This window comes from Pagrus pagrus, assembly GCF_965226575.1.
Source record: "Pagrus pagrus genome assembly, chromosome: 10".
Classification (NCBI taxonomy): Eukaryota; Metazoa; Chordata; class Actinopteri; order Spariformes; family Sparidae; genus Pagrus; species Pagrus pagrus.
In genome coordinates this window covers 17,209,199-17,351,013 of record NC_140194.1, presented here as the reverse complement: position 1 = coordinate 17,351,013, position 141,815 = coordinate 17,209,199, and the positions used below count along the sequence as shown (strand labels likewise).

General features: G+C 40.1%; 10 protein-coding genes across 22 annotated transcripts; 3 read left to right on the top strand and 7 right to left on the bottom strand.

Annotated features, from left to right (window-relative positions):
• Nucleotides 1-11,805: 11,805 nt before the first annotated feature.
• cdkn1cb (cyclin dependent kinase inhibitor 1Cb) lies at nucleotides 11,806-13,998 on the bottom strand. Its single transcript, XM_084363826.1, has 3 exons — nucleotides 13,301-13,998; nucleotides 13,034-13,151; nucleotides 11,806-12,567 (listed from the first exon to the last, which is right to left on the bottom strand). The coding sequence occupies exons 1-2, from the start codon at nucleotides 13,830-13,832 to the stop codon at nucleotides 13,036-13,038; spliced, it is 648 nt and encodes a 215-aa protein (XP_084219952.1). The 5' UTR covers nucleotides 13,833-13,998; the 3' UTR covers nucleotides 11,806-12,567; nucleotides 13,034-13,035.
• Nucleotides 13,999-21,195: 7,197 nt separating this feature from the next.
• ptdss2 (phosphatidylserine synthase 2) lies at nucleotides 21,196-46,569 on the top strand. The gene is made up of 13 exons (XM_084363447.1): nucleotides 21,196-21,434; nucleotides 21,985-22,343; nucleotides 27,457-27,558; nucleotides 32,166-32,248; nucleotides 35,307-35,374; nucleotides 36,193-36,327; nucleotides 37,718-37,768; nucleotides 38,137-38,250; nucleotides 39,688-39,806; nucleotides 40,049-40,163; nucleotides 40,526-40,671; nucleotides 41,517-41,702; nucleotides 43,477-46,569. Exons 2-13 carry the CDS (start codon nucleotides 22,111-22,113, stop codon nucleotides 43,625-43,627), a joined length of 1,503 nt encoding a protein of 500 aa, XP_084219573.1. The 5' UTR covers nucleotides 21,196-21,434; nucleotides 21,985-22,110; the 3' UTR covers nucleotides 43,628-46,569.
• Nucleotides 46,570-47,755: 1,186 nt separating this feature from the next.
• tmem168b (transmembrane protein 168b) lies at nucleotides 47,756-52,603 on the bottom strand. 2 transcript variants are annotated; one of them, XM_084365009.1, is made up of 5 exons: nucleotides 51,079-52,603; nucleotides 50,459-50,497; nucleotides 50,238-50,380; nucleotides 49,673-49,947; nucleotides 47,756-49,211 (listed from the first exon to the last, which is right to left on the bottom strand). In XM_084365009.1, the coding sequence occupies exons 1-5, from the start codon at nucleotides 52,207-52,209 to the stop codon at nucleotides 48,664-48,666; spliced, it is 2,136 nt and encodes a 711-aa protein (XP_084221135.1). In that variant the 5' UTR covers nucleotides 52,210-52,603; the 3' UTR covers nucleotides 47,756-48,663. The 2 variants fall into 2 exon arrangements, with proteins under 2 accessions (XP_084221135.1, XP_084221136.1); XM_084365010.1 differs by lacking the exon at nucleotides 50,459-50,497.
• A 698-nt stretch (nucleotides 52,604-53,301) lies between these two features.
• Nucleotides 53,302-61,342, bottom strand: samtor (S-adenosylmethionine sensor upstream of mTORC1). The gene is made up of 5 exons (XM_084364476.1): nucleotides 61,081-61,342; nucleotides 57,669-57,810; nucleotides 57,396-57,518; nucleotides 56,249-56,363; nucleotides 53,302-55,919 (listed from the first exon to the last, which is right to left on the bottom strand). Exons 1-5 carry the CDS (start codon nucleotides 61,238-61,240, stop codon nucleotides 55,287-55,289), a joined length of 1,173 nt encoding a protein of 390 aa, XP_084220602.1. The 5' UTR covers nucleotides 61,241-61,342; the 3' UTR covers nucleotides 53,302-55,286.
• Nucleotides 61,343-64,938: 3,596 nt separating this feature from the next.
• On the bottom strand, nucleotides 64,939-71,628 carry ppp1r3ab (protein phosphatase 1, regulatory subunit 3Ab). The gene is made up of 4 exons (XM_084365141.1): nucleotides 70,801-71,628; nucleotides 69,652-69,719; nucleotides 69,444-69,538; nucleotides 64,939-68,480 (listed from the first exon to the last, which is right to left on the bottom strand). Exons 1-4 carry the CDS (start codon nucleotides 71,589-71,591, stop codon nucleotides 65,433-65,435), a joined length of 4,002 nt encoding a protein of 1,333 aa, XP_084221267.1. The 5' UTR covers nucleotides 71,592-71,628; the 3' UTR covers nucleotides 64,939-65,432.
• A 4,366-nt stretch (nucleotides 71,629-75,994) lies between these two features.
• Nucleotides 75,995-89,132, top strand: LOC311263445 (forkhead box protein P2-like). 3 transcript variants are annotated; one of them, XM_084363516.1, is made up of 16 exons: nucleotides 75,995-76,099; nucleotides 77,053-77,221; nucleotides 79,746-79,850; nucleotides 80,677-80,763; nucleotides 81,282-81,384; nucleotides 81,938-82,115; nucleotides 82,572-82,676; nucleotides 84,120-84,207; nucleotides 84,618-84,755; nucleotides 85,475-85,664; nucleotides 85,766-85,836; nucleotides 86,379-86,480; nucleotides 86,589-86,710; nucleotides 87,329-87,395; nucleotides 87,482-87,612; nucleotides 88,001-89,132. In XM_084363516.1, exons 2-16 carry the CDS (start codon nucleotides 77,066-77,068, stop codon nucleotides 88,128-88,130), a joined length of 1,773 nt encoding a protein of 590 aa, XP_084219642.1. In that variant the 5' UTR covers nucleotides 75,995-76,099; nucleotides 77,053-77,065; the 3' UTR covers nucleotides 88,131-89,132. The 3 variants fall into 3 exon arrangements, with proteins under 3 accessions (XP_084219642.1, XP_084219640.1, XP_084219641.1); XM_084363514.1 differs by having other exon boundaries at nucleotides 87,326-87,395; XM_084363515.1 differs by lacking the exon at nucleotides 75,995-76,099 and having other exon boundaries at nucleotides 77,040-77,221; nucleotides 87,326-87,395.
• Nucleotides 89,133-92,566: 3,434 nt separating this feature from the next.
• LOC311263985 (uncharacterized protein) lies at nucleotides 92,567-103,050 on the top strand. Its single transcript, XM_084364460.1, has 4 exons — nucleotides 92,567-92,772; nucleotides 93,168-93,257; nucleotides 98,557-98,802; nucleotides 102,014-103,050. Exons 1-4 carry the CDS (start codon nucleotides 92,712-92,714, stop codon nucleotides 102,283-102,285), a joined length of 669 nt encoding a protein of 222 aa, XP_084220586.1. The 5' UTR covers nucleotides 92,567-92,711; the 3' UTR covers nucleotides 102,286-103,050.
• On the bottom strand, nucleotides 93,768-97,008 carry LOC311263984 (E3 ubiquitin-protein ligase TRIM39-like). The gene has a single exon (XM_084364459.1). It carries the CDS (start codon nucleotides 96,997-96,999, stop codon nucleotides 95,680-95,682), a length of 1,320 nt encoding a protein of 439 aa, XP_084220585.1. The 5' UTR covers nucleotides 97,000-97,008; the 3' UTR covers nucleotides 93,768-95,679.
• Nucleotides 98,996-100,937, bottom strand: LOC311263983 (nuclear factor 7, brain-like). Its single transcript, XM_084364458.1, has one exon. The coding sequence runs from the start codon at nucleotides 100,874-100,876 to the stop codon at nucleotides 99,497-99,499; it is 1,380 nt and encodes a 459-aa protein (XP_084220584.1). The 5' UTR covers nucleotides 100,877-100,937; the 3' UTR covers nucleotides 98,996-99,496.
• Nucleotides 103,051-106,421: 3,371 nt separating the features above from the next.
• On the bottom strand, nucleotides 106,422-133,566 carry ankrd26 (ankyrin repeat domain containing 26). Of its 10 annotated transcripts, none has more exons than XM_084364516.1 (44): nucleotides 132,718-133,372; nucleotides 132,115-132,403; nucleotides 131,037-131,151; nucleotides 130,718-130,891; nucleotides 130,185-130,291; nucleotides 129,940-130,077; nucleotides 129,477-129,637; nucleotides 129,321-129,347; nucleotides 128,429-128,465; nucleotides 128,276-128,345; nucleotides 128,143-128,194; nucleotides 127,854-128,050; nucleotides 124,916-125,084; nucleotides 124,556-124,617; nucleotides 124,371-124,470; nucleotides 123,997-124,101; nucleotides 123,439-123,506; nucleotides 123,287-123,356; nucleotides 123,144-123,188; nucleotides 122,345-122,602; nucleotides 122,141-122,242; nucleotides 121,982-122,052; nucleotides 120,662-121,543; nucleotides 119,213-119,388; nucleotides 118,607-118,822; nucleotides 117,949-117,979; nucleotides 117,710-117,851; nucleotides 117,328-117,541; nucleotides 117,008-117,191; nucleotides 116,528-116,674; nucleotides 115,756-116,218; nucleotides 114,858-115,363; nucleotides 114,561-114,713; nucleotides 114,172-114,347; nucleotides 113,444-113,537; nucleotides 112,759-112,836; nucleotides 111,997-112,131; nucleotides 111,760-111,872; nucleotides 111,028-111,175; nucleotides 110,571-110,861; nucleotides 110,025-110,260; nucleotides 109,634-109,877; nucleotides 107,655-107,700; nucleotides 106,422-107,525 (listed from the first exon to the last, which is right to left on the bottom strand). In XM_084364516.1, the coding sequence occupies exons 2-44, from the start codon at nucleotides 132,312-132,314 to the stop codon at nucleotides 107,395-107,397; spliced, it is 7,134 nt and encodes a 2,377-aa protein (XP_084220642.1). In that variant the 5' UTR covers nucleotides 132,315-132,403; nucleotides 132,718-133,372; the 3' UTR covers nucleotides 106,422-107,394. The 10 variants fall into 10 exon arrangements, 9 of the variants coding, with proteins under 9 accessions (XP_084220642.1, XP_084220640.1, XP_084220638.1 ...); XR_014623427.1 differs by lacking the exon at nucleotides 129,321-129,347 and adding an exon at nucleotides 109,140-109,197 and having other exon boundaries at nucleotides 107,469-107,525; nucleotides 129,435-129,637; nucleotides 132,718-133,376; XM_084364514.1 differs by lacking the exons at nucleotides 129,321-129,347; nucleotides 132,718-133,372 and adding an exon at nucleotides 133,484-133,566 and having other exon boundaries at nucleotides 129,435-129,637.
• Nucleotides 133,567-141,815: the final 8,249 nt, after the last annotated feature.

Sequence of the window (141,815 nt, the reverse complement as noted above, 5' to 3'; positions counted from 1 at the left end):
GGTGCCTATCCAGTGGCAGAGAGGGGGACAGATCCAGAAATAATTTTTCTCAATTTCATTAACATTGCTTTTTTTTTTTACATTTTCGATCATTTCTCAGGAAGTAATGCATGGATCTTGATGAAAAAAATCTGGGGTATTTTGATAACTGTTATCTCAAAAGAGGACTGTTGGGCCTTGGTGGAAGTATGTTTTAATTAAAATAAGTGACTAACTATACAACATTTTGTTTCATTCATTTTTGCATGATTTTAATCAGTGAAAGAGACAAATAATTGGTTGACAGGATGCAAAACTCCTCTTCATTTTAACCAATGGTGCACTTAACAAATCTCACACACTGACATGGTGCACTTAACAAATCAAATGATGGTGCTTCTTCCTTGTGACCCCTCTCCATCACCAGTGACTCTGTAGTAATGGCTCAGGGATCACATGGAGGGGTTTTGGGGGGTCGAAGGTAAAAAAAAGGGGGATGAATTTAGGGGACGGACAGGAATGGGGGGTGCCTACGGTGTCTGGGAGCAGATGGCGTGCCTCTCCCTCTCTCTCTTTTTTGGTGACGTCCACTGGGAATTGGAGAGGCCTTTAAGCATTCCTTTAGAGGCCAGAGACAGATAAGTGAGTTATGCAGTTCACCACCATCTGGGCTCAGACAGCGCCTGGCCTGCAGCTGACAAGTGTGTGCGTGTATGTGTATACTATAGTAATAGTAGCGGGGAGGGGTCAGGGTGTGTTTCCATAGCGATAGGTCCTATTCCTGGAGAGAGGTCTGTGCATACACTCGCGCGCCGACCTCCTCCCCGGTGCTGTGTCGTCATTGTAAACTCAGACGCTGACTTTGACAACGTTTTTTTTTTTTGTTTCTCTCTTCTTTTTTGTCCTTTTTCCTCCTGCCCTCCAGTCCCCACCGTCATTGTCAACAAATTTCAGCCCATTCTTGTGCAGCTGACAGTGTCTTCATGGAACATAGCATCTGTTGTGAAACAGAGGGAGGGAGCGAGGGATGATGGCAGGGGACCATGTTAGGTTTGCCAATTTCCCTATTCCCATCGTTCAGGGCTTTGTGTGCATTGTAAGATCCCTCGCTGCGCTGCCAATTCTGATCTGCGCTTGACCTGCTGCATATCGGCCTGTTATCTGTGTTTAGGTCTTTTGTTTCACTCAGGGGTTAACATTGTGCAAATGCATCTGTGTGTGCAGCTCTGGGGATTTTTTTTTCCCTTTAAATCTGCGTTTTTATTTTGTACCTGCCTCATTACTTAAAACCTTTTATTAGTAAATCTTCTTGTTGCAGTTCCAGCGAAATAACAACACAGCTGCAGTCCCTCCTGCTCCTGGCTACCACTACAACGTCCACTGTAGTTGGGCCTAATTGGATATTTAACAACCTGCCATGATCGTAACATCTTCAACATGAAAAACTGCAAGGCTACAAAGCAAAACTTTATATATGGAAAATTAAAGTGTTCAGTTATAAACACTAATGTAATATAATGAATGTTTTGGGACTGAGTGCTCTGCAGCCCCCTTACAGATAATAAAGGCAGCAAACCAGTCCAGAGAGCTGGACAAACCAAACACTAACCAAAGGAGTCCTTTACTTACCTCTCAGCCTGAACTGTCAAAAGTTATTTTCATATTCAATTTTCAAAAGTTAGTCCAGCAATTTGTACTGATGGATTAATGTTGCAAGAACAGTGTTGGAAAGTAACTAAGTACAATCACTCAAGTGCTGTTCAACTGTGTGTTTCCTTTTAATCCTACTTTAAATCTACTACATTTCAGAGGCAAATATTGTACTTTTTCGTAGTAGTTAATCAGAAGATATAGTTCAATAATACAAAAATATATTCAACAAACACATTATGAGTAAAAGTAAAGATATTTAGTTAAAATATTACCTTGGTAAAAGTGAAAGACACCACCCATACACAAGAAAAGTCTTAAGTATTAGTTTTAATAGTTTTAAAGTATGAATTTTCATATCAAATGTACTTAAGTATCAAAAGTAATTTTCTTTCTTTTTTAAATTTAATAATGCAGTAACAAACAAGGTGTTGCCACTCCAGGAGAAAGACGGTGTATACAGAAAACAAAATATACTAAACAAACAAACAAACAAACAAAAGATCAAAATCATAAACAGAACAGAAAACAAACAAAGATCAGAAACTAAAACATCAGAAAGGTGAGTTCAAATAAACAATTATGTAAATTATGCATAATTAACATGTATGTATACTGTACATTATTGGTCAACAGATTATCAGTCTGGCTGATTATCACATCCAAAATCCTTCATTTTTCTGATGATCAGAACCAGTGTTTTTTTTAATCTGATTGCTGATAAAATAAATGTAATTAAAGGTGAGCTACTTAAGGCTCTGATAGCACACGTTATCTAATAAGTAAAGTTAGAATATGAATGTAGCACAGTGCTAAAATGGCTTGAACTCCAAATAAGTTGCATTCTACACTTTCTACCATGCAACTCATTAGCCCAGCAGAAATTGCCCAATTTATTTACGAATCATTTCTAAAACAATCTGCACAAAAGTGTTTGCAGATGATCAGTAATACTCAAAAGACATTAAATGTTTACTTTCATTGCATGACCACATTATCAGTCACTTGCCAACACTGCTGAAGGAGTATCTTTACTAAAATCCAGGACAATACAGGACAATTTCACGGTCACACCTTCTGAATAACACCCTGTGATGCATTCGGGTTGGAAAAATTTGGCCGTTTTCATCTTTGGCAGGCATCTGTTGGCACTGCGATGCTCTGATGATGTACAGTGCCATCTCTGTGAAGATAAGCTGCTGCTGAGCCCCTCGATACATTGATTTCCATGTACACAATGTAGGCTGAATACCCACTGTGTAAGTACAAAACCCCAAAACACACACTGAGACAGTTTCCCTTTTCCCTTCAGCCTCCCTCTCTCTTTCTTAAGTCTTCTTCAAAGCTGCCTGCCGCCACATCACCTGCTTCTCTATTCATCTTTCCATCTATCCATCCATAAACATTTAAGTAAGCTTGTGTGTTTGTGTGTGTGTGTGTGTGTGTGTGTGTGTGTGTGTGTGTGTGTGTGTGCACGCAGGCATGCATGTGTGTGTGTGTGTCTAAGCAGGCCTTTCCTGCTGTGTAATTGCAGGCTGCGTATCAGCCCATTGGTGTTGCCCTGTGTGGAGACTAAAAGATGTTGCTAATCCGCCAACAGAATACAGCAGGTCAAGCAGCCAGCAGCGGCTGAATTCAACCCCAGGACCACAGCCACAAATTAGGACAGGCTGACAAGGCCCCGCGGCATTCTGGGTATTGTTATGAGCTGCCAACGGGCCTCTAAAGCTTCTGGCCCTATGTGAAGAGACAGCCAAGTAAAGGTGAAGATTAATAGTGGCTTGGTGACCCGGGAGCAGGGCTGTATATCTATATCGCCACCAGACGCTCATCTATAGTGCATGTCCGTCAAGCACACACATACACAAACACACACACACACACACACAAACACACGCACACAAGCACACACCATTAATTTAAAATCCAGGACTGATCAAACAAAACCTGTGGAAGATTTTCTGACAAGTTTCTCCGTGCCAACTCTTCTCAACTTGCATGTAGCTGTGTTTTCCAAAATGAGGCAACCGTGCCCGAACGTGATGCAAGCAGCTGACAGCTAGCAGGACGAACCCAAATTCTGCCACTCCTCGCTGCTCTGCTGCCTGATGAATGATGGTCCTTTGTTGTGTTTCCCATAAAGGCTGCCGTGGCCATCCCTTTTCATAGGACCTGGCGAGCAAATGTGAGACGTGAATAGCATTAGTCCGAGTCAGTGCACCCATAGCGGTGTAGCCAGCCCTGAAAACACAGCCTGCTAGCCCTCCTCCCCAAGTTTTATGAGCCAAGATGATTGAAGGAGAAGAAAACTGTTCTGCCAATGGGAAAGGACAGGGAGGAGAGGAGCAAGGAGAAGAGGCGTCAGAGATGGATGGATGGACAGATAAAACAGAGACAGCAGCCGCTCGACAGAGGACTCACATCCCATGCAAGGAGGGACGTGAAGGGGAACAGGTTTGGTTCAGAGGGACTGAAAGGCATCCAGACAAAGGGAGAGAGGAGAAGAATGGAGGTGGAGGACTCTGGCTGTCAGGACTGGCGCTGGGATGGAGTTAGATCTCATTTCTCAAGTGTCATCGCACTATCTGTGTCTCCTCCTCTCTCCTCTCTGTCCAATTACTGCCACAATGAAGCAGGCCCCCTTCCTGCAGAGCTGCATATGGCTCTCCGGTTGTAAAGCCATCACTCCAGAGTGAAGCTATGCAGTTTTGAGAGGTACAGTATGTGTGAAACTCAAAGGGCCACAGTAGGTTGTTGTTCGACCGACCGTGAGCTGCTGCTCGGACAGCTTGTCTCGACATGATTTCCTTTGAATGCCGACATGCCACCAGCCTATCACGGACTATAAGCAGCTGTGTGGGATTAAATCATCTACTGTCAGCTTCAATATCAAGCTCAGAAATTATTATTCGGTTTCCTGCTGCGCCAACAGGCTCAATTTCCAACCTAATCGGCAGAATAAATGTCAGCTGAGTACATTTCTACAAAACCACAGCTGTATGTTTCTTTATGTTGCCACTTTTCTTTATTTTAGGCTCAATTTTCTATTTCTCTTTCTTCACTACTCTGTGCTCATGGTCTGCCTAGGGTTTAGGCACAGACACAACTTGATTAGGGTTCGGAAACATACCCAGTTTTGCAACCACAGAAAGGCTGGAGATAGTCAGCCTTCCCATGCGAACTGCTGTCACCCGGTTGGAAGGAAACTAACTTGTAGCCGTAAATTAAAGATCTGCTTAATTGTCCCGGTCTTTTAAGCACATTTCCTCAATCTATAGTTCTAATTTCTCAATGAAAACAGTTCACCATTTTGTCAAAACTCCGCAGATCTCTTGTAAAATGAGACACTGCACTTAAAACCATGCTCTCGTGTCAAAACTGACTCTTTCCAACCAACAATGACACACAGCTATCATATAGATGTCTCTGGCAAAGCATCATTTAAACACTGGTGTCATACGTTTAAAACATTTTCAAATGTATAAAAATGTGGAGAAATTGTTTCTATAACATTTTGTTTGTTTTGCAAAATATCTTGCAATTTTGTGGTACATGCAGTTTAAAGACTGTGGCCATCTTCTGCAGTTCTGTGAATATCTCGTATAAATGAATTGAATTTGTCTATCCAATGAGCTCCTTTAGATTTCGACGAAACTCACAAGCTACCTCCCCTGATTCATGAAGTAAACTTATAGTTGATGCTGCAGCATCATCAAGTCGAGTTCAAACCAAAGTTGCACAGATTTCTCTTCCTCTGCGTTATCGTCGTCGTCTTCTTCCTGCTTATACTTGCTCTCACTCTTCCTTTTCCTCCATTTTTCTCCCCAACAGTAGACGTCACCTAAGGCCTCTTTTGTGCTCTGACAGGTGATTAAAGTATTTTACCAACTGAATTTGAGGGAAGTAAGTGAAAATGTTTTCAGGTGCACCTGAAGTGAAAACAGTGGAATTGTACTTTGAGATTGGCAGTCTGAAGAGTTTTTATATATATATATATATATATATATATGTATATATATATATATGAGCTTCAAGTTTGCAGAATTGCTTGCACAGTTCCAGTTTTTGGAGAAAAACTATAATATTAAAACTAAAAACAAGTTTAAGTACCTTTACATGTCAGTTAGTTTGAAATTCCCCTGATATCTGTGTCATGAAGGCACTCAATAATCACATAGCATCAGTGGCTGCTCGCATCTGTTGTCTGTGTAGAAATGCAACGCACACACACACACACACACACACTCACCATATGTTGATGGTGATCTGTTGATGGTGCAGCTCAGGATCAATCACACAGGAATCTCTCTCAAGGACTCTCTGGCAGCTTTGAGTCCAGCTGACATGAATGAGCAGGTTGTTTGTTTAGTGTTGAGTTTGGTGAAAAAAAAAGGCTCCTTGACAAATTGACCTGTCACCACTACTTGAATAGTTTAATTAATTAGAAGCTATTAGCTATACTCTCTCAAGTCCATGGATATTTTGTAGCACAACATAAGCACAGTGGCTCTGAAAGTTCAGACAGACCAATAGTTCACAAAACAAAACAGCATTCAATCTTTGTTATTGTGTTTCTTGTAATGTCATTGTGTTTTCTGAAATGTCATCATGTTTCCTGTAATGGTGTGTGTTTCCTGAAATGTTTTGTTGTGAAATTTCATTGTGTTTTCTGTAATGTTGTGTTTTGACCTTCAGGGCCACAGTACAAAAGGTTATAAACTACTTATTAAGATAGCTTATAGGGTTTGAATGTATTGCTGTTTTAAATGATAGACTGGAGGGGACCAGCTGCTGTCATAGAGTACAATAATACCAACCTGATCCTGTAGACTTTTTCACAGCTGACATTTTGACTTGTCCTGAAAAGCACAGATGTGACAAATAACATTAACACAAGGATCCATCCTCTCCAAAGCAAACTGAACAAGACTTTTGCTTTTTCCCAAACTTTAGGCCACGTTTTTGTCGCATAAATTCCCGATCGAGAATCTTTTAACATGTGAAAACATTTTGATGCTCTTGTGGTGGAATGACAATGATGGAATTTAGAGCTGAATGGTGTCAAATCAATAGCATGACCTTTCACCTTTCAAGGCGGGAAAACTGACCGACCCTATAGAGGATCGACAGCCTGTAATCGATGTTCTTTACGCTGGAAAAAAATGTCCAACCCCGAGTCAATTAGTCGAGTTTTTGTCTTGAACGTCTTTTCGTTTTTCTTAACGTGAGCAAATCTGAGGCCAGAGCAGGAGAGAGGGGGATGCAGCCATTCTTTCCCACATCAATTAGCCCACATGTGTGTTCAGCATTAATTCAGCCAAAATATAAGGTGTAATTCAGGTTAAATTTGAGTTGTAATTTCTGTTTTTATCAACAATTCTCAAAAACTCAATGATCAAACAGTCAGTAAACATTTTAAAGAAAATATCTTTTGTCAATTTTGGAGCAAATGTCTTAAATTTGATGTTTTTTGCAGCGTGCATGCATCGATTCTTGCAAATTCTTGCAAAGCTACAGATCACTAATGAATCCTCTCAAATGCAAAAAGGCCTGAAAGCTACAAAAATCAAAAAACTCATTTTATGAAGCTCACAATATGATAAAATCTCTTTCTAATGAAGCATCATATACAGTAAATGACTGTTTATTTAATATGTACTGTCCTGCATTTATAATAATAGAAAAAGACAACAAATGGTAAAAAAGGATAGTTTTAGGCCACTTTCTCAATGTTCCAAACAAAAGTGTAAACCCCTGCGCCTCCGCCAGCTCTCCTCCACAGTAAGGGCTGTATGTTTGCAGCCCAGACGAGACATTAAGCCGCTCGCTCCATCACGTTGTGAAACATTGTAAAGGATCTGCTTTTTTCTTCTGGCCAGCGTTAAATCCGATCCCCTTGATGCGTGGGGAGAGCAAAGTGAATTAGAGATTGAGGTGGGAGGCTGATTAACCCCCTTCCCTCCTCCCCCCAACCTCCCTCCTCCTCCTCCTCCTCCTCCTCCTCTCTCCCCTTCTTCTCCAACCGCGACCAAAGTCGAGATGCAAAGAAAAGGAGGAGACAGAAAAGAAGATATTTGAAAAGCTGCCACGAGTTCCCTGTCACACCGCCTCCTGCGTGGATTGAGCCGTGCTCTTTGTTATCCACAGGCATGAATACTGAGTGGATGTAAAGAGAAAAAGAGCCATGAGAGGAGGAGGAAAAAAAGAAAGAAAAAAGAGAAACACACGGGCACGTCTGCATCGAGGAACCAAAAATAACTTGACCTACAAATGTTCGATAATGTGGCCACAGGGCCTGTTAGTTAGTTTTGTAATGCTCCTGTTGTGCTTCATGGTATTTACTGTCCCAGATGTCACAATGGGAATCTAAATATTTGCCAGTTTTATGAGTTTATCACACAAACAAGTCAGCTTAATTTACATTATAAGCCTGTAAGAAAACTTCTACTTCAAATCATTTCACTTCTGGTGCCTAATTTAATTATTTTATGACTAAATAAAAGAAATTCGCTCATTATGAACTTATAAGATGCTTTATTTCTACTTTAGGCCGTTTATTTCCTTGTTCGGCGACTTTAAACTCCTTTTTTGTTTTCGTTTTTTTGCACAAGGCTTTCACTGTCTCCGACAGTGCAACACGCCCAAACAACAGATCCTTCCTCCGGATACAATCACCTTTATGCAAACACGTGGGTCTCTGTCTGCCCACTTCAGCCGTGGAGTGTGAGGGTGGGGGTTGGGGGTGGGGTGGTTTGGGAGTAGCACAGGTGTCCAACAATCCGACAAACACCCTTTCAACCCCACCCACAAAACACCCTCTGCCTGTACGCACAGACACACACACACACACACACACACATGCTATTATGTCATTGACCTCGCTGAAAACAGAAGATCCCAGGGCGCAAGAAAAGACAGAAACAAACAGGACTCATTTAAGAAGTCTTAAATTGCGCACGAATCGAAATGTTTCATTATTAATTGTGGAATAAATGCCAGAAAGGCGTCCGAAGAGAGATGAAAGAGGCATTTTGGTGCGTAAAGCAGCTCAGCAGGCCCGTGCGTAATGAGGTTAATACACCCACGTTAACATCATTTAGTTTGTGTTTGATATTCTGTTTCTTCACATCATTACAAGGCGGAATAATTTGCTTCATCGCGTCTCGATTCACGTTTTTAACTCACCGTCATTTGAGAAATTGCGTGAGATGGCTCGCGGGAATCTGATTTCCTCATCTGATTGGAATAAAATCAAATGTTAAGACTATTAATGAGACAAACACAGCTGCAGGATTCTATCATGCGCGCTGTTTAATTAACAATTTCTAGATTGTTTTGGTCCGCACCTCCTAAACCCACTCAGACCTGAATTCAGGCCTCCATTTGTCACACTATAGGTTAAAAAAAAAGAAGTCTTTTTGGGGGGAGGGGGGTAAAGGGGGTCAGGGAGCTTTAACTCGGTGACAAAGCCTCATTTGCAGGTCAATGCGATGGCACACTCGCCTCTCCTCTCCATCCAGCTCGCCTTTGTTCCCTGTCGCCTGCGCCGGTGCCAGATGGTCATGGAAAATGCTAATTCCCCTTGGCTGATTTTCCTCCTTTCTATATTTAATTGCAGTCTTTGCAGACTGTCCCGTTAATTGTGTGTTCTGAGAGGAAAATGTGATTTACGGGTTGTTGTATTTTTTTCTTTCTGTCTGAAATTATATTTTTTAGTTGATACATTTGCGCGGAGCCTCAGAGCCACCGTACGCGCCAGAGGGCTGCTGCTAAATCATTTGCCACTTCAGACCCATAAAGGAGCGATATTTCGGAGGAGCTGGTGACGCATTTCGCTGAGGACTGACGAGATTTTATTAGCAGTCGATGTGATTAATTACGAAGGAGAGATTTAACTCACACAGAGGACGCATTGTGTCCGGACGCGCTCTTTTTAAGATTAATTTTAAAGATCCATCGCGTTAATTTCACTTTAACCATCTCTTCTTTTCATTACGCCGAACAGCTCCTTCAGATCATCATTTATTCGTTCATTTGTGTCGATCCAAACACAAACAAACCAAAAACAGTTTGCGTCTTTGTTTCAGTTTGTGCACACATTTTTTGATAATGGAATAAATGCGGGTTACAATTTGCAAAATTGATTTAAACGTTATCTAATTCAAAGGACTGAAGGCCTGTTCATAATGCCCCGAGGGCATATTTATAACCAAATTGATGTTTTCCATGTTGATCTCAGACTTAAAGGTCAAATCCATTTTTATTCTCACGGAATATAACAGAGCGCAGCAGGCTCGTGATAGATATATGCTACAGTACATCACACTGGATGTGATTAAAGCAAATAACATTTGGTTTTGATGATGACCGAGACAAATATAACCCCAGGATGTGGGAGACTGAATGCGGCTGATTCTCTCCATCAGCAGCTGGTTGTTTAATCATATTCTATTGTAGCGGGCTTGTTAATGAGGTCTGTATGTTAGCTGTCATCTCTTTCCTATATCCATCATGCATGCACACAACAGGGCTGGATTGAGTTATAATTGTCATACAGCATATTCTACAGTATGGAGCCTGATTTAACTGGAAAAACACATCCGGTCACGACATGTTAAGGCCTTACATCGTCTCATTATCTGTGAGAATTAATATACATTGATGATTCACTGTTTAAGCTCTGACTAGATGTTTCTGTTTAATTAAAAGAGGCGCTCGCTGAGTTGAATTTCAGGCCTTAACCTTTGACCTTTCCCGCAGTGGCTCAACTCCAACACCCTTTAGAGAAAACGAATGTGATTTTAAGTTCTATTTATGTGGACAAATGTTATATAGTTGCACAGCTGTAGAGACAAATAAAGGAAGATGACCCCTTTAACTCTGAGGGGGGACCTGAGCCCTTGAATGTGTCCAGTCTCCAACATAGAGGGGACTTCATTAAAGTAACACATGAACAGCTGTTGTCTTTAACATGTAAACTATTGAGATTTTAAAACTACACTGAATGGCCCCGCAGCTCCCCGTGGGCATATGGGCGTTAATTAGCTGGATATAGCCATAGATTAATTATAATATTTTTTTCGCCCATCCGTATCAATAGAGCAGCCAGACAAAGTGTCTTTTGTTCTCTGATGCAGGACATTCTGTGGCTGACTGAATGGGTCTTGGCTATGTCTACATGGATTTGCCATATGGCAACAAAAAGGAAAGAATGGAGCCGGAGAGCGCTTTGTGTTGGAAATCAGAACAAGCCCGTCAGAGCTTATGGCTGCACGGAGCTGACAAAGTCACTCTGGCCATCAAAAGTCTCCATTTTCATCAAAACATTTCATGTCAAGGCAGTCGAGGCAGCTCGAGCAAACGGGGAAACCTACGGAGGAATTATGAAATGCGCCTTTGTTTTTTCTGCGCTTGTGCGTCTGAGGGCGCAGCGCACGCAGGGCCCGGCGCGCACTGCTGCGTTTGGCTTCTTTCAATTAAGGGTAAACTTGCAAGTATGACCTGCTGAATGGTTTGTTTCAATAGACGAGGACAATTACAAAGACTAGTAGTTTTCTTTTTCCAGCTCTGGCAGGTGGCCTCCACGCCCGGTGTATCCACGGCGGGGTAAACAGTGTGTGTGAGTGGGTCTTTAGAGGGCTTGTTGAGTGCGGGTGGATGTGGGGGTGTCTTCGTGGCGGACAAAGCGGAGATCCAAAGGCAGCTGCTGCTTCTTTAGAGGGGCGAAAGGGCCTTTAAATCCCAGCCTATATCCCGCAGCTGCCATGCTGCCCAAGGCTGCACGTCTGAATGCGTTTTTCCCCCCGCAAGGTATATGAGCCCACAGATACAGGCGGAGCTCAGAGAGGAGTAATGTACCTGCGTCCCAGGGGGAGAGTCATAAATGTCTGATAACGCTGCGTGGACTCTCTCTGGAGTTTTATTGTGCTTTCTTGTGCGAAGCAGAATAAATCATCTCTTAAAATTAGACCTGATGTGGTCAGCTTTCATTAGAGGCACAATCAGGCGTTTGTTCCTTCTCTGTTTCTAAATAAAAACACGATGACAGAAACCAGAGAACACGAAGACGTCAAAGCCTTCTTGTCTCAGTTTCAGAACTAATTTAACCGGCAGCTAGTTTCAAAACACCCTGAGCCAAACGAGCAAACCGGACAGAAACACACCGACAGAGCTGCGTAAAGTTGAGGTGAAAAATATTTTTTATTCTCATCTTTTGCAAGACATAATTAGGGCACTTGTATGAAAACACAAAAAAATACGGCTCAGAAACACAAAGAAACCTATTTTTTTTTCCAAGTGTGCACTACTGTGGGGAAGCTACATGATTGCAAAACATCACAATAACAAAAGGGAAATAATAAAATAAAATAAAATAAAATAGAAATAAAATAAAAATATGCCCTTTGGCTAAATCAACAAGGCATTTAACAAATATAAAGAAACATAAATAAATTATAAGTTAGAATAGTCTTAAAAATATACATTTACAGAAAAAACTGAACAGAAATAAACATTTATAAGCTACTGTCTCTATAAAGCTGTACACTTTTGGCCAGTGTAGACAATTCTTTTAAAGTAATTTAGGATTGCACAGATGTTAAAACATTTAACACTGTCGAGTGGCTGTATGCAAAAGCAACAATGAATGCTACATTTGTACTGGATAGAAGTCATTCGGCGACATTTCCTCTCTTTCCGCTTCCCTTCCCCCCCAAACCGTTTCAGTCCTGAGAGTCTGGTCCGGAGTTCAGGCCGCGCTCCGCCGAGGCGCACCGAGCCGAAGCGGCCGGCCGGTCGGGCTCCTCTCTCCCACACCGTCCCTTGTTTTGTCTTCTCCGGCGTTGAAGTCGAAGGGGTGGGGAGAAACATCCTCCTCCCCTTGTTCCTCCAAAAAATTGCGCAGGCAAATAGTGCAAAAAAAAAAAAAAACAAGAACACCTGAGGAAGAGAAATAAAACACGATCAGTTTCACGATCGGTGCGGTCATTCCGGAGAAAGACGCGAGTCTGCTTTCCGAGGAGATGTAACCTCGGCAGCAGGCGTCACCCTTTACCCATGCCTTTTCCCGCCACATCGTGACGCACATTCCCCTCCCCCAACCAGCAGTGTTACTACAGCGACTACTATCACTACTACTGCGATTTCACCACCACCACCACCAACAACAACTCTCCCCACCCCCCTCCCAGATAAGACTGCCTGCGCTCTTTTGGCTCACGTAACCTTTAATAAATAAGGCAGGAAAAACAGAGCAGAAATAACACATTGTGACGCGGCCACGAAGCTAAAAACAACTAATGATAATTAACGGGCTGACTAAAACGGAGTATAACGAAACAAAACAGTCATTTTAAAGATTTTTAAACAATTTCAGGGGTTAAGAAAATACGAGAAATCTTCATACCTTCAACGGATCCTCTTTCGTGGAGTAAGCTCCACTGTGATTGGAGACTTCGATTGATGGCAAGGGCTCACATCGAGAGATTTTCTATCAGCAGCCCTCTTTCGTTTCACGAAGAAGTCTGAGGGAAAGGAAAGAGAGAAAAAAAAATACAGTTAGGACACATCGATCCGCTTGAGCTGAAATTACGCACAGGAAAGACGGGAGTGAAGTCGGATGCAGTGCGCAGCCACACGAGCACACCGCGTGATTTAAGGTGTTTTTATTTACCTGTGATGTGTGTGTTGTTGTCAGTGGTGGCCGCCCTCCTGCGTTTAACACACGGGACCTGTCTGTGACTCTGCTTCCCTGAGTTGAGCTTGTCTGTGCGGTTCTCCTGGTTGACCTCCACCGGAGAGGGAGTGCTGCTGCTCTCGGGCAGGGCCAAGCGCTCCTGTACATCCATGAGAGGGGTCTCCGGGAGGGCAGAGGCCGGGGAGGGCGTCTGCTTGACGGGCGTCGCAGGCGCACTGGTCCTGTCGTTCTGTACAGAGTCCTGATACAACACCGGGGTCTTGTCCACGGGGACCTCCTCCCATTCGTAATCCCCATCCAGCGGGGTGTTGGCCTCGAAATTAAAGTTCCATCTCTGCTGGTCCCGCTCGGAAATCTCCCGCAGCTTGGCTTTCATCTCCCGGCTCAGCTCTTCGTGATCCACCGGTCCAAAGAGGTTGCGGCAGACGCTGGTGCGCCTGTGGAGAGGGAAGGTCCTCCTGGCCACCAGCCTCTCCAGCGCGCTGCACGATAACTGGACGTTGGACATCTCCAAAATCTCTCAGCCAAAGCTCCAAAATTTGGCTAAATAAATCCCTGATAAGCGCGTATCAGTTGGTGTTGTTGTTGTTGTGCGTAAAGTGAGCGTGTGTGTTTCTTCCTCCTCTCTCGTCCGTCTCTCGTCTCCACACGGTTCTGTTTAAATGTACCTTCGTAGTGAGACGTGCCGTATATAACCTCCCAACAACTCGTCGGTCACCGCAGCCACCTCGAGCGCTTTTCTCATTGGTTGCTTTAAGTCCGACCCTCTGCAAAAAAAAAAAAAAAACACGCACAACCCCCTTCCTGATTTCCCATCGGCCCCCGGTGCCCATTTGGCTGTGCAACGAGCAAAGCGCAGCGTTTTGATTTCCAGCGTCAGAACCCTGTGACAACAGTGAGCGGACTTTCCCGATGTCAGACTGTCGAAGCTGCACATTTAAGTCGTCTTTTGGTTTTTAGACGAGCCGTTGATGGCTGTGTGTCTATTATCGGACACCTCTTTTATTTCCCTTCTTTCTCCGTTGCTGTTCTGTGCGTCCGATAATGGGCTAAACGGATCGATCGTTTCATATTACATGGAAACACTCGATTTTACAATCATATTTATCCGTTTGTTCGTTTAATGTGATGATAGAGAGGACGCGCAATCTCGCTGGTTAAATTCTCTGTCCGATGTTTGACCCCCCCCTTCCACACAATACGTGCGCCCTCCTGCCCCCAACACACACTCCCTTCTTTCCTCCCTCACCACAACAACACCACGTACGAGCTCCTCAGGTCACAGCGTATCTTCATCTGCGCTCAGAGAGCCGCTTTGGTTTTACGCACATGAACAAAGTAAAGAGCAGGAGGCTGGAGGAAGGCACGGTCAGAGATATGAATTGTTTTGCGCACAGCTGAGCAGTTTTCACCTCCATAAAGACACTTTTCTCAACTTTTTTCCCCCTGTCTGATTGCACCTCTTTCATGCTGTTAAGAGATTACCGTAATCCAGCTAAGCAGTGAATTACAACCTTTACTTTTCAACGCTGGCAAACAAACAAAACCACCGCACAAAGGGTCAAAAACTATCAGCAAGTATCAGTTTCAGATTCGATTAAGGAAGGTGTCCAGTTTCAGTACGGAGGAGTAATAAATCACTGCAGCCGCGACACAAACAGGCTGTCACCGCTGCTGTGTGTGCGTGTGGTGGCTTGGAGGATAATTATTGGTTGGAATAAGCAGCATTGGCTATTCATTACTGGACAGTAGATACCATTATTTAGCAAATCTGAAATCTAGATGTACATTCACTTTTGTGGGTAATACTTTAACTATCCTTAATATCAGAACAATACCATTACTGACTCTGAGTGTTTAAGTGCCTGCGGAGTCTCCAGTCTGCGGTCCTCCCATCCAGTCAGGAGGGGCAGCCAACGCCTTTCTGCTGGATAATAGGTGCACAGCGACCCCTAGTGGCTTTAAACTGGTACTGCAGCACAAAAGTGTTAAAGGTGTTGGGAAATGCAGCAAAAGTACAGTTCTGTACTTACTCTACATTTATTTGTTAACTTTAGTTACTAGTTACTTTGCAGATTTCATGCAGAGATCAAACTAGTGAATTTTTAAATTATTTTTTTGTGGCATCCAAATGTATCTTTTTTGTCATAATGGGATTATATATATATTTAATTGTAATTTCTTTTCCTGGCAGAAATTGGCTTCCATACATGTGAGCGTGATGTAGCTTATGTAGTATTTGACACGTGAGAGTTGCTTGACGGGAATGAACATGAGTCAGGCTGTCAGGATGCCTTCATGAGTCACCTGTCCCACCAAAGGTCAGGTGATGTCCCTTGAGACCTGGTGATGTTCTACCACTGGGGTAGGACATGTGATTCAGCTGCAGTGTTGCTACAAACAAATCTACACAATCCTATCATCATTATTTGGTGGTGAGCAGCACCTGATCACACCATGAAATTACTTATGTCTGATCATCTTTAACCTGATCAATAATGGATTATCTGATGTGATTTTTTAAAACATTTTCCAGATAAATTTAAAGCTTGTTTGTTGCTGTTCATTTAATGATAAAAATGAAAGGATCACACTGTCGTTTGTTAAGTTGTGTGATAATACCCACTAATGAAATGTTACTCTGTAGGCCTATATTTACTCAAGTACTCTGCCTAAATACAATTTTGAGCTACTTTGGTATTTCCATTTTCCATTTTAAATTTCCACTCCACTAGGAGGGGGATATTTGACTTTTTACTCTTTTTACATTTATTTGATTTATTTATAACTTAAGTAACACGTTACACTGCAGATTACATGCTGCATCAGAGCCAAAGTAGCACATTTTTTAATTAATTTATTTTCAAAACAATCAGATAAAAAAAAAAAAAAAAACATTTCGACATGATATCCTTTTTTTTTTTCTCAAGTATGACTTTTACAACACTGGTGATACCACTGCCTGATGATGGCTGTCATCCGTTTGACTCTGATGTTAAACTGCTTGTTGTTTAAGCAGGCAGAACTCTCTACGTGTTGTTTGTTGGCTCCCTCTAGTGGTACTAGAATACTACTACTACTTATTTAAATGTGGCCTAATTTTAAGCAGCATGTGTATGCAAAGAGAGCCATTTGTATCTCATAAATTAAGGAATAAAATATCCACATGTATCTTGGTGTAATCAGTGCATAAACACTGAGTGGATTAGAGACAACAATGATTAACAAAACCTCGCTTCATCAGTCTTGATCATCGCTGTTCTTTTGTTTGGATATGAAACTGCCCCTGAACTTCAACTTATCTCACCCATCAGATTTTATAACTCAGTTTCAGACATGGTCACAGATCGACTTTGAGAAGTTAGAGACAAACTCTTGTAGCCTACCTCAGGCGTACTTTCAAACAGATATTATCTGCTAAAGCCATGAAAATTCGAAGCGAAAGTCTGCTTTCTTTATTATTCAAAGGGGGGATAATCTCACAGCTTTCATCTGGGCAGCAGGAGCAGTCAGTTGACGAGTGTGATGTCCTCCGACCTGTTTCTCTCTGACAAATGAAGCAGTATGATTCTTTAATCTTTACACACACACACACGTATGTATACACACATACCTCCACTGGCTTAACTTGCTCTTTGAGAGGAATGCAAACACCCCACGGGCTGAATGCGCGAAAAAGACCAGGGCCCTCTTGACTTTAATGTTTAAAGACCAAAAACAGGTTTTATGTCAGAAAGTCTTAGTGTGCAGCAGCTACTCAAAGACCCAAGAGAAATGTTATATGTAATGTTAAATAAAATTCAAATAAACACTTTTGGTGAAACTCAGTTGCACTTTTTGGATCAAATTGTACTTCATTTTATTCAATTGGATGCTTCATTTCCAATACTTTTGCATTAGAGTATAGTTTATATGATTCTGAAAAAAGGAATGACTAATGATTATGCACATTATTCTCTCTAAGACTCTACAAGCAGAGAAAAGTAAGATCTTCAACCATTTAAAGGAGAAGTTCACCCAAAAGTGTAAAATCCCTCATTTTCTTCTCACCTTCATGCCAATGGAAAGTCGGGTAACATTTTGTTTATACAGAAAACATCTCTGGAGCTTCACAGTAAAACAGGGTTGCAGCATGCTCCAAAACAACTAAAGAAGATGGGGACTTGTTTTAAAAATTAAAAAAACAACTGAAAAAAGTGTAATAGCTCCATACAGCACATACTTAGTAATTCAAGTTGATAAATTGATTTGAAAAGATGCTATTTACACCTTTTTTAAAGCCAAAATCTCTACTGAAGTGTTTGCATTCACCCCCTATAAATGGATGCACAAGATCAACAGGGTGTAAATATTGTCTTTTCAAAACAGTTTGGGACCTCGGGACTCCCAGAGACTTGGATTTTGTGGACCAGTTGTATGGAGCCATTTTTGTCATTATGTTTTAGTGTTGCTGCTGTGGCTGGACGTTGTTTTTTACCTGTACATGAATTCACTAAAAGGCCATTTTGAAGGTGTTGCTATACCCCCATCCCCCACCTGGATCACACCTGAACAAGCTTATCCTTTTGTTGTAGCTGAGTGGCTGCGGGCGTCGCCACAGGGCCCTTTAGGAAGAGGATAAATGGTTATTTGATCCCACAACCGTATGTGACACCTATAAAACCATTTTCTCTGCATGCTGCCTTTATGATTGAAGTTGGCAGTCGTTTGACACGCCCGGCTGGAGTGATTTCCTCGACGACTTGCCACTGTTTCCTTACCTAATGATCCACTCCACCAAATTATGTATGCTTATCTGTAAGCTCGTCAGAAAAAACAAATTGGGGATCGTTTCATCACATTTTCCCGTGGGATGAAACATTAGTCCTGCAGAAACAGAAAGAAAAATAATGAGTTTACATTCTAATCTCACTTAATTATAGAACACAATATCTGATTGTGACTTAATCAATATTTTTAAAATGACCGTGCATTCATGTCTGTTGTAGAAGTACTCAGATCGTGTACTTAAAAGTAGTAATACCCCAGTGGAGAAATACTCTGTTACAAGTAAAAGTCATGCATTTCAATCTTAACTTATTGATGCTTTAATGTGTTCATCACTTTAATGTTAAAGCTTGTAAAGGAGGTTTAATTAGCTTATTTATTTGGTGAATTTCAGAGATCAATAAAGTTTTATCTTAATTTAAAATATTTCATCAATATGTTTGTGTTTATTTTGTGCTGTACTATTAAACGTCTGCAAACAATATTTGCCTCTGAATCATAGTGGATATAAGTATAAGTATAAAGCAGCAGCAAATTGAAACACTCAAGGTAAGTACAAGCCCCTCAAAAAGGTACTTAATGACAGTTACTTAATGAGTAAATGTACTTAGTTACTTTCCACCACTGTCAGCATCTATTGATACAGACAGTGGTTAGTAGTTACACAAGAACAGAAAAGGCCTATTCCAAAAGCTATTGTTGGCCCTCACAAAACTCCAGTATGTAATAAACATAGCATATTATGCCCTCACTTTTCTCAAAAGAAAAAAACAGGAAGGTGGAGTTTTAGCCAAAACATGTTACGAAATGCTCTCACTTGTTTTTCATTTTACAGTTGCTGACTGAGTAGTTAAAAATAGCTCTGTAATGTTTTCGCAATACTTTAGCAGAAGCAAAGACCTAAATGGAAATAAATCATGAAAAGCGAGCTGCTTGCACCTAACTTGAAGATAAGATTTCATAGCTGTTTGCTTTGTCTTACTGTCCCTTGAACTACATTTGAACTCTGTACCTCTCCAGCACTTTAGCTGCACCTTTTGCATTGCTGATAGATCTGTAATTTTTTACATTTCCTTGGATATTTAAAGAGCTTATTGTTACGCTCTGAATAGGAAAGAGAATGTCAGTATATTAAAAGAATATTCTTTTGTTCAGACACAATAAATGTCTTCAAAGGAGCAGCAACACTCAAGGGTTTTTGCCTTTGACTGCATGGCATATAAAACAATTCGCATTCAAACATAATAAACTGTGTTGAGACAAATACTTAAAGCCCAGGGCTACTCCTGCCATTCATTTACCCTTGAAATAACAAAACCTCTGTCCTTGCAGTTTATGACTTACAGAGGCTGTTATGGTTCTCAGGCCTCAGTGTTCCTCATCCATCCTGCAGAGAATGTTGCCTTTGGCTGTAGGTACTGCAGTATCAATCATTTTACACACACACACACACACACACACACACACACACACACACACACACACAGGCACAGGCACACAACAACAGGTTTTTCTCCGTCTTTCTTTGTCTTTTCACAAAATAAACTCAAAAGGTAAGCTAATCATGGTGCAATGTGCAAACATATGGAAGACTATTCCTGTCGTTTGAAGAAAAGTATATGGTAATGGTATGTCATAATGATGAGATGAAAAGTAAAAATTAGCCTATTTGATTAAAAGTCATAATTATGTGATCACAAAGACCAAATTATGAGATAAAAAAGTAAAATCCCAGTGATCAAAACTTAACCTCTCTTTACCTTTGGCCTAGAGTCCTCAGCGAGAGATAGAGGTGGTTTTGCCATGTGTTGTCAGCTGAGGGATTTTCCTAGCTGGAAAATGAAGTCTCGAGGAGAGTCGTATGAATGGATCTTTTCACAAGTCAAAATTGGTTATAGCAAAGGTTATTATTGACCAACAGTGACTGCACTGCTGTTGTGGTTCGCTCTTGAAAACTTCTCTCACAGTTGTTGAAGAAGAAAAAGTGGCCTTGAGGCTTAAGCTGTTGGCGGTGAGTTTTCACCAGAGATGAGATCTTCTGCAGCTTACATAAAAATAAACCTTTCTGGATTTATTGCAGTGAAGTGAATAAATGACAAAACTGTGCTATAAACATGATGTTTCAGGACAGAAAATTGACCTTTGTAAAGAGTTTTATATTTACTAACCTACCAATAGCTTTATAAATGCCCATGCTGCTTTGTTGATCAGTAATCATTAGGGCTTACAGTAATAAGAACATTTGGGTTGCCAGGTTGTGAAAAATTGGATGGTACTTATGGTGCGCAAAGCATGACACTTGCTTTTAGATTTTTAATTAATTGGGAAGCAAACTGTATTCATTCATAATTAGAAAGTAGAAAAGCCCTGAAGTGTTTTCCCAACATTTATAACGACTCTCTACAACTTGGCAACTTCTAATCAATGCTTATAACTGATCTATGAAGTGTCTGTAAGCAATTCCATACATTAATACATTTATTGTGAAAGCTGTTTTTATTATTCAGCATAATGTGACTTTTTTCCTACAGCAAATCTGTGACAGTGTGCTCATCATCATCATCATCATCATAATAATTTAATAAAAATAATAATTATAGGATTTATTTGGTCATTTTTAAAATTAGACAGAAATGTTCTTACAGAATAATTTCTTTGATTTTTTAATTCAATTCTTCTCTTATTTTGCTCATTGCTTTCATTATGGCTAATGACATCTGAGGCGTGGGCTAGACGGAAGTGACGACACACAAATTACCAAAACATTTTGTAAGGAAACCGTGCTTGGTAGCACGTCTTTTCTAGACGTTTTGCCCGTTAAACTCCGCCACGTGGTGGAGTCACTTGCATGTTCCCTGTTGTTACTGTGACATTTCAAAACTTGAACTCATCAAACGTAACAAAGAAAGCGCTAAAACGGATGATCCTCAGCTAAACCCGCCAGATCGCTCAGGCTGGCGACGTCACAAAATCACGTAAAGTAGCGGAAGTCGCATTTCCGAGTTGCATATTTCGATTTCAAAATAAAGCAATTGTAACGCGTGACTGCGAGGGCGTCCTTTATTGCGAAGAGAATTGTAACGGATGCAGTGCTGTTGCCTGTGCTAGCTTGACACCAAGCCGACTCCATGCCCATGTGATGTGTCTGGAGTGAAGCCCACGGTCTATGGTCTGGAGCGGTTTGCCTTTTTGTTGGTATAGTAGAGGCGGAGTGTGACACAGTTGCCGCTAAATTGTGTTTTCTTTCTACCGACGAAACGGATTACAAGCGCCTGTACTGATGTAGCGTTAGCATCTCCTGAACTCATCCGGACTTCAGTCAGTAATCCCGTAAACTCAACTGGTAAGTAACGTTAGCTTAAATTAAAAAGAAACATCCTCCTACAGCTAACGTAAAGGCAATTTCTGCCACATATAAGGTGAAGCAGTGTCTTGAGTAATGGTGGTTTTACGTCGGTTAATTGTTAACACGCTTGTCAGTTAAGTTTAGCCTCGTTAGCAAGGTCAAATAGTCAAAAAATAGCCTGCTAGTAATAGCTAACACGGTTAGCCAAGCCGCCTTACATCAAGGCTTCGTACCTATCGCTGTGTAGCCACCGTGATTTGTTTACAACCTGGGAGCCATCAATTAAATACCCGTGCTGTGGTTCTGTCAGAAAAGTGGTCGCCATTGCTGACACTGACAGGCTTGCCAAGCTTGTTTTTGTAGATACATAAGTAGGCAGTGTCAAGATAAAAAGTCGTGGCGAGACATCCTACATGCATGTCTGTAGTGTGCCGTGCCGTGCTGTGCAGGGTGGTATTCAGCAGGGATAACAGCCGCAGTACGTGACTTTCAGGTTATTCTCCGTTCCTTGGTTATGAAGTAACGTTCATTCCTTCGACCACCCCAGGATGCTGACAGTCACTTGGGTGGGGCTGACGCGGATGACAGTACACGGGAGCAGAGTCGAGGGATAAACCAAACCGTAAAGGATCGATTAAAGGCACCGAGGGCGGCGAAACGGCCGGATGAAGCCATGACCAAGCCCGAGTCGAAGAAAAGCAGCGTGGCCGCGATCACCGCCACCGGCAAGTGCGCCACAGCCGCATCCGCCGCCGAGCAGGTCAACAACGGCTCGATCGAGCCGGGCTGTCAAAGTCAGAGCTCACAAATCAAAGCCGGTGTGATGAAGCAGACCTCCAGGGAGAGCCTGTACCGGAGAAACACGGAGTGTGAGGTCTATGACGACGGAACCAACACCTTTTTCTGGTGAGTGCTTTTCTGCAATGTCAACTACACAAGTGTCAAATACTGAATGCTGCAGTATCTGAAGTGCCGGTGTTGTTTTGATGAGTGACTACCAGAACATTTCATTTGTGACATGTACATAGAAGTGCACAATGAGGCATTTGTTTGATGTCAATTGGGTGTGTTATAGGTTTCAAGGTGAATTGAAAGACATGCTCATGACCTCCATTAATCACAGCAAATACTTGTTACAAATCTTTAAATAATGGACGATTTAAATATCAAGCGTGAAGTCGGGCTCAAATATGTGTTGGTGAAAATTGTACTAATGCATAATGATGGCGAGGAATCAAAAGGCTTACTCCACAAGGTGTCAGCCTGAAAGGTGTCCCACTAATGTTTGCCAGGATGTCATCGATGCTTACATCGCACATCAGAGCTTGTTGATGACAAGGCAGTAGCTAATATACCAGCCTGCACCTTCAGCAGAAAGGGATCCACAACAGACTTGAGGTCAAGACACATATTCTGTCAATGCGGTAAACTGGAGGAGTGTGTTCTGTGTGCAACCACTGACACACACACACACACACACACACACACACACTGACAGGGCCTGGTGACGTGCAGGAGGATGCGGGTGTCGTGATGTAAGGGCATGGGGCTGGTCTGGAAGAGTGACATTCTCCTCTGCTGCTTCCTATAATGTATAGCCACCAAGACCCTTCAACCTGTCGCTCCAGGAATATTCAAGCCTGACTCAGTGTATGTGTGTCTCATCTCTGCCTTGTGTGTAAAGCAAGGGGCAGTAAGAATCTGCTAAGCTATCCAATATCTTTGGCAGCAGAGGAGACTGTTCCTCCCAGAGAGAAACCTTAATGAGGATTTCTCATTACTGTGTGACACCCTTGACATCCAGGTTTCCAGTTATTTCAATACGCGAGGCATTAATAGGAACTAAGATGCTAAGATACCTTTGTCTTTTGAAGTATGCAGTACGTATAAGGATTTCTAATCTCATTTCTTAACCAGAATAAGTGGCCTATATTGAGTTTTTTTGTTAAATAAAGGATAAACTCACTGAACAAAGGCAATTTACTCCTTTCCCATTGCCATGAAACAAGTTTTCCTTCCTGTTTTTGCTGGAAAAAGGGGAACAGTAGAAAGCAGCAATGAGGCCAGTAACAATGTCACAGTGGTTACTTTCGTATGTGTTTTACTTCAGTGTGTCTTTCAAACTTGACATCAACTGATGTTCTGGTGCTGTTCTAGTTCCAACGTCTGAAACTTCAACACACGTCTCGGCATCAAGCCAGAAAAAGGCGATAATTAGCACATCCGCCCGGATGTCATGTTTCCGTCACGGGCCATGCGGAGCTGGAGCCAATAAATACCCATGACTCCTGAGGTGTCATTTGACAGCACTACAAACCACAGCCTAGCACAGTTAAATCAACACATCTACAAAATAGTTTCATCATATTATTACTCACATGAAGATAGGGTTTAATGCAGGGTTGTTGTATTATACTTCATTAGTTTTACATTTGCTTACGTAATAGACTGGTAACTGAGTGTACAGTTAAATAACAAGTCACAATGTAAACAGCTCTGGTTAGTACAACTTTTGATTTATGTGATTGTTTGGTTGGCACTCCCAGTTTGTTATAATGGAGAACTGATAATGAAGAATAGCTTTGCAGCTGTTAAACCTATGGTCAACTTGGAAACATGGCCCTCGTGAATCATATGGCATCTTGGATATTTATGGATAGGCCTGGGCGATATGGTCATAAAATTATATTGAAATGTTTTTATTTGTTCTATATGGTAATACACAATAAATATCTTGATATTTTAAATCTCTTCTATCAACACAATGAGATTTTTGATCAGTAATCATCAGTAATCTGGGTAAAGACAAGTATTAGAACAAGTAGAACAGTCTGTTAAATTCAGAAAATACATCACTGTACTGTAATGCAGCCTTTAATACCAGGAGAAGACAGCACTTATCATACAACGGTATCCAAAATCTAAGACACTATAGTCACATATCAGGATAACCATATAATATTGATATTTCCCAGCTAATATTACATGCATAAACCCACTGAGAACAAGTACAAAAAAGGAGCAAAATACATGTAATTTAAGAAAAAAGTGCTGATGCCATTATCGCAAATCAAACCATGATTGAGAATTGTTAAGAGCTGACACAAGAACAGTTAAGTTATTGGGTGTCAGATAAACTGCACATCAGTGTTGAAATACAGGAAGTGACGGCGAAAAAGTTTGTTGCTTGTGTTGAGATATGCCAAAAAGCTGTCTCTGGCTGTCAAGGATGGTAAGCATGTGCCATGCAGCTTGCCTTATTAGGACAGAGTTGCATTGGGAGTGTTTTTCTTTTTCTGCGAAAAGAGGAATAGTTTGGAAAGACCTAATATAGAACTCAGCCGGATGAACCACATTTTATGCTGGCATGCCACTTTTAATTTTTCCCTAAATAGAAATGCTGCACACACATTTCAGTCCTTAGAGACATCTGAGAATGCTTTGTGCATTTTGATTTATGAAAATATCTTGGAGTTTTATTTTAAAATGTTTTCCAAGAATGAACTCTTAAATTAGGGTTGTAAGCAACACCGTTCGAGGGAAACTAGAGCTCATCACTGGATTTAATTTTGTCCAACAGTCACAAGGTCAGTGAACCTGTGATCTGTAACAAATTGAGATCATGGAAACCAGAGGCCGCTTGGTGCATCAAACTGACAATTGAGCATGCTTCATTACAATCCTTTTCTTAAACTCAGTAAAGTCAAAAACTGTATTTGTCTGGCCCATTTCAACCCCTCACTCAGCCTGAGACTATTTACATGAGACTATTTATGCATATTGGTCATTGAACTGTCCTCAACCGGTAGTTTGTTGTATCTCGGTGCTCAACCTAAATTTTAGTGGTAAATTTAGTTCTAAGCTTGCCTCAGATTTGCACCAGCCTGGCATTTCTGGTGTCTTTTCACTCCCAGTGGTGTTATGTGGTTGTCAGGCAAGGGAGAAGCCAGGCCCTCTCCTGTGTCTCTTGCCAAACAGGTTGGATAAGGCGATAGAGCAGGGAGACCTGGAGTACCGTCGCTGTGACTCAGACTCTGACTCAAAGGGCTGGCACAGTGGGTGACGTTCTTTTGTTTGACAGATGACAGCAGTGGCCTCAATACAAAATATGCTTTTTCAAACCATTGCCTTATTGCAACAGTCAAGAAGTATTTCACCACTGAAAAGATAGTCTTTTAATGCAATAGAAAGACGCATATGTTTTTGAAATTGGTGTTACATGAGTAAAGGAAGAATCTTTAGGTTTTGGACTGTTGGTTTGACAAAAGAAGCAATTTGACGATGCCACTTTGACTCTGGGAAATTGTGAGGTGCATTTTTTTCCTAAAGCTTTTGAACTTTCATATACTAAACAATTAATCTATTAATCATGAAAATGTATTCTCTGACTGTTGTAAAATCAAGAGACGTTTGTTCTGTTAATGTGATGCTTTTAATTTTGTGGACGTATACTTGTGTTTATGTTTTCCTGGTTGAGACCAGAGACAATTTTCCTGCTTTGGCTGGACAGTAAAGTTTATTCTGTTCTATTCTATCCCATAATCGATTATGAGAAAAATCATGTAGTTGCAGGCCTAGTAAAATGTCTAGCTCATAACATATTGGCCCCACCTCTTCAAAATATTGTATTAAGGAAAGGTGTGTTGCAATATTTAAGAACAACTATCAGCCCATACAGCCGTTGCAATTTTTTGCTAACTCTCAAATATCAGAACTTAATCGGCCCTAAAGTAATGTTTGGGCTCTAATCTTGACTTACTAGATTCTCTGTGGTCAGCAGCCACTCTGTAACTTTGTCGGTTGGTGCTCAACAGGTGCTTTATAGTGAAACAAGACACTGAAGTTCAGCAACCCTTTGGAGGGTTTTGCACCTGCAGCATGTTGCTGAAATTCAAGGGAAATTACTCTGTGATTTTCTTTACCCGAAGCATAATTGCTTGCAGTACTAAATGGTGAACATCATATCATTAGGTTAATTGACGCTGCTGGCCGCTGTTTATTTACTCCTCAGTGAGCCTCACAGTTCATTCGCCGGTCACTCACACACAATGCTGTTTGGCATCAGTGCTTTAACTGAGCTCAATGGGGTGTTTTTGACAGCGGAGGTACTGCTAGCAAACACAGGATTGACAAAAGGTACAGCATTTAAAAGTGATTCGATAGGCCTGTGGAAAGCCTGTGGGACATCCCTAGCAATAATAAATATTGGCCAATTCAAATAGCCATCTGATCAATCTGAGCATTGCAAGTATAAAAAAAATTAAACCGTTAGCTGTCTCCGCTAATGCCCTCACCATAAACAATCTCTCTTTCTATCAATTATCTTCCAATTATGTCCTTTCCAAATATCATTCAAGTGCTAAGTCCTTTTATTTCTACCTAATTGAGAATTCCCGGGGTTATCTATTGGGTAGAGTATGTCCTTGTGGCTCATATCAGTAAGTAAATACATGAAACTTTGGCCCATGCTGTGAGATAAATCCCACAGATAGCATTGATATATATCTGGACCACTATGGTGTGTATCTGTCACACGACAAAAGGCCAAGGTTTGTTCCCTTGCTGTCGGGTGATATGGGAGATATGAGCATGTGGCCAACATCATGGCCTCAAAAACTACAAACCTGCAGGAAGAGAATTTTCACAGTCTGCAGTCAGGCAGGTAAACAGAAATTTGACGCAAAAGCTATTTTTGTCTTCTTTCACCCCAGTGAAAGTAAATGTTAAACTTACTCAGAAAACCCATACCTCATTGTCTCTGTTTTATCTCATCTCCAGTCCCTCCAGTATATTTTATTCTGATTACTAGAGACTTTTCATCAAGCGCAGACTTCTAGAAGCTTTGTTAAGACACGCTGTTGAGTAATTACTACTGTGTTCTCAGCTCAAATTACATTACATTAACTGTATTGTCTTGTGGTGTAAGATAGCATCAGTGGATTTCTTGTCAATCCTCCAGTGGCTTTCATTACATTTTCCTCTTCACAGATGTTATTAATATCCCTCTCTTTCTCTGCAGGCGAGCCCATACTGTGACAGTGCTGTTCATTCTGACCTGTGCTCTCGTCTACGTCACACTGTTGGAAGAGACCCCGCAGGACACGGCTTACAACACTAAGAGGTCAGTAGACTGAACTCATCACTTCCTCCTCAAAGCTTAAACCCTGCAGGAACCAGCAGAGAGCCCAAAAAACTCCACTTGATCCACTAGGGCCTTTTGATTAGACTGAAGTTTGAAATAATCATTTTGGCAGCAGTTTATCTTGAGAAAAACGCATCACTAATAAGTTCATGGTTTATTCTAATTTCAGCTTTTTAATGTTGAGTCATGCAGTGTTCTGATTTTGTCCGTTATAACCAGACGTTTACCATAACTGTGTCTGCATCTGCTGCTCTGTGAGTCCAAAGTTTTGTTTGTGGATCTTTTGTATGTCATGTCACATTGCCATTCAAAGCCTGCTGAGTAGGTCACACGACACAACCAGCCAATAAACACCACAGTTTATATCACCTTTAACACTATTTGGCATGAAGCCACACAGCTACATGGGTGAGGTGCAACATTCACCATTTCAAATTGAGTCGCTTTCTTCTTCAGTAGTAATCGCTTTGAAGCCAGCTGGCCCTCTTTCAAGGCCATGCGGATAGCTAGATGTCACTTTGTAGCAAAATGATACCCCGATGACCATGAAAAGGAAGAGCAGGAATACCAGGTCAACATGTGATTAGATTGTGACTTTTGGCACCAAGTATGTTGGGTGCTTTGCCCTTTCAACACAGAGAAAATATGCAACCTAGGACGTTACATAGGGGCATTCAGATAGACTGAGGTGTGATTTCTCCTATTAGTGCCCAGCCTTGGTGGTGACCACCTGCTGTGCTGCATTTCACGTAAAAAGCATAATGCCCCTCACACACCAGGCCAACGTCGTCCAATGTCGTTTTTTCCGGTGTTTTTGCAGTGTGTCCTGCACCATCAGCCATTGTTGGCGGCTTTTCGGCTGATTGAGCATGTTGAACCTGAAGTAGAGCCCATCAGTTAGAGAAATCATTCTGATTGGCTTTTCAGCTGCACAAATCATTGCACAAGAAGAGAAAATGAATAAGACAGGGAAAGCCTTTTACTGTAGTATATATGATTTCACCCATTTAGTGCAGTTTCTTCTTATTTTTTAACTCTGTGTTTGCACCAGAGCCATTTGCAGCTTTTAATCAGAAATCTTCTTGATTTGAAGTGTCCATACAGCGAGAATGGTGTGAAAATGATAAGCAAATGCTGCTTTATCACAAGAATGATTTGTATATCTGCATCCTGAATCTTCCGGTTTCCCTTTTTGAATGATGAATACAGACATGCAGAACATACAAGCTAGTTGGCTGTCGTCTGTAACCTTTGCAGTGTGTTCCAGTGCAGCTTTTTTGCCGAGACATGGGCAATGTGAGATGGTGCAAAAGTTGGCTTTATCGGCCACTAGTTTGTTGATGTTTGCTTGGTGTGTCTCGGCCCTAAGAAAACAAGGCAGCACTCTAGAGGTCACAGACAGCAGAACAACCACCTTCTGTATTTATCTTTGGGTGGATTTTATTGATATAAACATTGACAAATGTACTGTTTGTCTACTTATGGGTCATTCAGTGGCTACTCTGAGTTGTGGCTATTTTTGTTTGTGGTAAGAGGGATATGAAGAAGAAAGCTCTACTGGCCTCTCATTCAGCAGAACAGAGTTTTATAACACAGCTTCTTTTATTTTGGACACACTGGTTTCTCTCTGTTCCCTTAACTCATACATTTGTTGCAATTTGTGTGTCAAAGTTGAACACTAATGTGAAAACACAGTGGAAATATCCACAAGCAAAGGGTTTTCCTGGTCATTATAAGGCTTAGGCGCAGCACCAAAGCTGCTTTGGGCACCATCTAAGCCAAATAAATGTAAATTAAATGACTTTTCCCAGATCTAATGATTGTGGAGTGGACGTCTTTAGTAAGATTTTATAATCCAGCTTTTTGTGTGTTTGTGTATTATCTGCTCTATCGTTTCCAAGTTTTTGTACGCAAATGTAATGATCATCCCAGATTATGTGTAATTGCATATTTGATCAAAAAATGTAAAATTTTCTTGGGTAAACCTCCCACCAAATACGTGCAACATGTCTTCCACAAACCTAGGAAAAACAGTTCAAACCTAACAAATCCACCAATTTTTACAATTGTATTGAAATTATTTGATTTTGATCTGAAATTCTATTGCTGTGTCTGGATGTGTGGTCCAACATCCCTCAATGGTAAAATTAAACATGGCAGGTGGTTTGTTACACAGAACCATCTGAAATGTCGTCCTTTCAAACAATATTTGACAGGTAATATGACGAACCATCTGTCTATCACTGAATATGAGTGGCAAAATTCAATCAATCAGATCAACGAACCATGTGAGGAGAGTGCTTCCTGCGGAGCCAGTTGGTAGATCAAACTCTTGCTGAAGCCAGTTAGGAAGAGAGTGAAAACATATTTTTCCACTGAGAAAAGCCTTCAGTGCCGCGCCTTGCTTCTGCTTTTCTTTCAACAAAATATACTCTCCAGTTCTGATATAACTGATGGTATAGCAGCATTTATGCTAACATCTTTAGGAGCCACCATTGTGATTTGCTTCTCCCGATGTAATCATACCTAATTGGCACCTTAGCTGCCAGTAGTTCTTAATAGGAAGTGGATTCTCGTGATCTTGCAATCTCACGGATTCAGCTGCCTTGTAAGGTAATGGTAAAGCACCTTTAACGACATCAGTTTGATCCTATTTTTGCATTCTACACTACTCTTGTTTTAAATGTGAAGTGCTCCTATTGGCCCTTTTTCAGATTGCTATTGTAACATCTCGCAGCACATGAACATAGAACATGTTTTTTTAGAACTGACGCTGATTTGCATACTTTGGGCTGGCAAGGCTTTATCGTGTTGGTCAGGAGTTGTTGTCTGATTTACACTGGTCTGATATCTGAGTACTGAGCTCCTCTCTGTTCTACCAGCTCACTACTTGGCTCTGGCAAGCGAGCGGAGGCTCGCTTAATACAGGGAAAGGCCCGCTTTGTGAAATGTCTCATGTAAACGCTAAGCACAGAAATGAGTTCCTTAATCTTACAAAAATGAACTGCTTTCATATTTTAATTAGTTAATTGTGTCTTGTAGTTTAATTGGAATAATACAAGGTGGGTCACACACGACCACGCTACATAAATGACATGCGAGTGTGTGACGGAGAGATTGAGTGATTGTATGTTGTGTTTGAGTGTCTGTTGGTGTGTGTGTGGGCTTGTGGGACGGGTCTTAATAGGATTTGCTGTAGTCAGCGTAGTCCGGCTCATCTGGATAAAGACCCTGGAGCTTCTTCCTGGCAGCGGAGTACACTCACACACACTCACACAGTCCGAATCTCACTCATGTACTCATTCACACACTGCTGGATCCTCTCACACTACTTTTTAAACATTGGGCTAATCGGTCAGCCTCACTACAATACACTGAATCGAATACCCTCACTTTCCCACCTACACACAATAGCTTAATTAAACACTCAATCACACACTCATGCTCCCACACTTACTGGCTAGCACGGGCTAAAGTACCATTGAGTGTCCAGTTGCTAAGCCTTTCCTGTTCATTTTAAGTTCAGAGCAACAGCCTCGCCTGGTCTCCTGGGTTTCAGATCCCAACACAGCAACCATGAAAGGCAACGACTTGACAGCAGCAGGGTCAGATTGGCCTCTTAGTAAACACAGTCGAAACTGTAATAACGAGTAATTATCCGTGGTCAGCAGCTGAGACAGGCCTCCAGGTTCATGCTATATTAAATTATTGCCCATTACTTTTCCCTCCCGGCCCTTTGTACCTATGTTTAGACAACCAACATCACAGGTTTCTTTTAACAGCTTGGATTCAGTTGGTTTTCAGCCGACAGGAAAAAATCTAGGTCGTAGGTGGAAGTAGACAAGGCCACCTATTTGTAAACCTGTGTGTAAATATACAATGCACAGTGCAGCAAAGGATTTCACTTTTTTGTGCTTTGGCTAAGAAATCGGTCTAGTTAGTCCTGGGTTTGATCGGGCTTCTTTTCAAGTCTGTGCTATGACTTTAATTTTCCTAAAACTCTAAAACTAAACTTCTTTGAATTAAATCCTCAAGTTTTGATTACCTTCTGAGTGGCATGCTACCAAAGGCGCTACCAGTGACTCCTACAAGATAGAGCGATCTGCCCAGTTGCGGAGATGATGAGCAGCTCCCCCACATATCTCTCTGCAGCTTTTTAATTCTTTTTCTGTCGTGTGTTTCTGCCTTTATTAAATGATGTATTTAGCTGGCTGTTATCTATGAGTGTTGGAGAGTGTTGGGCCTTGGCGGAGGTATGTGCTCTACTGATGGCCATTCTAGTTCCTGCTGGGTTTAATTAGCTACTAGAGGACTTTCACATCCAGGGATGTTAATGTCATTTATTGAGACTGAAAAACTCTTTCAGATTCACAGAGATTATCTTCGTCTGTTGGTGCATAAACCGCTGATTAACTCAAACATCTCTGCTTTCACTGTCAGTGTGGATATGTTCGTTTCCACTCTGCGATTGCAGTAATGGTGGTGGCGATCAAGAGCCAACACATGAATCAACAGCTGGATCCATCCAAAGTAAACATAAACGTACTTAGTTTTTTTTCTGTGTTTTTCTTATCGTGGTCCTCTAGGGGGATTGTGGCGAGCATCCTGGTGTTCCTCTGTTTTGGAGTGACACAAGCCAAAGATGGACCCTTCACCAGACCACATCCAGGTAAGAATAGAACATTTTTCACAAACTACCTTGTGTTTTCTAGACATCTTTTCCCAGTTGTTTTGCAACATTTTCATATTCTTTGTGCCATGTATCTCATTTAAAGCATCACTGTCTTTTTGGGTTTTAAAGCCACATAATATGGACATCATCTTTGCAACACAGGTTGAATTTTAAAGAATTTGAGCAGGTCGAACTTTTGCGGAGCTGTTTACTCCACTCCAAAATATGTGCCCTATTACAGCTTTCAGATAAGTGAAAAGGTTAAAATATATCTAAGAACAGCTTCCACACCTAAGCGTTTAAAAGCACTTATGTACAGAGATGTTGAAGATATATCTCCCATTACAGGAATTGATGGGAGCCATAGGCTGTTTATATAGCATGCTATTATCAGGAAAAGCCCAGGTGTTGAGCCTGACTTTTTAATGGCACATTGCTTGTGTATTCCCATGTATAGAGGTAAGTGAATCTCACCACTGATTCGATCAATAGCAACATTTGAGAATCTCATGTTGGCCTCTAATATGAAAAGAAGATCCTCTGAGTGCTGGGAATCGATACAAATGATGGATAGCTAAATGTAATTGTCACAATAAAGGAGACATCTCGAGTGAATTAAGAATTCTGTTGAAAGCAGGTGGGGTGTTTTCCTGGCATGGGTAAGGTCCAATCACATCCCCCAGAGGAAAAAATAAACACAAACAAGTCCACCCTCGGTGAACATCTTTATCAAATGTCGTTGAAGTCTTTCCTGGCTTATAGCAGTAATATCCAAAGGACTGTGGTCTTCATTGCAGTAACTCAACACTAATTGCTAAAGATAGTTACTAAAGATAGTACATGGTATTAAACCATGGCCACAGGGAATTCTGTCAATTATTTAGTAGCTGAAAAGTATAACAGGACACCACTGATGCAGGTGTTTGTTTCCATTTCTACTTTAAAACCATCCGTGGGGATTAGATGAAGAGCTGGGAGCTTGTGTTAGCTGGGGTTCGAAGGAAAGCTGCAAGGGAAAGGAGAGAGACAGTTTCAGGGCTCAAGACAAACCTTTCACGATGGTTGTACCGGTGCAGCCTAACTTTCATTTTTAGGTGCATGCTTCAAATTAATTCATTAATGAATTAATGCTGTTAACTTTTTAGAAATGGAAAAGCTGCAGATCGGTTATCTTAATTTCTGTTAGTGTTTCAATGGTTTGGCACACAGTATACTGGAGCAAAAGACTGAAAATGGTGCCCTCTTTTTATTCAGTTGATAATTGAATCGAGAATTGTTCGGAATCAAATTGTATTGTGAGATTGCCAAAGATTCACTCTCCTATGCATTCCCCTCAAAAACATTTTATAGGCTACATTATTTTTTATCAGAAAATGTTTACTCGCACTTGACAGCTCTGAACCTTTTGGACTGTACATTATTCATTAAACTGTAATGACTACTGTCCTGAAGTTCAGCTCCTTAATGCAGTGGAAGCACTATGCATTTGGAATTTCTCAGCAATTACTCAGTTAATGGATTACTTGATGGAAAGAAAAGTAATTGCCAAGTTTCATTATTGAGTGATCATTTCAGTCATTTTCAAGGAAATTGTAATGACCTTTTTTCACAATTTTTTGACATTTTACAAACAATTAATTAACTATGACAATAATTGTCAGATTAATGGATATTGAATGGTCATTATTGTTTCTGTGTTTTTTTTCTCATTACTTTAAGCTTATTGTTGCTTGCCTTTGACAAGAGCATCAGAGACTAACTTAAAAGGCTTATCAGGATTTTTAGGTGGTGATAGTTTATTGTATGTTGAAGCACTTTTAGTGTGACTGAGGGCATTGGACTAACTGTGGCAAATGCAATGCTTCTTTTTTAAACAATGCACCTCTTAAAAGTATTTTATAAGTAAGGTTTTTACCAGGTCATTCATGCACAACACTCATCTCGTCTCACACACAACATGTTTCCAACTAACTCCAGAGGGAAAGGGAGGAAGGAAGGTAGCAGGGTGTGGAGGTTACATGGCAACACACACTGAATGTTGTGGGTGTTTTTAGAGGCATGAAGTGGCCGGGCAAGAATTTAGGCTGCTGTCGTTGCATTACTTGTGCCTTCTTGCCCCCTCCTTTTGTGCATCGAAAAGACAAGAGGGGTTTGTTTGCGAGTGTGTAATAAGTCATTCTCTCTGACCTGTTCAGCCAGCCAGGTAGGTTCAGTTCTTGTGTGCCTTGTTGCAGCTCAGTTTAATCTCCACAGGTTTATGTCCTGGGAAAAGATCCAGAGGGACTTTAAGATTTACAACCTTAAACTCTGTGTGGGTTTGCTGAGAGTGTCACAGCAAACTGAGCTCACACACATCAATTCACAAGAAATTACAATAACAGAAATAGTTGAATCTAATCCCTTTTTGGGTGTTTGGGCTTCAGGCTTTTACCACAGTCACTGTCAGTCCTTCCATGTGACTTCCTCAAAAAACATTTTAATGGAAACCAGATAATCTGGCACAATCCCTCTGACTGTAGCACTCAATCATCACTGAATTTCTCTCTATCCTTCGTAATAGGAAAAAAACCCACTATAATTTATGTTTTGTGAACTAATAGATTTTAATATGATTTAGGGAAATATTAAAATCACCACATCTTAGAACCAGAATTTGATCCCTAGCAACTCATTTTGTCCAGTCATGATGGGGCACTTAAGCCTTTTATTCATTATATGTTGCTCTGGATATTAAGAGCATCAGTGAAAAGACTAAATGTCAAAATTAGGGCAGGAAAATAGAAGTTGACATGACATAAGCTTGCATTAAAATTCTTCATGGAGTGTCGAGAGGGAAATTCTTGTAAGTGAGTGAAGCAGTACAGAAATGTCTAGACTAAAGCATTACTCTATTCCAGTCTTTATAACATGTACATAATCTTTGATCTGGCCTCTTCAACAACTTAGAAACTGGAGCCATATTAATTCCCAGATGTCATCCAACATTTTTACTTTTTGTAAGTGACACACCGTAACTTGTTGCTTTAACTCTCACCATCACTTTCTTTCTCTGTAGCTTACTGGCGATTCTGGCTTTGTGTCACTGTCGTCTACGAGCTGTTCCTCATCTTCATCCTGTTCCAGGTGGGTGTGCTAATGAGAATAATGACCGAAATACTCAGGTTAAAATATTAATTGTCAAAAGTGAAAACCTTGGGGGTCTTCTCGACTATTTTGGTGACATGGTCCCCCAGAATGAGCAGTACAACTCCTTTGACATTATTTCCTTAAGGATCACGTTGACCTTAGGTTATATCTTGGATAGTGTACTTTAGTGTAAAGTAGCTACATCCAGAAAAAAAATGTGTTGGAGCACCTTAAGGCATCTTAAAACCAGGACTTAACACTGGCCAAAATATAGGATTTTCTTGGTTGAGTCCTACTCCAATCTCTGCTACTCATAACGCTGTTATTCTCCTACATCTTGAACCCTGGAAGCCTCATTGCGCTCTCTAGGTTTAATTAAAATGTTTTGCCAGACCCTTTAAAGTAGCAATACCTCACAGCTGGCAGACTGTGTCTTAATCGGGGCCACTGTTGAAAAAGTTCAAATAATTAATCCATCCACCTTCTTTACTCATCTAATGAAAATTCAAATTGCAGCTTGGTGAAACCTCCATTAAAACTGTAATGTGCCACATTGATGCAACACAGAAATTGTATGGAGAGAGTTTCACAAATTTGATTCAAACAGAGTGTAGTTTTTTTTATTTTTAATTACAGCAGCTGTTTATTTGAAAACATTTCCAGATTCTGAATGTGTAGCTTTCTGTATAAATAATAAAGTTGAATTGCCACATACACCTTTCAGTTATAATACCTGTATCTGCATGAAAGCACTTTTTCAGGTAGAGTAAACATTAATAGATTATATATGTACCCTCTATACCCCTGTTATCCAGACGGTGCATGATGGACGACAGTTCATGAAGTACATTGACCCCAAGCTTGGGGTACCCCTCCCTGAACGCGACTATGGAGGAAACTGCCTCATATACGACCCCGGCAACAACACCGACCCCTTCCACAACATCTGGGTGAGAATATTGATTTAATTTAATGTCACTTACACGCATTTTTTTCAGTAGTCAAAGTTTTGAATGGGGCAAAAGTATTCTGTTTGAACATATTTTGAAAATGCGCTACCATTCATACTCCTGGTAAATAATAGGCCACCTTCCAAGAATGTTTCTGACTTGGTCCTGTCCCATTAATAATAAGGAATTGACCCAGATCTTAAATAGAGTGGTAGCCTAAACAAGTCTGAACACAGCCTTCTTCATTACTGTGAAATTGCTAGTATCCTCTTTCCCTGCTTCTTCACCTCATCCAGTCACACAATAGTTCTCCCACCCTCTCTCATTCTCATTTTCTCTCTCTCTCTCTCAATCACATACGCTCACACAAATATACAGTTTAATGTTGTCTATACTGACTGGCTCCAGAGGCTTGTGTCTGGTGCAGATTGCAGCCATCAGTAGAGCCAAGCCTTTTTACCCCCTGGGGAGATAGTCTGCTGCTGCCATGACCCAGAGCCCATCTCTACTGTTGGCCTGATTACAGTCTCCGAGTGGGTGAAACAACCACATCCTCTACTAAATTACAGCCAGTCTATGTGATTAATCTTTCTAAAATGTCAAATTATGACCAACTACATAGAAATAAATAGTATGTGAATTACAAGGCAGAAAGAACTCAATATAAATACTACATGGTTGAACGATGCTGTTTAAAAAAAACAAACAGCATAGAGCTGGTTTTGGACCTGTTATATTTCTGTACTCTATGATGCACAGCCAAGTTTTGTTCTGTTCAGTGACCCAGTACTCACTGTGCTCATTTCTGGTTGATACAAATGTGAACTAGATGTGGTACTTTATTAGGACATAGAGATGTGTAATTAAGAGTTGGGCTGCAACTGATGATTAGTTTCATTCTTGATTAATCCTTTGGTCTACAAAATGTCAGTAAACGGTGAAAAATTACCTTTATAATTTCTCAAAGTCCAAGGTGATGTATTCATATAGCTTGATTTATTCCACCAAATGTCCCAAACAATCATACAAGACAAAAAACATTAAAATCCTTACATTTGAGAAGCTGGAACTAGGGAAGTGTTTTGGCATGTTTGCTTGAAAAATGACTAAAACAATGAACTGATTATCAAAATTGTTGCAATAAATTATATCGACTAATTGTTGCAGCTCTAATTAAAGGACCTATTTGTAAGAAAAGATAGTACAAATTTATGTCATCCAGCATTTGACAAAGTGACATTTCAAAATGAAAGTTTGCTTGATTATGTGACAGGTGTTTCATATTAAATGGTTATTGTATACTAGTACTGAATTTGACATGATAAAAAGAAGCTTAGCAATGTTTTTTGTGAAGAGATCTTAAATCAACATGTTGGTCTATTGTCTACAGGACAAGATGGATGGCTTTGTTCCAGCTCACTTCCTGGGATGGTATATCAAGGTAGGTACGGAGTAGGATGAACACGGCAAAGAATAGCTGAACTGTGTCCAAGTAATTAGCTCTTCATTACACTATCTATGAATGAGCACAAATTCAGTATGAAATATTGTCAGAAAATCTATAATTTCTGTATAAAAACAGATAAAGCAGGATAATTTATTTATCCTTTAAAACTTTATCAGTCTTTTCTCTAATAGAATGACAACCAGGGTCCTCAGCCTGCTGTAGCAGCACTAGTGTGCTCTGTTCCATTTGCAGCAATGAAAAATGTTATGTTTCTTTCTGTGGTATTTTGCTGACCTCCTCCCACTCCACACCATTCTCCTCCTCCTACTCACACTCGTCCTTTGCTGTCTTTTCTTCCTCAGACGCTGATGATTCGGGATTGGTGGATGTGTATGATAATCAGTGTCATGTTTGAGTTCCTGGAATACAGCCTGGAGCACCAGTTACCTAACTTCTCAGAGTGCTGGTGGGACCATGTACGTACAAATATCACCGCTCTTTAATTTGCTTACCCAGGATTCAACAGGTGTGTCCTCAGGAGGGAAAATATTACATTTTACAGTCTCCACTTTTAAAAGAATGAAATTCTGAATAAACATTCAGTTTATTGTCATACAAATGATCATGCAAAGGTAATGATGTAGAAGAGTAAAGTCGTAGAGTAAAAAGAAAATAAAAGTGTGACGCAGCAACATGTTTACTAATTAAAGTAAATCCAGAAAGTACTTTTTGGATTAGGGACACCAAATTATACATGTCACACAACATTTCTCTACTATACAAATTGTTTTTAAGCGAACTTGACTTCATCTGACAAAGACCTGTGTTTAAATTCTGATGGATTTTCATTAGTCTTCACTCTAAAAGACTATATAAAAGGTGAAATAAATAAATAGAGCTCGGCAGCTTCTCAGATTGTATGTAAATTATGAAACGACTGCAGCGAACATGCGCTTTTACAATCAGTGTGGCTCCAGGTGTGTTTGTTCAAATGTGTCCACATCAGATAGAGATTCATGTGAGTCACTGTCAGACCAAACGTGACCTGCCAACGTACACAAACTGTGGCGTAATTGTAAAGAACTGCAGTACAACGAACAAAGCTGTTAGAAAGGTGCTTCTACTGTGACTATCATAGAAAACCTGCAATTTCTGCCCATGAGCAGGTGCAAGTCAGCCCTGTCAAGACAGACCAGTAAACTCCTCACCAACCTTGTGCAAAGGTTACTGCACTTCTGAGGCGTTGCTCTGCAGTGCAGTGACTGGTAAAAGCACAATATGGAGCAGTGTCTTACATGAAGTTGAGGAAGCGCTGTGATTTTGTTATATCCTGGTACCTTATGCCTGCGGGTGCAGTATTAAAGCAGCTTTTGTTATTGAGATTTATGATAGCAATTAAATGGTCATTTGTGTGTATGATAAGAGCCTTTTATTATACCAGTTGGAAACCAGGTAGCAGGAGAAGTGATAGCAGGGATAATCATGTCAACACTTTAAGAAAGCAATAAGAGCAGCATAATCGAATGTAAACAGACAAATTGTAGTTTTATAGTATTATACAAGGGATAAACTGTTTACTGTAAAAACATATTAAGTAGACTGGGTTGAAGGTGGTTACTTATCACCAGTAAATGGATTACAGTTCACAGTATGAATATCTACTGTAGAAAAGAAACAAAAGGTTACTGTGCCTTAGAGGATGTACATTTAGGTCTTTAAACTCCATAGTTTTAAGAGTTTTCTTGCAGCCTCATAGGTTGCAACAACAGTAATAGGAGAGTCAGGAAGATGTCAGTCAAGAACAAACTGAACACACCCGCACAGTCTGAAGTAAAGATATAATCTTACACAAGGATAACAGTTGTGTTGAAGTGTTACCCTTTAATAAAGTTTGTATGTTTATCTCTCTCTAGTGGATCATGGATGTGTTGGTGTGTAACGGTCTGGGGATCTACTGTGGCATGAAGACCCTGGCTTGGTTGTCAATGAAGCCCTACCAGTGGCAGGGCCTGTGGAACATTCCTACATACAAGTACGACTTCACACTCGCTGCATTAAACGCACAAACACACACAAACACACAAAAACATCTGCCAGGATTTAGCTAATTCAAAAATGTGATTAACATTGTTGACAGTGAAATTTAACTTCTCCACCAGAAGTTTTTCTTAACCTTTGTACTAACATGAATTAGTCCAGTTGCGTTGCTCTTTTATTTACAGGAATACCAACTTTGCTGTGCTATTAATGTATCTATTTATCTGTCACTCCCAGGGGGAAGATAAAGCGTATAGCATTCCAGTTCACACCGTACAGCTGGGTGAAGTTTGAGTGGAAGCCTGCTTCAACTGTTCAACGCTGGCTGGCTGTGTTAGGCATCATCTTTATGGTAAGAATATCCTGTTCTTAAAAGATATTAAAAAAGGGGACTTAGGGTCATAGTGGCAACAAAGAATGACATTACAGTACAGTACAGTGCAATACAACACAATACAATTCTTGTTCTTCTTGTTGTTCTTCTTCCTACTTTCTCCTCCTCCCTCCTCCTCAGTTGATGAACTTATGTCAGCCATTTTCATACTTTAATAAAAAAATGTTGTATTATATAAACCACCAACCACAAATGTAGAGTAGATATACTTACATAATTGGTGCAGGGCATAAGTGACCTTCCTATTCTGTTATCTTTAATGTATTATATTCTCAGTGCTCCTCAATTTTGACGCATTATTTTATCTCCACCCTTCACAGTTCCTCCTGGCGGAGTTGAACACCTTCTACCTGAAGTTTGTGTTGTGGATGCCTCCTGAACACTACCTGGTGCTTCTCCGCCTTGTCTTTTTTGTCAACGTGGGAGGTGTAGCCATGAGGGAAATCTATGACTTCATGGATGACCCGTGAGTACCAGCAACTTGCTCCCAATTTTTCTAAATGTTGAAAAAGACAGTTTCAGCAAAGAAATGTAATGTCTTTTTGACCAAGAGTGCAAATAATTCCCATAAAGTGTCGTTAGCCACCCTATAAAAGGACATTTCATTTCTATATAGACGTTCTCCTTGTGCCAATTATCTCTACAAACCAGTAAAACATATATTTGCTGTTAAGCACTAAGGTAGAGCTCACCAAAGACCAGTAGCACGATGCCCACATGTACCAGTATGCACTGCACGTGAGGTTGTTGTTGGCAAACCCACACAGCACCTCTGGGAGTGAGTGTATTCACCTGACTGATCACATCTGCCTATGGAGAGCAAGCATTTCTGCTCATCTGACAAATATTTAAACACTATTGTATTGCCTTGACAACACTTTCTGAGAGGGCCAAATGATTTCGGTCATTTCTTAGAGGATACGTTTAAGGTCCCTGTTGTAACACACTAACTCTCCAAAAACAGTCCGGTGCAACTTATTATAGCATTGTGACTTAGTTTCAGATAGCCATGGAAGGTAACTGGAGGTACAGCTATTATTAATCAGCTTTACATTATGTGTTGGCTCTGAGTAGCTTTGTGTTAATGGATGGGTATAACTGTGGTCCTGCTTCCTGCCAAGCTACAGACTAGCTACCTTGAAGTATTGTTGGAAAGGTGTTTATGCAGCTGTATATCACATTGAGTATTACAATAATACAATATAACATGTATTTGGTATTGCCCACATCACAACTGCTCCCATAAACAGGAAAAACATCCTGAAATTTGTATTGCTTTTCCACAACACCATTTTTTCATTGTCCCATCAGGAAGTTCCACAAGAAGCTCGGCCAGCAGGCGTGGTTGGTTGCAGCAATCACAGTGACTGAGTTCCTCATAGTGGTCAAGTATGACCCCAACACCATCATGCTGCCCATCCCCTTCTCCGTCATGCAGTGCTGGTTTTTAGGAATCGTCCTCATCGTTACCTGGACCGTGTGGCGGTTCTTCTTCCGGTAAGAAGTGGGCAGGGACAAAGGGGGGAAATGGGGTTAGGCTGGAAAGTCGGACAAAATTTGTTGCAAAAGACAGACTTAAAAATAGATAATTTTGTTTTACAGGAACCTTCAACACACTAAACATTCAAATACAGGAGGAATATAACAAACCAGTTCAGCTAGTCTGCTGCTGGTTAATAAATAACCATTTGTACTCAGCTACAGCACAGTTAAATCACAATAATCAATTAAATTTATGGTTTTATGTGCGTGTGTTCCCTGTATTTGAATTTCGTTTTCTTCATGACCTCATGCAGCATTTATTTTAGATTACCTTTGGTTTGATTTACCTTACCTTAGCATAGCCTTGCCCCAGCATGTTAAGCTTCTCGTCTATTTTCTCCCCCTCCATGCCTCCCTTTCTCCTTCCCAACTCTTTCCTGCTCTTGCTCAGCAGTAATGTCCATGTCCAGTGAGGTAGGTATAGGAGAGAGGCACTTTGCCTAGTCCATACCCTCATATTAACAGTGTTGTATTTTGTCTAATTTCTCCTCTTATACATCACTGTTTGGATCCATAACTATATTCAACACAGATATTACTCCACGTGGATCCTTCTCCTGCATGGCACTTTTTAGTGTTTTGCTGTGGTGAATTTTGGATTTTATTATCATTTCTCCTTCACATCATTTCTATTCTCAGTTGCAGTCAGTAAAGTAACACTGAAGACAAGCCAGCTTGTGCTGACAGTGTCGATGTGATAGACCGGGGACACAAGGGTCTTATTGAGTGAAACACACACACTTTGTGTCAGTCAGCATGCAGGCTCCTCCGACTGAACTACCTATCATCGGATGAAAGCCAGTAAGATCAGCTCCTGCACTTTTCATGCATCTCCTCCATATTACTGTACAGTGCATCAAAGACACCAAACACTAAAGCATGCTATTTTATAGTCACTCGGACCTGGGTGAGTATTTACAAATAGTCTGAATTGTTTGTTTGGTTATTTATAGCTACATGTACATTTGATATTGTCATTGTTGGTCGAAGTTGCAGCTGCGAAGCCACCAACCCCTCTATCAGTCCAAGCAGCTTAAAACAAACAGACAAGAAGAATTACCTGCAACCCAGTTATACAGGTTCAGGTGTGTCATGTCCCTCCCTCTCATATGACACACTGCATTAGCATAAGCAGACCAAGGTGAGTACTGTGGGGATGTTTCACTTCACATCCATAGATGTTGAAGTTTTGGTGCTCCACCACTAAGTGTTGGAGATTCTCATCGGTAGCATTACTTATAAGGAGGTCGGACTGACCCTTGTTTTGATTTCGCATACTTGTGTGTGTGTTTGTGTGTGTGTGCGTGTTCTTACTGATGCCACTTTTGGGGACAAACACCAGAGTCAAGACGGCATTTGCATGAAAATATTTAGTACATCTGAAGTGCTGAAGGTTGGGTAGACCTATTTTTATACAGATGCAGTCTTGACTCTGGTGTTTGTCCCCAAAAGTGGCAAATCGCAGAACACACACACAACCCTGCTGGCTGTGTCTATAAATGGGTTGGTCCCACGGTTCCGAAGGGAGGGGGACAAAATAAGGGGGAGCTCAATAATAATAATAATAATGATCATAATAATAATAACTCTCTTACTCCACTACATCTTTACATAGCAAATAGTTGTTTCCTGACATTGGACATTTAAAGAGGCCCTCTACAGAAACGAGCTGTTCCCGAGGCTGACTTTCTATTAATAGCCTGTCTACTTTCCTTCCATCTTCTCACAGCGACATCACACTCCGTTACAAAGAGACCCGGCGACGCAAACAGGAAGTCCCGGACCGGGACCGTCCCCTGGGCAACGGCAGCACAGCCACCCCGTCTGGGCGGAGCAAGCTGAACGGAAGCTCGGAGACGGTGCGGCAGAGGAAGTCCTGAGGTGGGGGACATGAGTCGTAACCGGTTGGTCAGCAGCAGCAGCTGGAGGGGGAAGGACGAGGTTTGATGGGGAAAATGAGAAGACTGAAGGAGAATCGTGACACAAGACTTGTATAGGCAAACAGATGGACACGTGTATGTGCTGTGTAGACTTTTTTTGTGCCTACATGAAACCAAGTAGTCATTCAACCGAGGCGAGGGGTGGAAGGGGCAGTTTTCATTCGTTATTGTCTTACTACAGGGATTTACCTCACTCTATTTCTTAGGAACATTCGGGAGAATATACACAGGACAGGATACTTTTTTTTTTTTTTTTGCATTATTTATACATTACTTTGGATGTCGGGTGATAAGGTAAAAAAAAAAAAAAAAAAGTGAAAAAGCTGAATCAAAGAGGTATAATAGAGGAAGAAGGCATAAAGGTGACCAGGGAAGTAGATAGACTCTTGACCAATAATCGACAGCAGTTTCCATTTTCTCAGCTGCACTTTGTCTTGGAAGACAAGAGATGAGCATCAGGAAGATGTCCGCCACTGTAAATATGCTTTGTTCTGTGTTGTGCAGTCACATCAGTGCAGGTGAGAAAAAGGAGAATATTGGGAGTTGTTTGTAGTTTTTGTTGGTGACCTTTTCAGTATCAAACCTGGGATTTTGGCCACAATATTGCCAAGCAGGGGTTAAAATGGAGCTTGGTTAGTAATGACACATTTCTGTTTAAATCATAGTTTTTTTGTCCAATTATTCCAATGCATTTTTGACAGTTTAGAGTCTTAGATTTGGTCGCAGGCTCCTAATACATTGTGTTCATGTGGGAAACTTTCATTTACATTTCAGGGTTAATTTCTCGGAGCAGTGAGCCTCAGGGTCCTTGTAACTGCTGGGGATCCTTCCTCAGTCCGACAGAGAGGAAAAAAACTCCTCTCATGCTTTGTTCTTGAAAAGAACGACAAGTTAGTAAAAAGAAAAAAAAAAATCAAGATGTACCATATTCTAGGTATTTAACTGCTGATATTATACATGCTATATGGGATATAGTTTGGGTGTGTTTTGTAGATGTTTTGTTATCTCTATTGTTATTTCTTTAGAGTAAATCGGTTATGAACACTAGATTGTACTCAAGTTCCTTTTTGTAAAAATGAGGCACTGAGAAATTTGCAGCACTCTAATGAAACACCTTCATGACAATCACACCGACGGGAAGCTGCGCTCCCCTCTGACCGGAGACATGTTGGCTCATACAGCAGCACGGAAACAAGTGGCAGATGTCTGGATGTTGCTCCACTCCACCAGGACTGTAAATATGGCTGATGGCTCGTTCAGTCACATCAGAACAAGATTTAACATCTGATTCTTTTTATGCCAAATGTTTTTTTGTATTTAACTCTTAATTTTTTATTAAAATGTTCTGCTGTGTCTGAATTGATTGAGACAAAATGAAAACCAAACTTATCTTAAGAGGGGGAAGCGAAGGTTTAGTTTTGGTTTGTGTAGAGACACAACCTTTCCAGCTCTGTGGAGTTTCCTTATTGCACATGCAACAAGCCAAAGCTTCAATCTCTTTTCTTGCTAAAGCCATAAATGCCACCCAGACCCATTTCAGCCGCTCCAACACCTCTTTCTAGATTCCTTTTCATTTCAACTAAAGCATAGTCCCAAAGACATCTGGGCAGTCATGTCCAATAACAATTTTTAGGATTTGAAAAAAGGAAATTGACCGTTGAAACCAAATTTACTAAGGTCAAAAAACTGGAGACCTCAATAAAATTGAAGTCTCTCAGTCTAAACATGTGGAATCATCTTGTCCATTACAAAGAGCTGTAATGATTAGCAGATTCATTGATTAGTCCACTGAAAATTAATCAACAACTATTTTAATGATCGATTAATCGTCAGAACTAGCTTGTTTTTTTGTTTTTTTACAGTGGCTCTAAAACTTTTCTGTACAAAACGATTAAACAATGAGTCAAGAAAATGATCAGACATTTTCATATCACAAAAAATAAGCTTTACATGGAAAAAAAAATCCAACTTGCTCTTTGTTCTGTCCCTGTGTCGTTGCTGTCAGAGAATCATTGTCTGTGTGTTGCTCATTGTGTCCCAATGACTACATGCTACCAACTAGATGAAATCTGTGACTCTAGCCCCAAAAGTTCCTGTTATAAACTAGGCTGTTTAGTAACTTTCTTGTGAATGTAATACAGCAGAATCCGCTGTTCAAAACGAGAGGATCTTGTAGTCATTTATCAATTTATTTTGCCATAAGCACTAAAGTTTGTCATTTCTGCACGGCGGATTCTCTTTACTTATCCAGGCTGCAACTTTCACCCTCTTTTTTTGAACGCGGAGATTGCTGTGCAAATTTAAAACCTTAAAAACGATGTTTAGCTGATACGTCAAAGTTTGTACTTGTTATCCTGTGCTGTGCTAACTCCGTCGCTTGCGAACTTGGTAGAAGTTCATGAAGTCTGCTGTTTTCTTCCTTTCTCAAACAAATGCTTATTAGACGTGGTCTGGGGGATTCACTGTGTACCTGTGTCCATGCCTTGGATTGGTCCAAATGCTTTCATTAGAAGATTTAAACCAACCCAAGTCATGAATTTGCACATCGCCTCTGAAATCACAAAATAGTGAATTCGGAAAACTGAACTCGTAATGAGCTGTGGAACGAAATGGGAACCACTCTGCCCGAATAAGGAACTTTTCCTTTAGTGTGTTTGAGGGTTTGGGTGTAGTATCACTTGCAGCCACATGGGGGCAGTAGATGTTTTCTTACTGTCTCTGCCCCTGTTATTGTCTCCTTGACAATTCGCAACTTGCTGTTGAAGCCATTTTCATCTTGGTTTGTGTAAATGTGAACATGTTCAAGATCATACAAACTGAAATATGCTGCTGCACCACATAATTTTATAACGTTTTCAATAAAAATCAACTGAAAACTTGAATGAGGTCAGCTTGATTTTTAGCAAATCGTGTCCGAAGGAGGCAAATATGCTTTTGGATTTTCTTTCAAACAGCATTTTATCTGTTGTAGTTATATTACAGTACAATCAAACTGCAGGTCAACAATGAATCCTTACTGTGGGAACTGTCGAAGGACAGAGGCTCAAACAAAAGCTGTATCCATGCTGGGTGCTGTACATTTTTTGCCAACACACACACACACACACACACACAGATGGTCCACTGATGAGACCAACAGGTTAGACAGGTTCATCCAGCAGAATAGATTGTTATGAGTGGCCTTAAAGGATACGTTCACCCAAAAATGAAAATTTGGTAATTGACTTCTCACCCTCATGTCGATGGAAAATCAGGTGAATTTCTGGTGCTTCACGGCAAAAAAGTGTTGCAGCATTCTAAACAACTGAAGATGTCAAAAGTTTTTTTAAAAAAGGACTGAAAAAACCTCTATACAATGGCCCCATAGCGCTAACGCTCTTAGCAGCTACTGTAAAGATTTCTGCTAAAAAAGGTTGCAAATGAGGGGGCAGCTCATCTGGTTTAAGTCTCTAGAAGCCCGGAGATCCGAAATTGGTTTAAAAAGACGTTTTTTAAATCCTTTAAATCAAAAACCTTCACTGTAGCTGCTAAGCTCAAAGTGTCAGCGAGCACCCCGTCTGAAGTGGGTGCACAGGCTTGATGGTACATAAAAAATGAGGCATTTCAAATCAATTTAGGATATCTGGGTTTCTGGAGAGTTGGATTGTGCATGAGGAGCTTCTTGGAGCCTCTCTTTGTTTTTTACGTTTTAAAATGAGAATTTTTTATTTTAAAGGTCTGTAAATTCCTCATAATGTCCGAGGAAATCTCCTGTAAAGTAAATGTAATTTGACATTTATTCAGGCAAGTTGAACATGCACCAACTTTTTACTGGGAAGCAGACAATTAAGCATAATATGAAATTTAAATTTTTTTATAATAAATAAATGACTGAATATTTATAGTCCAAAATGATACAGCACCTTACTGGAAATGTTTAGGAAATAACAGCCTCTAAAAAATGCAGACAATTAGCTTTTTGTGTGCGTAGGATCAGATTTGTTGTCATTGTAGTGTCCGCCACATGAAGTGACCTGTTTGATTCAGGTTAACCAATAGCGGAATGTATTCAATGAGGAGTTCGTTAAATTCGCGGTTCGAGCAGTGAAGTTTCACGTCTCATTTATTGCATAGTTTCATCCACTTTTCACCTGATTCTCTTCCACAAATTCTTTCGCAAAACACAAAACTGATTATAATTCATTTGCATAGCCCAGTAAACTGCAATAAACCCCAGGAGGAAATTACATCTCATCATGCGATACATTACATTTCCCGGGATTTATTATAACATAAATATTGTAGTTCTCACACATGGCTGCTTGTAGTGCATTCGTCAGTACAGTTAATAAAAACAAAACTTTCTGGACTCCCTGAAGCAGCTGGAGTGTACAGCAAATACCTCCTAAAGCTTTACAACGGACACAAAGCAGTGCATGGAATATACTCGAAGCTTGACAGAAGGAATCATTTCACAATCAAAATACAACAATATAATATAAAATGTTGAGCTCTAGAAACCGAATATTAATTATGCCTGAGATCTTCCTCTGAAAATGTACCACGGCCACTTTGGTTTAAGGTTAAATAGATCTGCTTGGGGAGCGAGATGCTCTTTGGTGGTTTTAAGGTAAAAAGGCACAACACGAATGTTTTTAGAATCAAGGTGGAATCAGATCGAACAGTAAATACGATGCAAAAATGTGCAAAATAGGGTCATTGTGCTCAGTCTCATCCCACACATTAACATAACTGTTAGAGAGGGATGTTAAGATCTTTAAATCAAAGCTAAAAACACACCATAATAAAGGAATTTAAAAGAATATAAAACCTGGCACTAAAGACAAATGCCAAAATTCATCAGTAACCTGGAGATTCATTTTTTTCAGTCATTGGTTAATTTACAATCCAATAGCTGCCTATTTTCAGGGTTGACTTTTAGAAAATATTCTGTCTAAAATATGTTCTGAAAATAAAAAAAGCCCTTGTTCATATTTCTATGATCTGACTAGTTTGAAGCCTTGGCCAGTGTCCAGTATCGCTGGTGGAAACCAGTTAAGTTTAACTCTCTTCAAGCAACGCAGGCAAGCGCTGCAGAGCCACAGCAGGTTCAGACCGCCGCACCACAGCGCCAACTGGACCACCGGGTACGTCATCCGGGGGAAGTACATGCTCCAGTGGTTGGTGACATCGCTTCCTGTCGGCAGGTGCAGCGTGTAGTCGCTCCAGTGTTTGGAGACGCCGTAGTTGGCACTAACCGCCCTGCCCCTCTCGCACCACTGGATGTTGCTGTTTGAATTGCAGTTGTATTCCACCCACTGAGAGGTGAAGTCTCCGAGCTGCGGGGGGTCCCGGTGCTCGACGTCAGTCACTCGAGCGAGCGTCGCTCCCTGCACAGCCACGTACAGATCCTCTGCCTTCCTGACCTCCTTCACCCACGGCGACGAGTTGTCGCAGTCGAGCACTAAGATGAGGCGCGAACAGAAGCTGCCGTTCTTCTCCTTCCACCACTCCAAGATCTGATTCAGACGGAGAGTGTCTCCCCCTGATGATGAACACAGAAACCAGCTGATTACAGATCAAACACAAACAAACTGTGCATGAGAAGAGTGAGATGAGATTACTAAAAATAAAACTGGCAGTAAGAGGAGGGTTAGATTCCATGAGTGACATCAGAATAATCATTAAGATGAGAAATGTTCCTCATCTCATTCATTCGGTCTTTTTTATTTCACCTACATTTTTTCTTTGTTTACTAATTTAATCAAATAGGTGGAATGTTTTAACAGAATTAATAGACGAGCAGAAAAGCAGCAATCGAATGTTGATTTCAAATTTGAGTGTCAACATTATGACTGAAGCTTTGAACCTTCAGACTATTCTGTACAGACCTAATCATATACAGAATTAGATGTGCAAACTAACTTGTTATGATATTACCATTCATTTGGTCACTGGATGAACCTTTACCAATCATAACTGCATCAACATCATCCCCCCTCTCACCTGCCAGCGCCCACTCCCCAGAGCGGTGACTGTGGCCGCTGTAGAAGATGATGTAGGTGTCGTGGCGAGGCCCGTCTGCCGTGCGAAGCTCGAGGAAGGATTTGATCTTGGCCTGTAGAGCCTCCAGGGAAACGCCGCTGGTGGAATAGTCGCAGCCGAAAGCCTCGATCAGGTGGTGGGCGAAGAAGCGCTGCACGTTGTTCAACATGCCCGTAGAGCGCCGGTTGAGCTCCTGCACCTGGTCTGGAGGCAGCAGCATGGGCTGACCGTCAGGACTGCCGGGGAAAAAAACAAGAGAGGAGGACAGTGGGTGAATCCTGTCCATTTAAATCTGTTATTCAGCACAGGTCAGGGGACGTCTACTGAGTCAAAGACAACAATCATTACAATTAAACTTGAATCACACTCAATTAAAGCTGCAGAATATTTTGATATTTACCTCTTACAACTATCATCACACAGTGGTATTTTTTGTTATTGTCATAACTGGTAGAACCAGACAGTCTACCTAAAAGTGGCTGGCAATTGTTTCCTTCTCTGCCAGTAGTGATGTGTTACACACTACCTGCAGTAGTTGGTGGGGATGACCACTGCGTAGCCCACACACGTTCCTCCCAGGCTGTTCCCGAGCTCGTGGAAAAGCCCATGGAACAGAGACTCCAGAGGCAGGACGAGCAGAAACATGCTCACGAAGATACTGCTGGAGGCCTGCAGAGCACATTAATGGGTCAACTCATTACTTCACATCACTCCATTCCCAAACTGTCCAAACTAGTTGTTCCAAACCTGGGGCTCAGGATCCTCACATGGGTTCGCAAGACAAATCTGAGGGGTCACGAGAAGATCAGCAGAAAAAATGTGTGTCCGTGATCTAAAGAATACATTCACCTTTCTGGCTTTTAAAAAAATATCTTTACGTCTTTGTAGCATACTTTTGTGCAGAATTAAGAATATATTAATGTGCATTTGCCTCCAGATGATTAACTGCTGTTACATTCCTGATGGCAAAATCCTGTTGTGTGCTCCCTGGAAATAAAGCTTTTAGGTTTTCAACACCCACTGGACTTAAACTTCAGACTAATATACCACTGAACAGTTTTAAAGGTATGCTGAAATCCAGGCTGTGTGCAAATGTTTCATGTCATTATTTAAGCGTGTTCTCCTGTTAATTTACTGTTGCAACTCTGTATTGATGTCATTCTTTGCCAGGTCTCCCTTGTAAAATAGATAAGTGGTCTAAATGGGACCAACCTGGTTCAATAAAGGCTAAATAAATGAAAATAATAATAATAACGTATTTCCAGATTTGAAGAACCTTGGAGTCGTGCAGTCCTGTGATATTCAGTTGATCATGCACGGCATCTCTCTACAAAAAGATAAGATATTCAGTGTCTAGCTGCCCCTACCTGCCAGCAAAGACCAGCAACAGCAACTGTTGACACCAGCGTGAAGAGCACCAGGCGATCGGAGATGAGGCAGAAATGTCTCATGCCCTTTGAGGCCATGATCTTGTCCAGGCCTGACCCGAACTGGGACGAGCAGACCCTCTGGCAGTCACTGAGCTTGGTGTGAAAGCCCCACACTGTGATGATAAACACCATGTGGCAGATGGCCCAGAAGAGCACACAGACCACGAAGGCTGGGATCGTCAGGTACCACTGGTCCAAGTCTGTCAGCTTCCGAGCGGACAGAACGATGAAGGTCACCTCCACCACCAGCAGGGGCAGGAGGGACAGCCGGCGCCACAGGCCCCGCCACACCAGGAAAGGTTGCCAGCGCTCGGTCACAGACAGACCGCTGAAGTAAACGTCCAGCAGAGGGTCGCAGATGAGCTGGCTGAAAAAGCAGGCGAGGGCGAAGGGGTTGATGGTGATGTTCAGAGACTTGAAGAACAGCACGCCGGTGATGACAGCGAAGCAGACCAAGTTGGGAAGAGCCAGGAGAGCCTTCATCCGGAGGGCAACCATGACTGTGGCCAGCGCCACCACCAGCACCATCACGCTCAGGGACTTCTGGAGGAGCAGTACCGTGCTGGCGGCGGCGAAACCCACCAGCTCCAGCCGCTCTGCCGAGGTGAGGAAGGCGGGACGGTACCTGGTGCATCCGAACAGTCGGTCCAGCAGCGCCCACAGCGTCCTCAGAGCCACACTGGCCAGCAGCATGTAGTTGGCCGCCCGCTCCTTCAGGTCGCTCTGCAGGGCAGGGCTGTTGAGGAAACACAGCAGTCCCAGCAGGAAGCCGAACCACGGGTGGACGAGGCAGAGGCTGAGCCTCTCCATGTTGAAGTAGTAGTACACTATACTCGCTATTCCGAGGACAACCAGAGCCAGGATGAAGATGACAAGAAGAATGGTCTCAGCGGTCCTCTCCCACCGGGCATAGAGCCCCAAACACAGGGCGACCAGCAGGTTGAGACTGGACAGGTAGCCCAGCCACCGGACAGACGACCACATGCTCACCTCTCCGTTGACCTCCTCCAGCCGGGTCATCGCTGCGTGAAGGCAGTGGCTGACACAGTAGCGTAGAAAACGACACATTTTGAGATGAAAAACAAACAGGCCAAAGCCAAAAACAGGCACTTTAAACGGGTTAGAGTCGGCTTCCAGTCCTTTATGACATGTGAAATCAAACCGACACAAAAACTTTAGCGAAAAGTTTAGCTAGCTGAAAGTTAAGCTAGCAAACCTGTTGAAAGTGGCTAGCTTAGCTACTGTTAGCTACTAGCGGTGCATCTTTGCGCCGGTCAACGTTAGCACGAATAAACATTTACATCTTCACGCTCGTTGTTTGTGTTATTTTCATCTGGTGTCCGCTGCGGATTTTAAAAGCGCCTTAAAACGAGCTGTCAGAGGAGTGACAGACATATCCGTTAGAAAAGTTTGTTGTCACGTCAAAAGTTTTGAGTCGGGTGACAGGCGCCATGACAGTAGCTTCGACTACGGCAAGCGCGAAGGGGCAAAACTGCTTAACCAGCATTAAAGGCAAATTCCACAAATACTCTCACACAAAATGTTGATAAACATGTTAAATAAAACGTATTTTACCGATTTAAAAAAAAAAAAAAAAAAAGTCAGGGTTCATTATGAATTACTTACTTTATCCTGAGTTTTCAGACGGAAAATGGGACCAGCTCTTTATTTCTGTCAGTTTTCCACATTTGAGTAATTTCTGGGAGTAACACTAGTTATTTATGCCTACTGTTGCAACCCTTTAGTCAACAACACCCAAGCAGCTGTAAAAAGGCTCATTCAAAAGGGTAGCTTCCTAATGCAGCCCTACAGCCTGAGACAAAACTTAAGTTGTTTTACTAACTGTATTTTTTCAAAAGATTATTTATATTTACTTTATTAGTTTTCTGTTTGCCTTAATGTAGTCAGCTAACATACTGTAGGTATACTGGACGTCAGTAATGTACTAGAATTAGCCTGTAAAATAACCACTATGTGTACGTTTTTTAGTGTAATGTTTTACCACCTAATAAGTACAGAGGACGTGCCCTCAGTGCCAAAATGACCTCAAAGGTTAGGAACAATACATTCAACAAATAAGAGCTGCAACTAATGATTATTTTCCTGTTTGGTCTATACAATTTTAGAAAATCGTTTAAAAAAAACCCAAAAAACCTCTACTCATGTTGATCTGTTTAAAAGTAAAAGGTACAATAAGCACACACACGCACACAAAAACACGACGACGCCTTACTTTTACATTCATTTATAAAAGAGAAATACAACCATACTAGAAGCACACATTGTTCTGCATTGTTGAAAATGTTGATAATGAAGATGAACCATCTCATGCAAATAGACCAAAAAGAAACACTGGAAGACAAATGCACCAATTAATCACAAAATATGCTTCTTCAAAGTCTGAATATGTGTGGTACTGTGATTTTTTTTTTCCTGTGAAAACAGAGGAGATATCAGAAGTGGTGAGATGTGTATTAACTGGAAAATGATATGGGAATGGCAACAACACACTGCATTACACCAACACTGGAAATGTATTTGTTATCCATTAATATGACAGAGAACTGCACATTTGTATGTACTGTTTGACCAAAGAAGCTTGATATCTCTTTGTTAATATGTATGAGTTTCATTTTCTCCAGGGGCATGAAAGTCTGCTTGCAACATACAGTAAATGAGAACAAAGAAGGCACCTTAGACTCACTGGTATTATCTTATGGGCCCATCATACTGGTTGTAAAACTGTCGTCATAGGAAAATAATTACATTTTGTGACACCCTTTGGGATCAATGATAAAGTGCCACAGACAAAAAACAACGCAGGTTCATTCTTTCATTCACACTGATAAAATCCAACCACACCCACACATTTGGCCTGTCCAGGGACAGGCAGGAACACACACTGACATTTCATCTGGTAGTGTCTTTAGCTAAAAACCTGCCCCGTAGGATTCAGGCTCTTCAGATCTGGTCTCGCTTGCTATTGCTAAAATCTAGAGTTTCTCACCTTTTCAGAGGTTCAATATGACAAAACAGTAAATTAGTGCAAATCTCTTCTGTCGAGGTGAATTTTTCTGACTGTGAGGAGCTCAGATCTGGATCTTTTTGGAGGCAGAGTACTGATTTTCACATCAAAGTTACAAAATTGTGTCAAAGGGCACTGGTGCTGGCAAGTCCATTTGATATGGGTCACTGACTTGCAGTGTTGTACTATGCTCTGCTTGAGAACAAAGATGTATTGGAAATCTAACAGGAGATGAATCTGTTTTCATATTTGTGAGGATAACGAGAGGAGGAAAAAAGTGTAATACCTACTTTGAAACACTCGTACCTTGTTACACAATGAGTCAACACAGTTACAGTTTCACATTAGCAAACCTAGTAATACTCCTACCGTATGGTACTGAAAATGTTTAAAATGCTACAAATACCACTTTCTTGTAAAAGATACACAAATTATTCAGAGGATGCCAAATTAAAATGGCATTGCCACACTTAACACTGGACAACACCAATGTTTTGACTGTTGAGAATATATATTTCAAAACAATGATATTCTTTTTTTTTTGTCTTGGAAAACTAAATGCACATCAAGAATTTTTCAGAAAATCTAGCTGCATGACTGTGACAGAAGCGAGCGTACCAGTCCAGTCATTCCACCTCAGTCTCCCCAGTCCAATCAAACTCCTGTCACACCGCTCTCGTTGCTGTATCTGTCTTTTGTATGAAGCAGCCCGCCGCACTAGCTTATTGAAATAGAGACTGAGTACAGAATGTAGACAAGCTGACTTTTGTTATTGAGAGCTGATTGGAAGATGGGATGGAAATCAAGGAGAAGGGAGTTCAGATATCTTAAGGGCATTCGCTTTCCAACTCTTAAAAAACCTAGATATTTATCAAAATATATCCATCTTAGTGTGTGGTATGTGTATATGTGTGTGTGTATGCGTGTGTACTCTCAGAGGAGTGAGGATATGAGAAAATAATTTGTAAACTTCTCTCTTTCACACTGTGCAAACTGCATTATTTCGAGAAGAGGGAGGAGAAGTGGGAGAACAATGCAGCAGGTTAAATTTGGCAGCGCAGCAGTTGAAGGGGAGGTGACAGTTACGTAGAGAAAAGGAGGAGGGGGTAGCTGGTTTCGCTTAGCTCTGAAGCAGGATGGGGTCTTCTAGCTCGTGGAAGCCAGGCACCGAGCTGCCCTGGCTCTCCCCAGAATCCGAATCATAGGGCGTGTCAGGTAGCTCCGTGAAGCCCCAAGCCAGCTGGTCATCCTCAAACTCGGAGCGCACCTGCACGGGCACGTCGGCACACTCTTCTTCCTCATTGGAGTGGAAGTCCTGAGGGATGTAGAGCATCTCAGGGTAGTTGCGTGACACCAGGTCGCTGGTGGTCGCCAGACACACCTTACGGAAGGCGATGAGATGCATGTGGGAATACTTGACATATTTGTAGCGCTTGAAGCCCAGTGACTCCACCGCGACGCGCCAGCTGCGCATCATCAGGGCGTGGCGGTTTTGATGGGAGGAGTCGGGCGTGATGATGAGCAGCAGGCCGTGCAGCTCCAGCAACTCGTGGGCCTTCTTACAGCAGATCCAGCGCTGGTATGGGGAGGGGAAGTAAGACAGGAGCAGGGAGAAGACCACCACGTGGAAAAGCTGGGCAGGCAGAGCGTCGATGGGGTTGTGGAGCTGGCGGAGGAAGGCCTCTACCGCGTCACCAGCCAGCTGGAGAGGCTGCTGGAGCTGAAGGTTGAGGAAGTCACACTTGTACACACTCTGAAGGAGAGAAAACAGGCAGAAATTCAGAGATCTCTGTGATGCCAATGAGATCTTTTGCTGTTCATGAGCTGTCGTTGTCATCACTATGTAGTTTCTCGTCTTGCAGCTGCAGAATGCAAAGCGCTTTTTGTTCCGCTTTCTGCTGAATTTGTTCACAGACTGTCTAACCACAGCACTGACACTCTTGGCATGAGTCATTTCTGGTGCTGCCTTTGCTCTGAAATGGTAGCAGGGAGCCACTCGACAGGAAAACCTCATGCATTTTTATTTGTGAATTTAAAACATGTTGTCAACAAAAAGCGAGCAGAATAAATAAACACTCATACCTCAACTGCAGGCACTATGTCGATACCAACTGTAAGGAATTCATCAAACTTCAAGAAAGGGTTGAAGCAGCTTCCCACGTCAAGAAGGCGCATTTTCCCCAGCTGAGAGATTGAACTACAACACAAATGTGGAAGAAGTGTCGACATCAACAGCTTACAGTTGCTTCTTAAAAAAGTGGTACAAGTTTGGTACAGACACTCATGGTCCTCAGAGGAGGAGGATGATTTAGTGACCTGCTTTTCTCTTTCACCACTTTCAGGCATGCAGTGTGTAAGTGGTATTTTAAACAATTATGCCTGACTAACTGGAGGCTTCAGATACAACTTTTCATCTCGCTCTGCCAAAGAGTATTCCTTAACAACTTTTTTTTCTCTTCACATTACTTCACCTAATTATTTTCATGCTACTAGACCGAGCTAGGGGCGATCTTGTTGTCAAGCTTTACGTTCCATTTCTCAGCAGCAAGACTCTAACAAAAGCAGATATCATAGCAAAGTTTAAGTATCAAACACTTCCTTAACACTGTGTGCAATATACACTACAGACTGTAGGTGCCAGTAGTATAAGGCTAGAGAATTTGAATTTTTAAGCAGCTTGAAAATGTGATTTAAAAAAAATAAGTTTATATTAAACTATAAAATATCCTGCCTCCGTTACATATCTTTGTCACAAATGTTTGATAATCACATTTGCAAAAAATGCGTGTATATCGGCCGATATATTGATATTGGAATTTTTTTCTCCATAATATCAACATCAGCCTTTAAAAATAAGGCTCTTGTTTAGTTGTTCTGTCTGTTTTTGATTCTAAATATTCTAAGCATTATGCATAAAAAAGTAACTATTAACAACTCCAAAGGCAAAAAAAATGTGCAAAATATCTTTAGAGGACATATGCAAAGTTTAATTTGTCATGAAAGTTACAGTTTGATTTGACGTCGACTATTGTATCATTTTCTGTCATTACAAAACAGTTAGGAATGTTGATTTCTTGTATAGTAACTGTAAAAACAGTATACTATAAAGGTGAGTATATAGTGAATACTTCTCAATCTGTATACAGTATACAGTATACAGTACACAATTAGGATATAAAAGGTTCAAAGATCTACATTTATGGCAGGAGAGGTTTTAACTATAACTTACCTGGGGATGGTGCTGTGCGGTTGGGCACTTGCTGCAGTCAGACCCATGGTGAGCGTGGCACTTTTCTCATCCTTTTCTAACATTCTTTTCATCCCGCCGTCCAAAAAGTATTCCTGACAGACACTGTGGAAGTTGAATCAAAACAGTACTGTGAAAGTGACAATGACATGTCCCAAAAGCACATCCTACAGGTTTGGATGAGTCAGAATTCACAGTCATGAGGTCTAAAACTGCAGCTGTGTGACGTTGGAAGACGTTTGAAGTCAGTCGTACCTGCGACACCAATCGATGCGCCCCTCTCCTTCGCATTTTTTCGTCCAGTGGTTGTCAGCAAGGTTCTTCATGGCGAGGGCGTACTCACTCAGCGTCTGTTCATCCTCACAGTGCTCGCGCCAGATCTTGTCAAAGTCGCCCACTGAGGACACAAAAATAACGACAGAACTAAGAAACAAAAACACAGAAAGTAAATCACACAGCTCACCAGTTAAGAGGAATCAATTGAGACTTTCAAAGTTAGCTTAAACTACCGACTATACAATCATCCTCGGCTGTCATCTGCTTCTTTTAGTCTGACATCACGATCCATCGCAAACAGCAAACATTCACCACCTACTTTCAACTTTGGTCATCCCAGCACCAAAACAGTATTCCTTTGGAAAGACCTGTTAAAAAATCTCAGGCCACATTTCCTGCTACATTCCGGACGTGTTCACTCGTCTCTGCCAGCACTGAAGTGTAACTGTTTCACTAAAAATCATCCTCAAATAGCTATTTCACAGTTAGAATAATATCCACAGAAAAATCCCTTCAGCACATCTTCATAGTTGCTCAGAAGCTTGCAGCCTGTACCGTAGTCAAACACGCTGATAAGGGTGAAATCCCATGACCACAGGGAAAAACTTCTTTATCTGATTTGCAGAAATGAAAGGACAACAAGAGGAGTGGTGGTAAACAGCAGCACCCTGGAAGCATGACCACTGTGATTCAATGCCAAGCCTACCAGATCATGCTTTACTTATTAACCAATCATGAGGTCTGCTACCAGGACGACTTCTCTGGGCTGTTCTAGCCTCCAAAACAACCAGCTAGTCTCTCCTGCTCCGAACATTTTGTGATTTAACACCATGATTCAAAGCATGACTTGATCTGTCATTATGATTATGTAGTGCTTTCAAAGTAGGCCAGGGCTCACACACATAACAGCAAAACCTAACATCTTTTTGCATTGTTTACTACATAACTGATAGAAGAGAGAAATTGGCCTCCTTTTTGCAGTTCTTGATAGCAGAAGTTATTCTTTGCTGAGTCTTTCAGCTGTTTACTTTGACACTTCAGAGCCGTGAAATGTTAACATGCATATTGTTGATTCAGAATCAGTCAAATGAAACAAGCAGGAGACAACTTAGATCATGATATTTGAGGCTTTCATACTTTCACAGTCAAATACACATTGTCTACAGACACCTAAATTAAATGCCTTTTAAAAGCTTTTAACCAACTTTAAACATTGCAGGTAAGTAGTATAAATATGGTCCCATGCAGAGGTAGGTTTTATGCAGGAATATGGTTATTAGAGCAGTTAATCTACATTTTACCGACAGGTAAGTGCAAGTATAAAGTAAAAATATATAATGGGGTTCAGTAGTAGGTTTAAAGATTTGTAAAATAAGAAATGAGGACTTTTATCCAGAAGAGCTTGACTCATTTTAAGAAATAAAAATTAAAAGATGAATAACAGAAATTGGATGAAATACGTGTGGCTTTAAACACCTCACAAACTACGGCCTAACATTTATAAAATTCAATTAAAGACATTTTAGGGACCTGCAGACACCGGGCAAATAAATCTGTTGGCTGTTGTTTTGCTACAATCACAAGATAATGATGAACTGATGCTAAGTTTCTTTCGTCAGAGTCACACCTGCTGTTTTGAATTCTCCTTTTTGTGTTCCCCTCCTACACAGTCTCTGGTAGGACTATGCATTTCCTCAGGAAGACAAAATGAGAGAGAGAATGTAGCATCAACAACAGCACAAAGCCTCTGTGTGGGCAGGCACTGTAGCAAGTTTTCAAACCTAGTGCACTATTTGCTGGTAGGCACTTTGAACTACAAACAGTATCAAACTTCAAACTCGTTGCTGGAATAAATCCATTTGTCAGTGCTGTAAAGTCAAATGTCAATTTGTTCTTTGAGCAAACATGTTGAGCACCCTGACTGACACTCAAATGTCATATGTCAGTTCTTAAGTATTGTGAAAGGGGTTTTCCAAACTTCCCATTTTACATCTTATCCAGATTGACTCATAATAGGAAAGAAGAAAGAAGTTTTTGCAGATGATGAACACAATCTAACTCCTGTGGAAATCCAACTCTGACACAGTCTTTACAGCTTTAAAACATCCATTACTTTTCATTTCAGTCACTGGAACACAAACACATGAGAGAATGAAGCTGCATTTAGTTTTGCATCTGGAAAGACTGATTATGGTCTTGCTAATTTTATTTGCAAATCATTCTGGTCTGAGTTCTGAGTGATGTGAGATGAGGTGATGGAGAGCAACATTTCAGGTGAACTTAAATGTTCTTCTTTTTCGTTTTTTTTAAATCTCAGTCTCACAGTCAGCAGTCAGACAACCATCTGCCAACTAAGTGGTTACTTTTGGACATTTTTCTACTTCCCCAAATTATGAAAGCAGAAGAAAATTCATCTTAAAGTGGTATCCAAACTGTCAGTAAGAACTCTGGTCTCATGTGTATGTAAACTTTTGACCACCACTGTACCTTTTTTGATTTACATGTATGTCACAAAGCATCCAGACCCCTCAGTTCATCTGGGTTTACTAAGTATACCCAGGATCAAAACCAAGCAAAGTAAAGCAGCATTTAGTTTCTATGATCCCTACTTGAGGAACAAACTTCCGTAATATCTGAGTTCGGTCAGCTCATTTAAATCAGACCATATAACATTATTGATTACTGTTGCTCTCCAATAAATTAGATACATAACTTGTTTCTAAATCTGAAAATATCCATTTGCTTTTGTTTTTTAATGTCTTTTAAACAAAGTTTTTATGTTTTCTTAATGTCTTGTAAAGAACTTTAAATTGCCTTGTGTCTCATTGATGCTATACAAATAAACTTCCCTTGCCTTAATTTTAACCGTGAGCAATTAATGGGGAAAATTCCTCTTTAAAAGTAGAAATCAAGAGTAAAACACTTAAGTCCTTGATGTTTTCAGGGAAATGTTTGTTCAGTCCAGGGACTTATCATTTATTGGCAATAAAGAGGCGACAGAGAGTCATTCATTGTCAGCAGCTCCATTGGTATCTCTCATTAGTAACCTAGTAAGGTCTCGGTTGTCAGTACACGGGTTTAAGATAAGAGGTAATACATGACTTCGCTTTATAAAAGGCAATATAATTTGTAGGTTATGTTATTGTTAAGTAGCTTTAAAGGCCTTGCTTGCTGAATGCGGTCTGCCTCCATAACACCTAGCTAACCAGCCACAAAACCAGACCGTTAGCTACGAGGGGTGACGTTAACATTAGCAAGCAGAATATGTTAGCTTTACGAAGAGTACTGTTAACGGGAAATGAGTCAAATCAGTATTTTTGAGCTAATGTTAAGTGTTAGCCACTCGGCTGCAGGGCCAGAGAGAGATAGGGGGCCCAGCCAGGCTGCTTACCCTCTCTGTATTTCCTGCGCAGTTTTCTGTGGACGTTTTTGACGACCCCTGACAGCTTCTCCTGCTCCCTCTTGCACGGTGCTTCATCTGGGATCGGCATGTAGAACAGCTCCGGGTAGTTTTCCGTCTCCCCTGTCTCGACATTGTCCCTGAGGTCCATAGCACCGTGCTGCCGATGCTGCCTCCTCCGCCAGTCGCTTCCCCTTTCCCCAGCTGCAAACCGACCGGCGAACCGGTGCACCGGCCAACAACACGCGAGCTGATTGGTTGACTCTGACAGACATGCTTCGGAACTGACAGTCCGTCGTCCAATCACGGGCGAGGAAGAGGATCGAGCCTGCGTGAGTGCCGTGGAGCGTTTAAAGGCACCTTGTAAATCCTACAACTCGTGAAATTAGGTTGCCTCTGTGACTGTATGTTTTCAGGAGTAATGTCAAATTTTTTTATAAAATAGCATTTAATACACATGTTTTTGTGCATGACGAATAAAACTTCTACATCCTATAAATATCTTTTGTCGTGTATTAATAAAGGCTACTTCTATCTTTCCCCTTGGCATGATGTGCTACTGCTGTAACTTTAAATATTTCCAAATAAAGTTTATTTGACAAAAAAATACAAAACCAAATGACTTGGCATGGGAAACAATACTTAAAGGAACTTAAATCATGTGCCAGTACATTTTTATGTATTTCATTATGATAAAATAATTATTTGTATATTTGAACAATCAAATCATACTGTAAATTGTGGGTACTACGACTACTGCAGTTACGTGATATTAAATTCATAAATTAAATTTCACTATAAACCTTAGGTCCTCTTGCAAAATAATATATTTAAAAGTGTAGTGCAACCTACATTGATTTGGCACCGATGCAGCCACACAGCAAAGACGCTTGGCTAACTGCCTCAGCAAGTGAGATAATCTGATTAGGCACAGCAGTTGGATGCAGTCTGCACAATAGATTTGGGAGAGTGTGTCTGGACATGAACATGATATTTTGTTTTTCCTTGATAATTAATGTTGCAAGTCCTGGTTAGATGCCAGTGCAGATTATTCAAGAGCACTGAATAATACATTAAAGTGCTAATTTGAAGAGGTAATGCATTTTTAAAAAAATAGGAAAATAACTTAAAAGCCTAAACAAGAGTGAAATAGTAAGATATTATTTCTTGTTATTGTGAAACTAAACAGTTTTGGAGTTAGTCAAACTGTGGTGGAGAGAGTGTGTCAGCCTGACAGAGCGCGTTTCAGTCTGGAATGGTAAGCTGACTGTGGCTAATAAAAACAAGCTGCCGTTGTCAAAACAGTTGGGAAAATCTTAGGCTGCCAATGAAATTATTAAATACTCTGTATAACTCTGCTGTTTACAGGAAAGCTCTGTCTAGTATTAAGCACACTGAACATCTAATCATTTCAGAATTTGAGTTAATGCCCTCTGGAAGACACTGTATCTCTGCTAAATAAAAAACATTTTTCAATACAATGAAAAAAAAACAGCACTGAAATACACCCATGCCGGGAGATTTTAATAAAAACAACTTGTATTAACTTCTGCATCACTGCCATGATGCTGGAGTTTTGATGACATGCTGTGCTTTTGTGATTTCTGTTGGTTAGAAAAACACAATTTCTTCACGCTGGGGGAACAATAACATTTTTCCTATTTTATTACTCTATTATATACATATATTCTATTCCACAGATGTAATCTGTGAAGGTGAACAGTCATGAACATGAAGCTGAGAACAGGTAAGGCCCAGCTAAATGTTGCATGCACTAGTCAAAATATTGCTAAACATTTTAGATTCAGGGTTATAACTTGAATTTCCAAAGACAGATCTACACTGTACTTAACATCTTTCTGGTTAGGTGACTATGTTTATGTCAAAAAGAATACTATTATGAGATAAGAGTGTTTCAGCAATGAAATTACAAAACAACTATTTTGTAGTTCCTACACTTCCTTTGACTTGATTTAAAGTTAAATTCTGTGTGAAATAAAGACAACCGCAGCTGAATCCAAGCCTTTTTTTAAGTGGACCATAGTTATCAATTCTTTTAAACCCCTTGACAGAACATACTGTAACGGCTCCTCTCTTCCAAAAATAACACACAGCACATGACCCCAACATTGCTTTCTACTGATGCTGTAGATATGCCTGCTTGATGTACTGCGATAATGTCAGGGGTTGGATGTACTTACACCATAAAATCATCACACGAGGACTTACATAAAGGCTGAAGAAACATTGATGAAGGCCTCATTCATATATATTTTATCCTATTATATTTAATTGTTGCTTTTATGTGATTAAGGCCAGAGCACCGCAAGGACCCTCTTGTTAAATTTGTTTTTTTCTGTTCTGTATGGTTCAGATCATCAGTCACTCATTTTTCATGTTGATATTTCAGTAAATAAACATGCAAATGTCTCATATGCTTTATGTAGAAAGACAGCACTACTGGCTTAAGCAAGAGTCCATATGACTTTTGATTTATCACTGCACTTGAGCAATAGCAGTCCTAGAAAGAGGTCAGACAGGCATCTGATAGTGTGGATATGAAGACAGTTGGCTGGCTGCAGTCTGCAGTTGGTATCAAACACTGCAGTCATTATCAGAATACGGATGTGGTCCAACAGGTGTAGGGGTCAGCCAACGTGCTCTGATGATATGGGGCCAAAATGAGCTCCACCTGCACAGCTAATAAAGATTTATTATTATTGCTCTCATGGGCTTCGTTACCGAGGATAACCCCTATTAATTCAGGTCAAATAACAGGGTGAGTTCATGTTTAAAAAGTTGTTTTGAAAAAGAAATATGTATTTAGAGCCTCTAGAAAGACCATCCAGAACTCAACTCAACTTTCCAGTTGAAAAAAGGATACTCGCAACAAAAATGTAAACCACTGTCCTGGAATTTGAACAGCAAGAAAGTATGGAAGTGTTATTATTTATCTTTGCACAGACCGCTTTATCACTCTGTATGCCTGGCTTGTCGAAACTGTTGTTTTTGTTTCCTCTGATGGCTAAAAATATTCATGTTTATGTGACAAAAAGAGAGTGGTAATCCTCACAGTGGACTGCCCGTAAATCTTCTGGCAAGTACATTACTGCAGCTGTGTTCAGCTCAAAACACTGCAGCTTAAAGCCAAAGTTCAAATAGGCAGCAGGAACAACATGCTATAGCTGTAAGTCACGCACATGGACCTGGCGCAAGGGCTGTCCTCTATTTGGAAAGAAGTGCGTCATACTTTCCCACTAAAAGACAACGAAAAGACATAAAAATATGAGGAATACCTCTTAAAAAAGGTTTAACTTGTACTCTGTTCCAGGGGCTGTTTGTTCATTCATTGGCAGGCTACACCTTGAAATCCCTGTCCCTCAGTGTGAAAAAACAGGTTAATACTTCTGTTGGTCACCTTGATGCCAAACATATTTTAACACTGATAAGTGTTGATAACGATACCTGATTTGATCAGAATGCACACCAAGATAAAACCATTTCAACACAGCAGAAACACAAATAAGAATCCAAACTGTCAGGTCAGAATCCGGTTTCTGCATTCTTGTAGAGTTTCAGGGTCTGACCGCATATCTCTGACACAACATGCCCCTGATGGCATTCATGTTTTCTTTTGCAAAACACTGAATATGGGCTGGATTATCTGTTACGGAACTGCAGCTGTTTAGAGGTAATAAAATCTATTTCAAGTATATTACCCTGCTGTGTATTTGTTAGTAGTCCAAAACTGTCATTCGCTAATTGATGCACGAACAATGATTGTAATAAACACTGTTATGAACACAAATAGTCATTTTTAAAAAAGCCACTGAAAGCATTGAATTAGGTGTCTGCAGTGTAGTTTATTAATTCCAGACAAACTAATGTACCCCACACAAATGCATCCATACACACAGCACACTGACAAGTTTCATTTACACCTCAAAAATGCACTAACACTCTGCAGAAATGATCAGTGAGCAGTGGTCCGCAGCCTGTTGTCTGAATCGACGCAAAGCTTTATGTACAGTACAGCTTAAAGGAAATTGGTTCATACTCTTGACAACAGAGAGTTAACATCCTCCCATAGGGAATATACAGTATTTATTCTGATATGTGTCATATTGGCTTTAAATCAGTGCCCTTTATTATCCATTGTTGTATGTGTGTTTTTTCCTTCTTCTAATTCATTTATCTTCAGATGAAGGGACGTATCAAATGGTATTATGATAGTAAGTCGCGAAAAGGGAGAGTTTTTAATCCGTGGCTGTCATAACTCATTAAACACCTCAGAAGTCCACGTTAAACAATACCTAAAACAAACCGGACTTTGACAGTTCAATTCAGCCTATCCTGTTGTTGTTTTTAGCTGGCTGCCTCTCACCTTGACAGCAAAGCCAAATCACTGATATCACGTAGAGCCCAAAACAGGCAAGAAAATCATAATGGAAGGCCACAACTGCAAATACCACTAGTAAGGTGGTGCATAACAATGTTTTTGAAATATTACTGCAGGAAAAAGTCTCTTTCCACCATGAAACGTTTCTGTTGATGCTTTCCCGTTCCTGACGCAACGGTGGCAGAGCTGCAGCAGTGGGTTGGAAGTCCGCTGTCTCCATTTCTTCATGATTGTCCTGAAGGCAGCTGAGGTTCGGTTCTTCATCCAGAGACTCGCTGATGGATGGCATGGGTGAGGACAGCATTTTGTTTCTGCTGACAGACGGCTTTTTGCCCCCACTGAAGCTTGTTTCTTTGTTCCTGTCATTTTGGGCCTGTGCTCCGGTGTGAACAGCTCTCAGACAGTGCATGTACAACTCCACCTCATCGTCTGAGTCTGACTCTGATGCGCTGTTGTGGCTTAATTGGTCACTTTCAGGTTCATCTGCTAAAAAGCTTGAACCTCCCTCTGCAGCAGCAGATTCAAGCTCATCTCTCACAGCTTTTAATAGGTCATGTGTGACATTCTCGTTGCTCTGAAAAGCTCCCTCTTCGTAAAAATCCATTTCAGTTATGATTTGTACATTTTGCCCTTCTCCTGTACTTTCTTTGTCAGTTACTCTCTTGTCCTGCACATAATCAAGAGCAGATAAACCATCATCATCCTTGTTTTGTATTTTGTCTAATCTCTTTTCACTGTCTTCTTTTGTAATGCTCTCTAACGCTGCATCTACCATCCTTGACGTTTCATCAACTGGAATTTCCTCCTTGTAATCTGGATTCTCCTCCCTTGGTTTTACATGATTCTCCCACTCCACACTATCATCATTTAAGTCTACATCAATTTCCTCCTCCCCCTCTATCTCCTCTTCTTCTTGAACATTTATCCTTTCAACGCTGACCTCTTCTATCTCCGCAAAGAGTTCCTCTTTCTCTAACTCTGTTTCGTCTTGTTCCCCTCTTTTGTCTACCTCAGTCTCCTCGACTGGCTCTTCCTCTCCAGCTGTCTTTTTGGCTTGAACGTATTCTAATTCTTTCTCAAATGCTTCGTCATCTTTCCCAGCCACAATCTCCACAATCTGTTCCTCTCCAATCCTGTGTTTGTCCCCTGAAGCATCTGCATCTTCGGCCTCGTTCTCTTTTGCCCTTGCACATGTAATCTTCATCACCATTTCCTCTTTCTTCTCGTTGTCCGTCTCTGTTATATCTCTATTTTCTAATGCCGTCTCATTCCCTGTGTCATCCAGCTGTTGTCCTTGGACTTCCTCCACTTCTTCAGCGTCCTCTGCCTTTGAACGTATTGCCACACTCTCTTCTTCATCAGTTAATATGTTCTTCTCCTCTTCTTCAACCATCATTTCCCAGTTTTTTACCTCAGCTGTGTCTCCTAAACAAATATCCTCCCGTTTTAAGACAGCAGCCTCCATTTCTTCTGAAACAATAATTTCTTCATCTTTTAAAGTGTCTTCATCTTTGAGCTCCACGAACGTGTCAACACGTGTGTGATAGTTACTCTTCATTTTCTCTTTATTTTCTTTTTCCACATCATTAGTTTCTTTGTGGTTTTCAAGAGACATCGGAGGTGTGACATCTGTTTCCTCCAAAATTCCAAAACAAGAAACACAGCTTTTCTCGGTTTCTTGTGTGCATGAATTATTGATGTGGTTCGGATTCAATTCATGTAAAGCTTCTGGTAGCTTATCCTCCTCTGACATGCCATTGTTTGTTGATTCAGTTATTGTGCCACAAACGTCATTTGTTATGTCTTTGTTTGACTCATCCACACACTTATAGCTGTTGAGTGGTATAAATGAGGTTTCTGGACTGGCCACAACTTCTTCTGTTTCACTTTGTGCACAAGTGTCATCTAGATTAGTTTTAGTTTGTGTACGTGCATGCTCCAACAGTTGAGCCTGTGCTGTTTCTGCTGTGGTTTGGCTTCGGAGGTCATGGGTTAGATTGTCTTCCTGTGCTTCTCCCTGGAGATGTAAACTCTCTGTGGGTTTTTGTGGATTTGACAATTCTGTATTTATAGCGTTCACAGTGTGTGGATGTATTACTGTGTCTCCTGAATGTGTTTTTTGAGTTTCTGCATGGTTCAGGACATCATTTTTTTCTTTTTCTTCAACGGGAGGATTATTCAGAGTGGCATCTAAGGATTCTTGCTTTGATTCTTCAGTCTTAACCACATGTGCTTGAACTTTGTGAGCACCTGTTTGAACAGTGCAGCTGGTGTCTCTTCTTTCAGCATGACTTAAGTCTCCAACATTCAGTGTAGCCTGGACTGGATTCCACCAATCATCTACGCTCTGACTTTCACTTCCCACTTTGCCAGACACCTGATGATACAGCGGAGCCACCACTGTTCCAAATGTGAAGCTGTCGCTCTTGCTAACAAGACTCTCAGTGCTCATTGCTGAAACAACACTGTCAGCCGGTTCAGCTGCAATGTTGGTTGTACAATCATGACTCATGCCTTGCTTCTGACTGCTTTCCTCAGCTTTGGAGACAGACTTGTTGATATGTTGGTATTCTGCAGCAGCAGGATCATCATTTGAGTGCAAGCTGTTGTCTGGGATATCTGCGGCACTCTCACCTCCTGTTAATGTGGCTGAGTCAGCCAAGTTGATGCTCTCAGATTTCCCTGGCTCACTGTTAGATGTGAGGTCATGTGCTGGTGACGTATCATTTGGAGCATCACAGACGGGTTCACTGCATGATTCAGAAACAAGTGGAGAACCTTCTAATTTGCTGATAGCCTCAGAAAATGATTGCATATCTGACTGCTTCTCCTTTAGCGTTTCTTCTTGAGTTGCCCGATTTGCTTCTGGAGGTGATTCATCTCTTTCAGTGCCATTCGCCCCTCCACCTCTTTGGGCAAAGAGGTCCCTCACCCGAGCCAGCCGTGCAGCCCTTCTGCGATTTCTCCGGCTGCAGTTCCTTCGGTTCTCGGCCTGTCCATCAACAACAGATTCATTTCAGTTTGCTCACAGAATAGTTATGCTGGTTTAAGAAAAGGGAGTAGGGTGATATTTAAAGTTGCACGTGACACAAGAACATGCTTGGATTAAATAGTGTCCTTGACTGCATTTTTGATTAAATATAAAAGGATGAATGATTAAAATAGTCCCAAAATAGTATGTATGACAAAATATGAGACACTTGGGAGGTGCAAAACAGGCACTGAGTGTACAGTACCTAAGGTGCACAGTACATAATGTTACGCTGGTGCTACTTAAGCCCTGGTCATGTGAGACTCTCAGAGTGCACCAGGGCTCATGTTAAGTTTTCTGTTCCTCCTGTACCTCATAGACACACCATTTAGCTCTCTTTCATTAATGCATTTAATCAAATGAAGTTTGGAAAGATTTAGGATTTAAGAGCAATTAGATAATCTCAGGTAACTTGTGAGTCACAATAATTTATTCAGTTTACAGTTTAATATCATGCTTAAGATTGTGTTGCATGCAAAAATGTGTTGAATTGTCTTTAAAGATGCACTATGTAGTTTTGGAGAAGAAATTCAAACTCAGAATTTTTATATTAACAATATTAATGAGGTAATGATACAAACTCAGAAATATATATATATTTTTCCATAACTGAATAAACAAGCTGTTCTCAGAGGAAAGTTACGTCCCCAGAACACTGTTTGAAGCTAGAAAGGTGGCAGGGTCCACCACTGTGTTGTCCTTTGGGGTCAGTTTGTTTATTCAGTTTTTCCAGTCATGAAAACAAAGAGAATTTGTTTATTTTACTTGTTTAGGCTTTAAAATTAACATTTCTTCCCCAAAACTACGTAGTGCACCTTTAAGAAGGAAGTCTATAGCAAACATGAATGTATTTGTAAAGTGGACTATAGCGTCTTGGTTTATATGTCCAAAAAGAGAAATAAGGAAATGCTTTTTCTTACTCACCAGTAATTTCTGCCTGTCTTCCTCTGACTTTACTGACTGACCATCAGAGATCTGTTTTGCTTTCATGTCCACTTTCTCTCCATGTTTTGAGACATCTGGAGAAAAGATACATTTTACATTTACACTGAGGCATTATAATTACAACCATGCTTATATACATTTTTTCAATGATCACATCAATTTTACAATCACCATATTTAATATTCACCTGTTGATATGTTTTCCTGAGATGACGCTTCCATTGCTGAAAAGTTTTCCACGGTGGAGAAATTCTGACTGTGAATTAATAAAATTGTGTTTGGTCAGACTTTTACTTATGAGATCACCAATCAACAAACCACATAAGGTGACAATGTTGAGATACATTAGTGGTTTTTGATTGAAACATATTTCAAATACATTTGCTGGTGCAAAATGTGATATTCCATTTTGGATTTTTAAAAACTTTTTGGCTATTTTAGTATTCACAAACAGCTTTGTTGCACAACCCCTGCACCATACCACAGTTTTGTCAATCAAACATATTATTCATTCAGCAATTATATAGAGGATTTTTCCACCAGTTATGTAAAATGACTTGTTTTGAATGAAAGAAAATACAGCCCTCACATAATCACATGTATGACCCTGATTCCAAAAAAGTTGGCGACGCTGTGTAAAACGTACTGGAAACAGTAGGCAATATGTGTCATGTTTTACCTCATCAATCTAATTGATTTTTGTAAATATATGCTTATTCAGAATTTGATGCTAGCAACATGTTTCAAACAAGTTGGGACAGAAGCAACAAAAGACTGAGAAAGTTGTTGAATGAAAAAATGAATGGAAAAACACCAGTTTGGATCCTTCCACAGGAACTGGTAACAGGTAGTAGTATCATGATTGAGTATGAAAAGGACATCCTCAAAAGGCTAAGTCGTTCACAAGTAAGGGTGGGGCGGGGTTCACCACTCTCTGAAACACATGATTGTATAACGGATATTACTTTATGGGCTCGAGAACACTTCGTTAACAGTGTTTAAAAGTTTGTTTGCAAATTATTGCAATCTGTTTTTGTTTATTTGACACAGTGTCACAACTTTTTTGGAATGGGTGTTGTAAATAAACCTGATTGGCCATTTTAGCCTTAGCTTTACATACAGTTTGACCCGTCAATATAATGTCAAGGCTGTTAGCAAAGTAACAACAATAATTACAGCAACAGTTACAATTTTGGTCAGGCAACTATATTATTAGTCGATATTTTTTAAATCGCATGACAGACACGACCAGTCTGCTCTTCCACCTAAGGCATGACAGACATTTGACAGACATTTCTCATAAAGAAAACCACCAGTGAAACATTTTATAGCCTCACCTGACAGCCTTCAGGCAGCTTTTTCTGTTCACATTTTCCAACTGTGTTTTCTCTTTCCTCTCTTTCACTCTCTGGTGACAGAACAGCACGTAGTTCTTGTTGTTATTGCTGGTCCAGAATGTCCCCACAGGTGTCTCGTATCGCAGACAAAAGTCCACCCTGGCTCCCTGCTCCCCAAACGGGGGAACTAAGGTAAGTTTGAACGAGAAACAGTCTGTCAGACTGTCACTGGAACTGGGGATGTACTCTGCCAGGAGGTCAAAGTGGGTGGACCAGGAGTCCAAAGTGGTTCGGATGTACACCGCTTTATTGAAGGAAATGTTGAGGACACGGATTATTCCTTTCAGTATTGTGGTCCCTGGAAGTAACTCGATGGACTCCAACTCCATTTTCTGCTCTCTGACTTTGATGAACAGCTCCTCAGTTGATAATGTAAGGGAGAAATTGAGAGGAGATAGAAAGTATTCCTCTGCATCTTTACCTTCGCTCTCAGTAGAGTCATATCCTGGCAGCTTGGGTACATCCCAACAGTCAAACTCCTTCACTTGCACCAAACTGAGACCTTTGGAGTCCGCAAAGGACACCCTCCTGGAGCCAGACAGGGGCGGCTCAGGCTCCGAGTCCTCGTCAGAGTCAGAGCTTCTTCTCCGTGGTAGAGGAGAGGATTTGGGCCTGATGCCAATTAACACCTCACCCTCATCATCATCCATATCCAGGTCCCAGGTGCTGAGGCCTGGCACTCCTAAGAGGCTACAGGCCCCCAAAGGTCTTGGTTGTTCCACAGACTCCATGGGGCTCTCTGTGAGAGAGTCGGTGGGAAGTGAACTGCAGTGCTTCTGTTTCTGGCAACTGACATTCAACATGCCTTGACTAAATAGATGGAGTCCAGTTACAGATGACATTGTTGCAAGGGCCAACACTATAAATAGGCCAGAAGGGACTTAAACTATGTACAGTAGTCTAAGTTCAGGAGGAGAAAATATCATCCTCTTGCCTCTTCGAGGCAGAGCATTTGTGTGATATAGTCTACAATCTACAGTAGATTGATAATTAACACATTTTCTTACCATAAAACTACCCCAGCTTGTGAAAGTTTTGTTGACATCATTCTTAAGTCATCAAACTAATTGTTCCTTGGAGAGTTATAGCGCTATTTGTATAACAAGCATGAGATTTACAATGACGGCTATTTGTGTTTTGTTGCTTTTGGCCAACAATCAGTTATGTGAGGTCTAAAACAGGACAAATGGCCTTTGCAGATTTTTAAGGCCTGACTCCTACTGACTCTCATGGTGCAACAACTGTGAAAACCTGATAGTTAAATGTAAGAAACCATCACCATAACCATTCCACACAAGATTATTCTTTTGTCTGCTTATCATATCAAGATTTATCTTCAGATAACAGAATTATACAGTTTACAGTTATGAATTGTGTTTGTGCTACTTCCTGTGTTTATCTCACAGCTGTGACAAAGTGGCATGTCCAGCCAAAACCATGACCAAAGTGGTTAGTCCTTAATCTTGCTGCGCAAATAAAATACATATTTTAACAGTGAGTAAGAGTGTCGTGTTTTAACTGAAGAATGGTGAACCCAGCCCACAAGTTGGATAAGAACAGTATAAAAGCATGTAAATGCTGTCCGTGTGGTGATAGTTTTGTCCAACAGGAAGAGCCAAACTGTCAGAGGATGTTGGATCTGGTACAGACAGAATACTGCGGTGCCAGGACTCGGATGTAACAGCTGAAATAAACAATGAATACAGAGGAAGGAAGAACAAGGCCGGAGCTCAAGAAGTATTCACACATGAAAGAGGAGAAAGCAGGATGTGTCTTCATGAATGCATCTAAGACAGAGGAGGACAGCAGAGAAATTAGTGCACAAGAAATTGCTGCAACAATTACAGATACTGTCAGTACCCATGAGAGCATCCCCACCAATCCAGATGACATGGTGAGCTCCTCAGACAATCCCTCCTCTAAAGACACTCAGCTCTTTTCAAAGCCCTCGCTCTCCTACATCGCTCTGATCTCAAAAGTTATCCTGTCCTCCCCCTCCCAGAAACTCAACCTGGCATCCATCTACAGGGCAATGGAGGAGCAGTTTCCCTACCTCAGGAGCCGGGGCCCAGGCTGGAGGAACAGTGTCCGGCACAACTTGTCCGTGAACGACTGCTTTGTGAAGGTGAGCCGTTGCGAGGATGGTCGGGGCCATTACTGGGGTGTTCACCCAGCTCACCTTAGGGACTTCCAGCAGGGGAACTTCAGGCAGTGCAGGAAGGCTCGGGGGAGGAGGGAGAGGGAGCGATGTGACGAAGTGGCGGGGTGTCTGGCTTGGATGGAGACCAGCTGCTTCCTGGGAAGGCTCTATCAGAGCAGATCTTTGGGTTGTGTGGAGCCGCAATGCCCTCTGCAGGAACAAAGGAGGTATCAGCTGAGTTCTTTGGACTGGACCCATCCACACTACCAGCCCTGGAGCATCAATGTGGGCTGTGTACAATCTCCCTGCTGGATGAGACAATACTATTTCCCAGAGAGGCTACCAGACTCATATGGCAGGGCTCCAGTTGGGAGAGGGCACAACCATCAACCCTTGACCTCCAGACTGCACTATGGGGAGATGAATGAACCAGCATTCACAGGCATGCACGAGTCATATGACGGCAGGTTCACGACACCACCAGGTCAAGCCTTCAGGTTTTTTGGCTGCTGGTGTACGTCTCCTCTCTTCAAAGAGTTTGAAAAGCCATTACCATACAAAGTTAACTTTAATTTTCAAGCCTGAACTGTTTTAAAGCAGCATAAAGAAAAGTAGAAGAAAGTGGACTCTGAAGGTTTTTACTGTTTCTCAATCAGTTATGAAAAAAGTACCTGAAAAACACAGTAAAAGCAAAGATAACATGTTAAAATATTACTTTGGTAAAACTGAAAGTCTCTTATTCAAATAGTACTTTGTGAGAGGTCTTAAACATATTTGTTTTTAAATGTATTTAAGTATTAAAAGTAATTTTCTGAATTGAAAGTAAATTACACACATATTTATATGTATGTTTTTATGTATACTATGAATCAAGCATTTATCGTATCTGATATTCAGCATTTTTTGATTATTGGAATCAAATGTCATATCTGATAAAAAAAATAAATGCTGCACTTTGACTCTCATGCAGCATGCAATCTGGAGAGTAAATAGTAACTTAATTTATTTAATAAATGAAGTGGAGTATCGACTACAATATTCGTCTCCAAAATGTAGTGGAGTATAAAGTAGCAGAAAATTGAAATAAATATGAATTTGTAAAGTAACTGGAAACTGAAGCTGTCAAATTATTGTGAAAGAGTAAAAAGTGTAAAGAATAAAGTGGCATTAAAAGGAAATACTCATGTTAAGTACAAGTACATCACATTTTTACAAAAGTTATGCTTGAGTAAAAGTAAAAAAGTCTTTATATATTGTACTTGAGGATCAAAAGTAATTTTCTGGCAATAACTGTACTTGAGTATTAAAAGTAAAGGTACATTATATATATATATTTACATGTATATTATGGGTTGACGGATTATCAGATCTGATAATGAGCATTTTTTTGATTATCGGAATCAGTGTTTTTTGAATTTGTTAAAAATAAAATAAATTGATTAAAACATGCACTTCTGTGTCTCTGCTGCAGCATGTAATCAGCAAAGTAACTAGGAATTCAAAGTTATCAAATATATGTTGTGGAGTATAAGGTACAACATTTGCCTTAAGAATGTAGTGGAGTGGAAGTATTAAGTAGCAGCAATGGTAAAGTACAAGTACGTTAAAACTGTACTTAAGTAAAGTAGTTGAGTAAATCTACTGAATATACAGAACAAATGTATAGTCCTTTTCACTTACAATAAACACTGGAGGGCAGGTAAATACTAATCCAGTAGGTGGCAGAAAGTTACCTTTGTAACAACATCTTCAATTCAATCATGAATTGCTCGCAGGGCTGAGCTGCTTTTGTTCCATAAAGAGAAGATATAGTTGGCCTCTCTGCTCAGCTCTCCATTATATTAATAAATCATGTTGAGGCCTCATCGCAGAACACTAATTCACAATGACATGGTATAAATAGCTTCATCTTTAACATGTATTGAGTTACTGTTGTGTAAATTCATAGTAAAGACATGAAATTTCTTCATTCTTATGCCTTTTTTGTGTATTCAGGGTCTTTGTTCTTACCTTGACATCGCTGTCCTCTCATCAAAGTCTAATTATACCTGATGCTACGGCAGCCTGGCCTTTGGTCCTCGTCATCTTACTTCATTGTCTCCTTGAAATCTGTAAAACACAGAGCTGATGTTACAAGAGTGTGGGAAAGGAGGAATGCTCAAAAGTAGAAAATTAATAAAAAGAAAGAAGAGCAAAAAAGAGTAGAACAGATCACTATAATCCTTAAAAACACGCAGGTGACAGGAGCAGAAACATCCTGTACAAAGTTGATTGCCTCCGAGTGATTTCAGGAATTGTTTGTCAAAGTAGACGTGTTGAACTTTTACACTCTAGGGTACGCTGCGTTTACCGGCAGCCAAAATTAAAACACTTTTATTTGTTTTTTAACAGATGTACTGATATGCAATTCAAAAAAAAGCACAGACACCACTGTAAATAGCCCTTTGATAACAGTTTGACAGTTGTGTAGCTGCAGAGCTCTTTTTGTTGTTCTCGCTGCATATCTAAATAAAGTCACAGACAACTATACTTGTCTTTTCTCAAAGAGAACCATTTGTTTTAATCATGAAAGACAATAAATTATGCTTATTTTGAGGCATTTTGTTTTGTAATGTTTCTTGTCTTTTGTGTGTGTGCCTATGAATATCAACAAAGAAAACCAAGGTGTGCAAAAATGCCTTCTATCTGAAAAATAGGCAACTGGAAGAAAACAAATCATGTTTTGTCTATATATTATGTAGAATATATAATCCAATGAAGAAGTAATGTTTGTTGATTAATGCAAAATATAGAGGACATTTTAACAAATGCAGTAAAAAAAAAAAAACATCACCACAAACCAGGTAAGCACTGTTTTTTTAAGCCTCAAACAAAAATCTATAGCTCTTACTGATTTGCTGTTTACTATTTTAGTCCTGTTTTCACACCCTGATAATCAACTGCTATTCTCACTGTCTACTTCACTGACTGACACTGTGACTCCTCCCCCGCAGGTAGACACACAACTCCATCAGTTCTCTCCCATCCTCACTCCAAACTGCATGACTTGGAGACATCAACTCTGCCTGGCTGCTCTGTATTCGACTCTTCATCTCAACGGTATGTAGCTTTAACACAGTCCTGACAGAAATAGAGCTGTCAGTTAATACTCAAAGTTAAACAACTATTTGTGCTCGATTTCAGAGGTAAAAGTCTGTATTTTGCAGCGGTCCTGCGTATATATGTGGTCTTTTTTGTTACCTCTTAGTTTCTATCTCTGAAATAGTCACATACTCCGAGAGACAATAACTTAGTCATTGAGGGATAAGAGTAAAACATTTCAGAAGATGTGGCAACCCTTTTCAGATCTCTCACCAGATTGATTGTACCAGTTTAGTTTTCCTGTACTGAGGATGTGCTTAACCATATGATCCTTGGAATAAGATGTTGCCCTGAGACTCTCAATGTTTTGTCTTGATTTGTTTATTTACTTTGTTTCGTTGTTATTGTGGACAGAGTGTCTATTTGATGTTGATTTGGATTTTCACATTTTTTATTGTCTTGTGTCATCTGATGGGTGAAACACCGTCTGTTCACATGTTTGGTTCTGAAATAAGCAAAGTAAAATATTCCTAAAATTGGAAATCTCACTGTAACTCAATAACACTGTGTGATAATGTGACAGCGATACTTTATGTGAACGGTCCAATTGTCAGTAAAATGTCAAAAAAACTTTTGCATTAATAGTAACTGTATAAATATGTCTTTATTCTTAAAACATACTGTTATAATGTCTATCAATGACATTTATGTATAAGGTCTAGATGATGTTAATTAAATCTAATTAACTATGCTGAAATACCTGAGCTTTCCACTCACCTGCAATTACATTCTTACCTGTAAATGAAGATTTATTAACTTTATCTAGACTTTTATTCTGTTAATTGCATCTATCTACAAGTTAGTTGTCTTTCTCCCTCCACACAATTTAGGTGTAATTTAGCTGAAATGCTGCACCGTACCAGCAGTGTTTGTGTCTCACGGCTTATTTAGTGTCGACTCCTTTCTTGTAGGACCTGAGCTGGGATGCCTGAGTCTCCTCTCAGTCCCACAGCAGCTCGTCAAACTCCAGCCAGCAGCCTCCTCAGTCACACAGACAACGGTGCAGGAGAGAGAGCAGCTAATGGGGACTCCTGCAGTGGAGTGAGTGGTGAAAACTGGCAGAGTCTTCACCATAAACAGGTATCTTCATTCACATCTTCTTCCATCCTCGCCTCTATAATCGGAAAAAAAGAACAGTCTTAGTCAAACACATGTCAAGGGAAATACAGCAAGTCAGCTCCATATTGGACACCCTCTGACAGGTCACCAAACCTGGAGCCTCGGGCTCTGTTGACAGTTGCAGGGATTTCATAAGATCTGATCCGGGTTGGGAGTTGACACGCAGAACTCTGTTTGTCCTTCATTATTAGTTTTCAAGTCAGAGCCAGGGAGGAATAATTGTCTATAGACCCAGGCCAAACAGATGCAAGTGAAACGCAAATAAGCATGGCTCGACATAATTTTATGGTTGTCTGTTGCGATTCCATCCCTGGGAATCTTAATCTAGGGGATCAATGAAACAACCGAGATAATGAACGCCTGGTCGCTGCCGTTTCCTCCCGTCTGTTCTCTCATCTTGTCAGTTTTGCTCTGCTCTTTTCTATTAATTCACTTTATAAACCTGCACATGACACTCTACTTGTGGCCGACAGAATTTAAACAATATAACAAAAAACATCAACGCTGTCCATAGTAACTGGTCTGCTAGCACTGTCTGCAACTGTGTGAGCTGAATCTTTAAAGATGCTATTTTTTTTGTAATTTTCAGCCAACATAATGACTATAGTAAGTGACAATGCAATATCGCCACTGTTGCAGCCTTGCCTGTCTGCCAGAGTGCAATTCCAGTCCTCATAAAAACATCATAATGCCTTGTGATATGAAAGTTTTTCAAACTGCAAACTCTAAAAAAACATTACAAATGAAGGCTATTTACAGTGAAGACTGGTTTTCTTTTATAATGAAAGAGAGGGGCCTCCATCAGTCATATAATCTATTCTAAGTGTAGCATCAAATCCACACACCACACAGTGATTTGTAAAGCATGATAATGAAGCCAGCTGTACATCAGTGCCTTCTTTAAAACTACATACACAAGATTCTGAAAAGATACAATAAAGTGTAAGACGAGCTATTATCTTCACTATGAATTCAGCTTTTCAGTATTTTTCTGATTAATTCATGAACTGTTTACTCAATAAATTGTCAGACAATCCGGAAAACAATTTGGCAAAGTGACGTCTTGAAGTTTTTGCTTTTTCCAACTAAAATTTCTGGAAAATTTACGAGGCTTGTGTCGGGGTCAGGACATTAGGTAAATTAAGGTACCTTGTATATTTTTACATACAAGGTATGCAAGTGCACCTAACGTGACGTTAATTAGTTAAGTGTATTGTTTGGATTTTGTAACTTTTGTTTGGAAATCTTTGCAAAACCACTTTGTTCTGTACCCCCACATTCACAGAATATTTTTTATTTATGAAAATATAGTCAATAGTTGAGTAAATGGTGCACAATTTCCACCACAACTTTCTCGATGCCATGCTCTGATTGTCCCCGTCTCTGGTTTCCTCTAGTCCACCTTGAGGATGTGACATGGACTGAAAAACAAAGATATTCAATTCAAACAGGTATAAATAACAGAAAAGCAGCAAGTTATCATACTTACTGTAAGGGGCTGTACAGTAAATGCTTAAACACTGAATTAATTAATCTTTAAAATGATCATGTTTTATTGTAACCTCATTAAATAGGACAAAATCATACATGCCTACAATCAAGCAGTAGAGATCGTTGAAGCTGCTGTGCCAAAGTATGAACTCTTCATCTCATTTCTACTGTTCTTAGCTTTCTAGCTGTCGCATCAGTGCGGTCGTAACACAAGAGGCATGTTTCTCAAAGGATCGACGAAAGAAATGACAAACTTGAGGTCCATATGTGTTCTTCTTTCATTACATCCTGCAAGACACTAAGATATTACTCCAATATAGACACAAGGCTTCACTGAAACCTCTGAAGAACATCAGGTCAGTCTTAACACATGCCTGTTTACAGCATGTGACATTTTATGAAGAAGGCTTTGAAGAAATGATATTTAAAATTTGATATTTCAAAAAAGGGTTAAATAAATTCACAAATAAAAAAATGATGTTTCACCAAGCAATCAATTTTCAGCACTAGTATTGTTTTTTCTCAGCATTGTTTGTAATACAGCGTGTTAAATTTGTTAGTGGCTTTTGTTGTTCCTTAATGCAGTCATGGCAATTCATCTCTGTTGGCTCCGTCTGAATCCAGAAGGAGACAATCGCTCTGTTATTTGTCACACAACCAGCAACAGTGCAGATCGGTTATTATTCTGCGAGTGTTTGCCTTTATTAATACGCATACACTTCTATTAGGAGTCACAACAAGCATGTAATTGTGTTGCTAATTAACTGGTCAGCCTATCTCCCATCTCATTTAGGGTCAATGACACAATCCAGCATGATGATGTTCACTAAAGGTTGACAGCCACTGTTTTGTAATTGGATTGGAAAGATTTCCATTCGATGGTTATTACTGTTTAACACCTGACACTTGCCTTCTGTCTCACTCACTCGTGCTCTTGCCTTCATGCTTTAGATTGTGGTCCTTTGTCATTTTATCCTCCCTCCTCTCCTTGAAGGTGTTTCTGGCTATGATGGCTCCTCAGCAGATGCAGCACCTTCTGTCCCCCAACCAGCTGCAGGCCCTGATCCACCAGAAACAACAAGCCCTAATGCTCCAGCAGGTATTTATGCAATAATACTGCTAATAATACACCTGACTCTGCTTTACATGACTATACAGTAGCAGTGGCTAGTTTTTCTTGTGTATAAATATTTATTGGATTGAAAACACTGTAGCTAATGGAGTGAATGCAGTTTAACATTAATGTTAACCACAAGTTGATTGACTATTTAAGCTATAATGTAAACTTATAAAGTAAGCTAACTGGTTGGTTAAGGTGAACTAGCTTAATTGTCTGCTATAAACAGGTTAAATTACACAAAAGTACAAACTGAAAATCCATTTTAGCCACCTAATGCTAACATTCATTTTACACCAAGATAATTTAAGGCTAGTTAGCCTCGCTAGCATAAATATTCCTGGGATACTAGCTAGTAAAGCTGTCTCACAGTCAACCAACAGTTACATTTATGAAGGCATTTTTTAAGCCAGTTAATTTATCCAGGCAAACTTGAATAAACTAAAAGTAGTGGAAATACAGAACACGTGTCCTTGTTAACACTAACATTAGCTGCTTAGCCTACCTGACCATCCAAGTTCAGTTTGTTCATACAGGTCTTTTCACGGCAGACATTTTGACTGTTAAACCACAGGTGTAGCTAATTAATAATGTAATGGAGGCTCTCTGCTCTGCTTCACTTGTTTCAAGGCCGAGCTGCTGCCTATGCTGGCTAACTGATAACACATTCAAACAAAATAGTAGTAAAATTGTGCCACATACTGTTCCTCAAACTGGCTCATAGTTAGTAGCGTCTAGTCAACAAAGACTCCATCGTGGCAAAAATAAAATTCACTGTTGGTCATTTGTAATTCATTTTTTATTCTAGCAACATCTGAAAGAGTTTTACAAGAAGCAACAACAACAGATTCACCTGCAGCTGCTTCAACAGCAGCCCAGCAAGAAAGTCAAGGAGGTAAGAGGTTATTTATGGTCTGTTTTTATTTATTGTATTATTCTATTCATGTTTTAGTAAAAGCTCTCATTAGTAAGCTCAATAAAATGAAATAGAAATGAAAATGTAATAGAAAATATTAATAACTTTATGTTGATAACCGATCTTTGACTTTTCTCTTCATTGAAACTGAGGCACGCTCTTATGGTGGCCTGACAGTGAAATAATGTTTTATATTTTAACAGGACAGATGGAAAAAGGAAGAAATGTTCAATCAAGACATGTTTATGTGCTTTGCCACTTGCATTTGGGATTTGATAACAATGTTTTCTCGTTTGTTGGCGGTGTGGGCGGTGAGTTCTTCGTTTTTGGATGTGAGATTTCAAAGCATTTCGTGAAGGATGACACAGTATATGCCACTGATTTTACCTCATCAATACCCGAAGAGCTACCAGGAGAAATAAGCCTGTGAGCAGCAGAGCTTTACATGAATGCTGCCTAACTTTTGAAACGTCTCATTTTCTCTCTCCGTCCTTCAGCTTCCTGCACAGCAGCTCATGTTCCAGCAGCTACTCCAGCTCCAGCAGCAGCAGCAGCAGCAGCAGCTTCTCCGGGCGCAGAGGCCGGTCCTGTCCTCTCCAGGTCACTGCTCTTTACATTTTACAGTACATGTTTCTTTCTTCTCCCTCTTTGGAGCAGTGTCCTTTGAAAGTAGTGGTGTTCAAGTCTTCTGCATGTGTGTTAACTTGAGATTGGATCTACCGTAGGGTTTACAGTATGTTGTATCATATCACAAGGACACAACCAGAGACAGTGGACATGTTTTTAGAGAGCTCTGCACAGAAAGGGTTGATTTTAGGTTCAGTTACATAACTGCACTGACCTCAAGGGACGTGATGATGAAAGTGAAAACTAAAAGTAGACAAATAATCATTACTCATTTTCTAGCTGTGATAATTATTCCTGGATTACAGTGAAGAGGTAACACAAGGTCACTCTTCCTGATTGTGCAGCACAGATTGAAAAGGTGCAGGTGTGAACAGCAAAAAGTAAATACGCCACACAGCTTGCATCCGTCAGCTGCTTCTAATGTATAATATATAGATAATAACCCCCCATTGTTTTTGCTGTTTCCTTGATCAACATGTAAAACAGAACTACAATGAGCTGTGTGTGTTGTTGTTGTACGTTTTAGGTGGTCTCAGCCCTGCAGAGCTGCAGCAGATATGGAAAGAGCTCACAAATGGAATGAATGATGATAAAACCACATCAAAGGGCAACCAGGACTCTTCTGTTCACGACATAATGTCAACAAAAGTCAGGCGGAGACAGGCGGGTGACCAGGAGACTTCTCCCCCTCAAAGGGCAGAATGGTACGATCTGTTTGTTCGTGCTGTAAACACATTGTGAGAACTGAGATGCTTTTTTTTGTAAACATCAAAGACGTGTCATCTGAAGACGTTTTCTTCCTCTCAAGACGCTGGTGGGGAGCTGTTTGCTTTTGCAGCGAGACTTCACTTTTAATTCCCCCTGGGACGATATATTTTGTTTTGTTTGTTTGCTTTGTGTTCCACCACCTGAAGTGGTTCAGCAAAGAAAAAAGTTTACATGACTACATGTCCCTAATCAAAAGTAAATAGTTTTCCGTTTATTTATCAGTGCTCCCTTCCACCTCTCTCTGTCATTTTGTGCTACCTGAAAAGAAAAGAAAACACGCTTGTATCTGTTTTATTGCTGTGTTGCTCTTGTTTTGTTGCTGTTGTCTGGCGGCTGTTTGGGTTTTTAATCATCACAATACTTTCACCCTCCTTCTCTTCCTCCTCGTCTAGCGCTGTTAAAGCTGATCGAGCTGCCACACACACTCTCTACAGCCACGGAGTGTGTAATTGGCCCGGATGTGAGTCGGTGTGTGAAAACTTCAGCCAGTTCGTCAAGTAGGTTTCAACGTCATCCTAATGCATTTCACTTTCTGACTCGTTGCACCGTTTCTTTTATGATTTAAAGAAACACTTCATCTCAAATGAAATATGACCAAAGCATCTATTTTTGATAGATCTCTGGTAACCTTTACTGCTTTGTGTAGGGAATTTTCTGAATCTTTAAGGGATTTCTGGTTTAACACATTGCTGTCTACTGCACAATAATAAAGATATTTATTTATCCACTTTTCTGAGTTGCAATCTCAAAATTTCTCAATCCAGGCTCATTTTGCATGACGCAAAAAAGTCTAAACACACGACTGTGTGTGAAAATCTAAAATAATTCAAGATTCAAGATCAATTTAATTGTCATTATACAACCAGGATTGCACAACCAAATTTAGTTGTTGTCTCTTTATGCTATAAAAAATGCTTTAAATTGATGATGAAGTAATGAATCATAAAAATAAAAAAATAAAAGCCTGGGGAATGAAGCTGCTCAGTAGTCTGGTGGTGTGTCAGCAGATGCGTCTGTATCTTTTACCAGATGGCAGCAGGGTGAACAGACTGTGGCTGGGATGGGCTATGACTTCTAGTATGCTTCGGGCTCTGTGCAGACATCTCACTTCACTGATGTCACTGACGCTCGGTAGATGGGTACAGATGCTGTTCTGGTTGGTTGTAACCACTCGCTCTAAAGCCTTCCCGTCCTGGGTCGTGTTCAATCTGCGCCAATTTGTGATTTGGAGATGTGTGGTGACCATGACAGGAAGGTATGACATCACATGGAAAGTGACATTAAATGTAACTGATAATCAAACAAGTTCATTAATGCCAAACAATATTCAGATTCTACCTTTATTTGTACACCAAAGAGAGCCATAATTTGGGGAACAATGTGATATTTGTGTAAATTGTCCAGCAGGGTGTTATTATATCCGGATGGGTAGAGGACCATTTAAGGATTCTGGAAATACTCTCAAAAACTGTTGTTAAACAACTGTCTGACTTTTTAAAGCCTGCTGGGGATTTATCTATCAGAAAAACGGATGCTTGTTGTGGCTTAAAAGTAAGTACAAGACATAAAGGGGCTCAAACTGGGGATAAAATGTCAGTCAGCCTTGATTCAAAGCAATCACGATGTATTTCAGTGGTGAAAAAACAAAACAAACAAACATTTCACATCACAGAACCCACTGAAGCTTCGCTAACCAGACCTGTTCAATTGTCCACTTCTCTGCGAACTATCTTTACTTCACTAAAGATCATTAAATTCATTTCTGCACAAAAGACCCAATGAATGTTTTGATTGTTTTTTTTTTGCCGTGACTGCAGTGGGTCACCAATGAAATGGACTGTAGCTGATAACAGCTGCTATCTCTGTGAAGGAGTATTTGACGCTCAACAGACCGATTTTCAGCTGAGCCTTCTTTTAATGTCCGTGTGTGTGTGTTTCAGGCATATAGGCAGTGAGCACACTCTGGACGACAGAAGTACGGCACAGTGCAGAGTCCAGATGCAGGTGGTTCAGCAGCTCGAGCTTCAGGTAGGCATGAGTCCTGATCAGATGTCCAACGACAGATGTGTGCTAGTGGCCATGCGACTTTTATTAACATCGTCATATTCTACACAAAAAAAACACTAAGTGAGCCTTAATAAGAGTGTGAGTCCGCTTTGCACAGGTTATTAGTTTTTAGTGATTTAGAAAATTATATTGAAAGTGGTAATATTAGTCTGCAGCACTAGATTCTCTTCCCAAAATTTCACCTCTTCCCAAAATTTCACCACCTTAGTTCTCACGGTAAATATTCATGTAGTGTTTGGCCTCCTTCCTGATGTTTGACACAGCAGGAAATTGTACTTTGGGTCACAGCGCTCCATTTCAATATGTTGAGTGATTTTGTTGCCACGCCGTCGACTATGATCTCTTCTCCCTCCCTTCCTCTCCTGTAACAGCTCTGCAAAGAACGGGAGCGTCTGCGAGCGATGATGGCTCACCTGCACCTGCCGTCTTTAGAGGCTCAGCCGCTCTCTGCACCCACGAGTCTGCAGTCGCCACAGTCTGACACAGCTGCTGACCCCCGCAGTCCACAGGTAGATAGTCTGCTGTGCAGTAATAGCTGCGTGAACAACAGACACAAAGCAAATGAGCCGTGAAGTGTAAGCATTTCTGAGCCGTGAGCAAAACGTCAAATATGTGGTGGAGAGTGAAAATAACATGTCTGCCGGCAAGTTCATCTTCTCTGGCACTGATGAAGACGCTGCCAGCCTGTAACTGACCTGGTGGACTTTTACAGTTGGATGAGTTGCAGAAATATTTTGGCATTTTCGTAAAACCGAAAAACATGTTTGCATGAGATGAAGGTCAGAAATATTTGAACCTGCTCAGAAAAACTATGTCAGATCGAATCACAAAGTTTTTACGCCTTTTTACCATAACTCTAAATTACTCTCACACTTTTCTCCATCCACCTTGAGTGAGACTTACTGCACTCCCTTCCCTTTTGTTGCCCAGCTGTTGGCACTGGACGGCTGCCATTGTGTTTTCAGACATGCTCTGATAACGTGGAAGCTAATCATTTTGTTAATCTCGCAAATATTGCACCATAATCACAACACTCACCAAACAATTTCACCCTATAATTAACAATAATTGGCTTCCTTCTTCTTGCTGTATTAGTGGAATCACCTCTGAAGAGGCGAAACAAATCGTTCTGTTACACTCATCTCCCTCTCTGTTTTGTTTCTCTGTCAGTCTTTTCCTTCCTCTTGTCCCTTTGTTAACTTGGATCATCCTCTCGTGTCGCTCTCAGCTCAGCTCAGTCGTCGTCACCAACAACCTGCCCTCGCTGAGCCCGTCAGACTTTGCCCAGACTTCCCCCCAACTTCTGGCCCGTGTCAGCTCTCCCTCGCAGGGGTGTGAAGACGAGTCGCCCACACATACATCGTGTGCTGGGGCCATAAGACGTCGCCATCATCCTTTGGTGTACTCGCTGTCTTCAGGTAAGCCAAATACTGTATTTATTTTTTGATTTTGTTCAAATAGCAAAAAGATTGTTTGTAGCACATTTTTCCTCTCCATTTTACAATTATTCTTGTTTCAGAAAATGAATATGAGCTCTACAAGAACACTGACATCAGACCACCTTTCACCTATGCAACACTGATAAGACAGGTAGTCTTTTTTTTTTTCAATTTATACATTGTGTAGTTAACTTCAGATCACTTTGCATGTAAATTGCAAATTAATGCAATTAATGTTTTCTCCTTTGTCAGTTTTACTCTGTGTTTCTTTGTTTTTATTCACTGGTCCCTCAAATTTGAAAACTTTAATGTCGAAGGCCTTCCTCACTGATAACTTGGGTTCTCTTAGTTTCCCATAGTAGGAAACTGTCAATCGGACCCAACAAAGGGACCCAAGAAGGAGTTTAAATAGGTCATCTTGAGCTCTGGGATATTTCTGAAATTCTTGATATCAAACATTTAAATAAGAAAATACTGGGCAGCTTAATAGATAATGAAAATCCAGAATATTTTCACATTTACGAAGGTGGAATCAGAGAATTTAGGACTTTATTTTTCTTACAAATTACTCAAAGCGATTAGTTGACAACTATTCAGTAAATCGATTCATCGCTGCAGCTCTAGTTGTGAGCCTCACACTTTAATTTGATCTTATAACATGATGCACTGTTTTTATTGCCCCTCCATCTACAGGCTATTATGGAAACATCAGACATGCAGCTAACACTCAACGAGATATACAACTGGTTCACACGGACGTTTGCTTATTTCAGACGCAACGCTGCCACTTGGAAGGTATCGCACCCCCAGATAATTAACTGTGTGAACCCAGCGTGTGTCATACCTGATTTATGCAGCATGTTTTCAGTGATACCTCCTTCACTCTGATTTTCTCTGGATCAGAACGCAGTGCGCCACAACCTGAGCCTGCACAAGTGTTTTGTGCGTGTGGAGAATGTGAAAGGCGCCGTGTGGACAGTGGATGAGGAGGAATACCAGAGGAGGAGATCCCAGAAGATCACAGGGTACAGTACATGACTTCCTGTTGCTGTATCTGCACATATTTCAGTTCAGATATAATAATGTTTATGATATTTTTTGAACAATAATTTTAATATGTTTGTATTTTAAGATACTCATGGTTTATTTTTGCTTCATCATCAGAGTAGAAAAGGGGGAAACATCTGGGTTTTAACATATATTTATTGGAGCGCAGACATCGTTTGTGTTGGGATATAAAGCCCACATAATGACTGAATAAAAGACTAGACAATTTCATCTGCCACAGATCAAATTTGATATTTTCTGCATCCACAATCTGTTACAAAATATATACTCCTGTGTCCAACATTGGACAAAATAGGTTCCCTATTCCTGCAGTATTTCACATGTTTGTTTATGGATTATAAGTATCAGTAAATTAACTATAAATACACTTGGATTGATTCTGGTGACAATTTCAAGGCTCAAGTTTCTCTCATCAAAATAATGAGACTGAATTATTTGTCATCAAACTGACCTTGCCTCAAACTGTTGTTGTTACCATGTTGTGGTTTGTTGAATATATACAAGATATTGATTTACTTGCCATGAATTAGACATAGATTGTGTCTGTTTTCAAATCCTTTGTTTTTCCCCAGCAGTCCATCACTGATGAAAAATGTGGCCTCCAACCTGGATTTTGGCACCATTCTGAATGCGAGCATACAGGTGAGAACTGCAACACTACACTCCTGATTTACAGGAGTTCGAACTGGTCGACATCATGCTTGATTTTTGATCAATCTTCTTTGTAGACGGCACTGGCTGAGGCATCACTGCCAGGACTCAAGAAAGAGTGTGTCGGCAGAAACTCCAGGAGTCAAATACAGGAGAACAAAGCAACAAACAGCCACAGTCAACAGAACTTCTCCCCACGAGTTCAGCAGTGAGTTTCTTATTTTTCCTATGAAGTACGGACCAGGGTGGAATTTAATTTTAGTCATTTCTGAATCCAGACATCTGTAACCAAATTAGAAAGAAAATGCTGAATATGCAGTTATCAGAAATGTAAATAGACTTCTCTGTGTAAAGAAACACAAACTTTATGGCTGCGTTCATCATTATTTCCATGGACACAGTGTGTCAGAGTGTGGACTGAACAGCCATGTCTAAATGCAAGTTTTCCACTGGCTGGCAGTACCTAGCTACAATCTTCTGGCAAGGGTTAGGGTTAGGGAACTGGGAACTGGGAAATGTATGTGTAGGACCCCTATTTATAATGATTGATGTGCTGCAAAAACTTATCAAAATGTCTTTGTCTTTCTGTCTCGCAGGTCTCTTCTCCTTAAAGACGAAGTACTGACTTTGAACAACCAAGAATCCCTGATGCCAACAGTAAAACCAGCCAGTCTGCAGCACGACGTGACTGAAAATGACGAAGAGCATTTGTTCGACCTTGAATGACAACAGAAGGTTTCAGACTTGAAACAATTCAGTTGCAAAGCAGTAAAGTAAAACTGTGTTGACTATCAGGGACGTAGACAACATTATACCACCATGTACACATCAGAATGGAGCGATTCAGAGTTGTGCTTCATTGTATGGTTCATATATTCATACACATGAACGCTGGTCTGGTTTTGTTGTCTTCTGTTCTTTTGACATTTCAGCCTTAAAGAAAGGCAGTAGAATATATCGCCACCTGTGATTTCTTTTTTTTTTGTGTTAGGTTACAGAAAATTATTACTGTTAAACACAAGACTCAATGTGTCTGAAGCCGTACTTTGCTCAAATTTAAGGTACCCAGATGAGAAAAGCGCGTCAAAAAAAATACATGAGACAGTACGCAGTCACAAATAGAGCTGGGATCTGATAGTTTGAGAGACATTATGTCCTTTTTCACCGTGAACAAGTCCTACACTGCCATGTAAATGTTATATCGTAAAGGCCAAAGTAAGTGATTTGTAAAATGATGTAAAGAATTAATGTTTTGTCTGTTTATTGTGACACTAAACCACACAGAGTGGATGTGAATGTTACAATAGAGAGAGAGGTTTTGTGGTTTTCTTCCGATGAAACATGTATAGTTTGTACCGTGGCTTCTCTCTAGTGTCTCTGTACATTAAAATTACTTGTAACTTAGTCACTGTCTAACAGTATGTCTGTTGTTCCCTGTGTGTAACTTGTGTTTGATCTTCCCAAACATACACTTTTATAAGTCTTTACGATGGATGTTTGTCTGTAGCTGTATGTCCAAAGTGTCTGATAACAATGTAATAAATAAATGTTAACTTCTTTATTGTTTGTCAACTAATGCTGTTCATGTGTCTCTGTCACACCTGTGATTAATGCTACTGAAGAAAAACATTTGTGTTTTGATGTCAAACTCTACAGTGAGACCAAATTTAAATATAACTATTACAGCACTGACACTGTTGTATAGACTTGCTGCCACTAACCTTGACATGGTTGCACCTGTAAGAGTGTACTGTATGTTGTGTGCTTGGGAATTTTACATGATAATAAAAATAACTGCTTTGTTTTGGGTAAATACTTGTGTCATGTTTATGCTTGTGTTAGCAGCATAATACAACACATATAACCTGAAAGATGTTTTTGGGTCGTCCGTTCGTTCGTCCAATTCAATTTCTCAGGAATGCCTTGTGGAAATTTCTTCAACTTTGGTACAAACGTCCACTTGGACTCAAGGACGAACTGATCAGATTTTGGTAGTCAAGTGTCAAGGTGTGCCCTCACGTCTGTCCATCCTATTCTTGTGAGTGTGATCTCTCAGAAACACCTGGAGGGTATTCAGCTTTTACAACACAGGTTTTTGGCCATAACTCAATAATGAATATGTTTATTACGACAACATTTCCCACAAATGTCTAAAAGGATAAAATGATGAAGTAATGACATTTTATACCCAAAAGGTCAATCTCACTGTGACATCATAATGTTCTGCAAAAACTCTTGCGATTGTACAGACCTTCTCTGCTGCTGGGTTGAAGACGTGAGTGGAGTGTCTACGTTTTAGCATTTGTAGCTTCTCCGCGCTCTATCAGAATCAACTTTACTGGCCAAGCATGTGAACACATACACATTGTTTCTCTCTACAAAGCAGTAGTCCACCTTAAACTCAACTTGACTGGTGCACTGAGGCATACAACTGCGAGGAGATAATTTAAAAAAAATGGGAAAAAAGCAATAAAATGCAGGAAATTTCCTTTAAATAAGCAAAATTATCAAAGTGGCATTGATTTGAATCAAGCCAAAGAACCTTCCCTTGGAAGTACAAGATCACCCATTTAAAACAAGAGCAACTAGATTTTTAATCTAAATGTAAGATTATTTTACTGGGTTAGATTGCAGTGGTTTGCTATTTGGCTTGACCGAATGCCAATTCAATTCAAAATCTTGAAGAAAGGTGTCCCGATAGACAATAGTAGCCGATACTGCATTGTGTCTTTTATAAAGTTAGAATAATGATCGTAACTTATATGAGGAGAGTAAAAATGCATGTGCAACTATCCATGAATTAAAGGTGCCATACCTTAAAATACAAACTGAGAACTATAATGATTAGAATTGAATCATTAGGCTAAATCTGAGCTAATATTTTTTTGTTAATATTTTTGTTTTTAATAAACTCTAAGGGAGGTTTTCAGTAAAATGCTAAAAGAGAATCCATGAACATACAGTCCCAAGCAGTCCCATCAGCTACTGACGAACACCATGAAGTGAAGCCGTAACTGCAGACTTCACAACCAAATACAGAACAAAGGCTTCCCTGTTTTGACTAATGTCAGTAATTGTCTCGGCTGATAACGAGTTAGCTTTAAGTTCGCTGTTGCCTCTCAGGGCTTCCTTTGATTCGCTGTCAGCCCATTAGATGACATTCTTCTCTGATTGCCTCTCCACGCGGCGCATTCACTGACTGAAAGTTAGCATGGTGCTCGACAACTTCAACAGCTTCACTTATGTGTTGCTTTGATGTGCCGTATACTCACCGTGAGGCGGGCAAGTCAACATGTTTTTCAACGCAGCACTTTTGACAGCACTTAGTCAACAGTCCCTGTGAAAGGGCTGGTCTCTGTTCATTTTCTCATCAACATGTGATGATGATGCTGTCGCCCATGTGTCCAATCTCTTCATAAAGTCCTCATCTGTGGGAATGAATTATATTTTCCAAATACAAGGATTTAAATGCCACTGACTGTAATTCATTACTGTATTTATTTTGTTTCGGGAGGTTGAAATAAAACTCAGAATTAAGGTTTTGTTAGTGGAGCTAGTCAACGTCGTGTATTTGGGTCATTCCATGCAAACTCACCCAAAATACAGAACTTTTCCCGGTTTTGGAAAGGATTTGACTTCTATTAAATTCGTGGGACCTTACAAAATCCAATAGTTGTACTCCAAATACCAATTTTTGAAGTTTGGCCTCAAACTAAATTTCAGCATTTTTGTGATTCCTTGTATGTGTATTTTAAACTTCAACAATCACTTATTTTTCACTGGATTGGGTTGAAATTTGTCCAGAACATCCAAGAGAGAGAATTTATTAGAAGTTTCAACATTAATTTTTTGTCAAGAAAGTCCATGACACGAACTGAGAGGCTTTGCTTAAGTATAGACATGGTGATTCTTTCTCAGACTGAGATACAGAGGGTTGACACTGTCACTGTGTGAATACTGAGCACCAGGCGCCCTTTTGCTCGTGTGCTACACAAAGGTAAAGCGGGCATGCCTTCACATTGGTCAGGATGATAGAAAAATTGGGGCGGGGGCGGTCAAATGCGGTTCAGTTATAGAAGAGAGGCAATGGAATAAAACAAAAACATAATTCCTTTCCACTTATTGCCCAATATTGTTTGAGGTTTAAGTGGTTTTAACACAAGAAATGGCCAAATATATAATAAAATGAATAATTCAACTGCTTATGTAAATATGAATGTAGATGAACCACCAGCCAGCTACAGCAAAATGTAGTTAAAGGTAGCGTGAATTTTAGTGGAAACGTAAAAAAAAAACTGAAATCATCAAGAGAATTTGAAGAAATAGCAGTTCTAACATAATGATGTCTATGTGAAGGTAATGCAGAGATATTTGCTGAAATTAGCATGCTAACCAACTAGCCCTGGCCTGTCCTGGTCCAAAGCTGCTGTGCTAGCGGTGCAAGCACAAACATTTCCCCAGTGCTCTGAGCTCCAAGTCTGGACTCCTAACTGCACAGCTAACTGAGCTAACTAGTTTAGGGTAGCTACAGTTAGCAGCAGTTAGTAATTATTCTTACATACACTGTTAACAAAAAATGAAATGCTTTATTAAGTATTTATTAAGCAATTGTTACGGTTTATAAACATCAGTCACAACTTTATGACTATCCAGTATTTTGTTTTTAACCATTTATGAAGTGTTATAAATATTAGTTGCAACTTAACAATACACAATAAATGGTTTCATTGTTTGTTGTTTAACTCAAAATTTAAAGTGTTACCAAAACATGACAAAAAACAAACTAGTTATTACATGTATTTGTATACTTAATACTAGAATGTATCAACTATGACAGGTTCATATAAGTGTGTGTGTGTGTGTGTGTGTGTGTGTGTGTGTGTGTGTGTGTGTGTGTGTGTGTGTGTGTGTGCGTGTGTGTGTGTGCGCATGCATTCATACAGCTGACACACTTGTGGGGCATGTGTCTCCATTGTGTTAGGTGACTAAAAGCAGAAGGGACCATAAAGTCACACAGACAGGCCGCGGCCGTCTCTGCTGTTCTGTGATCAGCATGTTCAGAGCAGCCTCTCAGGGATCTACTAGGAAGGGGAGTGTTATTAAGTCACTGAACAACAACAAACACACACACACACACACACACACACAGAGTACAGCTCACAGTCTCCTGAGCAGTGACTCAGGCCGGCATGTTGGGTGTTGTTGGAGGTTTCCTGACCTCTTGGTGTGGACAGAAGCAGGAGGATGGACATGGTGGACGGCTGAACAAAATGTAACAGAGACGCTGAGCAGTCATGAGCGTCAGACATGTTACCAGGAGACCATTTACCTGCGGACGGGACGGAGGAACAGAGCAACCCGACTAAAGGCAAGTACTCATGATCTAACCTGAGATAAAAGCAGTTTATTTTCATAATACATTCCTGCTGCTCTGGCCACTTGTTTTAAGCTTCACAGAATAATGAAAGGTTTCAGTGTTTCTCCAAGAAATGCCCCTCAGTGCAGGGTGTTAAAAAGCCTGAAAACACACTGAAAATATCAGGAGACACAAAAAGTTCCCACTGAAGTTAAAGCTCTTTAAGGCAGGATTGCACTGCACATATTAACTGCCAGTGATTCTGATTAATTACTGTTGTATTTATGGGGAAATTAAAAAAAAAAGTTTTTAAAAATCCTTTCCATTTCCAGATTTTTGATGTAGGCGTGTTTCATATCTTTCAATAACTCTTCAGCTAACACGCCTTTCTTTTGATGTGTCTCAAGGTAATGGGTCTTTAAAATCAGCCCAGGAAATCCTTCCAGCACGTGACCCTGTTAGCAGAGGAAATACCATCCCCACTGACCTCATCAGCAGTGAGTAGAAACCCTGAGACCTGTACAGCAAACAATACAGTGACCACAATTAAATGTTGTTGTGACTCCCGATGAGGGGTTCGGCTGCACAACAAATCAGTTGGGGAGGAACAGTATGTGCAACCCAGTCTCACATCAAGTAGGATAGTGAACTTGTAGGATTAATCACATTCAGTTCAATCAGGAGAGGCTTGTAATTTTTTAAGTGAACATGAAGATTTTTTGACATGTGTACTGTACAAAAGAGAATGAAAAAGTCTTTGGCGGTTAGACTCCATCGTGATGAAGCAATATTTGGGGAGGTGATGAAGCTGTGCATAGGAAACCCCCTGATGGAGTCTAGACACTGATGGTGGTGATGGAGGAAGAAGAATCCTGAAGATCTGGCGACAATAATGATCAGTAATAAGAAATAAATTGCCTTGCACCCGGCAAAGGTTTGACACAGGGGCCATCTACAAGACGGGGCCACAAAATTAGCTAATAATAATAATAATAATATGGGAGCCCTTCACTCTTCATTGTAATTTATTGGAACAAGTTCTCGACCAAAATGTAATTGCAAACAGCCTTGTTTCAAACTCTTCAAATTCTCAAAATATTGTTGAAAAAGGAGAAATTGCATCGTTGCAGCAGCACAGAAACAAGTACAGATAAACAGAGAAATACCAAAATAAATAAACAGAATTTAAATAAAGATTAAATAAAGAAGTAAAAGTAGAAACTATACCAGAGCGATTAAAGACTAAATTACAAGGTAAAAGAGACAGCGGTATGATTAATAGCAGCAGTAAAGCTATTATATGTATACAGCCAGGAATAGAAAAGCAGATCAGTTTAACATTCTAACTCCAAAAGTTTCATAATATAACAAGATAGTTTTATGTTATTATAACACACAAACATGTCATGTATTAACATTCAACTTATCTTGTTACAACAATGTACTATTTATCTTGTTAACACGTGAGATGTTTTACGTTATAACATGAGAACTTATATTGTTGTAATGAGAAAATAATATGCAGAGAACTGATGAATTGAGAAGTTCAACTTCATGCTTGGGGTGAAACATGATAAATAATAAGTATAAGTCGGCATAATTCTGTGAAAAAATCTTGTTTCAATGTGAAAAACATTATAAGAATAAACTATTCAAGTTATAATGTGATATTGATCCCACATACAAACTTAACACGTTGACAAAAAACTTTTCATGTGGTTCGTTTTTGTTTGAGAAAGAAAGGTTTCATGTTACACTTTGGTATGTTGTAATAACATCAAAAAAATATTATACTTATACTGTGAATAAACTATTTATTTTTATGACGTGGTACTGATTTTTTCTATTTCTGGCAGCAATATGCTTCCATACAAAACAATAAATGCCCAAAAACTGTTTAATACTTATCAATCAGGTTACATTAGCACTGAACACACATCATCAGTCATTTATATTTTGATGTCCACCTTAAAAATGAGACATCTTCCATAAAACTGAGCTGTCCACCTTAAATATGATATAAAACGACTTTAAACACTTTTACAGACAGAACCACCGTCTCCGCTTCCATTCAGCAAGAACACTTGAACATATATATTGAAATTTATATATTTAACACATTTAAACATTTCATGATTTTGGAATCAAACATATTAGATTTGATAAACTGGAGCAGAATTTGAATCAACCTTTGGATCTGGTTGCTCAAACATGCAATAATTCACACACAAGTCAAAAATCATTTTGAAAAATTTTAAAAAAGACAGTATCAAACTAAGTGAAATCATTTCACACATAAAAAAGATTGATCTTATAAACAAAAAGCAGATTATCATACGAAATAACAGAAACAATCAAATAAACATTATAAATATACACTACTCACAAAAAGTTAGGGATGTTTGGCTTTTGGATTAAATTTCAGAATGCACGTAAAATGCACTATAACCTTGACAGGGGAACTTAAGTTAACCTTCTCTAAACTTTTGAATGCACATGTCCAATTGTTCAATGTTTCAGTACTTATTGAATAACATGCTGTTCTGTAACAAGGTGATTAACCGAGAAAATCACAACACCTGTCTGATTTAGTGGTTCAGTTGTCATTGAACCTCTAAATGTTCTGGTTCAATGACAATTTGTATTCAAACAGTCCTCTTCATCATGATGTTAAAATTTTGACATCATCACTTTAAAATTGATCAAGTTATTGAGACGTTGAGATTTTTTGTTGTGGTACAGCCACCACTGTTGTTAGCTCTTGTTTGAGATAAAGAAATTACCATTAATTCCTTCTACTTAAATGCCCTGCTTTCATGGTAGAATATCATGAACATAGAAGAACAATAGAAAAGAATAGCATGAACTTTTTATGGGACATTCTTGTCAAATATCCCTAACTTTTTGTGAGTCGTGTAATCATGCGACTGCCACACGGACCTTCGTGGGTAATATCTTCAGAGGGTGTTTATCCTTATTGGTGATAAATGGAAATGTCCTCTCAGTGAAAGTTTCTGTGAAGGTGTGTATGTGTGTGTTAGTGTCAAAATCAGAGAAGGACATCTTTCCTCTGTTCCAGTCCAGATTGATTCTGATCCTCTGGATCTTCTTCTGCACTCCAAGAACAGTGAATGAATCTGTTGATGACTGTGCTAAGTATTTACCTTTCTTGTACCTTATTTCCCAGAATCCTGATTGTATGGCTCCCTTCCTCTTAAAAGACTCCGTTAACACACCCAGTACCCAGTGTCCACTGTCTCCTACCTCGACATCCCAGCTGTGAGTCCCAGATTTAAAACCCTCAGAACCCAGGACAGTGATGTAAGAATCCATCCTCTCTGGGTTATCAGGAAGCTGACGTCTCTCTCCTTTTCTCACACTGGTCAGATCTTCAGACAGGATGAGGTCTGGATTTTCAGTGTTTGGGACCAGAATCACAGGACTGTAAGACACCATGTCCTGCATCTTGTTCCAGATGTTGAAGGTCAGGTTGCCCAGGTGTTTAGCCTGGTCTATCAGAGCTCCAGAGGGCAGCTGTGGATCATCCGGCAGGACTTGCTGCTGGACTCTTTCCACTGCCTCCTTGTAGTTTTGCAGGAATGAGACATCTTCAGCTCTCAGCTCCTCCTCTGTGGCTCTGACTGTGTCTGAAAGATCTACGATCTCTTTGCTCAGAGCCTCCATCTTCTCCTTCATCATCTCACTCTTCTGCTCCTCTTCCTCCCTCAGTACAGCCAACCTGGCCTCCTCTTCCTCTTCTAGAAACTGGTGTAGCCTCTTAAACTGCTCCTTAATCTGCCTCTCTGTGTGTCGGGCCTGGACCTTCATGTGTTGTGCTGTTTGATCAAACTTCTCTTGAACTTCTTCAAAAACCTTCAACTTCTCCTTAAAGCGCTCCAGAGTTTCCTGAAGTTTCTCCTTGAGTTGTGATGCAGCTTCATCGATGGGTCTGACTGTGTGGTTGATGTGATCTTCTGAATCTCTGCAGATGAGACACAGTGGCTCTTGATGGTCCAGACAGAAGAAGTCGAGTTTCTTAACGTGCTCGCTGCAGAACGTTATAGGTTGATTCATCGAAACTCTTCTCTTACAAACTGGACACTCTCTTATTTGTTCCTCTCTCCACCAGCTCTTCAGACAGTCTCCACAGAAGCTGTGGCTACATGACAGAAGAACAGGATTTTTAAAAACTTCCTGACACAGCGGACAGCAGAGCTCCCGCTCCGTTCTTGAAGCCATCTTGTCTCTGAGTGAAGTTGATAACACAGCAGACAGCGCGTTAAAACAGCGAGTCATTCCAGTTTGCCCTCCCTGCTGGAGAACGTTGCCTCATTTACTTTCACTTTGAGTCTTATCATTTTTATCAGCCAGCAGCAGGTTGATGTTGATGCATTTTATCACTCTACTAGTTCACTACTTCAGTACTCCATCCTGTAAACAATTTACAATGAGGACACATTAATTAACATTAGCTTTGTAGTTTCATTCATTAAAGGTGAACTTTGTAGTTTTGGGAAGAAATCTTAATCAGAAGAGAAAAATCCTCATTTACTGATTTTTTTTTTTTATGATTAAACAAACTAAATAAACAAACTGACCTTAAAGAACAACACAGTTATTTTCCTCTGAGAACAGATTGTTTATTCAGTTATGGAACAAATAAATATCTCTGAGTTTATATTATTACCTCATTAACAGTTTGAATTTCTCCTCCAAAACTACACAGAGCCCCTCTAATGGTATCCATGTGATCTATTCATTTAAAAAGATTGTATTATCATTAGTTAATTCAATATTAAGCATTAAGCACTGGCTTATTAATGAAATTATGAGGATTAAGTTACTGTTCACACATTTTTCTAGTTAATAATGATAATGATACTTTCTTATATTATAGTCTATGAGCAGTGCTTTACTTGGTAATACAAATGAAACAATGTCTCCTGCACAAACCTCCAGGGAAAAATCCAAACATTTTTACAAGATGTCCAGTGGTGGGTACATCTTCAGATATCTAAATGTCTTCCGCAAAATGACAAAATGTTTTTGCCCTGGGGCAATGATGAAGATGCTGAGGTCCCCAGGTTCTTCACTGGGGAGCATCACCTCCCATACAGTGGATGAGGAGTTTTCAAGCTGGGCTGTTGTTGTTCTATCTACTATGAGTTTAATTTCATGGAATATTGTCATTGAATATTATATTTATTTATTGGAAATTGAAACAAGAGTAAATTCAGGTCGGTAAATTACAATAACTGTAATTCAACAAATTTGGTCATCTTTCATTCTCATGGGAAAATTAGTACCAACAGGTACACATCAGAACTGTGTTTACATTCGAATGATTTTTCTGTTACTACCAAAGACAACGATCTAATATTTCTGCACAAATGGAGCTCTAAAAGTTTCCCTTGAAACTCATCATGTTGACAAAAAACCTTTCTTGTTGTTTGTTTTTGTTGGAGAAAGAAAGGTTTCATGTTATAACACTTTGGTTTGTTGTAATAACATGAAAAAATATTATAATGTGAAAAACATCTTGTTATTAGAATAAACTTTTTATTTTATAACGTCATACTGACTCTTTTTTTTCTTTTTCTGGCAGCAATATGCTTCCATACAAACAATAAGTCTGTGCCCAAAAACTGATTTATACGTTCCAGTCTGTCCTTTCTGCACTGTCTAGTTTCAAAAACCAAGTTAATTACAGCTTGAACTTGTTTTGTGTTCACTGAGAAGTTGATGATCAGGTGAGACAATCTTTGCCGTTTGTTTTTTTTGTTTTTTGTTGCCCAGCCCAGCCTCTACCTGCTGCAGCCCCACCAGCAGCCGCCTCACAGGAGCCAGCAGAGTTTAAGAAGCCTCAGTGCGACCTGCAGAAACCCACCTGCCCACCATGTGGCCTCGCAGTCCCGGACCACAGACTGCCACCTGTCTCTCTACAGGGCTCCAGCTCATCGGTGCACAGCAGCAGAAGCAGCAGGAGGAGCAGGAGCAGGAGCAATGTGGCTGGATCACACCAAAATACTGCTTCACCTGCTGGTAGGCACAATAACGTGTCTCACGCTGACACCAGAAAATATGATCTAAAACTGACATCATGATAAGTTGTCACATTTATCTCGATAATGGTAGTAAGTAATGCTGCAATGCTGAAGCTGCTGAAGCTCGGTTTATTCTTAGTCGACGTCAAATCTACAATCTGTATATTTTCTTTAAAAATGACAAGTAGAGCGAAAACGAAATAAACATTTTATTGATTAATTGACCAAAAGACAGTTCAAATACCAGGTTACATTAGCACTGAACACACATCATCAGTCATTTATATTTTGACGTCCACCTTAAAATGAAACGTCTGCCATAAAACTGAGCCGTCCACCTTAAATATGATATAAAACAACTTTATACACTTTCACAGACAGAACCGTCTCTGCTTCCTTTCAGCAAGAAAACTTGCACATATATATTGAAACTTATATATTTAACACATTTAAACATTTCATGATTTTGTAATCAAACATATTAGATTTGATAAACTGGAGCAGAATTTGAATCAACCTTTGGATCTGGTTGCTCAAACATGCAATAATTCACACACAAGTCAAAAATAATTTTGAATGACATAGTATCAAACTAAGTGAAATCATTTCACACATAAAAAAGGTTGATCTTATAAACGAAAAGCAGATTATCATATGAAATAACAAAAACAATCAAATAAACAACATCATAATCATGTGAATGCCACACAGACCTTCGTGGGTAATATCTTCAGAGGGTGTTTATCCTTATTGGTGATAAATGGAAATGTCCTCTCAGTGAAAGTTTCTGTGAAGGTGTAAATGTGTGTGTTAGTGTCAAAATCAGAGAAGGACATCTTTCCTTTGTTCCAGTCCAGATTCATTCTGATCCTCTGGATCTTCTTCTGCACTTCTGTGAGATTAGTGACTTTATCTGTTGATGACTGTGCTAAGTATTTACCTTCCTGGTACCTTATTTCCCAGAATCCTGAGTGTGTGGCTCCCTTCCTCTTGAAAGACTCCGTTAACACACCCAGTACCCAGTGTCCACTGTCTCCTACCTCGACATCCCAGCTGTGAGTCCCAGATTTAAAACCCTCAGAACCCAGGACAGTGATGTAAGAATCCATCCTCTCTGGGTTATCAGGAAGCTGACGTCTCTCTCCTTGTCTCACACTGGTCAGATCTTCAGACAGGATGAGGTCTGGATTTTCAGTGTTTGGGTCCAGAATCACAGGACTGTAAGACACCATGTCCTGCATCTTGTTCCAGATGTTGAAGGTCAGGTTGCCCAGGTGTTTAGCCTGGTCTATCAGAGCTCCAGAGGGCAGCTGTGGATCATCCGGCAGGACTTGCTGCTGGACTCTTTCCACTGCCTCCTTGTAGTTTTGCAGGATTGAGACATCTTCAGCTCTCAGCTCCTCCTCTGTGGCTCTGACTGTGTCTGAAAGATCTACGATCTCTTTGCTCAGAGCCTCCATCTTCTCCTTCATCATCTGACTCTTCTGCTCCTCTTCCTCCCTCAGTGCAGCCACCCTGGCCTCCTCTTCCTCTTCTAGAAACTGGTGTAGCCTCTTAAACTGCTCCTTAATGTGCCTCTCTGTGTGTCGGGCCTGGACCTTCATGTGTTTTGCTGTTTGATCAAACTTCTCTTGAACTTCTTCAAAAACCTTCAACTTCTCCTTAAAGCGCTCCAGAGTTTCCTGAAGTTTCTCCTTGAGTTGTGATGCAGCTTCATCGATGGGTCTGACTGTGTGGTTGATGTGATCTTCTGAATCTCTGCAGATGAGACACAGTGGCTCTTGATGGTCCAGACAGAAGAAGTCAAGTTTCTTAACGTGCTCGCTGCAGAACGTTACAATTTGATTCATTGAAACTCTTCTCTTACAAACTGGACACTCTCTTATTTGTTTCTCTCTCCACCAGCTCTTCAGACAGTCTCCACAGAAGCTGTGGCTACATGACAGAAGAACATGATGTTTAAAAACTTCCTGACACAGCGGACAGCAGAGCTCCTGCTCCGTTCTTGAAGCCATCTTGTCTCTGAGTGAAGTTGATAACACAGCAGACAGCGCGTTAAAACAGCGAGTCATTCCAGTTTGCCCTCCCTGCTGGAGAACGTTGCCTCATTTACTTTCACTTTGAGTCTTATCATTTTTATCAGCCAGCAGCAGGTTGATGTTGACGCATTTCATCACTTTACTAGTTCAGTACAAGAAATCTTAATCAGAGGAGAAAGATCCTCATCATTGGAATATTATATTTATTTATTGGAAATTGAAACGAGATTAAATTCAGGTCGGTAAATTACAACAACTGTAATTCAACAAATTTGGTCATCTTTCATTCTCATGGGAAAATTAGTACCAACAGGCAAACATCAGAACCGTGTTTACATTCGACTGATTTTTCTGTTGCCACCAAAGACAACGATCTAATCTTTCTACACGAATGGAGCTCTAAAAAGTTTCCCTTGAAGACTTTCAAACTGCTGCACTTTATTCCAGTTTTATCAAAGCGTTGCAGAGGGCCACTCCTTGTTTATCATTGTGTTCATGTTGTTATCTCTATGAAGTTACACATTAAACCAATACGGTAGCCATACATAATGCTCCTTTTTCATCTACACACACATATAGATATTAGCATATGTTATGTGCGGGGGGTGTATAATTGGGGCGGCTGAGCAGGAAAACGCTGGACCCCACTCCCCAGGGAATTCTGCCACCTCCTTTTCATTTACTTCCTGGAGTAAACAGGATAAAACAGCTCGATTTGCATGAGCTCACTCACTATCCGGTGCTTGTGAGGAAGAACGGTAGCTGAGTAATAATACAACGGCTAGGATCGCGAGAGATGCTCCGTAACGCACCGCTGGGGTTAATGTATGCACCTAATTTGAGTAGGAGAGCAATTATGTTGTGACAGCTTCTTCCTAGCTGTTGTTCATCACCGGCAGCCTCTGTGGCCTTTTTCATTTTCCCTCGAGGGCTGAACGAAGCTCTGTGATTAAGTAAACACAATCACACTTGATCACTGCAGCAGAGTTGTTTCTCTTTTAAGTTCTACATAACAAACAAACATGCAAGAGATTAATTTAGGGTTAATAGAATCGTTAATCCCCATTTCTGATGCTGTCTGACAGCCTTTTACAACATACGACAGCTTTTTTGTGACCTCAGCTGTGAGATTTGCTGCTAAATCACGTTTCCTCTCTGTGTTACCCACAGACTCCTGTGTACAGCTGCTGCTGGCGTGCCTGTGGTGCCAGGGCTCGGTGCTGCTCCTGAGTCTCTTAGAGGTCTGTTCCTCCTGCCTCCACACCCTCTGCTCCTCCTGCTGCCACGCCTGCGCCCGCTGTTGTGCGGCCATCCAAGAGGCGCCTGTGGAGGAGCTCAACTGCAGCGCCCACTGCCACTCGGTGCTGTTCGAGTCCTGCTGCGAGCCGACCGAGTGTCTCGAGTTTTGTCTGGAGTGCTGCGAGATCTGCCATCGCAGCTAGAAGTGGACTAAGACACTGATGATGAGACTGAAACAAATGTAGGACTCATTAGTGCTACAATGACATTTCGTGTGACCAAACAAACGTCATCTTTTTTGACCTCAAAGTTGTGAAGCTCAGGTTCATACTTATATTCTGTCCAATAATTAGAAGAGAAGATTGATGACAATCTCATGACTGTGCATTAAGTGGGAGCTGGAGTCAGGAGGCAATTAGCTTAGCTTAGCATAATGGCTGTAAGATGTGGGACACAGCTAGTCTGGCTCAATCAAGAGAAAAGAAAAATAATGTAAAAATCCATCTTCCAAATAAACTCTAAATTACACAAATTATAGAATTAATGATTGTCAATTTGTGTTTTTAGTGAGAGTAAATGTTGCTGTAAATTTTATGAAGGTTATTTGCAGAGTATTTCTTGGCATTGACTTCCAGCAGTCTCCCCGTTTCCAGTAATCATTCTAAGCTAAGCTAACTGCCCTTCTGGCTCCAGATGTGAGAGTGGTGTTCTCATCCATCGCTCCACAAGAAGGTAAATGAGCTTTAGTTCCCTAAATGTCAAACTATTTCTTTACCATCAGTGCATTCTCAGCTCATTAAAACCACCCCGACGGTAGGAAGGAGCGGATGAATTATTTACCTTCTGGTTGATTATCTTGAAAATACATTCAAGGACCTTTCTGAAATATTAAAAGAAATTTCGTCGAGGTCATTTGTTGTGCTAGTTAAATCTGTTTAGATATCCTGGGTGAATAAAACTGAAGCCTGTGTGGGACTCATTATGGACTAGTGTTGTTGTTCTTGATCACATTGCTGCACACGGTTATTTGTTTCATGAACAAGCACATAAACTCGCTGTACTGCTCTTTAGGAGCTATTCAAGACTCAGGCTTTATTCCACAGACATGTCTCTTTTGTACATTGAGTTGCATTTAATGACTCTGACCCACAAGACCCTGAATGAGACCTCTTTGCTCAGTTTTGTACGGGTTCTCATGTTATAAGATTGCAGGTTTGACTTCTCCCTGCACAGCTCTTTGCAGCTGAGGAACAGGGCGACAAAAAACTTGTCAGCTCTCTCTTGAATCCTTTTTCATATTTGTCATATGAAGCACTTAGAACATAAAAGGCTGCTTATTCTCTCCAGATCTTGGAAGATCGAAGCCGGCTCCTTTATAGTTGTCGTGTGAGATGACAGCAGAGAGGCAGAGTAAACAGCCAAAAATAAAACAAAGCGGCGATAAAGACAACGCTGTCAATCTGTCCGGGTGAGCCAAGAGGCTCATTTAAATCACGTTAGAGCGAGTAAATCGAATTTAAGTATCTCTTTTGCCCACAACACGTTTGGATTCTGCCGGTGACAAGAAACAGCGGTGACGTCTAATTTACAGCATGGCGAGCGTACACCAACAAATAAACACTCAGGTTTGTTCCACTTGTCCCCCTCAATTTGTTATACCCTTTACCCGCAGCTGATGTCTACCTCCACAAATCACAAACAGCTGATAGTGTCAGAGGGAATTCAAAACCGACATATGTTGCAGCCACAGTATTGAATTATGTACTGTGCGCACTGTATTTGACTTTAGACTGATATCAACACTTAAACATATGTGACAGTACCACTTGTATCACTTTCATTTTATGCTGAACATAACAAAAAATTTACAAACTAAAATTAATAATCCAATATCAAATAAAAACATTCAAATCTGCTGGATTCAGATTTTTATTTGGATCCGCATCAAATTGTTCTCACTTATAGATACCAGCCACCTTTATACGCCTGATTTTTTTCACCAGGATCCACGCATTATTCTCTGATAAATTCACGAAAATGTCAAATAAATGCCATATCTAGCAATGTTAAAGAAAGAGAGAAAAAATGTCCCTTCATCTGGAGCCACACCAAAAGTTTATGTGGTCTATTCAGGGCCCAGACCCACCCACCATCCAAGTTTCGTGGAAATCTGTGCAGTAGTTTTTGTCTAATCCTGCTGACGAACCAACAAACAAACCAGTGGACACAGACAAAAACATAGCAGAGGTTATTTTTTTACTGCTTTTGGTACGATTATATGCAGGAAACAGAGAAAGTTCATTTTTGTAATTTGCTTTTTATAAATCGGTAAGTTGACCAAAAAACAGTAAACAGCAACTATTTGGATAATAGATTCATCATTCATGCAAAAATGCCAAACATCTTCTGGTTTCAGCTTCTAAATTGTGTCAATTGAATGAATTTCTGTTGTCCAGTTCAACTTTTCCTTTAGGTTGGAAGGAGACACGGGGTCAAGCCCGCTGTGGAAAGGATGATGAAGATTTCTCAGTCATTCAGGTCATGTTAATATATCGTAGGCTATAGCACATTTTCACCTCTCATCCAAGGGGCTCCTTCAGTTCTGAACATGAGAGGTGAAACGTCTTCAAGAAACTGAAACAAGTCCAGTTGCATATGATAAAATAAAGCACTTAGAATAAGATAAGGATTGATTTACAGCCTTAGTATGAATGCTAGTTAAATGAATAAATAACAATCTTTTTGGTTTCTCACCATCATGCTTATTGTTACAGCTTCAAAAATACCTGACTTTTCTTATGTTGATATTTTGTGTCACGCTTTCATTTGGGCGACAGTCAATCATTGGTATCATTGCAGAAAGATTCTTAATAAAATGGCCTGTTCGGTTGACATCCTCATCACGCGTCGGAGGCTTGAGGTTGAATACCGACACCCTGTTTTTTTTTAACAGTTGTTGGACTGGCAGTCTATTGAGATAACAAGACTGGGCATCACAGATGGAGGATGACCCAGCGAGGAGCGGTTTGTTTTAAACCTGAGTTGCTTTTCAAAAACAACCCTTTCAACACTTTTTATTCAGAATCTGTCTATTTGTATTCTCGCATGCCTCCAAAGCTTCATGACAACGGTTGTAACCTCCTCAATCAAAACAAGGTTTACGTGTAGTGTATGAAGTGCCGTCTATTGAAAAAAGGGGAAATAATAACACCTAATAGTCAGTCTGTCAGATGTGCCCATCTGCTGTAAAGGAAACAAAAATAAACGTAACCAGATTTGAATATCTAACATTTGAGTCTGACGCAGAGAGGACGGATCAAAGGGAAGAGAGACACAGCAGAGGGGGGCAATCATAAACACATTGTCTCATTTTAATAAGTGAGGGGAATGGTTTCTAAACCAACGCATACCATCAAGTTTCATGTGTTTGGGAGTGCGAGAGGAGGAGGGTAATGTGAAGTACATCAAAACATAGCTAATGAGGGCTGGGTTAAAAATGGCTGTGCATGAAATATTGATGGCAAGCTGCATTTCTATCTTGAATATTAGACACCTGGAATCTAAAACAGGTTCAGCACACAATAAATGCAATATAAGGAGTGATTCCAGCATAAGAGAGGTGAGTACTGAATATATAGTCCTCAACAAGACATCAGTCTACAGCTCAACTACGTGTAATAAGCAGAAACTGGAATTTCTGATGGCACTGTCCATCAATTGTTTAATAACTGTTGTGTCAGCTCCTCAGGATCTATTAGAGGTTTTAAAAACATCTCATTACAGTTAACGTATTATATTTTAGAAAATGTAATATTTGCATACTATTAAATCTGCATGTTACAAGTCATATGTAGCAGAGGCATCAGTCTTTGTTATGATGCTTTGGGGCAGGTGAGGATCCCTTTTAAAACAGTATATTCAAGTGTACCATTTCAGGTTTTGCTTCTGTTTAATGCACGTGTTATTAATTCTATTTATAGTTTATTTAACTTTATATCTTTTGTTTTATTAAGTTCATGTGCAATGTTGGTTTTAATATATTTCTTTTCTTTCTCTCATCTTTTCTTCTTGTTTTGTCGATATTTGGAGAGGTGTTATATGTATGTTGAGGACAGATTAAAATCAAATCAGTCTATTTACCGATTTTTTTGTTGCAGGTTAAGACATTACAAAAGTCTTTGTAATCTACTTTAATTTAGCTAAAAATTACTGAGATTTTAGAGAGGAATTAGCACACCGACTTAATGATGAATTTATGGATGAAAAGTTGGTAAAACCTTGGTCTTTGCACTGGGTCTTCTGTTTCTCACGTCCACTCTATCAATAATTCACTCAAATGCAGGGTTTTCTTGAGTTTTATTTACAACGTTAGAGTCTTCTGTAATGTACAGTCGTCATAAATGTTTTTTTTCTATATAGGTTTTGTTACAGTATTTATGGAGATTTATGAAAACACAAACAAACAAACAAAAAAGTGTGTTTCACTTTCGGTGGCCCTAAAACCGAGCCGACCAAAGGCTGAAATGACAGTCGTACAAATGTGGTCACCCTGTTTCAATAGCCAGAGAGTATTCCAGCACGTCTTATTCAAGTATATCATTTTCATAAAAAATGAATAAATAAAATAATCATAAACACAACACTCCAATGAGTCTAACAAAGTAAGACCAAGACAGATATTGCACCATTTGATGGCACGTACCAAATGTAACATCTTGGCAAAATCATTAATGATGCATACTGTACATCAAATACTTAAAAGTCAAATTTAGCAACACCAATATTCACAAACAAAAATCCAAACTACAAATCTGTATATTCATATATATATATGTTGTGCTAATTGGAACAAAACAGTTATACATCGAACAGAATTGATAAAGGAACAAATACTTTCGAGGTTTTCTCCAATTGTACCCATCATTGACGAAATATATATATATATATATGACTCGTGCCCTTTGCTCCTGAGTGGTTAAGTGCAATGTGCATTATGTTTGCTTTCTTTAATGAAAGAATGGAGAGTAAATACATACAAAGCTGGAGTCTTAGTGTTCATAACTGGGCGGTGGATTTGGCCTTGTTGTTGGTGCAGTCTGTATTTTAAGCTAGAGTGCAGGACTTGTCAGATAGATCACACAATGCCGATTTATCACCACCACACAAATCTATTTCGCATCCGAGTTTACAAACCCGGATAGTCTACAGCAAAAAGGAGTATGACATCGACAGAAGGGGCAGACATAAGTTCTGCACTGCAGGTTTAAAGTTTTTAATTGGCTGAAATACTTGCAAGCATCTGTGATGCATGTTTAGATCATATTGTTCTTCTTGAGTACCTCCAAGTACTGCTGCGTCGCCCTGCTGATGGGGTCCAGCTCCACCCTCGAGGCAGAGCCCACCGGGGACATTCTGGCTGAAGCGACATCCAGCTCTGCTGTGGCTGAAGACCAGAGAGAGACTACAGTTAGCGTCACTGAGCAGCAGCTACAAGTCAGACACTGTCATTATCTGAATAATCAAAGGCTTTATGAGAAAGCAACATTATCTTTTCCAGGTTCAGGTCACTCACCTTTGTTTAATTCCTTTGATATGTTTCTATCTAACTCGCTCTGCATCTGGAAAAAAAGGGGAACGTTTTTGTTAGATTTGAGTTTAAATGTTTTGGTGGCAAACATCAGCTAACATAACTTAGAAAAAAATCTCAAAATAAATATGATATGGTATTTTACCACCAAACACAATACAACGATGAATGGCAACACATATTAATCACAAATACTTGAATAATGGAAAAACACTGCAAATTCAGGAGCATTACATTAAACACAGCAGGACATGCCAAGCATGCAAGCTCTGCTTTAGTGAAGAGTTTCTGCAGGGTATCTGATGTTGCCCTTTAAATAAATCAATCAATATGGTCAACTTATGTCAGATTTCTCCCCAAATGATGCAAATAGTTTGTACAAGATGCATTTAAACTATCAATAGATGCATGGATAAAACATCAAACATGCAACATCTCATGGAAAATGATATTTCTCTGCAAACTTTAACCAATCCAGAATTGTATGTATTATAGCTTTTTTTTTTTTTTTTTTTTTTTAAAGTTTCAGTTATTTTAATGTTTTAAATTAATTTAAACTTTTTATTAACATTCCCATGAATAAAAAGTGAGATCCATCTATTTTATATCTGAGCTTTTTACTTTACTTTTACTTTCTTGTCACTCTGTCTCTATCACAGGTCAGGGATGAGGCTAGTGAAACCAGAATACAAACAGCTGTGGCATGTTAAGTAATTTACAGTATTACAAATGGAAGACATTCGTGAGTGTGGCTCATACATAAGCAAAGTGGTAGTGCTGCTAAAATGACTTTAGAATAGAAAAATTACAGTAATAAAGTACAAATTTCTCTTATAAGAGCTACATCATCTCTACTCCACCTGCCAACATCAGGGTGTGAAGAAAGTCAACTTAAAGCAGAGAATTAAGAGGGTTTGAGATTTCAGCTGTTGTAGTCTGTTCGTTGACAAACCACATGACGCAAAGCACAGGGATCCAGCGCATTTCACCAGGGAAATTTTCACTTGACTTCTTGAATTTTTCATTTACATGTTTTGTGAGCTTGACAAATTTTTGGTTTTGCCATTTAACCTTGAAGTCATGATACCATTTGTTATGTCAGTTTTAATACCAGCTGTGTGAATCCTTGAGGTCGGTACTTCCTAAACAATAAACCAGGTAAAAGCTCTGCAATGAAGTGGACCACTGTAATAACACAGTTTTGAGTTTACATTTTTGAATACAGGACCACTGGTTTGATAACAAGGTTACAATTTTTGTTTCATTCTTCGCAATTTGAAAAATAAATATTCCTCTGACAGCAGGATTGAGGTGACTCAGTGACTGTCTAGATTTACATTAAATAATATCTGCAGTGTTTTTTCACCGTGCGAACCCTGCACATTGTGGTTTGCATGTGAACAGAGCCATTAATGCAGGCGTGAAGGGAACAGTAGCCAATCAGACACTGAACTAAACACATCTACACACCTGGTTATGAGTCTGGCTGAAGAGAAGAGAGATGAGAGACAGACTTTTGAGCTAGAAGCTAGAAGAGTGAGAAATAGGAGACAGGTTAGAAAGTCCCACTACCATGAAGACCAGAGATAGAGTGAAGAAGAAACAGTGCGCACGAGGAAGAAAAGTACAGGGTGAAGAAATAACTTTAGTTTCGAAGGTGATCTTAAACAGGAAAGACAGGTGTTAAGAGAATTTGGAAAGGCATTAGATCAATATTTAATACTATCTTTCTTTTGATTACGTTGGTCCACAATCTGAAATGTTTGATGCAGTTATGACAACATAACAACACACTAACCTGTGCATAAAAAGCAACATCTTTGAATACAACTTCACCAGTTACACAAGAACAGCACTAACAACCATGACGACATGGAAATGAAAATGGCCAAAAGTAAATTAACTTGCCTACATAAAGAAAACTCATTGTAATCGATTGAGTAAATGAGTGTGTCTGTACATACCTTGGCTAGGTAGTCCTCAACCCTGCTGTTTTGTCCCTCAGACACAGGGCTAAGGAGGGAGAGTCCCAGGCCAAGGCTCCTGTTGAGAGGCCCCAGTGTGGCCCCATAGTGTGCTGGTGAACCCAAGGAGCCCACTTCCAGCGAGGGCCCTCCAAGGCTACCGTTTGCGATGCTGCTGGTGATCAGAGACCTGCTGCGCTCGTTGAGCAACTTGGAATTGGCTTCTGCGAGCCGACTGTTGGCCCTGTGACGAGAAAACAGCGAAAGAAGAATTATTGATACAAAACACCGTCAGCACAGTTTATGCTGAAACACAGCACAGCAATCAGGTATTAAAGACGGACACTCTTTAAAACCTTGCACTAAACTGTGAAGATCAAGCTGGTCTCACCTCTCTAGTTTGGCAGTCAGAGACTTGCGGAGGCGCAGCTCCTCCGTGTAGAGTTGGCGGTATCGCTCTAGCTCTGTGCGCGTGGACTCTCTTTGGTTAAGGCTGTCCTGCTGGGTGGTACGGGCACGGCCTAGTTCCCCCTCCATCTCTCGGATTTTCTGTTCCAGCTGGGAGCGCAGGTTGGCCTCATTGGCTGCTTTAATCTGATCCAATGCTTCTTGGGACGCTGCCTGGGACTGGGAAACAAACAGACACAATTATAGTAATGAGCCTTAATTTAAGTTTGCCATAGCAGCTACAGCATGTACCTGTAAACCAATGAATTTCTTCAGTTAATTATCATTATCTCATCTCTTTTTCTGATTTCATTACGTGTTATGATTTCTTGCTTCTTCAATATTTCTGTTTCTGGAAGAAAGCTAAACTTTTCAGAAAGGCACTGGTATCATCACTGTTGCTCTTTGTCAGGCAAACAATCGTACTGTAAAAAAGATGGGGTGGGTTCATTCATATTAGACAATAAAATTCAGTCGACAGAATTTTTACCTGCAGGAAGAGGTTGACCTGCTCCAGTTTCTGTTGTACTTCCTGACGGGCCCTGTCCTCTGCGTCACGGCGAAACTGCTCCACATGGCTCTGCTCCATCTGAGAGGCTTCCAAGCGGCGTCTCAGGTCCAGCGTCTCTTCCTCCAACTGCCTCTTACTCCTCTCCAACTGGTCACTACTGCGGCTCAAGCTCTTCAGAGAGGCCAGCTGATCTTTAAGATCCCCGTTCACCCTCTCGAGCTGGCTGCGGCGAGACGCTTCCTTCTCCAGCTGCGCCTGGAGATCATCGACCTGGTGACAAGAAATATTGAGAATATGTTTTAAGGCTAACAGCTGAGGTTTAACATTATCTAAGGGACTCAAGGGGTGGATAAAGTCCAAGTTTCAAACTCTACTACTAGAAGTAGTATATTATTTTGGGGTTTACATGAATATCAAAGTGTTGTATCAAACAAACCTTATCCTTCATTCGTCCAATGGCACCTTCGGGCTGGCTGTGTCTGCTTAGGTCCACCCGCAGACTGCTCATAGGAGAGCCGAATTCAGCTCCACCCGTGTCCTGATCCCGCAATTTCTTCTTTGCAGTCTTTAATAAAGTACGCAACCTGAAACACATATGCACAAATTTTAAAAGTGCACAAAGTGAGTATTTCACACAAACCTGAAGACCAGCCAACAACTGAAAATTAAGTAATGACTTAATAAACACGACCTGCTCAGCGACTTCAACTTGACTAATGATATGCAAAGTTAATAATTATTCCAAACACCGTTTCTGTACAAAGCTACACCCAGTGTTGACTACATATAACTCATCTGTCCTTGTAAATGTGACAAATTCAGAATCAAAACATGTCAACACGACATAAACAACCTCTTATCATAAGCAAACTCTAAATGGATGTTAATCATCAACAGAATCAGGAACATCAAAGAATAAGAAACACAAAACTGGTCACAATTAAGTAAACACACAAACAGTAGACAAACACAAGGCTGCAGGGACATGTAACATTAATAGGAGTTGATTATAAACAGAAATACAACCTTACACCAGATACACACATTGGTGCACCACAGCCACATAAGCCAGGAAAGACTGCGCTCTACTGGATACTAGTTGTGTCTAAATAGCAGGAGGAGGTACTGCCATAGGTGAGGAGGCCGCGAGGAGGAAGAAAGGAGTCACCTGTACATTTCTTTTTGAAGATCTGTGTTTCTCTTCATCTCTTGATCCAGTCGGGTGTCTATAGCCTTTTTCTGCTCCGCTATTTTCTTTGCTTTCTTCTTTTCTGTTTCCATCTGGAACAAAGGACCGGACGAGACGATAACTCTTGAGACTCAAACCATGGCATATCATGAGGAGCGATGGCCACTTAATTCAGCATTCACATGAGCCTGCACATGAATGCAACACTATAATCACCTGGGTGCTCAGTTCTCCTTTTTCTTTTTCCAGCTCTGCCAGGCGCAGTCCTAACTTAGAGCGGCTCTTCAGCTCCTCCTCCCACAAGGCCTGAGAATCCTGGGCTGTGTGAGACAGCATGCTTTGCTTCTGGACCTAAGACAGAGGCAAGAACTTCAGTTATTATTATTATTTTTATCATTATTATTATTGTTGTTATTATTATAGATAAATAAGTGCATTTTTATATAAAACAAGAAAAACCACTTGGCTAGTAACACTGATCACATGTCAGACAGTCAGCTAAAGAGTCAGCTGTTCATCTTATCTGAACAAAGAAACAAATACAGCCTAAAAAAGTTTATTAAACTATTTTTTAATTTTCCTAATATCTTACATTTTATTATAGAAAATATGTTGTTCTTAAGTTCATGACTTATGACACTTGGATTGTATTTCCTAGAAAGAGAAAAGAGTTACTTAAATAGTTATAGTTTGTGATATTTTACACTGCACAGCTTCAAAAAAAACAATTAAAATAGTCCGTTCACAGCTTTGCTTTTTTAAATAGGCCCACTTTTCTGTTTTATGTACGAGTTCAAAATTGTGTGGTATTCCAATTGCCTGGGTTTTATATAAGATTTAGAAAAAGGTAAAAGGTTTGCTTCTCATTTGGCTCACTAATCAAAACATTTAGGAAAGACTAGAAAAGAGGGTGAGAATAAGAAATGGAAATCTATGCTGAAGGTTTTCTTGACAAGGTAACACAAATATGCTACCAACCTCTCTACTGAGTTGGTCCTCCAAAGTCATCTTACTGCTTTGAAGGTTTGTAACCAAATCCTCCAAATGACCTCTGACCTACAGAAATAAAAAAAGCACAAGAAAAATAAATTAAATATCTTTGTGTTTCTGCTGATTTATTTTTTGATTATTGTTTTTTGACGGTGGGAAGGACACTTTTAACTAAAAGAAGGGACATGCAACATGCAGCTTAACACAAAAAGAAATGGAAGACCCCACATACCAAGATCAGGGAAAAAACACATTTTGATGTCACCGAAGAAAATCCCAAACCGACATAAAGCTTTTACTTCCTCGGTATATCTGGATACCTGGTCTAGCAGCTCTAGCCCACAAAGCCCAAGTGTATTCCACTTTGTAAGTAAAGCACAGAAGAATTCTTTGATTTTTGTCAATTTATATTATTTTTGAGAAAACCGAGGTAAACCCACACAGAAGAAACTAAGCCTACAATCTATAATACCAACCCCTCCTCCAGGTGAGCAGTCAGATTGCTGGAAAAAGATCAAATACCTTAAAATATAATAATGACTTCAGGATGTAAAGTTAGGTTTTTGGTTGCATTTCACTTTTGTGGTTACAAAAAGGTACTGTAGATATGGCACCTTTGAGGTCCTGTGTGAAATGTGTGTGCAGGTCGCTGAATTAGGTTTGCAGCACTCACCATGGCAGCTTCCTGAGCTCCTTTCTGAAGCGCATCGATTTTGTTGGACTGTTGCTTTGCAGCAGCTTCCAGCCTGGCGTTCTCTATCTCCAGCCTAATGTGACATTATATTAACATTCTGCATCACAGACATTCATGTATATCTAAACATATCTAGACTCATGACAATGTTTTGAACACACGCTATTGATTATATAATTATTTTTTAGTCTTGTAGCTTGTTTGTTTTATTTCTAGAACATTCTCCACCTTTTCCATAGTCAAACTCAAACGCACTTCAAGCATTTTTGAGGTGCATATTCAAGCTTTTCCAGCAACTTACATCTGTGGTAAATTACATATTAATATACATAAATACACTCAAAATGATTTGACAATGGTATCAAATGAAAATGGTATTTCACTTCATCACATTAAATCAGATGATATTGTCCTATAAACAACCAAAATTATGTTTCCTGATAAGATTTCTACAGAGGGAAGACAAAGGAATATAAAACCTGGTGTAGCCAATATAAAACAATTTAATATGAAATGAATTTAGTCAGTTTCAAGCACTGTATCCAAAATCCAAATGCTTTTCATTAAAATTAATTGAAAACATTAAAATTCAAGCGCTTTCAAGGTTTTCCAGCTGCCGTAAAAACCATGTACCTTATAAAATAAATTGATCGATCTTTCAATCCCAGGGGTGTATTTGTTTATAGACAGAGTGTGTTTGAACATACCTTTGCACAGCTTCCTCCAGCTGTCTGATGGTGGTATCAGTAGCTGCTGAGGCGGACAGCGCCTCCTGGAGTTTCTCAGCAGCAGTGGTGAGTTCCTTTTCCCTTTCATCCAGATTGCTCTTTAGGCTGTTAATACGTCTCTCAGCCTGCACATACTGGTCTTCGCTTTCCTCCAGCTACATGACAGAGACAAGGCATTCACCTCATTAGTAATGTTAACAATCAGTAACTTAACTGTCAGTTTTGCTCTATCACCTAAAATACTGATAACAAGCCATCTAATTTTAGTACAGCTTTAAGTGTTTGCTCCATGATCATAAACACAACTGGTTTCAGAGATGTATTCAGAGAATATGCTGCCACAAGGAGGCACTGTTCCCTGTCGTTACCTTTCCTTTGAGTCTGTCCAAGTCTTTGAGCAGTCGACCCTTCTCCTCCTCCAGGTCACTGCGATAGCGCGTGTTGACCTCCAGAGAAGCTTCACTCATTGACAGCTTCTTGAGTGAGTCAGCTAGCTCCTGCTGCAGCTGCCTTAAACTAGTCTGTACTCAGACACAATCCAGAGACAGCAGGGGTTTGATTAGATATAAAGGGAGATTCTTAACTGGTAAATGGAAGAAAGGCTTAAACTGGGTCTGGAGGAAGAGGTGAGGTAATCCTCTTACCCCACAGACTCCTAATCTTACCTCTCTTTCGTTCTTCTCCTCCTCTAACTTGTAGATCTGATCTCGAAGGTCAGCAGCCTTACTGGCGAGCTCCTTATTCCTCTCCTCCACTAGCTGTACTCTCTCTTCGCAGTCAGAGCGCAGCTTGGACAAGATGTCACTGAAGCGCTCTTGGGCATCTGTCACAGCACGCTCCTTTGCTACACCTTTGTTTTGGGCCTCCTCTAGCTGTTGCCGTAGTAACATGCTTTCACTCTGCGCTTGGGCTAGCCTCTCCTGTGTGGCCTCTTGGCGTGCTCCGGAACGACTGACCAGCTCCCTCTCGGCCTGCAGAGTCACTTCAAGCTCCTTGACGCGGACACCTGCCTGGTCCTTCTCCCGCTGTAGGACCTCCAGCAGTAGGCCCTTCTCAGTCAGCTGCATTGTGAGACGATGAACTTCATTCTCCATGCTGTTTGCACGAGCCTCTGCCTTGGTCAGCTTCTGGGACAGGCTGTTGATTGCTTCGCGTTGACTGGCTGCTTCACCTGTACAAGTAAATACATTAGGAGTTACACACAAGTAACCAGTGCAGACAACATTAGGAGCAAGCTGAAAGGGCCCAGACAGAGCAACTAGTCCAACAGTCACTCAGGGACCCCGTCAAGTGTGATATTGGTCTGTGTAGTTACATCTATAATTGTTTGGTTTTTAACAGAGGTCGTTGGACCAACTGAAAAGATAGTGATTCAAATCTGGTCATCAGTGGCAACGGGACAACCGCAACAGTCAAGCCCTTTACATTTTCTTCCCTTCGATGGATATGCCTAAAAGAAAGACTTTCACTTTCAAGGTGAAATAGGTGGTTGGAAGTACATTTCTTTGTCTTTTTGGGTTTGGGCTTAAATTGTTTTAACCCGTTAGGACCTCTACTACAAACCTGTGAGCTTGTCTTTAAGACGCTGGTGTTCCTCTTTCTCCCGGAGCAGAGCTCTTTCTGTGTCTGTGTGAGCTGCCAGGCAAAGCTCTGCCTCCTTCACGGCTCCAGCCAGGCGGGTACGGGTGGACTCGACCTCTGTCTCCAGTGTTTCGCGAGCCTGCCGCTCATTTTCCAGGCGGGTTGACGTTATAGCCAGCTCAGACTTCATGGCGGTCACCTGGTTATTGCAGTTGAAGACAGTTTGGGTCAGTGCTTCACTGTTGAGTTTGAGATCTCGGCGAGCGTCTTCGAGCTGTTCCTTGAGGGCCTCATTCTCCTCAAAAAGGTGGCTCTCTTTGAGGCTGCTGTTGGCCTGCGAACGCTCAAGGTCTGTTCTCAGGATGGTCAGCTGCTCCTGTAAGGTGGCAGTCTGCTGGAGCAACTCCCTCTCCCTGTCGCTGGCCTCAGTGAGCTGAGACAAGGCCTTTGAACAACAGGAACAAAACATGTTAAGATTGACCCAAGAAGAAACGTTGCTTGACAGATTTGATTTTAAAATGCACATTTATTCACAAAATGTTATAAACATAGAAATGGTAATCCTCTATTAGCAACACCATACTGTTCCCCTTTAAAGTTCCAAACTGTTTCAAATAACCGACCAAAGATTTTACCGTTAGTTTCAAGCCACTCATTAAGAAAACACAACATCAAAATTAAGGTACAAACAGATAGACACGTAAACTGTGAACCAAACAAATATATTCTAACATGCTGGTTATGTGAGAATTACCTCATTGCTCTTGCTTATGTTTCTTTTGTTCTCGTTCTCAATCTCCTGCTGCTTACGGAGGTGGCTGTTGAGCAGATTCTCCTGCAGCGTCCGCGCACTGCGCTCCTGAGCCAGCAGTCTCTGGGTCTCGCTGTGGTCCTCTTCAAGCTGGATGGTGACATAACCCACTAATGAAATGACCATATGCATAACAAAACAACAACTGCAAAAAAACAGCTACCAATAAAGTATGTAGAAGCATCTCATCGCACCGCCATGAATTCCAAATAAATGCTATATAATGAGTGTTACGTACCACAGAAAAGACATTTTGTATGTGAAATGATCTAAAGAATCAAGTTTAGGTTAACTTAATATTAAAACAGTCATACCATTAATACAACATTATAGGCATTACATTACACATTAATAAAACAAAAACAGCACGAGCAAAATCACTGTACATTTTCACAACAAGAAATAAAGTTTAAGAGGCTGTACCTGTTTCATGTTGTTGACCAGTGTTCTCATCTCCAGCTCCAGATTCCTGAGGGTGAGCTCCACCTTCTGTCTCTCCTGAACCTCCAACTGTTGCTGCTCCTCCGTCCTCCTCAGCTTATCTCTGGTGGTGTTGTACATCATGGTGGCATTGCGGCGATTTTCCTGCTCCTGTTTCAGCTGAAACCTATAACGCAGAACATTCAAATCAATTAATCAAAAAAAAAAAAAAAGATATTTAAAAAAAAAAAGGCAATGACATATGATCAAATCACATAAAGGAATGTCTACAGAGTACTTTAGTAGTAGAAAGTAATTCTCACTTGAGGTTTGTGACTTCAGTCTGCAATTCCAGCTGGTCGCGCTCCAAGCCAGATTTAACATCTTTAACTTCCTCCAGTGAGCTCTTCATCTCTGCCCTCTCCATTTCGAGCTGGCTCACCTTGTCTGCCAGGTAACCATGGCGACTCCTAGCCTTCTGAATGGAGCGCTCATATTCGTGGAAAATGTTCTGCAGCTTCACCATGCTTCTCGAGTCTGTGAGATATAAGAAGGCAGAGTCCAGTAGGGAATCTCACCACCTAATGAGCATATACCTGATTTTGCTTTCACTTATTTTGCAAGTTACTGAAACAACGTTCTAAAAAGCAGAAATTATTACATTTATATTGATTAAATTAGTATTTGAACCAGCTGAATCAGTACCCAAAGTGGCTGAGTCCAGCTTCTGAATGAGGAGGGATGCGTGGCGATAGCCTGAAGTTGGAGAGTCGATGTCATCTGTGGCTGTGTCTGATGACTGAGTGAGCTCATCAAAGTCTTCTGCCATCTCTACTTCTTCAGGGTTCTGAATATGGAAAACAAAATGCGGTATTAATATCATTCAGGTTCTCATTCTTTATTGTCTGCTCAAACTTTTATTACTGACAGAAATTGTGTTTTACCTCGCTTTTCTGTTGTCCACTGGGTGACAACCTGAGCCCAACAAACACAGGGAAGAAAAATGGGTTATTCGGAAGACTGATGCTTAAAATTATGAAACGTGCATTGAAGTCCTGCTTTGAAGTGTAATGGTATAATGCAGTATACTATTTCATCAGTGGTTAGTCATGCAACTAATGTAGGAAGGAAAAGAATTACAATCAAGAAAAATTGCTTCCTAATCATCACCCACCACCAATAATGTAAAGGTTTGTTTAGACTGAACACAACGTGATTTTACACCTTGGTCTGTTTACTGTATGCAAATGTGACCACTGGAGTGTTTCAATAGTCTGTGTTTATCCATCAGAAACTACATATACAACAACTCTTCTCTTCTTTTATTTTCTTCCTGTTTTTTCCCTCTCTGTATCTAAGTGAAGTCCTAAAGGTTTTCAAATAACTAATACACATTAATATTTTATTTAATTTGATGAATTTCTTACATAGAACCTAATTTGCTCCCTCTAGAGTGAATGTGGAACTGTCCACACCCACTTGCACCTTTCTACTGACTTTGAATGCACTTGTGCTGCCTGTATAATTCACGTTGCATCAGTCTGAACAAATGTTACGGGTTAGTGACAGAGAGGTGGAAAAGTTGGCATACTGCATATATACCTTCCTTCATCGTCCGACGATTCACTTAAAGTGCTATCGTCAAACACTGAGAGAGGATCTCCATTAACATGGGTGTTGGTCTGAGGGGCTCTGCTGCGCTGGGCCCCTCTGACCAGCTCCAGCTGTAGGTTCTCCTCCCTAGCTTGTCCCTCCTGTTTGTTGCTATTGTAGGTCTGCTGGAGTGGGAGATGCAATTGCACTGGCGCCCCGTTGGTGCTATGGAGAGCAATAAACCTGATAGTCAATGAGCTGTGACATCTACACTTTGTGGCCCTTGAAGGTCTTGCTGAAGAAAAACCTCATAAAATGGAATCGATAAGAGTTTAAAGTTTAGACTGGGCTCTTTCCTTTGAATGTGTCATTGAAAAATGAATTCCGCTAAAGAGCATTTATCAAAAAGAGCATTATAAAATGATTTGGAGGACAACTACATACATACACACACACACACACACACACACACACACACACAACAGCAAACATATAATCTTTCCTTGTAAATCTGACTTCTGAATATAGTCGAAGATTGTGGATGCCTTGTACAGAAATTGTAATCGTGACAAGTGTGTGGCCTAAAAAATGTAAAAAGCAAAAAAAAAGGCATACCTCTTGGCAGCCACAGGCTGCTGTTCCTTGTGAATAACTCCAGCTTGACTCGACAAGCATCGTAACCTGGTCTCGGGTTTCTCAGTAACTTCTTCCTCCAATGCCATTCCACCTGAATCCCAGGATGCACCGGCTTTTTGCACCTCCATTGCAGTCTTTGGGCTCTCTTTGCCAACCTGAAAAGAGTAAAGTAAATATTTGATAACTGGACTTCAGAGACTCTTTCCAACTGTAACAGGTTGGGGCCAGTCTTTTAAGATGCGTTTTGGCGCAGGGACTTGTGCACTTTGTCATACATAATTTAGTGTCCCCCCTCCCTTCGGAGACCTAACACCTTAGTGAGGTTACTCTATTTGACATGTTTTTTTCAGTTAATTACAAAAGGGGCATAGTTGCATGCATTGCAATGCTTGTGTTATTCTAGATACCTGAACTGAGAGAAATATCATCATGTCGGACAGTCTGATATGAATGCTGAACACACAAAAACTAGTAGAGAAAGTAGTTTACTGGAGATCTTCCCCAAAAGTACAACTAGAATCTGAAGACAGTAAAAGTCAAGAGGCTTGTTATTAATTCCACATGAGCTCATCACAGCTATTTATACTGTATGTCATTTGCGCCTCCATTTCACTGACTGTTATAGACATTAGTTGTTGTTCTCTCTATGAATGTAACTGTCAAACTGTTTAGAAAAACGACAATACAAAATAAATATTTTTTTCTATTCTTTCATCGGACTGGCTGGCCAAAAAATAAATCTATTCATCCCTTGGATATCAACCTTCTTATAAAATAAGTGCATGTATAAAGACTGACATAGCATGCATTCAAAGAAAAAAAACATCCAGCAGTGGACACATCATCACAACAGCACTTCTTTTTAGGGCAAAGAAGGCTATTATTTAAACAATCTTCACACCACATCGCCTAAAAAGAAAGTGTTTACCAAACAGAATTCAACGTAAAAGAGACATGCAGCAAGTCCATGCACGATGAAGTATAAGTCACTACTAAAGAACACACAAGACTGAACATTGTTTAGTTTTGAGTAGTACGTCCAAGAATGCCAAAACAAAAAAAAACAATGAATTTTTTAACTTGGTTTCTTGATTGCAGTGCAAAAAATCTTTAACAAATTATATTCTGCAAATCTTTACGGTTAGTCAAATTGAAAAAAAAAACATGCAAAACCAACTTTAAAAAATTCCAACCGAAAGAAAACAAATATTAAGACATGGAAAATAAACATTTAACATAAAGAAATGAAAGATGACGACCAGTTCAGGCCTTTTGATACAGCCGATTAGAAGACATGAAGTACACGGATGAAATGAAGAGAAAGAGGCGATCTAGACGACTATGGGAGGGGCGGCCATCCTCTACCTCTTTCTGGAGTTGGGCCTTTTCTTTCTCCAAATCCAGGAAGACAACCTTCAGCATCCCTACCTCAAGTTTAAACCTTTCCATGTCCTCTTCCAGCTCCTCATCAGAAACACCTGGGAGAGATGCTGAACGTCTGCTTAGTGAGGGGGGGCAAGACTTGATGAATTCCTCAGGATCCCCTTCTGAACTTGCGTGGTTCTTATGAGCTTCATCAAGATTAGCTGTGGTGTCCTTACAGATACGGTCTAGACGTGGCCCTGGTTTGGCCTCATCTTTTAAGAATGTGTCAACATCGGACACAGGTACGGTGTGATCATGAGTCAAAGCTGTGCTAACATGACCTACGCTGCCATCTCTCTGTCCTGTGGTGAGTTGAGGTGACGGAGACCTGCACTCCTCATCACTGAGTAGATCTAGCTCTCGACACATGCTGCTCTCACTAGCTGGACGCTCACAGATCTCCATCCTGTCCTCGCATACAGACTTGTCAGTTGATTCTGTCACAGAGTCTTCCATGCCAGACTCCCTCTGCTCAGGTATGGTGAGAAGGACTGTACTCCTCGCTCTGGCCATGGGGCGCACAATGACTTCTCCTTCTTCTTCATCATCACTTGACTCTTCTGCAGAAGTAGATTCAGCCATGGCATGTTCTTCTTCTGTGACATCTTCTGCTGGACATCTTGATTTAAGCAGTTCTCCAAATCTCTCTTTTAATTCACCAGCAACATTCCTGAAGGTGGATTTCACCTCCCTTTTCTCCACTTCTACCCAGAGCTTCTCGTACCGTTTCTCCCATGGGATTTTATCACCTGCTTCACCACCTTCTTCAGGACTGGGTTGATCTCTAAAATCACTGTGCTTTTCTCCACTGTCAGAGCCCACATGGCCAGATGAGCGTGGGTTATTAAGAACTAACCCACAAGTATCATCCACATCATCTTTCTCCTTTGATGGCATGGGTGGACAAAACAGGAAAACACAAAACAGACAAGACAAAAATGCAAAAACCAAATTTGGACTTAAATTAAAATACACAATATTTGAACAAACATGGAGGCATTTCAACATTGGATTCTAATACCCCTTCTTAAAATGTTACCAAAGTACAGTAAATTATAGAAAAGACTTGTTTCACTTGACAGGGTTCAAATGGAAACCACGGGCTTTGAGGATCCTGAAAACCTTGACAGGCAACATCACAAAGTAGATCACGTAATTACATTGTGGCTGCTCTTTTAACTCCTGAAATATGCACATATTTACCAACAAATATGAGTTGATATCTTATTTCAATTTCCCTTTTAGTATGAGTGATGATGTGTCTGTGACAAAGAAAAATGGGGGAATTGGATTTAGCGACAGTATATTCTGGGAATTTCTCACCTTTTGTTGCCGCTTGTCAGATTCTACATTACTTTTACTGTCCCCTTCCACTGGTGAGATATCAGGGGAACCTAAGGAGACAGAGAGTTTTTATTCAGAGCACAGGGCATGCGAATACAACTACCTGGAGGCATTCTTAAGCAGACCAGTGAGCATTACCTGGTGTAACCAGTGTTTGAATCTCAGCTATATTTTGCATCTGAGTGTCCATTTTGGATGTTTTAGAAGAAGACTCCAACTTATCTGGTTCCCAATCTGATTCTAAATGAGAGAAAATCAAAAAGAATGACAAAATGCTGCCATCATCTTGTTTGTTTCACTGAATGTTGAATACACACCATGGAAGGGTTAAATATGCCTTACCTTCTTCACTCTCTGGTTTTTGAAGCACCATCTTCCTTGCTCGAGGTTGGGGATGTGGCACAGGTTGAGGGGGCGTGCTCGGCAGTTTTTCGCAGCTCCTCTGAGGTGACAGGGGAGTCGCCAAAGCGATATCTTCATCCTGCTCTTGAATAGATGGATTGGAGCATTCTGGGAACTCCTCAAGTCCAGGAGAGGGCATTCTGCGGCCAGGCAGGGTTCTTTTACTGGTTGTACTGGCCGAGTCCCAGTCTGACGCATCTGGGTTATGAACACAAGCAGCTGAAGGTCAGTGAACAAAATATGACACTGATGTTGCTGAGGGTAGGTCACTCTGGAATAACCACTACACTTAGAACACTATGCGCTCATAGGCTGTTACACTATTGCACACTATCATGGTTTCGAAGGAGAAACTACAGCTACTGGTTTATAAAGTTTGCTTCATTTAATCAGCTGGTTTATTTTTACTGACCTGCTTTTTGAGCTTCAAAAAGTATGATGATAGAAACATACAAAAGGTAGTAAAGTCAGTGTTGCATGCATTGCAGATAAACAACTTTGATCAAACGCTTTAAAAAAAGCTTCCATAGCACTGATACTGGGTGTTAATGTGTAGATATCAGATAATTGTCAACAGTGGCCCTGTAAAGGGATGTATGTGCATTAGGTTTAGGAAGAGACTGAGAATTAGATGATCACATAAATAATGTTAAATTTCAAAGTTGAAGAGGATCATACCAGAATAGACACAAAGATAGTAAAACATTTGAGAATTCATTAGTTCTTCTAGTCATCTTACCTTCAAGATCATCGACATCACCCAGACCAAGCTCTTCCATTAAGTCTGTTAAAGAGAAACACAGCACCGTGTTAAGTTAAACAGTCCTTCAAATACATTCTTTAACTTAAGAACAACAGGATGCTCATGATTATACTATTTACCTGTCTTTCTGTCTTTGTCCCCTTCAAGCTTACTCAAAACACTGAGTGGTTCCCGTTTTATCTTCTCAGTCTGGCAGAAAGAAAACCATTGTCATCTGATCCCAATGGATCCGAATATTTGACCTTTTATGTCATTTAGTTACACAACCTACCTCTTTCTGAATAGTATCATCTTGATCATCGCGTTCTCCTTCATTATCAGCACTATTGTTCTTTCCAACTACAAGAGACAAGACATGTCTGTCATGTTTGAGACAACACAATTAACTTCTTCTGTGAAAAAACACAATACTCTGGTGAAGTTGGATGAGTTTGCCGGAAAATTGCAAGAAGCATTCCCATGCAAATGAGCTCATGGTTAATCAGCATGAAGATACATGGTTAGGCATTAGACAAGCATTTAGACTGCCATTCTGGATTTATTAGGACTGGTTTTATTGGATGGGGAAGTTCAGCATCAGCTAAGAAAGCTGATAAGTGCGATATTCACTTATCAATATTATTTGAGCCAAAACTGCTGGAACCAAGCAAGCCTAGAAGAACTGTTAAGTCCCAGGTTTTGGGAAATGGGGTTCAATGGTAGCAGACAGGATGAAGCAGTGTATTCTGCATGCATTCTCTTATGGTGATCATGGGGAGATGGTCAGGCCACTGGTATGGTTAGCATGCTCTTCCTATGATCTGTGACCTATGAGTCAAGACATTCATACCCTCTCCCTGGCTGCATCTCGAACTGCCTACACTCCTCCGAGGCTCTAGCACTGTCATCCTATTGCCTCCTTCCCCTCTTAAAAAAGAGGGTATATAAAACAAGTCTACAAAAGAAATGCAACATGTTGTTGGAAAGGCTGTTGTGATCAGTGGAAATTATATTGCATTGCACATTGTATACCATATTTAGACTGAAAACAGAAAGTCAGAACCATTACTCACAGTCAGAATTATTGCATGCGTTAATACAGTAAAGCAGTTTCCTCATTATAATTAAATAACATAACACTGTTTCTGCAGCATGAAATGGTGCCTGGAATGAATTGATTGCTTTAAAAGAAAAAAGAAGAACCTAAAAATGAAAAGGACCTACTTGCTTTGCCCTCTTCTTCAACAGTGGACATCTCTGCTTCTTTCTGAGTATGTAAGCTTTGTTTCTCTTCATGTGGCATATTGGGGTTATCAGAGTGGGACTGAAAGAAAAAAAATCAGTTTGTGAGAATTTGTATGGCAAACATCTAATCCTACACAGTATTCCAACATATGTATTTACTCTACCTCAGAGTCCCAAGAATCCAACTCTTCCTCTCCCTTTTCCAGGCCCAGCTCAGACAGGAAATCTATTTCAACAGATGTAGAATAATTACACTGATATGGCCTGACTGGTAGGTACAGAGGGATACAGGATGTCTTGTACAGGAGCAGTAGAGCCAAAAGAAATCTCAGTTTGATTTGATTTCAAAACGTTTCTTGATGCATCACAATGAGTTAAATGTTGTCTGCGCTGTTATTGTAAATGGAGGAAGACAGCCTATATATAATACAAGTTGAGGTTGTAGTATGTAAAAATTTCTCAGATACGTATGCAAATGTTCATTACATGTTTAGAACATGTATTATTATTGATTGGCTCCTCACCTCTTTTCGTATCTTTAGAGACCTCTAAAGCAGGTGAAGAGGCGTTGAGGGACTCTCCACTTTCTTCAGGTTGATCATTTTCATCTGAGATGTCTTCTTCCTCCTCTTCCTCCTCCTCTTTGTCATCATCATCATCATCATCATCATCATCCTCAGTGGAATCTTCTTTCTGTTAAAAAGAAATAGTTTACTCAGGGTTAATGTATTTGTGAATGTCAGCATTATTTAACAGTTGTATGTGGAAAAGACTGAACATGCAACGGCAGCACACAGATTTGTTAATATGTGAACCTACAAATATGACCTTTGAGAGTACATCTTTATGTTTTAATGCTTAATGCATTACAGGCTTTACCAACTATCCCAGATGGAACTAGGTTGACACCAAGTAAACAAACTAACTTCAAAATAAATGGAAACAAACAAGGCCCTAATACATCTGGGATTTTTAGTTGTTCCCCTCCCTTGACAGAACTGTGTCCACACAGCTTCTCTAATGAACAGAGAAGCGCTTGTGGTAGCAAGCATATGGAAAACTGAAAGGTGATGAAAGTATGGCGAGTGCTTAAAGAGGCTATACTACATTACAGGAACTGCTATGCTACAACTAAAAACTACCTGATGTACTCCTCTTTTACCTTAATGACAGCCTCTTCATTGTTTCTGAGCCCTTTACTTTTCATGCCTATGCTCTCTGCTTCATCTGGTGAGTCTAGATCAACATCATCAATGTCAGTCTGAGGTAACACTTCATCAGATGACATGTTTTCGTCTGAATCACAGCATTGACCAGCAGTGACATCATCTCTGGTGGGAAGGCTTGACAAAGTCTTTTCCCTTATTGGTTCATCATTGAGGTCACCTGATGTTTGTCGAACGGCGGCAGTTCTATTTCCTAAATGAACATATGCAGTTAATTTAGCCTCATGTTCATCGTCCAAATTGTTGCCTCCACACAGGCGTCCATCACGAGTGTTATCAGAATCAGCTCCCACATCGGACACTTTGACTGTGGCGCTGGTAAAGTCATACTGCAGCTTTTCGTCCTTGCTGTCAGAGTCCTCACTTGAATTATCATCTTTGCTAGGATCGTCCTTCTTACCACCCACCAGCTTTTCATCCTCCATCCTGTTATCCTCTTGAGACTCTTCATTTTTATTGTCTTCATCTCCCTCAATGTCATCTACTTCAGCCTCTTCCTCTAACTTCTTGTCTACTGCACTTGGAGGCTTCAACTTTGGTGACAGTGAATTGGTAGGGGTGGAATGGGTCTTCAAGATGTTACCTTTTCCGGTTGTCTTCTGCTTTTCTGACTCATCACTTTCATCTTCATCATCCCAACTATTATCATTGTCGTTCTCATTTTCTGAGTCTAACTTTCCTTCCACTTGTGATGACTGATCAACTGATTCAACATCATCGTTGTCTAGTGATTGCTTTCGGGTTATTTTGTCATCCTCAGGCACTGGTGACACTGCAGGAGAGGGGTCATTTGACTCTTTCTCAATACTTTCTTGATCTTCCCATGAGCCATCAGGACGCTGCTGCTCTCCAGTCTGGTTTGCTGTTCCAATATTTGTTTCAGATACTGGTTGCAGCACTTCCTGTTTAGTGAAGGACCCATTATCATTTTGGTCATTATTTTGAGACGAAGAATCCCACTCTGATTCATCAACTGTTGCTTTTCCTGGTTTGGTTTTGGACTGAGGAGAGGACATAGGCTCATCTGTCAGTGGCTGTGGTGAGACACATTTTGGAGATTTTACCACCGGTGATGAAGAATCCCATGAGTTATCCGGGTGGTCTTCATTTGCTTGAGGTATTGCTGCTTCTTGTTGTATATCTGGTGCTTGAATATCACTTTTCTGATCAAGTGTCTCTTTTTCAGCAGGGTCAGTATCACTGTCCTCTAATGAGGAGCCCCATGAGGATCTGTGTTTCCCTTTTTTGTCTGATTCAGTATCACCTTCAGCATCAGAGGAATCGTCTTTATTTTCCGATCCATCTTCAGGTACATTTCGTCGTTTTGCAAGTACTGTGTTGCGACCGAATCCTCCGGTTTGATTATCTTCATCATCTGTGTCATTCCACACTGTTTCACCACTGTTTTGTTTATTGCTCCAGGAATTGTCATCATCCTCTTCCATTTCTTTTTCAAACTCTTCCTCTTTTACCTCAGTAGGTGAACCAGTTTCTGTCTGATGACTGGATGGTGTGGGGCCTCTTGCTGAACTTGCTAATATGCAGTCCTTCCCAAGGCTGTCATCTTCATCAGAAAAGTTTGATTCTACCCTAACGGCTGACACGACACAATCATCCTCTACATCTAATGTCACTGGGATGGCATAACTTGTTGTTCCAGCTGGGCAATCGATGTCATGTTTTGAAGTATCTGTGGTATCTACATTCTCAGCTACAATACCAGGACTAGTTTCATTGTTGTCAGTGCCAGGTATGTTTTGAGCATCAGCACTGTCAATAATCTTGAGAGCACCAGTAAGAGAGGGTTTTTGTACATCTTCAAATTCAGCAGTGTTGACCTCGACAGAAGCCAAAGAGTTGTCATTGTCTTCCTCTTCACAATCATTCTCCTCTTCATCCTCTTCCCCATCCTCCTCTTCACTTTCCTCATCATCATCTTCATCTTCATCTTCATCATCCTCCTCTTCATCATCATCCTCATCCTCGTCGTCATCATCATCATCATCATCCTCTTCTTCTTCTTCTTCCTCCTCCTCCTCCTCTTCTTCTTCATCTTCTTCTCCAACATCCTCCTCAGAGTCCTCAGCTTCTGGACTTCCCTCTTGAGAGCCTGATTTCGCTTTGCTACTTGAGGGCTGCTCAGCTGCACTGCCTGCTTGTTTAAAGCATTTGGAAGAAAAATAGAAGTAGAGAAAGATGTCATGAAAGTGACAAAACTTCAACACAAATGTTTTACCTTTCTGTAGCCTGGAAGTGGGGTAGAAGTCATCTGGGGTGCTTTGGATAGGAAGGAAATGGGAGAGGGATCTACTGGGTGCCCCAGAGCTTTGCTGGCTGGTAAACTCTTTGGGAGGGATGGGATTCTCCGGACTCTATTCTCACTCTCTGGCTCAGATTCTGTACTGCTCAAGCTTCTGTCAGGCAGTGCAGAAGCTAAAGGCAGGCAAGGGGAAAAGATTACTAACAAAAACCACAAACTATGGAGGGTCACTAACAGATGAATACGGTTAAAAGGGTCTCAGTACCTTCTCCCCTTTTAGATGCAATCATTTTCCTTAGGTTTACCTTCTGTGGTTTCTGTAAAACAGCATATCAATTAAAGGCCACAACAAAATTTTGGGAAAAAAACACTTTATAAGGACAAAAAGTGGCACCGACCTTTTCAATTAAAACCGACTCATCATCATCTTCTGATGAAGGCCATTCATCAGCAGCACTTTTTGAAACCCTGAGGAAGAAAGAAGAATAGTTTGAGCTGCGAAACCAATTGTAATTGTAAGTTGCAGATCATGAGAAGAAAGTAGTGCTCACCGACTCAGTGACTCCGACTGAGAATTGTCTTCAAAATCTGCAACAAAGCAGAGGAACTTGTTTTCAGCCGATCAACACTTCTTCACAGTCTTATTTGATTCAATTTTAAAAAGGTACTAGGGCTGAATGATTTTGGAAAAAAATTGAATTGCGTTTTTTTCCAATATTGCGACTTGATTTGCACATTTTTTATTCAAGTCAAGCTTCAGTTCAATATTCACTTTGTAATAGATTTAAAACATGTGTACCACATTGATATACCATCAAAATATTAACTGAGCTATATATGAAGATGTGAATTGCTGCCAACAAGTGTTGGCTCAAATTATTATTTTTTTTAATTGCCATGGAACGTATACCAATCAAACACACAATTATCACAAAAAGTGTGGCTTAAGTTATACAATAAAGTAATAATAATTCAAATAACAAAGAAATTCCAATAAGAAAAAAACACATTTCTGTAAACAATTTCTGAAGCTGAAATGTGTCAGGCTCAGGAGCAGCATCTACATATTGCACATTGTGCAATTAAGTTAAATACAGTAATAATTATGAGCAACACAATTAACTGCAGCCTCTGCAATTTGCTAATCACATTGATTTTAAATTGCGATTTTGATTTAAAATCGAATAATCATTCAGCCCTAAAAAGGTACCCATCATATTTATATTATTAAAATATTATTAAAAATATAAATTAATAGCGAGATCTTGAAAGCATCTACATCTGAAAAAGCAGTACACTATGGGAGACAAAGCACTACAATTTCAAACAGCATAAAAAAATTCCTGATCCTCATCCATAGCAACTGTTAACGATCTCTACTGGCAAGAAGCAGACAGCTTTTAACTGATTTTGCTAACAAAGCTCATCTATGCAAAGTAATACCTCCCCCTGCTTCATTTGCTCCGTGCTCTAGATCCAGTCAAGAGGTAATGCATGAGGAACAAATGAAATAATCAAAGTCAATAATGAACTGACATCATAATAATATCCTCACACCGCTTTCCTTCTCGATTGTGTGATGAAAACCTATATCTCTACCATCTTTGTCAGTGGCCGGTCCTCCCAAAGAGAAGCCTGCTTCAACATCTTGGGAAGGACTGCCCAACAGCGTTTTTTTCTTCTTTTTGCTTGGACCTTGATGCGATAGAGATTGCCCATCGTTCCTCTGGGTACTGTGCTCAATGATCAGGAGGGAACAACTGCAAGAGAGTCAAGACATTGCAAATGTCATAGGCTTGCTTCTGCAATTTCAGGTGTACAGATGTTTTGGGAGAATATACAAGGAAGTAGAAAAAAATAGAATAAAGAATAAAACTGTAAAGAAATCGATACCTAATGAATAGAATAAACTTCCAAAACAAATTTAAAAAAATGAACATGTGGGGTTTTGGTTGTTTAATTTGTTTCAGTTCTTTGTTCTGCTCATACACCACAAATGCATAAATTTGTGAGGACATGCCAGTCTAGGAATATAAGTGCACAGAAAAGAAGCACCACTCACGGATGATGCCCATTCATCACTGCGTAGTCATCTGCTGACCATCCTTTGGTATCTTTTAGTGCGATATCTGCGTTGTACCGTAACAGCAGCCGTAACATACCAATTTGTCCATTTCCAGCAGCAATCATTAATGGGGACCTGCAGGTAAAATCAATGACAGAAACATGACCAAAAGTAAACGATGAATTCAGCAACATTAAGCATAATAGAGGTGCATCACAAATGTGACATTGTTTAGTACTGACCTTTGATCTTGGGCCACAAAATTCACATCAGCGCCCTCCTTGAGAAGAAACTCAGCCATCTCAATGTGGTCCTCACGGACTGCCACAGTCAATGGGGTGAATGCCTCCTAAAATTGAACCACAAACAACAACCACATGTGTGATCAGAATGGAAATACCTTGTAGGCCAAATATCAAATATGACAAAGTGGCATTCTGATATTATATTTTTTTAAATCCTTCTTTGTTTACAACATGTTTACTTGAGCCAACAGAGACCAATACCAATACCATTCATGGTTTAAAACAAGCAGACTTTAAGAGATCCTCTCCTAATAGTCACAGCTGCTTATTTCAATTAAGACTGTTATTATTATCTAATTAACATACAGTTGTATGACAAATATTGTCCAACTGCCAACACGTTCGCTGGATGTGCTCACAATTCAAATACATGTGGTAACATTATACTAGGTCTGTATTAACTGATGGCCATCTTGATGTTTGGTCTAAAGCTAAGAAATTGTGATGTAGGAAAAAAAAGACAGAATCACTTTATTTTGTGCATTGACGTCAGCATCATGCTCCAGCAGCAAGACAGCAGTGGAAATGGACGGGATGTTTGCTGCTAAATGTAGGGCTGTATTGCCATTGATGTCCACCAGGTTAGGCTCGGCATGATTCTCCAGCAGTATGCTCACACATCGCTCATGCTGGCACTCCACGGCCTGATATAGTGAAGAAATTGACATGAATGAGGAGGCTTAAACAGGTCTTGAAACAACGTATGAGGAATGTTGCCAACTATGATCCTCACAATGTATAACATGAAATGAAAAATCACTGTGTTGGAGTCTCATCATCCAGGATTACCTTCATTAAGGCGGATCTGTTTTGATTGTCACATAGGTTAAGCTTGGCTTTACTCTCAAGGAGGAACTGCACCAACTCAACATGTCCACTGGCGCAGGCAATATGAAGAGCAGTTCTGTAACAGCAAAAGAGAGAGTTTGACATTTGCATGTATTCTTGTCCTTGTCCAACTTTTTTAACCTTGCCCAAACATCTTGATTTCAACATTAGATTACTTCATTACATGGCCTGACATACTATGCTGTATATTAGTGATGTTTCAAACACAGCTCTTACTTGCAAGGATTCTTCTTTAATCATGTTCATCATTACTACACTAGATTAATTATTAATTTGCCAAACACTTGAAATTTCTGTTCCAATAAAAAATTTCAATTTAAAAAAGCATGTTTTACAGTGTTTTACAATTATGAACTCCTAGTATTTTTCCTTATTACAAGCCATTATGTGAATTGCCTCAAGTACTCCACATGCTCAGTCACCTCTGACATGTGGTAATTGTACAGGGTAACTAAATCCCACCTTGAAATATAAGTAGAAAAGAAACAATGGTGTGTCATACATTTCATTTTGTGCTTTAAACAGCTGACAGTTTGCTGTGAACAGTTAAAGTGCTGGAACTTGTTTTACCACCACAACCCAGCTCTACTACACAAAAATATTCAATACTGCACAAAGTACTTACTATAAATATAAAATATGCCCTGGAGCTGCCACATTATCATTATATTTCTGGAACTGTTATAATATTTTTCAAAGGTGCTTTGCTATTTCAAAAGCACTAGAATTAAGGATATCAATCAGAAATGCAAACATCTGTGGATGGAGAATTTTGGATGGATTTTTTAAAGTTATTATATCCTCCATTAGTCAAGGGTCCATCTTGTCAGTTGATGAAGGCTCTAATAAATACACTGATGAAACAAGAAGTTCCAAATTAGGTTATCAGAGATGGAGGCAAGAGTCATGACATTTTATTCAACTATTCATGCAGACTGCATTTCTAAGGTATATAGTACACAGCACTGACTGCAGCAAAGACAAACACGTTCATGGATGCTACTTTAATCTCACTCACCTGTTCTCCTTGTCAAGTTGATTGATGTCATTTTTTTTAGCAAGCTGCTTCAACTTTGCCAAGTCACCTGCTGAGGCAGCTTTGTGAACCTTCCCGAGGTCCTTGTCTTTCAGTTCATAGCCAACAGACAGCACACTCCCATTGTCAGGGGTACCGGACGGGTTCTTCTTTTTCTTAGTGAAGCTGAATATCTTCTTCATTGTACACGGCAGCACAACATTGCCTTTGCACCGTCACTACCTGCCACTCGTCTGGTGCTGGAGGATCACCACAGGCGGTTCTCCCATCCCTTAAATAAGACGTACAAAGCGGATTAGAAGCCTGTAGAAACCGTGCTGAGGACACTGCGGTGTTGCTTCATGTACGATATGACATATATAAGTACCACCAATACTCACAGCAATATAAAGTGAGGTAGCGTTAGTATTTAAATGACATAATAATTAACCGCAGTTTTAGGCAGGCAATACGTTTGACATAACGTTAAGTATTTAATTACTTCACAGTAGGTGACGGTAAAACACAGCTGTCATGCTAACGGTAGCGTTTAAGTAAAGGCTAACTAAGCTACGTGTATCCTTATTTTCATGACCATAACGTTACCTTACATCAGGGCGTCCTCTAAAACCTTGAGAAGCACCTGGGCTTGACAGAACATGCTCATTTTCACATCGATTTTGATGTGATTACGATGCACAGGAGCGAACCACTACTAACTGGCTAGCGGTGTTCATACGAACGTAGTTAGCGTTATATCTTCTGGCTTGTTACCATGGTAACTGGCTGTACAACTGGTATGCTAACGTAACCACTGATGGTTGTTCAATTTGCTAATGTTTAGAATTAATTTAATTTACACACCACTCTTTTTTAGTGTTAATATTCAAAACACTCAACGACAGTTCACTGCTAATACATGTCAAATGAAACAACTTAAGTTTTTGTCAGCGTAAAAGTCGTATGCTAATATCGAGGTTTATCTGTTGCCCTCTGCAACGTTAGCTTCAGTTGGCTCCGTGCTGCGCCTCCCACGTCGTCACTTCACAAATGATGCAAACCGCCACATTTAAACCGGACTTGTAGCAGAGCCGAGCACAGCGGGGATTATCGCTGCAGCGCTCAAAGTGCAAAGCTTATGTGCAAGACTCGTTTCGATTCAAACATGTTTTTCGTTAGCTAACGCTTTCCTAAATGAAACAAACTTACCCGCTGAATCAATGCTAATTAGCAAACGCTAAAAATCAAAGCCGCGATTGGTGCTTACTAAAGCTAGGTTACAAAGAAGGTACGTGTGGTTATAATACTCGAATTCACGTAAGCATGCGTGTAATTAAATGCAAACTACAGCATATTAACTTAAAAGGGTCACCTGTTGATTGTCGGAGTCAGAGCACTATGGAAAAGCTAAAGCTAACAGACTTCTGCTCAGATTAACTTGCTGGCTGTTGAAATTCCTAGAAAACCAATCAGAAATGACTTCGAGGTAACCAGTGCTTTCACTGACCAATCGTCGGCTTCGGTGCGTGATAAAGGTTGGTTTACAAGCCTCAGCCCAGAATGGCTGTGTAGAAGAAGCCTTGTGTAATGGCAGAGGTTTACCACTCGATGGGGACATTTGCCTTAAAATCACATGGATGGCAGCACTAAAAGGATCCGTAGTTGCAAAGAGACGTGAGTAGTACAGCACAGTTTGTCATAAGGTCGAAGTCTTGTTCATATCATTTTGATTTAATTCTGATAGTCTTTTGAATAAATGGTTTATTTTTCACTAATATATAATTTCATGTTAGAGGTCTTATTTTTTTTAATTGATTTTATGTTTTCAGATTCAGATCTTATTATTTTTTTGTTTGTTTGTTTGTTTCAGATTAAAAAATGTTTCACTTTCAGATGGTATTTTATTCAGTTTCAGAGTTTTGGCACTGATCTGGCGTGTGCAGCGTGGCATCAACTGAAAGGGACGTGTGATTGTGAGTGACAGCATAATAAAGAAGGATCAGGGCCTTCCCCAATTAGGTTGCCTTAATTTAGGCCATCCAAGTAATTTACATTATACCTTTCACAATTTCACAAAACTTCAGTGGCTGCTTGGATAAATATTTGCAGTGATGTGATGTAAGATTTAACTCCATTAGCTACTTAAGTATAATTATGAGATACTTGTCCGTTTCCTGCTACTTTGTCCCTCTACCCCACCACATTTTGGAGGAAAATATTGTGCTTTTTGCTCACTGTATTGTCTTGATAACCTCAGTCACAAGTTAATTTGCAGATTGCATGCTGTAACAGAGCCAACGATGCATTTCTAAATGAAAGCCGCTGTCCGCGTTGTTGTTTTAGCTAACTTCCTAGTTCTCTGTCCTGATTGAGTGGGTATGGGATACCATAAAATGAAGTTAGGTTACTAACCAAAATAGAATTTAATAGAAAAATATCACGTACAGCAGCTTTAATTTATAATCAGATTAACAAAAAACACTAAAATATACAGTATACATAGTTACAGTCTAATTTACTTTTACTTGTATTTGTGCTACTTAAGTACATTTATTGCCAAAAAAATACTTTTGACACTTTAGTACATTTAATAGCAGATACTTAAAGACTTTAACTCTTTCAATATGGGTGACTCTCACCTCTACCAAAGTAATATTTAAACATGATTTACCCAAGTATGACTTTTCGGTTACTTTTTGCAACACTGCATATTAGAGATCCAGGACAGGGATCCAGTCTCGTGGTTCCGCTTTTATAGTAGTGTAACTGTTTTCAGACAACTAAATCATTCATTTTAGTCTCATCTGTTTATAGACGCTGTTTGTACTTCCAAGTAAATAGAATGATATTGATGAATTAATTTGATTCGTATTCAATGATTTGCTGTCATGTTGATTTCAGAACACAAGGAATTATTTCCTCTTTCTACGCTCGTCCGACAGTGACCATAATAACACCCCCTACAGAACGAATGCAGCTAGATGGTAATGTGGCTGTTGTACATGTCCAGTTGTTTAAAGAACTACAGTAGGTGTATAATATAAGCCGCCCCTGAGTGGCTTTGTTCAGCTGTCTTATATTTTAATACGTTAATTACAATTACAATAGAAAAAATGTTACAGAGCACTTAGATACATATCATTAAATTGGCACAGAGTTCTTTCACCTCCACTAGAGCAAAGCTGCTTGAAATTGCTTTACGCTGCGAACATGTTCTAACAGCATCGTTAGTAGTTTAACATTATGGAGTAGTTGTGCCTCAGTGTTATGAAGCAATGTTGCATCATCTCAAGAAAGGCAATTGAGAGAGCTTTAGATTAAACAAATTACATTTTCCACCCACTGTTTATGATGATAGGATGTTTTTCGTTGTTAAAAAATTATGCAAAAAAACCCTCACTCATTGTCACTTCTGGAGAAAAATATCACTAAATAAATTGATATTTTAGTAGTCTGACATGGTACAGATAGAAATCTAAAATTGGACGTTGCACTTGAACACCTCGTACTATATGACAATAAAAACTTGAGGAAAGCTTGAATTATGCACTGCCGGCCTATTATGACAAACCCCCCTGTTATGAGAGGCAATGTCTGGAGTCACCATAACAATTCATGCCTCTGATGTCAGCAGTTGCCGGAATCTGGGATATTTTTGAGCCAGGAATCAATGAGTCATAACTCAATCCAAATGCCAGGTGCCATATGTGAAGCGATAAGCAATCTTTGTGACAACACATTGTCAAGATGCCAGGCATATTAAACAAGACACCTAATTAAATGACAAGCAATAGCAAAATATATTAATTTCATTTTGCAATATTATACTGCCATGAATCATTTTTGGAAGTGTCATCATGCTGTTGTGTTATATGAAACTGGGATTTAAAACACAATAAAGCATTTACTCAACACATTATAAATATGTGAATAAAAATGCCTTTTTTTAAAATATTCAGACATAAAAATTCCTTTGATTTGCATTGTCTCGTGTGATCCAGGGAGATTGCTGCAAATCATCCCGTCCCAAACAGATGTGCTGGCCCACAACTGTCATTATTATCCTCCAATTGACGCAACCGACAGGCGAATGATGGGATTCATTGATCCCTTTTACGGCATTTGTTTTGACATTATATGCCATGATAAGTTATTTGTGATGTCATAGACAAAGGCTCGACTCTACAGTAAATCCCCAGAAATCCATCTATAAATCAGAGTGTTTTGGTGAGGGAGCGCTATCAAATATTGACTCACAGGTTATGAAAGCGGCAGCCACCTCTAATAGAAAGCATGCATTCTTAGATAAACCCCACTGCATACCTTAGTCCATCAATCATCTATTGTTTTAGTGTTTAGTAAGTATGGCACTTAAAGTGAATAACTTGGTATTCATATTTTCTTTTAAAAGATCATCTTGTAGGAGTTACAGAGGGGAAATTCTAAGCCACAGAACAACATGCTCTCATTTGTACAAGATACTCCTGCAAATGACAGGTTTTGCTGTAATACTGAACTGGGTTTTCTAAGACCACAATCTTTGTTGCAAAAAAAAATCTAGAGAGTCTAGAGAGTAGTTATTTTGTTACACTCTTGTTCAATTTGTCAGTTTCTCCTTGGACCTATTACATGACTCACAATGTGCTGCAGGTGGATCATGAAGACATTGTAGAATGACTGCACTTATTCTTCTGTGGTTTTCTGCTCACTGTTATTATTCTTGATGGAAGACTAACACACGCACACACACACACACACACACACACACACACACACACACACACACACACACAAACACACACACACAGAAGCACATTATTGTCACATCTCTGCTTCTCTTCTCTCTCCTCCTTAAATGGAATCTTTCACTGCAGGTACACTTACTTTATTTTCCCTTCTCCAGCTTCTCATCCTTAATCACTAGCTATCTTCTCAAATTGAAGAACACTTGTTTCAAAACCAACCAGCCATCACCCTCTGAAGTCCTTTTGTGTCTGGTCTTCCTTCATTGAAGGTGTGTGATTTGAAAGTCTTGAGCTAAAATTCAATCTGTTGGCGAAAAACTGAGCTTCAAGGTTGAGGCTTTATCTGATTCAGTCTTAAAATCAAGAAAATTACAGCGATACCATCATCATCCATGTTTAAAAAGACCAGAGAGAATGTATCAAACATGTATTATGAAAAAAAAACTTGTAGCCATGCCATCCATACAAACCTCTCGTAACACTTTCTAATACCCAGGAGGATGAAGGAGATAAGAAATAATGCGAGTGATCATCCTGCCACTGTCTTCAATATGTCACTCTACAATATGAGTTTGTGCTCTCTTCCTCTATAATTCTATTGAATATCTTGGACACTCCATCATAGAGGACTATAGCGTTTACAATCCTCTTTAATGTCTGCCTCTCTGCTCTTCAGGATGCTTTATGTATTCCCACAGTTTTATTAACATTCCCATCCTGTCCTGGTTTGTAAGAGACATAAAAACATCTTAATTCTTTCAACAGTCAAGGTGAATCCAGGTTCTTCATTTAGCCATAAAACATGGTTTTAACTTACCAACTAATGTGATTTATGTTGTCACTCAAGGCTATATTGTAGTTACAACTATTCCAAAGTATGGTAGATGTCCTGTGCACAGAACAGATCAGCAAAAAAATCACAGTATATACACATTTTCTTGACAAAAATAAGATGTAAAATTGTAAAACACAAGTAATACTTATCTGATCTCCATACTGATCTCTTTCACCACCCTTATAAGAACCTTTGATCATCATTGACTATATCGATATAATATAAGTGAGATAATGTCTGTGGGGGTTGTCCATTATCAGGAAATTAATGGACAACAAGGGGATGCAGAGAACGGTTGCCTCCATGGAGTCCATTAATTTCTAATAATGGAAACCTCAAAGGGCATTATCCCGCTTACACCATGCTCACTTGCCAAAGGGAAAAAAATATATATTAACGTATATTTTTAGTGTTTGGTGATCAAAATATAAGTTTTTCCAAAAGCAGCAACTCTGTTTCTCTTGAAATACTGGGGAAGTTGACTAATTGCTGAAACAATCATTACAATCCCATAAAATTCTTATGTAATGGAAACTTATTCACTGCTCCAGTAAATAGGATGGACCTAGATACAACTTAGCAATATAAATTAGTCCGCTCAGCTCATTAAACCCTTCGGCTCAGCTGTTTGGCAGTAAGCTAAAGTTATGCTCATTTAAAGTCAATAACGTTGGGTACAATTATTTCAGCAAATTGATCAAACTCTCTTTGGCAAGTGACCACGGCATAACTGAGATAATACCATTCGAGGTGTTGATTATCAGAAATGAATGCCCATCAGACCACACGGCCTCCACGTCATTCAGTAATTCCTGACAATGAACACCTCGTTGGGCATTATCCCTTACCTAATTACCGCAAAATAATTACCGCAAAACCAAAAGTACAGCTTAATTCATGGAAACATTTGAACATGAACTAATTTCAGAGCCAAATTCTCGTCAGCTTTTACAGAGGAGCATTAGAAAGCAGCCTGAAACATCAGAAGATGGAATGCTTCGTGCACGGCCAAGGACAGGGTGATTAAAACTGCCCAGAACATCACTGGTACCAATCTACTGAGCATCAGTGAGATGTCTGCACAGAGCCTAAAGGATACTAAAAGACAGCAACACAGTCTGTTCACCCTGCTGCCAAAAGATACAGGAGTATACATTACCATACCACCAGACTATGGACCAGCTTTTTCCCCCAGGCTGTCAGACTTTTGTACTGATCTTCTCCTATGTAGCACAAAGGAACTTAAACTAAATTTCATTTTGCAACCACTTTTGTAAAACAACAAATAAATTAACCTCAAACCTTAAAAAACTGACATGAGAATTTTTAACTGATGATGTTGTTAAATGAAATGTCAGGGGGTCACCAAAACTCATGAGGATCATCCTCTGGGAGCCATGAATATTTGTATCTGTAGGATTTATTCTCAAAGCACCATGGTTGCCGGTACCAAACATAGCCGTCAAGACATTTCACTAATAAATGAAAGCCTCAGCCTCATGGTGGTGCAAGAGGAATAATCACAGCATCACCAAAGTCAGTAAGATTCATCCTTCTCAAGTCTCTAGTATGACTAGAAATCAAGGATGAGATGACTCCTCTTCGGTGCAAATATATATGACTGTAAATTCTGTCTGATTCGACCACAACATTTAGTTCAACAATAAGTAGAGTTAATGACTTTGCAATTAAATATGATAAAGAGGGGTTGCCCTAACCCTATTCCATTTATCTGATCGTCTTCATAAAGAAACAGCTTAATCATGCAGTTCCGTTCTGTTTACATTATGGGGCCACGCAGACGTTTTCCTGTCAAAGCACTACCGCACTGATGGACCCGAGCTAATCAACACCAGAGTGACTGACAGCCAGCAAATGGTCCCTCTACAACGGCTGTGAAAGGTGTTAGTGTTAATGGTGGGTATGAGGCACTGGGGGGAGAAAAAACAACATTAACATGTGTATTCAGAATCAGTAACCTTTTCACAAGCCCACGGTGAAGCAATGCAGGAAATGGAGGCTTGGGGTTGTTTTTGCTTGCAATAGTGGTGGATTATCCATAAACACATCTAAAAAATAGTGTATTTGAGTATGCACCAATAAAAAGCAATATTTAATATTCATTCATTTTGTTCCCTGATATGTGGATGAACTTCTCTCCTTCATAGGAACAATGACTCTAAAGTTTCGGCGGTTTGAAACCAGAAAATGTTTTTGTAAGTCACATGATCTAACCCACATTAAACTGGAAGTTGGGGAATGAAAGGGGGGACAATATTCCCAGGGAGTTGCCTTTTGGTCTGAGGCAGTTAAAGCAGGAAGTCAATGATGTCCCTTATCTGCACCATCTGCTGTTTGTAGTCAGGGAGCTGATGTTATGTTAAAAAAGCTTTTTGCAGTAATTAAAAAAACTCAAGTGGCTTTAGTGGCTTCATTTTTAGCTCCGGATGGGGCAAGCTTTAAGGAAGTGCATGTAGAAATATCCCCTTCCACAAATTGTCTGTTATTACTCTCCCCCTGACCCCAAGAATGCATGGAAGGATATACTATGAATACTCGTGTGTACGACGTGTGGTGAAATGCAGGGCAAAGATTCATCTACAGGTCACACTGTGGTTCCAGAATAAGAGCAGTGTTTCAAGCAGAAATAGTGACATCAATATTTTTTTCCACGGAACTGGGAAAATGCTCCTCTTTGACACGCCGGAAACTCGTTGGGTCGATGCAGTAGACTGCATCACAGCAACTGTACATGAAGGGTAATGGTCACAACATCCACCACTTTTTGAATCAACACCTAATCATGGCTAAGTAAGCGTTGTGGTAAAAAAAAAAGAAAAAAGAAAAAGCTTCTTAAAAATCAATATTTTCATATCGCCTTTAGCCCCTTTACTACAAGGGTCACTTGAGATAACACTTGTACTGACAGTTTGAGCACTTTAACTGTCACTTCCAATTTGTTTTGTTGTTTCACTGATATTTGAATTCTGATGTGCCTAAATGTTGTGCTTGAACTTCAACTAACCATTGAACTCCCTCAAGCATTTGATAATTGCCACTTTTACCTTTCACAGTGCTTCAACTGCGGCTAAAGTTTAAAGTTTTCAACACATAACATTGTTATGACGGAGTTTCAATTGTAGTTAACACCTACATTATGTCTGACAAATTGTTCCAGACCTGGGATTTGTATTTATGACAGTGGTGTTGCACGCAGAAACTGTGGGGGGCGCCAATTTCTATATAGTGTTGCTTTAAATACATTTAAAAAAAATGTTTAAGGTCTTTAAAATCTTTCTTCTCTGGAATTGTTTTTAGTTTAAGCAAACAAACCCATTTTCTTCATTTTTCTCAGTAATGTAACATTATCTTCTCAAATAAATGAAAGTTACGCTGCAAAATCTCACAATGACACTTTGATTTAAAAAATCGAGGAAACCAATTATCCCAAAATTACCAAGTAAAGTGGTTAATAGTCTACTTTACTTAGTAATTCTGAGGTAATACGTTTCCTGAATTTTTGAAAAGTAAAGTTGAAGATCCCAACAGGAAAAAAGCTTTTTTTTTTTTAGTTACACAATGAACTTTCTTATACAACAGCCCAAACTTAGTATTCAAATAAACATCTCCCATGACTCATTAATGACACGAAATGTGTATTTTAAACAAAGATATTGACTTGAAGACCCAGTGAACTTTGCTCGGCTAAATTTCGTGCCTGGAGTGAGACGAACACACATAATCTGCTGAGGGCATGAACCTACAAGAAAAAACTTTTTAATTTGTACAACCTGTGGCCACAGCATCAGGGCAAAATTTTGGCTATGTGAGTTGACTCTTTTAGCCAGTCCAGTGTTGACTGTGAATGTACCAGCTGACTAGGTGAGATCATGAGCCCTCACTGTGCTCTACTAAGTCTATCTTCCAGTTCCATTGAAGACTAAATTAAGTCAGTGCTTGGAGCTTGTTTGCAAGATCACAAGACAAACACTGGGTGGCTGATAGTCATATTTGCTGTAATATTTATTCATGATACAAAACATATTCACCATACTCAATATTTCTGGGAAATGGGCAGCTTTTAGATAAACAAGTCAGCCAGGTTTCTCTTTGTCGACAGAAAT

Bases quoted from the DNA above. Each gene is read 5' to 3' on its own strand.
- cdkn1cb (XM_084363826.1), bottom strand. From the start codon at position 13,832: ATGTCCAACGTCCAGTTATCGTGCAGCGCGCTGGAGAGGCTGGTGGCC. The intron at 13,152-13,300 runs GTAAATAAAAAC...CCTTTCCCTCAG, and splicing joins CAACAACACACACATCACAG to ACTTCTTCGTGAAACGAAAG.
- ptdss2 (XM_084363447.1), top strand. From the start codon at position 22,111: ATGACCAAGCCCGAGTCGAAGAAAAGCAGCGTGGCCGCGATCACCGCC. The intron at 22,344-27,456 runs GTGAGTGCTTTT...CTTTCTCTGCAG, and splicing joins GGAACCAACACCTTTTTCTG to GCGAGCCCATACTGTGACAG. The intron at 35,375-36,192 runs GTGGGTGTGCTA...CCTGTTATCCAG, and splicing joins TCATCTTCATCCTGTTCCAG to ACGGTGCATGATGGACGACA.
- tmem168b (XM_084365009.1), bottom strand. From the start codon at position 52,209: ATGTGTCGTTTTCTACGCTACTGTGTCAGCCACTGCCTTCACGCAGCG. The intron at 50,381-50,458 runs GTTTGGAACAAC...TGTGCTCTGCAG, and splicing joins GTGAGGATCCTGAGCCCCAG to GCCTCCAGCAGTATCTTCGT. The intron at 49,212-49,672 runs GTGAGAGGGGGG...GTTCATCATCAG, and splicing joins TGGGGAGTGGGCGCTGGCAG to GGGGAGACACTCTCCGTCTG.
- samtor (XM_084364476.1), bottom strand. From the start codon at position 61,240: ATGGACCTCAGGGACAATGTCGAGACAGGGGAGACGGAAAACTACCCG. The intron at 57,811-61,080 runs GTAAGCAGCCTG...TTGTGTCCTCAG, and splicing joins GCGCAGGAAATACAGAGAGG to TGGGCGACTTTGACAAGATC. The intron at 57,519-57,668 runs GTACGACTGACT...CAACTTCCACAG, and splicing joins CGCATCGATTGGTGTCGCAG to TGTCTGTCAGGAATACTTTT.
- ppp1r3ab (XM_084365141.1), bottom strand. From the start codon at position 71,591: ATGGAGTCTGTGGAACAACCAAGACCTTTGGGGGCCTGTAGCCTCTTA. The intron at 69,720-70,800 runs GTGAGGCTATAA...ATTAATTCACAG, and splicing joins AGCTGCCTGAAGGCTGTCAG to TCAGAATTTCTCCACCGTGG. The intron at 69,539-69,651 runs GTGAATATTAAA...TCTTTTCTCCAG, and splicing joins TCAGGAAAACATATCAACAG to ATGTCTCAAAACATGGAGAG.
- LOC311263445 (XM_084363514.1), top strand. From the start codon at position 77,066: ATGCCTGAGTCTCCTCTCAGTCCCACAGCAGCTCGTCAAACTCCAGCC. The intron at 81,385-81,937 runs GTCACTGCTCTT...TGTACGTTTTAG, and splicing joins GCCGGTCCTGTCCTCTCCAG to GTGGTCTCAGCCCTGCAGAG. The intron at 85,837-86,378 runs GTAGTCTTTTTT...CTCCATCTACAG, and splicing joins ATGCAACACTGATAAGACAG to GCTATTATGGAAACATCAGA.
- LOC311263985 (XM_084364460.1), top strand. From the start codon at position 92,712: ATGTTACCAGGAGACCATTTACCTGCGGACGGGACGGAGGAACAGAGC. The intron at 92,773-93,167 runs GCAAGTACTCAT...ATGTGTCTCAAG, and splicing joins ACAGAGCAACCCGACTAAAG to GTAATGGGTCTTTAAAATCA. The intron at 93,258-98,556 runs GTGAGTAGAAAC...TTTGTTGCCCAG, and splicing joins CCCCACTGACCTCATCAGCA to CCCAGCCTCTACCTGCTGCA.
- LOC311263984 (XM_084364459.1), bottom strand. From the start codon at position 96,999: ATGGCTTCAAGAACGGAGCGGGAGCTCTGCTGTCCGCTGTGTCAGGAA.
- LOC311263983 (XM_084364458.1), bottom strand. From the start codon at position 100,876: ATGACTCGCTGTTTTAACGCGCTGTCTGCTGTGTTATCAACTTCACTC.
- ankrd26 (XM_084364514.1), bottom strand. From the start codon at position 132,314: ATGAAGAAGATATTCAGCTTCACTAAGAAAAAGAAGAACCCGTCCGGT. The intron at 117,980-118,606 runs GTATATATGCAG...TGTTGGGCTCAG, and splicing joins TCGTCGGACGATGAAGGAAG to GTTGTCACCCAGTGGACAAC. The intron at 110,862-111,027 runs GTTTGTTTGATA...TCTTGTCACCAG, and splicing joins TTGGACGAATGAAGGATAAG to GTCGATGATCTCCAGGCGCA.